At 43.8% G+C, this 144179-nt stretch overlaps 1 protein-coding gene and 1 non-coding gene across 3 annotated transcripts; one reads left to right on the top strand and one right to left on the bottom strand.

The window, feature by feature from the left end:
* Positions 1-27920: 27920 nt before the first annotated feature.
* LOC126198532 (serine-rich adhesin for platelets-like) lies at positions 27921-99407 on the bottom strand. Of its 2 annotated transcripts, none has more exons than XM_049934929.1 (4): positions 99287-99407; positions 45013-45235; positions 37951-39196; positions 27921-29614 (listed from the first exon to the last, which is right to left on the bottom strand). In XM_049934929.1, the coding sequence occupies exons 2-3, from the start codon at positions 45202-45204 to the stop codon at positions 38120-38122; spliced, it is 1269 nt and encodes a 422-aa protein (XP_049790886.1). In that variant the 5' UTR covers positions 45205-45235; positions 99287-99407; the 3' UTR covers positions 27921-29614; positions 37951-38119. The 2 variants fall into 2 exon arrangements, with proteins under 2 accessions (XP_049790886.1, XP_049790885.1); XM_049934928.1 differs by having other exon boundaries at positions 38212-39196.
* Trnat-ugu (transfer RNA threonine (anticodon UGU)) lies at positions 49848-49922 on the top strand. The gene has a single exon. It is a non-coding gene; the product is annotated as a tRNA-Thr (tRNA).
* Positions 99408-144179: the final 44772 nt, after the last annotated feature.

The following is a 144179-nucleotide window of genomic DNA, read 5'->3' as shown; positions in this document are numbered from 1 at the left end:
CATTCAGCATTGCGAAATCTTTTCAGTGCATACTATTAGTGCCCTTTTTCGCCAGAAGCTTTCCTTAGCCCAGGAGTTACGTGCGCAACGCTAGTGCATTAGCTGTACGTTGTTGAAGTACTACTCAATGACGACTGCCTTATTGCGCATATTTTTAATATTACGTAGTGAAATTTTACATTTTAATGGCGTCATTCGGCTATATTTCATCATACCTACAACATGTAAACCAGTAATTTTGAATAATTTTTGTATTTAGAATGAAATTTTCACTCTACAACGGAGTGTACGCTGATATGAAACTTCCTGGCAGATTAAAACTGTGTGCCGGACCGAGGCTCGAACTCGAGACCTTTGCCTTTCGTGGGCAAGTGCTCTACCAACTGAGCGACCCGAGCACGGTTCACGCCACGCCCTCACAGCTTTACTTCCGCCAGTACCTCGTCTCCTGCCTTCCAAACTTCACAGAAGCTCTCCTGCGAACCTTGCAGAACTAGCACTCCTGAAAGAAAGGATATTGCGGAGACATGGCTTAGCCACAGCCTGGGGGTTGTTTATAGAATGAAATTTTCAGTCTACAGCGGAGTGTGCGCTGATGTGAAACTTCCTGGCAGATTCAAACTGTGTGCCGGACCGAGGCTCGAACTCGAGACCTTTGCCTTTCGTGGGCAAGTGCTCTACCAACTGAGCGACCCGAGCACGGTTCACGCCCCGCCCTCACAGCTTTACTTCCGCCAGTACCTCGTCTCCTGCCTAACAAACTTCACAGAAGCTCTCCTGCGAACCTTGCAGAACTAGCACTTCTGGATGAAAGGATATTGCGGAGACATGGCTTAGCCACAGCCTGGGGGTTGTTTATAGAATGAAATTTTCAGTCTACAGCGGAGTGTGCGCTGATGTGAAACTTACTGGCAGATTCAAAGTGTGTGCCGGAGAGCTTCTGTGAAGCAGTTTTAATCTGCCAGGAAGTTTCATATCAGCGCACACTCCGCTGCAGAGTGAAAATCTCATTCTGGAAACATCCCCCAGGCTGTGGCTAAGCCATGTCTCCGCAATATCCTTTCTTTCAGTAGTGCTAGTTCTGCATGGTTCGCAGGAGAGCTTCTGTGAAGTTTGGAAGGCAGGAGACGAGGTACCGGCACAATTTTTGTATTATCAGTTTTTTTTATTTTCGCCAACGATCACAAAACTTTTGGTCCTTAGACCACCGGCTTCAGTCAGCTATGACCATCTTGAGATCTGCAACACATCATGGGAAATGGAACAGAACCAGTGAAGAGATTACGTCTTGGAACGATAAATATGCTATAATGAAAAATTATTACTTTCATGGATATCAAAATATGCGCTTGAAATATGATGATGCATTTATTATACTTTAACATTGTAATACCTTATACATATGGCTAGTCCACTATACATTTTACCTATTGTACTCTCCACTTACTGCCTTCTGTACAGTTTTTATAATTGATAAATATGTGTAGACTTAACAGCAGCGATACTTAACGAGGTTACGGCACGAACATGCGTTGTGGCTACTGTACTGCAGTTTGTTAATGTCAGTAGCGATAGCAACAATATGACTCTGCCAGAACTGTGGCCTAGATTACACCACATTTTAAATACTGTATGTGCGACGATGCTACGCGGATTTTGTGTTTTTTTATGACGGTGCCACAATGGCTTTATTATTTTAAGACAAGTTATAAAACAGGTACGCCTCGTTATGTTTCAAGTGTAAGTTTTCATGTCCATGCAAGTAATAATTTTTCGTTGTGGCATATTTTATTATTCCGGGACATAATATGTTCACTTGGTGTACTCAGAGGCGGCTCGCAGGTGTACATTGTGGGTGATTGCAAATTTTTGAATTCAGATAAATGTGAGAGTACGAAATTAATAGCAGCTGCTGTACAACAGTTACGCTTGTAAACATATTTATACAACTTTAGCCGCTGTCAGTAATAATAATAATAATAATAATAATAATAACAATAAACCCCGTGGAGGCCCGGGAAAAGAATAGGCCTCCGGTATGTTCTGCCAGTCGTAAAAGGCGACGAAAAGAACAAACCACTAATAGGGCTAACCCCCCTTTTAGTGTGATTAGTTGGTTCAGGACAGAACTAAAGAAGCCTCGGACAAGCGCCGTCATGGTCGGGGACGACGCTTGAACCCTGTGCCCGCCCACAATGGTAACGACACTGCTAGCCAACTGGAAAATGATTTAAATCCATATAGAGGTGTTTTGCGGGATATGCTTCCTGCAACCACCCTAGAAGGAAAACAAACACAGAGGATGAGATGGTCAGATGAAGTTAACTGACACCTCATGTTCTGTTATTAACAAGCAACAAACCTAGGAACCAACACAACTGGATACAGATCACAAGTATACACAAAATTTATTACCAGATACCCAGAATTAAAATTTTTAACAGAACAACGACTAGCTGATCAGATCCGTGTAATAATCAAAAATAACAGGATACCCCAGTCAGAATTAGAAAACATCAAACAACAAGTACAGCAAATACTGGAACAAAATAATGTGCAATCAGAAGAAGAAGAAAATACAGTAATGGACCCAAACATCCCAGAGCAAACAAACAAAGAACAACTCGCATCAATTAAACAATCAGAGGAAAACGAAATCTTAAGACAGCCACCAGAACAAGCACAAATAGAACACGAAGTGACACACATGTTAGGTATAGAAGAAAAATTCCAGCTGACATATATAGAATACAAAGACACAAATACAGACATTAGACCATTCTTGCACAGACCGCCAAATAACCCACAAGTCGAAACAACAATAAAAACTATCAACACAATCATACATAACAAAATAAATGAAATCACAACTATAGAAGAGTTACATCTACTGGTTTATATAGGAGCACTCACTACACTAAATATACACACTAGGCAGAGATCAGAACCAACCAACACACAGAAGAAACCCACAAAATCAGCATGGCAACCCAGGCTACAGATCAGAATAGAGAAACTGAGGAAAGACATCGGACAACTAACACAATTTATAAGAAATGAAATATCAGACAAAAGACGAAAAAGGTTAGGTAAAACCTCACAACAAGAAGCGATAGAGCAATTAGATGAAAGGAAGCAGAAATTACAAGCATTGGCCAAACGACTTAGAAGATACAAAAAAAGTGAAAATAGAAGGAAACAAAACCAAACATTCAACACAAACCAAAAGAAATTTTACCAGACAATAGATAACACACACATTAAAATAGACAATCCACCAAACATAACAGACATGGAACACTTCTGGAGCAACATATGGTCAAACCAAGGTACAACATAACAGACATGCACGGTGGATACAAGCAGAGACAGACAGATACAAGATGATACCACAAATGCCTGAAGTGATAATTTTGCAACATGAAGTCACCCAAGCAATTAATTCTACGCACAACTGGAAAGCCCCTGGAAAAGATAAAATAGCAAATTTCTGGCTAAAGAAGTTCACCTCAGCACATTCACATCTAACTAAATTATTTAACAGTTACATTGCAGACCCATACACATTCCCTGATACACTTACACAAGGAATAACTTATCTGAAACCTAAAGATCAAGCAGACACAGAAAAGCCAGCAGAATATCGCCCCATAACATGCCTACCAACAATATACAAAATATAAACTTCAGTCATTACACAGAAATTAATGACACATACAACACAGAACAAAATTATAAATGAAGAACAAAAACGCTGCTGCAAAGGAGCATGAGGATGTAAAGAGCAGCTCATATTAGATGCAGAGGTGACATATCAAGCTAAAACTAAACAAAGGTCACTACACTATGCATACATTGATTACCAAAAAGCTTTTGATTGTGTACCCCACTCATGGTTACTGCAAATATTGCAAATATACAACATAGATCCTAAATTGATACAGTTCCTAAACATAGTAATGAAAAATTGGAAAACCACACTTAATATCCAAACAAATTCAAATAATATCACATCACAGTCAATACAGATTAAGCGTGGAATATACCAAGGAGACTCATTAAGTCCTTTCTGGTTCTGCCTTGCTCTGAACCCTTTATCCAACATGCTAAATAATACAAATTATGGATATAATATTACTGGAACATACCAACACAAAATCACACATTTGCTATACATGGATGATCTAAAACTACTGGCAGCAACAAATCAACAACTCAACCAATTACTAAAGATAACAGAAGTATTCAGTAATGATATAAATATGGCTTTTGGAACAGACAAATGTTAGAAAAATAGCATAGTCAAGGGAAAACACACTAAATAAGAAGATTACATATTGGATAACCACAGCGACTGCATAGAAGCGATGGAAAAAACAGATGCCTATAAATATCTAGGATACAGACAAAAAATAGGAATAGACAATACAAATATTAAAGAAGAACTAAAAGAAAAATATAGACAAAGACTAACTAAAACACTGAAAACAGAATTGACAGCAAGAAACAAGACAAAAGCTATAAATACTTATGCTATACCAATATTGACCTACTCATTTGGAGTAGTGAAATGGAGTAACACAGACCTAGAAGCACTCAATACACTTACACGATCACAATGCCACAAATATAGAATACGTCACATGCATTCAGCAACAGAAAGATTCACATTAAGCAGAAAGGAAAGAGGAAGGGGATTTATCAACATAAAAAACCTACATTATGAACAGGTAGACAATTTAAGAAAATTCTTTATAGAACGAGCAGAAACTAGCAAAATACACAAAGCAATCACTCATATAAATACATCGGCTACACCTTTGCAATTTCATAACCACTTCTACAACCCTTTAGATCACATAACATCAACAGATATGAAGAAAGTAAATTGGAAAAAGAAAACACTATGTGGCAAGCACCCGTATCATCTAACACAGCCACACATCGACCAAGACGCATCCAACACGTGGCTAAGAAAAGGCAATGTATACAGTGAGACAGAAGGATTCATGATTGCAATACAGGATCAAACAATAAACATCAGATATTACAGCAAGCATATTGTTAAAGATCCCAATAGCACAACAGACAAATGCAGACTTTGCAAACAACAAATAGAAACAGTAGATCACATCACAAGCGGATGTACAATACTAGCAAATATAGAATACGCCAGAAAACATGACAATGCAGCAAAAATAATTCATCAACAACTTGCCATACAACATAAACAAATAAAACAACATGTTCCCACGTACAAGTATGCACCACAAAATGTGCTGGAGAATGATGAATACAAATTATACTGGAACAGAACCATTATAACAGATAAAACAACACCACATAACAAACCTGACATCATACTCACCAATAAAAAGGAGAAATTAACACAACTGATCGAAATATCCATACCCAATACAACAAATATACAGAATAAAATAGGAGAAAAAATTGAAAAATACATCCAACTGGCTGAGGAAGTCAAGGACATGTGGCATCAGGATAAAGTTGACATTGTACCAATTATACTATCAACTACAGGAGACATACCACACAATATCTACCAGAACATCAACGCAATACAGCTACATCCAAATGTATATATACAACTACAGAAATCTGTTATTATTGATACATGTTTAGTTACCCGAAAGTTCCTAAATGCAATGTAACATATACTGTACAGTTAAAAGGAAGTCACACTTGACCAAGGTCTGCGTCACTTTCCATGTTTAACCAGACATAATGTCTGAGATAGGAAAGAAAAATAATAATAATATGCATAACTTGTCTGAAAAAAGGAAGAATTGTTTTTATGGAACTTTGTTGGTTTGTGTGTAATTAAGTACAGTTTATGGAAAGACCGAAACAATGTCTAAGCTTTCCCTACACTCCGTTTCGTATTTTTGTGTAAGTGGTAGTTTTCGTGTTTTTTTCTCGGACATATGTACAAGATCTCTAATTTACGTATTAGTTAACGAATTAACTTCTGGGCCGAAAATCACACATTCTTATATTGCACCCACATCATAACTTAGGATTATTATACATTTTTTGTTAAATGTTCACTTGTAATCATGTTTATTTGATTACGTCACTTCGTCAGACAACCGATCTGGTTTGGAGTGCCCTAGTCTCTTTGCGGCTAATTTTCTTGGTAAGTTTCTTTTCTGTTAGCGCTTGATACAAATTCAACAGAGTTTGTGTTGACACCCACAGGAAAACCTATTCGTACACAGTAGACAACCAACTCCATTCACTAAGTGCCGTTTGTGGAAATGATTAAATTCAAGTAGAACTATCTACCAACAAGGTCACTTGGGATGAGGTGCTAAGATCCATTAGAGCCATAAGCACAAGGTCTTAGATTCCCTCCCTCCCTCCCCCCCCCATATTTAAGTGAATATGACTCCCCCCACCCCACCCCCATATTTAAGTGTCAGAGAAACCAGTGAGACAGCTTATCGTGAATGTTCAGATATACGTACAATGTGCAATGTGGGACTACTGACCCACCATAACATCAACAGATGTCAGAAGCATGAATAAATGCTATAGACTCACAATTGACGATGATGTGCTTTACAGTTCTCAGTGCCTCAAATGGATTACTCTATGATAAAATCACAAACTTAATTTACAATGTCTCATTCAGAATTCCACAAAATAGGTTTTTCTTTCAGTATAACTATAACATATACTGATGTCCAATCTAATTTTACTATATAGAGAGTGAATTTGCATATCTGTGGAGTGTGCTACCGCCTAGCGGGATTTATGCCAAGCAAATGTAGATAAAAATCTGCTGCAATGTGCTACTACCTGATGGCATTGTCGTGAACTGTGAACCGTGCACATTATTTATCAACTCCATATGTAGTTGACCTGTAAGCTAATAACGTCACGCCAGTCATGCATGCGCAGAAGTTGCTTAAAACCTGCACAAGTGATGATGTGCTTGAGATGCTGATGCCAAGTTTCACCGAGTCTAGAGGAGCAATATGTAACAGCGCAGTAGATTTAGTGCTGTGTATTTCAGATTACTGCAGTTACATTGCGTTTAACAGCATTCAAAGAAAAATAACCAATAAATACGCATGGTGTCAAAAGTTAGGGTGTGGAACGTCCCCTTAGAAAAATTATACATGACTGTGTTTAAACTGGCACACAATATTTTTAGCTCAACGCAATCTGACTTTCAAAAATCCCTACAAAAGATTGGCCCTGACTAACATTAACCTATACATTTCACAAATCACTTACCTCACAAAAATCTTCGTTACTCGAACTACTGCAATACAGCGAGCGCCACCACTGCCAGCTAAATAAAAGATTCAAACTACGGAAGGCACTAACTACTGATAGGCATAGTTAGCAAATGAAAGATTTTAATAGAGAACAAACAATGTATTTACCTTAATAGTCATAATATATATAGCAGTTCATGACATCCAGTCTTACAAATTTCCAAACTCCGCCATTTCTCTCCCCACATCCACCACTGCTGGCAGCTCACCTCCAAGTGCGCAACGCTACGCGCTGTTAACAGCCAACTGCCCAACATTACAATGGCAGACAACAATGCAAACCAGCCACAGACTGCACACAGCACAGCCAGTGATTTTCATACAGAGCCCTACATGGCATTACCAATGAAGAAAACCTAAACAGCCTACTTACATAGCCCCCATGCTCCCCACAAAAAAATTTTACATATTGTTTTGGGCAGTGGCCAATAATGATTTGATAAAATTTTTCATATTTACAATAACAAAGATATCAAATGCACACACTTATTGATACAATGTTGGTCAAAAGCTAAAATTTTCTCACAGTCCATAAAGACAGTCCCAATCATTCATCACAGTAAAATTGCAGTGTTTTTTTTCTCAAAGTCTGAACAGTAAAAGATAATGCACACGGAAGTAGTGGATTTCCATGCAGTCTTGAAGAAGTAGTGTTGTCCTTCCAACGGAAATACAGTGCTGACTCTTGACATGCAGACAGGTATTGCGCCACAACAGAGCAAACCCACAGCAGAGTCAGTCGAAGTTTTGAAGAATATTGGTAGGTAGGTCATCACAGAGTAGACCCACTGTAGTCCTGGTAGAGATTACGGTATTGGTGGGCCATCAAAGATGCAGACCCACTATAGTCCTTGTAGAGATAATGGTATTGGTGGGCCATCAAATGTGCAGACCCACTGTAGTCCTTGTAGAAATAACGGTACTGGTGGGCCATCAAAGATGCAGACCCACTGTAGTCCTTGTAGAGACGGCCAGCAGCCATCTGTTGCAACTGTGCAGGTGCACAATCACCATCAAAGATTCTTGCAGAGAATATAGCACCACTTGTCCACTCACAAAAAATTTGTTTGAAATGTCCTTAGAACCAGCAATGCTGTTATCCAGTCCCTTGCGAATTATTAACACACGTGCAAACACTATCAGTCCCTACTTCTCACATGTTGTCCATATTCTATGACCAACAGAAACGTGTGCAGTGAAATGGAACTTACAAATTAATAATATGATGAACTGGTGTCAATTACAATTTTATAACATAAGAATACAATTACAAAGGTACAAAATACATCATTAAAGAACATAACAATACAGATAACATTTGTAGTACAGGCTTTACAAAAGAATCAAAATAACATATACATCAGTGTTACAGGAATTATGACATGAGTACATACATAAAAGATCAGAATAACTTTTGAAACATTAGCTTCACACATGAGCATTAAAACAGAACAGAATAAATAATATCTAAACATCTTTACAAAAAAAATAACATATTATCAGAAAAATTCTACAACATAACTCTTATTAGCTAAACACAGTGAGACAGGAAAACACAAATTCACATAGTGTAATAACACATAGAGGGATGACACAAAAGTAAAGGACAGGGTTTGTTTTACTGCAGTATTTTGCATGGAGATCTCCCTTCGTTCATCATTATTCACAAAAGTCCTATCTAAGCCTGCTTTCTGTAATCTGTTCACATCCTCTTTCAAAAATAGTTTTTCTCCACTGTACACTACTTTTTTTGGCCAAACCATTTTCTTATAGCTTCTCAATGCATTTCTTCCAATTCATCATAGTTTCTTATATAGTCTACCCCCTCTTAAGCTAACTTAAATCTACTGAGCTCAGATATATATACCAAGGGACGAGGCAATGCAGCAGCACATAACAAATTAACACAAACAGCAATGACAAAAATTCAAATTGGCAAAGCAAGCAGCATAAATTAGCAAAGCAAATGCAATATTACAACTAATATAAGGCAATGTGCAGCAAACAAGAAAAATAAATCAGTAGTAAAACTAGCTTAATACAATGTAAAATTCAGTAGGACTATGCCTGGCAAACAGCAGCAGCAAATGCAATAACTTATACCTAAACATGACATAGCTCAAGCAGAAAAAATATTACAGTAAAAATGGCCATGTTTAATACCTATGTCACATCTTAACAGTAGAGTGATGCATCACGAGAACTTACACTAGCAGATAAGTTACCAAATCGTAAAAAAATTATTTATGCCATTCCTGTGAAGGGAAATGTCTATTTATGAGCCCTCGTTTTCTTGGAAGTAGATCATAAGTTTCTTATTGACTGGATCTGTAGGTATAAAATAACTATATTAGTACATCTATTAAATTTTATTTTAACTAATGCTGCAGTGCCGCTAGAAACTAGATATTAAACAAAATGAGCAATCTCTCAACTAGAAAGACAATGGATGTAAAATGTTTCTCATCATTTCATTAGGCATTTTAGTAAATATCATAAATTAAGAGCTCCACAGTGTAATCATATGTTTTCAAGTTCGAGCGTGTCGTATTTGCGATGCTTTCTACAAAGGAATGTCAATAGCAAGGATAATGGCCTCTTTTTTTTCTCCACCTAATGGCTTTCTTTTGTCAGACTATCTCTCAGCTGGGCGCCCAAAACGCATTACGTCAAGGTCACTTACCTTTCTTAACGAAATATTTACGACAGCAGTTTCCGCTACAGTGACAGTCTCATATAAAAAATTTCACAGGTCGAGAATTTGGGTTGCAAATGAGTAGAAACAAAATCCTGTAAATATAACAGTGTCCAAAAAATTTTCGTCGGCATTGTGGTACATTCACGCATTTACACATTTCATAACTCTTAAAGTACGATTCTTGGTTTCCAACATCCTTTTCCACAAGTCAGAGTCCCTAACCACTACTCATTATTCCTTACCTTGTTACACATATAAATATTCGTCGACACTTCTTCAGTATTTCATCATAATAAATACATAGCATAATCAGATTCCTCATATAGCATCAGCTTATTTATCATAAACATACCTCAACAGCATAATACACATCGTCGTCGTAAAAATAACATCACAACACCTCAGTCAAATCTCAAAAACGTCGTAGCTTTCTGCACTAATTTCAAAACCTAAAAAAAATTCTCTGCTCATTTCAGTAGTGTCATCTACCTCAAACATACTTTAAAAATCATGTTCCCATACCAAATACATCATTCAAAGCTCTCATAGTATCACAATGGTTCTGAAAAAATATGAAGAGTTCACAAAGTAAATACAAAATACAGTTTCATAAGTGTGAAGGTATCCAACTGTGTAACTGCGTAAACATGTATCACTGATGTAATAAAAAAAATTTGTTTCTCTGTTAAATGATCAGATAGCTGTGTAATTATGTGTTACAGAAATATGGTACCGATGTGTAAAGTTGTATAAGCAAATACAATATTAGCTAGGACTCCTTGTGCTTGCCACACACATGGTACACAAAGTAAGCGTGTACCCCCCTGAGGATTAATGTAATTATACCCTCAGGTGTTACAGATTATTGCAATGGAATGAAATGTATCACGGAAAAACTTTGTATCATTGTACTTCAAATATCTTTAAAAATAAATGTTTTAAGTACAAAATTAATCACTCAAATACGTGTACTGTAACGCTAAACTGTGCGTCTTGTTGTAAGATAATTTCTGTGGAAATGTCGTAGTTATCGTCCTCCGAAAGCTAAGTTCTGCAGAAGTCAATGTACTTACCTCATCATAAACGAAAGTGAAATTCTTTGCGTATAGATATCGTAGTTATTACATACCTTACCGTGATCAAGAAAGTACTATAATGTAACGTATTGTTGTGCTACAGAAAAGGCTGTCTCATTGTAGCTATACCACAAAATTTACTACTAAAACATGTTTTACTTTCCAGAAGAATTAAGAAAAACTGTGCAGATATAAAACAGAAACACCGCAAAAGCAACATTGTAAATTGTCACTCATTAGTAGCGTCGTGATAAAATCGTGTAGCTGTCACATAAACTAACCACTGTGTCATCTGGTATCTCACAGAAAGTACTTTAAATCCAGAATGTATTTTCAAGTAAACCAAAATGTTGCATTAAAATCTCATTAGCAGTACTGGTAAATGAGCCTTATAGTCATTACATCATCGTGCAACTATCAAGCAAGAATGTACACACACAATAACACTGTGTCGTCTGTTCACTATAACAATGCATTCGTAATTTCTGTTTAAATAAGTTCTCTTATTTAACTTCAAACATTGTTGCATGGTAGCAGTTTCTAAGTCTGACGAAGTGTACTAGTAACGTGAAGTGAAAAATTTTATAGCAAAGACTAAGTTACAAAGCAGATTTTCTCTCAATAAACGGTTTTACATGTGAAATGTGGTGCAAACTTTTACTCTTCATAGTACTCAGAGTTTCAACTGGAACGCAATTATCATGCGGTATACGTCGGTAAAGAATACTGGAATTTTTCTCAAGGTTAGCGTCTATGTTATTTTTCTCTGAGCCAGCCGGCGCACGCGGCTGCCTGCGGTGCGAGTCATTGTCTGTCTCTTTGTTGGCGCGCGTCGTTATTAGGATTAGGAGACCTAACTTCTGGAAATTCACCTTGTCGAGAGTGCCCTGCTCTGTTTGAATCTCGCCATTTCTGATGGAATTCAGGTCCGTCGTTTTGTCGGTAGTTTACATAGTTTCTTGTTTGTCAGTCATGTGGTGGAAAATTTCTCCCGGAATCGTAACTGCGTGGTGGACTGTTGCGTCTGAAGTTATTCTGTCTCCCTTGATAATAATAGTTCTGGTTGCCATATTGTCTGTTTCTATGATTGTCTCTGTTATATTCATTACTACGGAAAAGCGATCTTTCTCTGTAACTCTTACTACTGTGCCAACGGTTGTCATACTCGTGGTGTCTGTTTTGGTCACGATTTGTGTTGTGAGAATAGCCTTGTCGCGTCCAGTTATTATTTCTTTCATCGCGGAATTGCGACGGATGTGACCTGTAATTGTTGTGTTCCTGTTTTCGCGTTCCGCGATTGTCAGTGTCAATTTCTAATTCTTGTAAGAGTCCCTGAAAAGCTTCAATGTCGTCTTTGCAACGTCCTGCCAAAATAATATGTCGTAAATGTTCAGGTAATTTGATTAAGCAAATGCGGATGAGTTCTGAGGGGCTGTATGGGTTTGACAGGTACTGATTCTTGTGTAACATGTCTTCAAAATATTTCAAAAGACTGGAGAATTCAGATTGTTCGAAATGTTTCATCATTATGATGCTATGTTTTACTCGGTCTTGTGTAGCTTGAGACCAATATGCTGAGAGGAAGGCATGATAAAATTCTCCTTCACTGTGACAATCGTGAATGACCGATCGCATTCTTACAGCTGGTTCATTCTCTAAGTAGCCACACATAAATTCTAATATGTGCTGCAATGACCAGTTGGGAGGAAAACAATGAGAGAATTGATGAAGCCATGCTCGTGGATGAATGTCGTTGCCAGAATTCTTAAATGTTTTGAATTTACGTCTAGTAATGAACAGCTTATAGTCAAAATCATCGTGTCGGCGAGTCTCATATCGCTCATTGTTACTTCGTTTCGGCGGTTCCATCTCAAAATTCAATGCGCCTTGCCAATTTCTTTCATAATTTACGAAGTGTCCTGTGTTATTATTTTGTGGTTGCTCTGCATTTCTATGTCCCTCTTCCCGTAATGGAGCGCGAGTGTCCTCTGAAATATGTAATTCTTGTATTACTTGTGCCAACTGATCTTGTACTTCCCGGATTTCTCTTTTGTACTGTGTATTGATTTGATTTTGATTTTGTTTGAATTTTCTAATTTGTTCATACTCTTCAGTGTCAGTGAAAGCTACAGGTCTTGTGTCATTCAGATCATCATCTACCTTTGTAGATAGGTTACTGAACTGATCTAAAATTTCGGCTACTTTTCCGATAGTGAAATTATTTCCTCTGTGTGTTTTTATGAACCAAGTTTCAGAGTGTCCATTTGTGTTGAAATCGTATCTACTGTGTCCTTTAAGTTTTCCTGAGTTTTTGCAAGTTGCGTAACCGAATTGGTAGATGCAACTGAGTCAGTTTTAGCTTGCAAGGACTCATGATTTTCATGAACAATAATTTGCAGTTCTTTTATGGCTGCTTCGTGATTCTGTAATGCATTTTCATGCCGCGAAAAAAATAGGTTGAAAATGCTCACAAATTTGTGTCTTTACATGATTACAGGCTTTTTGACATTTCGATTCAATGTTATGTAACTCAGTAGTGAAATCACGTGTTTGTTCAAGTGTGATGTCTAACTTTTGAAGCTTTTGCTGTGTTTGTCTCTGATTTTGTTCCATTTGTTGCATTAATTGCAATAATAATGTATTAGTGTCTGGAATGTATTTCTCTAGACCTATTAGATCCGACGACGTACCGAAAACTAAGTGCAACGTCGATGATACTTTCGTGGTGTGGAGCCATGGTGAAGAACAGCTCGGTGACTTCCTAAGGCACTTGAACAGCCTCCATGCCAACATAACATTTACCATGGAAGTAGAAAAAGACAAGAAACTGCCATTTCTAGATGTGCTGGTCACAAGGGACGGCGAAAACCTGGGACACAGCGTGTATCGAAAACCCACACACACGGACCGATACCTGCACAAACTGTCAAACCACCACCCGAGCCAGAAAAGAGGCATGATTAGTACGCTCGTAACGAGAGCAGGACGAATATGTGAGCCGCAACACCTCAAACGAGAAATGCAACACCTGGAAACTGTTCTGAGGAGCAATGGGTACTCCACAAATTACATTAGAAGTGTAACGGAGCCAAACACTCGGCGAAGTAAGGAACCAGAAGAAGAAATGTCGGGTACGGCCTTTCTGCCATACATTCCCAGAGTGACGGACAGAATCGGCCGTATATTGCGCAAACATGGCGTAAAGACGACTTTCAAACCGACAAGGAAGATCAAAGAGTGTCTTAGATCGGCGAAGGAGAAAAGAGACCCACTTGCAATGTCGGGAATATACCGTATACCATGCACATGCGGAAAAGTTTATGTCGGAATGACTGGACGATCCATTAACACCAGGATCAAAGAGCATAAGCGACATTGCAGGTTGGGGCAGGTGGAGAAATCGGCCGTGGCAGAGCACGCACTGAATGAGACCGACCACGTAATAAAATTCGCCGACACGGAAGTTCTGGCTGTAGAGAAGCACTATCACACGCGCTTGTTTAGAGAAGCTGTAGAAATACAAAAACACGCGAACAGTTTCAACAAGAAAGAGGAAAGCCTTAAGGTAAACGGATCCTGGCTTCCCGTACTGCAGCGAACGACCGTCGCAGGTAGCAAGAGGAGAACCGCACCGGAAATGACCGCGGAGAAGCCCTCGGACGTTGGCGCGCCAGGTACATATAGTCTGCGGCCGCGAGCTCGGCTCCAGTTCATCACCGGCAATGGAGGGTGAAGCTTTGACAATGCCAGCCACTCGTACTCGCGAAACTTCGGAAAAATCATTAGATGAACGTCGGCCGAAGAACCCGAGACAGAAGCCAATAGGCAGTTTGTCAACAAGTGGCCACGAAAGCCTTAACAATTTTGTAAAAGATTCAAACTACGAAAGGCACTAACTACTGATAGGCATAGTTAGCAAATGAAAGATTTTAATAGAGAACAAACAATGTATTTACCTTAATAGTCATAATATATATAGCAGTTCATGACATCCAGTCTTAAAAATTTCCAAACTCCGCCATTTCTCTCCCCACATCCACCACTGCTGGCGGCTCACCACCAACTGCGCAACGCTACGCGCTGTTAACAGCCAACTGCCCAACACTACAATGGCAGACAACAATGCAAACACAGACTGCACACAGCACAGCCAGTGATTTTCATACAGAGCCCTACATGGCGTTACCAATGAAGAAAACCTAAACAGCCTACTTACAGGTGTTGATGTGCTCTTCTGCTCTTACACAGCAGCCGCCACTGGTTCTACCGTATTTCCAACGATTTACTGCAGATCTGAAGATGGTCGTTGCACACTGAAATTAGTAATCGAAGGACCAAAATTTTGTGATCATTGGCGAAAATAAAAGAAATTTGTTCTACACTTCCTGGATCGCTATTTTCATCTGCGACCATGTCGCAACTTGTTAAATTTTTGTATTCGTAACTAGTTATAATTGTTTCTGTAACATGTATATACATTTACTGTTAACCTATTTACGTTGTCACTATTTTCCTTCCGAATAAGACTTTTTTTTTAGAAACATTAGAACAATGGAACACTTTGTCAAGTGGTTTAAATATATTTCCATTTTGTAACTGATTGGCTGTATGTTATTCGTTCATGAAGATGTTACACCACTTACTACATCTACATGAATACTCTGCAAAATCACATTTAAGTGCCTGGCAGAGGGTTCATCGAAACCACCTTCACAATTCTCTATTATTCCAATCTCGTATAGCTAGCGGAAAGAATGAACACCTATATTTTGCCGTAAGAGCTCTGATTTCCCTTATTTTATCTTGGTGATCGTTCCTCCCTATGTAAGTCGGTGTCAACAAAATATTTTCGCATTCGGAGGAGAAAGTTGGTGATTGGAATTTCGTGAGAAGATTCCGTCGCAACGAAAACGTCGTTCTTTTAATGATGTCCAGCCCAAATCCTGTATCATTGCTGTGACACTCTCTCCCATATTTTGAGATAGTACAAAACGTGCTGCCTTTCTTTGAACTTTTTCGATGCACTCCGTCAGTCCTATCTGGTAACGATTCCACACCGCGCAGCAGTATTCTAAAAGGGGACAGACAAGCGTAGTGTAGGTAATCTCCTTAGTAGGTCTGTTACATTTTCTAAGTGTCCTGCCAATAAAACGCAGTCTTTGGTTAGCCTTCCCCACAACATTTTCAATATGTTCGTTCCAATTTAAGTTGTTCGTAATTGTAATACCTAGGTATTTATTTGAATTTACGGCTTTTAGGTTAGACTGATTTATCGTGTAACCGAAGTTTAACGAGTTCCTATTAGCACTCATGTGGATGACCTCACACTTTTCGTTATTTAAGGTCAACTGCCACTTTTCGCACCATTCCGATATTTCTTCTAAATCGTTTTGCAGTTTGTTTTGATCTTCTGATGACTTTATTAGTCTATAAACGACAGCGTCATCTGCAAACAACCGAAGACGGCTGCTCAGATTGTCTCCCAAATGGTTTATATACACTCCTGGAAATGGAAAAAAGAACACATTGACACCGGTGTGTCAGACCCACCATACTTGCTCCGGACACTGCGAGAGGGCTGTACAAGCAATGATCACACGCACGGCACAGCGGACACACCAGGAACCGCGGTGTTGGCCGTCGAATGGCGCTAGCTGTGCATCATTTGTGCACCGCCGCCGTCAGTGTCAGCCAGTTTGCCGTGGCATACGGAGCTCCATCTCAGTCTTTAACACTGGTAGCATGCCGCAACAGCGTGGACGTGAACCGTATGTGCAGTTGACGGACTTTGAGCGAGGGCGTATAGTGGGCATGCGGGAGGCCGGGTGGACGTACCGCCGAATTGCTCAACACGTGGGGCGTGAGGTCTCCACAGTACATCGATGTTGTCGCCAGTGGTCGGCAGAAGGTGCACGTGCCCGTCGACCTGGGACCGGACCGCAGCGACGCACGGATGCACGCCAAGACCGTAGGATCCTACGCAGTGCCGTAGGGGACCGCACCGCCATTTCCCAGCAAATTAGGGACACTGTTGCTCCTGGGGTATCGGCGAGGACCATTCGCAACCGTCTCCATGAAGCTGGGCTACGGTCCCGCACACCGTTAGGCCGTCTTCCGCTCACGCCCCAACATCGTGCAGCCCGCCTCCAGTGGTGTCGCGACAGGCGTGAATGGAGGGACGAATGGAGACGTGTCGTCTTCAGCGATGAGAGTCGCTTCTGCCTTGGTGCCAATGATGGTCGTATGCGTGTTTGGCGCCGTGCAGGTGAGCGCCACAATCAGGACTCCATACGACCGAGGCACACAGGGCCAACACCCGGCATCATGGTGTGGGGAGCGATCTCCTACACTGGCCGTACACCACTGGTGATCGTCGAGGGGACACTGAATAGTGCACGGTACATCCAAACCGTCATCGAACCCATCGTTCTACCATTCCTAGACCGGCAAGGGAACTTGCTGTTCCAACAGGACAATGCTCGTCCGCATGTATCCCGTGCCACCCAACGTGCTCTAGAAGGTGTAAGTCAACTACCCTGGCCAGCAAGATCTCCGGATCTGTCCCCCATTGAGCATGTTTGGGACTGGATGAAGCGTCGTCTCACGCGGTCTGCACGTCCAGCACGAACGCTGGTCCAACTGAGGCGCCAGGTGGAAATGGCATGGCAAGCCGTTCCACAGGACTACATCCAGCATCTCTACGATCGTCTCCATGGGAGAATAGCAGCCTGCATTGCTGCGAAAGGTGGATATACACTGTACTAGTGCCGACATTGTGCATGCTCTGTTGCCTGTGTCTATGTGCCTGTGGTTCTGTCAGTGTGATCATGTGATGTATCTGACCCCAGGAATGTGTCAATAAAGTTTCCCCTTCCTGGGACAATGAATTCACGGTGTTCTTATTTCAATTTCCAGGAGTGTAGATAAGGAACAGCAAAGGGCCTATAACACTACGTGGGAAACGCCTGAAATCACTTCTGTTTTACTCGATGACTTTCCTTCAATTACTACGAACTGTGACCTCTCTGACAGGAAATCACAGATCCAGTCACATAACTGAGACGATATTCCATAAGCACGTAATTTCACTACGAGCCGCTTGTGTGGTACAGTGTCAAAAGCCTTCCGGGAATCCAGAAATACGGAATCTATCTGAAATCCCTTGTCAATAGCACTCAACAATTCATGTGCATAAAGAGCTAGTTGTGTTTCACAGGAAAGATGTTTTCTAAACCTATGTTGACTGTGTGTCAATAGTCCGTTTTCTTTGAGGTAATTCATAATTTTCGAACACAATATGTGTTCTAAAATCCTGCTGCATATCGACGTTAGCGATATGGGTCTGTAATTTAGTGGATTTCTCCTGCTACCTTTCTTGAATATTGGTGTGACCTAAGCATCTTTCCAGTCTTTGGGTTCGGATCTTTCGTCGAGTGAACGGTTGTATATGATTGTTAAGTATGGAGCTAATGCATCAGCATACTCCGTAAGGAACCTAATTGGTATACAGTCTGGACCAGAAGACTTGCTTTTATTAAGTAATTTAAGTTGCTTCACTACTCTGAGGAAATTTTTATTAGGTTACTCATGTTGACAGCTGTTCTCGATTCGAATTCTGGAGTATTTACTTCCTCTTCTTTTGTGAAGGCATTTCGGAAGGCTGTGTTTAGTAACTCTACTTTGGCAGCACTGTCTTCGATAGTATCTCCATAGCTATCGTGCAGAGAAGACATTGATTGTTTCTTGCCGCTAACATACTTCACATACGACCAGAAACTCTTTGGATTTTCTGCTTTCGTGAACTATAATATCGGCTCTAAATTAATGATTTAGATGTAAATGTCCTCAAATACTGTCAGACTCTCGTCACAGTTCTGGAAAGACCAACACATTTTGCAATTTTTTGTTTCTCGTAGCTGTACCAGTTCGTCTTTTTGCTAACTGAGCCACTCTATGTAAACTGCTTCTAGCCATAAATGCAGTAAGGGCGTAGAATTAATCTCCTTCCTACTCGTGCTAAAGCTGTAGTGCCACACAACTTTCTATAGTTATGCACACGCCTTTTAGAAACTACCCAGTTCTATTGATTAATCTAATGAAGTTACTGATACTGTCTTTATTGTAAAGTCTTCAAAATGCCCCAATATCAAGACATATGCATTTTCCTGTCTTCTGCTTGATTGTAGCTCCACAATGTTCTGGTAATTAATGCCAATTTCTTATGCATACAGTTCTAAACCTGAACAAAGCAAGTAAAAAGATGGGCCAGTAATCACAAATTGGGTAGTCTGCCAATGTATTTAAGACATTCCTTTCTCACAGATAATTTCGTCACAGCATTGCACCAACGACTAATAATGTCTATAGGAAATAAAGGATGATGTGTGTGACCATACTTGTTGCCAGTTTTGGTACCAAGCTACACCATATATATCTCAGTTGCTGGAAATGCTCTGACTTCGCAGATATGGTTTTTAACATGCGGCAGTGTGTGTTAATTTTCGAGAGCACGTTACCAGTAATGGTCGAACATAGGTCTGTCAGGGCGTTTACTTGGTGGCTATAATCACCAGGTGTGAGATGAGTGGACGTTTTCTCCTGAGGCATTGTCAAAAGCCTTAGGCACTCCCATCATCCTGATTGCTTCTAGTGCTACTTTTGATGAAGAAGTGCGTTAGATCGAACTGCAGCTAACTTCCTACAGGACACTGTCCAGTTATTCCACAGCCTTGACTCGGCTCATCTCAGAGACTAAGATGGCGTGAGGCCGAAAGCTGGCAAGTCATGAAGGAGAAGTTTATTTGAAGGGTATTTTAGATAGCGACAGCCATATCACCGTCATATCGGAGACAGCGTATCAAAGATGTACAGAAAATAGACGTTGGCCGACACTGTTGCTTACGAGGCCAAGAATCAGAGGGGCATCACTACGCAGATATTCAGAGGTAAATCTCCAGGATCGTTTAGAATTCGTGTGGCGAATTAGGCAATTAGTCTGATCATTGGCATGAATTTTCTGAACCAAAACCAAGCAATACTAGATCTTGGATGAGGTGATCACACTGCAGAAGGGTTCAGCCATTTGTGTACGCTCTTTAGAACGTGATATCCAAGCACAGATTTCAGTCCACTGTTTACAACTGAGTTATGTTAAAGTGAAGATGAGGGCGAAGCCAGGTCCAGACAGTACAACCAAGAAAAAAAGAACAAACTCAGATAAAATGACAGGATTGAAGAGAAGGTACGAATCCTGCATGGTAATTAGACCTGCAAGTATAGAGGAATTACCAAACTTTTGTTGAAAATGCGGTAGTAATCTTGCCAAAACCCGGCACCATAAAAAGCTTCCTATACGAATTCAGAGTGCGAGAGCAAAAGAAATTCTTCGTGCCACCATAAACTATTCCATTTGCCTACAGGTATAAGATGTTCCTCGAGCCTCATAGGGTGTTAGATGATGGTCTCGAAATTCTTAGGATGTTAGACAGTGGTGTAATTCAAACTATTAGGTCGACATATAATAGGCCATTCAGGGTGGCTTAGAAGAAGAACGGTTCCATTCACCTTGTCTTAGACTCATGGCAAATGAACACAATAATAGATTATGAAACAGATAGACACAAGATGCTCGAGGAACTTTTGCAAAATTGTCATGGAGTCGATGCCTTCTACCTATCGGTTTATGATCCAGTTTCTGGCAAACAGAACTGCATCCAGAGCATTCCTAGGATTTGTCAGGTGTTACCAATTTAAGTGACTACCGTCTGGTATGAGTATATCGTCATCTGCCTTTAGATGTAGATTACACAATATATTGAGTGATTCTCTTAAATGGTATGTGGACCAACTGTTGGGAGGATCATAATCAACTTCTGAGTGAAGAACTTGGAACTTTCAAAGATCACAGTGTCACAGCTAACATTGAAAAACCCTGCTTTCATACCTCCAGAGTAAAATTTCTGCAGAACATTATCACAGAGGGTGGTATATCTCTCCGAACTGAGATAAAATGCATACCATCTCAGAATTTGTGATGCCGGCTCCTCAGAATAATTAATTTTTATGTAAGATTTGCAAATGTAGACACACTGGTAACACCTCGACTCTGCCAACTAACAGCCAAGAAGGCTACAATAGGCTTGTGATGTCGTGGCAGAACATTAAGTCAGCATTTATAAGAGTGCCGATTTTGTCATATCCTGATATATCGCGGGACATCTGTATGGTCACTGACAGTGCGTATACTGGAGTGGATAATGCGGTCTTCCAAGAGTAGGAAGAAAATGAGAGCATGCAACTATAGCTTTTGGCAGCCGAGTTTCAACGGAGTGTGAGATGAATCATTCAGTCACCAAGTTGGAGGCTCTGGATGTGGTCTGGGGGTTTCAGGAGTTTAGGTTTTATTGTTTGGGAGAGAGAAGAGGATTTTCATAGACCATAAAGCACAGGAATTCCTATTAAGAGCAAAACTGATGCATAAGAGATTAGCGATATGGGATTTTACATTCATAAAAACAATGGGAGAGAGCAGAGCAGGGATCAAGCGCTTTTGCATTAAAACTTATGCTGAAAGACCGAAGCCAAGTAGTCATTAGATAGATCTATTGCACAAAGGAGTTTTATTCCACTGCAGCAATGTGGAAGATTCGTCTTACCACCTGCATTTACCTGAAAATCTGATCAACAGAGTCACCTGGCACACACTTCTTAGCTATGGTCATTTTGGACGCAGAAAACGCTTTAAAAAAAAGGATGCCTTGTTATTTTAATAACTTGAAGAAAAGATTTCAGAGAGTCTTGTCTGTCTGTAAATCTCGCCAGGCAGGAAGGAATTCGAAGATAACAATGCAGGTACTGTTGCACTCTATCATGCCCAAGAAACTAAAGACTGACTTAATGGGACATCTGCCATGCACACACAGAGGTTTCGGCTACGTAATGGTAGTTTTGGAGCTAACATCAGAACTCATCAATCTCACGTCGTGGAAGAAGGCCCCAGCATTGGCAGTATCAAGTGCTTTATGCAAGCACTTCTTGCCACAAACAGGACACATGGATTAGTTGATTTCACTTAACAGTCCTTAGTTTAGAATGGTGATATGGAAGGCTACATTGAAGAGGCACAGGATAGAACCTATAATACAGTACATTTCTTAATGTCACCCAGCCTCAAACCCAGCAGTACGAATAATGAAACAACCAGGCAGTTTACGTATAATATATTGCACAAAGCAGCATACTACACGGGATATTTTCCTGAGAGATTTCCAGGATATTATGAATGAAATGGCCCATAGTATCAAAATTCTGTATCCTGTTACAGTATTAACGAACCGCCAACCAAGAAATCTTATCTCAGGACTCGTCAACTTTCTACCAAAGCCAAGAGAGCAACACAAAATGAGAGTGGGGAAGCACTCCACAACATCCAGATCGCCCCCAGGAAATGGAACAGTTGGACAAGAAGGCGTGAGCAAGCATGTTACATATTCGTCAGAAAGTTCTGATGATATGCTTTCAGCACAAGTAGGCAAAAACAGCTATGTGACAAATTCTTCTCGATTTACAATGGACCTACGCATGTCTGGAGGATTGTGCTCGCTCGAATCCATCAACAATAAGAAATCTATTGGAGTACATCACACATGTCACATTAAACCATACGCTGAGTAACTTAATAGGACATAGGTTCAATTACGCTAGGAGTATTACACTACAGTTTGTATGTTATGGTTTAATAACAAGCTGAATGCCCAGATGGCTTCCACCATCAGAATGTTATTTTTAGTTGTATGCGATGTTATGCAGGTCGCAAGAACCTAATCAAGACATACACTCTCTGAATCTTCCTGTTAATCCCAATGTTTCAGCAGAAAGGATTAATGAATGTGCTGCAGACATTAGTATGATATTGGAAACTAATTGTTTGCGACTTGATCACACTTTTTTTTTCTTTATTGGGCAGACTGTTACTTGGGAGAAGTTACACTCCTGGAAATTGAAATAAGAACACCGTGAATTCATTGTCCCAGGAAGGGGAAACTTTATTGACACATTCCTGGGGTCAGATACATCACATGATCACACTGACAGAACCACAGGCACATAGACACAGGCAACAGAGCATGCACAATGTCGGCACTAGTACAGTGTATATCCACCTTTCGCAGCAATGCAGGCTGCTATTCTCCCATGGAGACGATCGTAGAGATGCTGGATGTAGTCCTGTGGAACGGCTTGCCATGCCATTTCCACCTGGCGCCTCAGTTGGACCAGCGTTCGTGCTGGACGTGCAGACCGCGTGAGACGACGCTTCATCCAGTCCCAAACATGCTCAATGGGGGACAGATCCGGAGATCTTGCTGGCCAGGGTAGTTGACTTACACCTTCTAGAGCACGTTGGGTGGCACGGGATACATGCGGACGTGCATTGTCCTGTTGGAACAGCAAGTTCCCTTGCCGGTCTAGGAATGGTAGATCGATGGGTTCGATGACGGTTTGGATGTACCGTGCGCTATTCAGTGTCCCCTCGACGATCACCAGTGGTGTACGGCCAGTGTAGGAGATCGCTCCCCACACCATGATGCCGGGTGTTGGCCCTGTGTGCCTCGGTCGTATGGAGTCCTGATTGTGGCGCTCACCTGCACGGCGCCAAACACGCATACGACCATCATTGGCACCAACGCAGAAGCGACTCTCATCGCTGAAGACGACACGTCTCCATTCGTCCCTCCATTCACGCCTGTCGCGACACCACTGGAGGCGGGCTGCACGATGTTGGGGCGTGAGCGGAAGACGGCCTAACGGTGTGCGGGACCGCAGCCTAGCTTCATGGAGACGGTTGCGAATGGTCCTCGCCGATACCCCAGGAGCAACAGTGTCCCTAATTTGCTGGGAAGTGGCGGTGCGGTCCCCTACGGCACTGCGTAGGATCCTACGGTCTTGGCGTGCATCCGTGCGTCGCTGCGGTCCGGTCCCAGGTCGACGGGCACGTGCACCTTCCGCCGACCACTGGCGACAACATCGATGTACTGTGGAGACCTCACGCCCCACGTGTTGAGCAATTCGGCGGTACGTCCACCCGGCCTCTCGCATGCCCACTATACGCCCTCGCTCAAAGTCCGTCAACTGCACATACGGTTCACGTCCACGCTGTCGCGGCATGCTACCAGTATTAAAGACTGCGATGGAGCTCTGTATGCCACGGCAAACTGGCTGACACTGACGGCGGCGGTGCACAAATGCTGCGCAGCTAGCGCCATTCGACGGCCAACACCGCGGTTCCTGGTGTGTCCGCTGTGCCGTGCGTGTGATCATTGCTTGTACAGCCCTCTCGCAGTGTCCGGAGCAAGTATGGTGGGTCTGACACACCGGTGTCAATGTGTTCTTTTTTCCATTTCCAGGAGTGTATAATGCTGCTCCAGGTTACGGGTGTCTAGCTAGCGTATTTCATGTTTCCTAGATTTCGTTGTCCTTTCGCTCGTTGATAGCATCACTGACGTTTTTGTTGTTGTGGCATTGTCTTTGGACTTGCCTTAGATGTATTGTGCCAGAGTTGTTTTCGCACAAGAGTTCGTTTTGTACCCACGCAGTGGATGCGTGCCTGACATTGTATGAGATGTTGGTATTTGTCGAGAGTTCCATGCCGCAGTATATGTGTGAGGCCATCGGCTTTTTAGTTGCAGAGAATTACGTTATGTTGCATGGACAGTGTGAGCGATTGTAACAACTCTGCCTGTTTTATCATAGGAAATCTTCCAAGAATAGGAACCATGGAGAGCATACCCAGTAGCGACAATTATCTTACCGATCTACTAATATACAGCAATCATGGACAATGTTGTACATGCGAAGTCTAATTGTGTATCCATTGCCAGTTTGTACAGTATAATTGACACACATACTTCAGTTACTGGTATCAGAATATGTGAGGATAGAAAATTACAGATAATCTGTTCGCTTTGTCACCATTATTTTGTGCCGGGAAATATTTTAACTACATAAAGTGCTAAGAGATGGAAAAAAACCAACCAGACAAACGTTGTATTTATCTGTGGAAGATACGTAACCTCTCATTCTTGAGTCCATGTCAATACAACGATGTGTATGAAATCCCATGTACTCACCTCGTGAATGTCTAAGTTGAAATTTTTTTGTTTTTTTGTTTTTTGTCGTTGTCTGTGTGGTTAAGAGATGTTCGCAGGTTATTCAGTAGATGAATTAGTGTGTGTGAACCGTCATGTATGTCGTTGAATTAAAAAAAAAGTATGTTGGTAATCAGGTTGGTACTGTTTAGTACATTCGATCGTATTATGCTTGAGCTTCTGTTCAGCATGTTAGGCTACATCATGTTTAAAATTTCCTAGCAGATTAAGGCTGTGTGCCGGACCGAGACTCGAACTCGGGACCTTTGCCTTTCGAGGGCAAGCTTCACATCAACGCACACTTCGCCGCAGATTGAAAATCTCATTCTGGAAACATCCCCCAGGCTGTGGCAAAGCCATTCTCCGCAATATCCTTTCTTCCAGGAGTACTAGTTCTGCAAGTTTCGCAGAAGAGCTTCTGTGAAGTTTGGAAGGTAGGAGGCGAGGTACTGGCAGAATTGAAGTTGTGAGGACAGGTCACGCGCCATGCTTGGGTAGTTCAATTGGTAGAGCACTTGCACGCGAAAGGCAAAAGTCGCGAGTTCGAGTCTCGGTCCGACACACAGTTTTAATATGCCAAAAAACCTCATTCTGGATACATCATGTTTACTTTAAATAAGGATTGGCTATAGCTATGCTATATTCTCTTTAGAGGTGATGTTACAATTAAGTACTTTGCAAGCATGTATAAACGCTGCTATACCGACAGTTGGGACCTACGATCGCATACAAGGACTAAGGTACTAACTTACACAACACTATTACCACCATGCTCAACGATTACTCTCTTTGGCCCCAGATTTACGTGTCATACTTTATACATATTAAATATGAGACACAAACTCTTTGTATAATGACTTATGTAAGTCTATTATCAAATATGTTACTCTTTGTTGATTTTGTGTGTTGCCACCTTTACTATACTTCATGTGTATCTTGTGTAAAGTTTTGGACATTCGCTGATTTGGCATGTATGAGCCATGTGCAGACCCAGACCAGAACTGATGCAGCATGGGCATGCTACATATATGGTTTCCAAAGAGCGGAGAGGTGCAGGCACACACATCAAGAAAAGTTTTGCATCACCCTGGTTCCCAGAACTCTGGGAGATAGAAGTTGACAGTCTTTCTTTTTTGAAGAGTGTGTGTCCGGCTCTTAAAACATTTCTCCTCAGACTCTGAAATGGCCCCACACTGTTTGAAACTTGACACTGTCACCAGCACACCCAATGTATTTTTTTTTAGCTCTTTAGTTCCTCAGTACCCAACAACTTCCCACACAGAAAAAAAAACATTGTCATTGGAAATCAGTCACTTTAGAAAACGTACCATGGGTGTTTGTAATTTTTGGCAGCAAGCCACTCTGTTACAGGGAGTGATTTTGCCCATATTATGAAGAGAAACTGCATGTCTGTATATGTTCCTGCTGTTGGCCTAGAGAGCCTGCTGTGTGTCCAATGGTAGTGCGTATATTCTGTGGTGCTCCATATGGAATGTATCCTGGGAAAGTAGGTAGTTTCGAGAAAATTTTGGAAGAAGTTTGTTACAGGACCCCAATTAGGAGAGTCAGTGCAAGGATGACATGGAGAGAGGAGAGAAATAGGAGCATACATCTACGTTCTGCCCATTGCAATGGAGCCAGTGATTTGAGCCCATCCAGGAGTGCACTAGGTCACACACTTGCAAATTAGTGGTGGCAAGCAGGGGCTACTCATGAGACATTTGTCTATGGTGGGCATTTTTGTAGCTCAGCATGTTAGGAGTTTTCCAGGTGCTCTATCACACTCTGCGGCATGTCCTTTCAACCTGCAGCAGCACCTGTTTACCTAATGCATGTACCATACTATTACAGTTTCATGGTTCACACTCTTCACCCAACATAGAAACATTCTAGTAACATTAATATTTATACACAGAAAGGGTAAGTGTGATGCAGAGAGTTCCATCCTTCATGCTGAATTGGTCAGCCTCATTAATACTTTCATGTTTTTGATATTTGTGTGTTTCAAATCAATGTGTGTTCTATTTTTGTATTTAAATGTCAAGTTACGTCTATGATTTATTGAATAAATCAATTGTCATGATTAACATTTCATATAAATTAGTTTCCTTGGTCACTTAACAGATTTTTGTCTTTTCTGTGGGGTATTATATGTTATTTCTCACTCACTCTTTCCCTCCCTCCCTCCCCCACCCCTCCATCTCTCATCCTGTCCAATAGACAGTGCCAAAGGTTACCCCAAAGTCTTGACACCACAAACATGCCTTATTAATCCACATGAAGGTTGAACCCTCCGAAATATGTTGCAGAAATAAATGTGACTTACCTGTAAACTTCTTTCATTCTGTATCAGTGTCATGGTAAAGCCTAACAAAAATGCTTGGACATAGATAATTGGGCTTCTGTTATTTTTAGCAACTGACATAAAATTCACTAATAGATGAGACTTGTTGCCCCAAGTCTTACAAAAAATAAAATTACAGAGGCATCATGTGTGTGGTTGTACACACACGCAAGCACACAGTTTCTCTGAGTCTGGCTTCTTGTTCTGTTATTCACAGGAGATACTCACTACTTCTGTAAACAGCAGCTCTTGTAATATCTGCTTATTCAGTAACTGTAACAATGATTCAGCACTGTCTGAAATATAGAGGGTTGATGTGAGAAATTAACTGAAACAACCATTTGTAACACCTGATTTATTTAGCTGCAATCCAAGTATATACAGAAGCAGAAAACTTCATACCAAAAGAGGAACATGTATTTTTCTGCAAAAAGTCTATACAGCTGTATAATGATCTCTGTCCAACTTCCATTAACATGTATTTATGTATTTACAATGGGCGTAATGTGTGTGGTTTTGTATAGAAAAAGCAAAATAAAGAAATATGTAGCTGCAATGGCAATAGCCATGCATTAAAAGTAGAACTTAGCAGATTCTTAATTCAGGAACAATAATTATTATGCTCTGTAATCAGTCTCAAAAGTTAACGACTTACTAAAAATTGATGTGATCATGTACCACCTGCTCCTCTCAGAGACTCATACAACACAGATTCACATTAAATACAATCATAAAAACCAAACATTTACTCCTGATGACTTATACATTGACCACATCTTTTTACACTGACAATTTCAGTCATGTTTAACAATGTAGCTTCCAGGTTCAAAGCTATGACTATGTATAGATTCCTTTAAAATGGTTTTGCTTATTGTAAATCTTTTGACACAGTAACATTGCTGTATAAAGGCCAGAATAGATGACAGACAGTACAAGCAACACAGCTAAGATGCTGCTACAGAAATGTGAATAATTTTCCCTGTTATTGGACATGTTAGCCATTGTTACCTGTTACCATGTGGAAGCAACTAAGCTGCTAGCTGAAGGGAAAAATATCAGAAATTAAATATTGAACATGTTTCCTCTCAGACAATATTTTCTGGCAGAGCAGTAAATCATTCTACAAAATACAGAAATTACCCTCAAAGATGGTTTGTGAAGGCTATATATTCAATATGAAAATTTCCATAATAGCTTCTAAAACTATTTTCTTTCATTGAAAGATTGTACATAAAACGTTAGACAACAATCCATGACACGCAAATATGCTTCTGTGAATTACGAAAATAATGTTATTCATTATGTATGACTTGACATCGAGGGATTGCTATACATATCCGTTCAGTAAAAAATGAAAGCAATACAATAGTATACAGCTCTTCATGAATTCGTACAACATCCACGTATTTGTTGAGCACTATGTACAATTAATGCAAATAGCATTTCACATTGTCTTCTCTCTCGATGTGGAAGTATTTACAAGAGCTCGGTAGCAGCCGAGAGTTTCGAAACTCAAACTCGTTTCGCGGGCGAAAAAATCTATCAGTCTTTCTGTTCTCAATTGTCTTATTTACAGCCTCAATCACACACTGCAACCACTTTAGCCAAACGTTCTCTCGCATACCACTGCTCTCAAGACGATACAGTAATCGACTGCTTAAAAAAATAAAAAAGCGATCCGGTCACAGAACGAATCACGCTGACAACGGCACAACGAAAGCGAATAAATATGACACTGTAAACAGGACAGCAACAACGTGGTTTCGTATATTATCTCGTCACTTCTCACAGCTCACTCGCGCCAACACTGCAACTTTCTCGTGGTTGTTCCACGATGCTATCACTGCGAATTTCCGTTAGCGGATGGCGCATTTGACGACGTCCCAACTGCAGTGTGGTCTGCGGCTACTCTGGTCGGCTGGCTTGGCAGCTGGTGGACTATGGTTGGCAGTCCTGCGGTGTGGGACTCTGCAGCAGACTGGCCATCGGACGTCTGCAACGGCGGCTCGCTCGTAGTGTCGCCAGAATGCTGCTCAGGCGGTCCTCTGGAATAAAAAGGAACATGCAGTGGTAAGTGTTAGCCCACAAGGAACCCAAGTAGAACAGATATGGCAGCAAAGGAAAAAAAAAAAAAAAAGCACAGAGTTATAGTGTGTGGATGCAGTTCCTATGCTGAAGGTAAAGAAAAATGACATACAACAGTCTGACGTTAATGTATCAAACAAGAGGGAAGATTTAAGGGAAACAGACACAGGCACACAAAGGAAAGTTGGATGAACAGGAGGAAAACAGAACGAGGCAGCAATCTACAGCGTCCGTGGAGGAAAACGAAGTACAAGATAAGGGAAAGAGTAGAATACTGAAAAGAGAAATTTTTTGGAAGCAATTAATCACCAAAAACAGAAAATGGAAGGTGGTGATATGAAAACACCCAAACACAGGAAGTACGTAGTCTTTCAAGAATGCCACGTATGGAGCCTCAAATACGTTAGCTTTAAATGGAAAGTTCATATGAGTAAATATGAATGCATCGGCAACGAAAATAGAAGAAACCTGAGGGTAACGGACAAATGCAAATGTGCAATGGACGCCATGACGCCAAGTAGTTAAGATTACGCTCAAATTTCCCAATAGTGTTTACATGGGTCCCGTATCAGTAACACTAATCTTATAGCAACACCATCTACAGTATTGTGTCACATGGAGAATACTGTTTCTATATTAGTTTCTGATCACTGAGGAGGGCTGAGCAATTTGTTACAATTATCTTCTAAGAAATTTCAAGTCATTTATTTTATCTTTAGTTTCGTGATCAGTATTTTCAGATTACGACACGTAATTCGGAATGAAGTGAATCAAATAAAACAAAAATGGTTCAAATGGCTCTAAGCACTATGCGACTTAACTTCTGAGGTCATCAGTCGCCTAGAACTTAGAACTAATTAAACCTAACTAACCGAAGGACATCACACACATCCATGCCCGAGGCAGGATTCGAACCTGCGACGGTAGCGGTCGCTCGGTTCCAGACTGTAGCGCCTAGAACCGCACGGCCACTCCGGCCGGCTCAAATAAAACCAAAACTACACGAACAGACTACTATGATAGGAGCCCTATGCCTTATTTGGGCGAAGTGAAGTAGGAAGGAATCAGTAGTTGTCTTCTTTAAAGAGCTTTAAGTGATACTACACTAAGTAAAATACGAATTGAAATGACTACATCTTAAGCCAGCATTCCGATGTAAGTTCACTTCTCTATACTACTATGTCGATAGGCAACGGAAGTGATGATGGAGCTGGACGCATCAGTTTTGCGTCGATCTGGTTGAGATTCGACAACAGCTAATAAACCTTTCTGAAGTGTCGTAAAATCCTTCGAATGAACGTGTGACCTTTTAGGTGACTTCAGCGAATACATAAACTTTAGTTTCAGAGCTCCTACACCACCGAAAAGTAGAACTACAGCACCTGAAGACGAGTGTTCATCATTTACATTGCGCGCAAAAAGAAATGGCGGGGTGGATCCTGGGTATCAAACTCAGGGACGAGGTTAACGAAAGAGGAATGCCGATAAAAGACACGGTGAAAATAGTTACGGAGCTGAATGCCCATGGTGTGGACCGTAGTGCTGTACGATCCAACAGGTCGAGCAAGGAGGTGGTTCATTTGACACACGAAAGAGGCACTGGAAGACACCAGAAGAGCTTTCTCTGTGAGAAATTTTGGAACGTTGCTGACGCGATAGTACAAATGTGACGTGGAAGAATTTGGAAGATGCCGCCATCAGCTGTCGATAAATAATGCTCTAAGAACAAAAACGTAGGTGAACAGAGAATCAGGACTGTTTGCCGGTGATCAGATCGCTTGGGACACTGACTTCCTCATGTAAGATGACGGCCAGCTGGTGCCATAATTCTGGGACGAGGAACGCGATTCCGGCGCGAAGTGCGATATCTGCGCGTTGACTGAGAATGTTGTGTAATTGGCACGCGTCGGCTACGGTCGCTCCGGCGTGTTCTGCTGCTGAGGGGTCGGGGTTATCTCTGCGCCAATTCTGCCATGCGCCGCTCAGGTCCCCAACATGCCGAACTCCGGACAATCGCTCCAACTTTATGACCCTTTTCGACCGCCGCAGCCAAGTCAATGCTCTAGGAAAAGCTGATCTGCCTCTCCGATTATTTTTCACACACGCAACCGGACCACTGTAGGCAGTGGCAAGAAGAACTGTTAGGTTACTTTGCTTCACCACTGAATAGTACGGTCACTGAAGTGTAGCTGGGTTGCTCAGGTGGCTAAATAACACGACGGGCGTTCAATAAGTAAAGCAACACATTTTTTTCTCGACCAATTTCGGTCGAAAAAAATTGCGAATTTGTTCTGGGACGTCGTGGAATATTCCCGTTTCAGCCCTTATGGTTTCATGAAGTTTGAATTGGGGGTGGTGCTATACGTTGCCTTCAAAATAGCGTCTGCAATGGAAGTCCGTTCCAAGCAGAGGTGTTTTTTGGCGGTAAACGAAAGCATCGCAGATATTCATAGGCGCTTGCAGAACGTCCAAGGGGACCTGGCAGTGAACAAAAGCAAGGTGAGTCGACGGGCAAGGTGTCTGTCGTCATCGCAACAAGGTCGTGCAATCCTGCTGTGAATCCTGCAGCGCTGTAACGTGCCGACATTCATTAGAGAAGATCGACGGATCACAAACACCTCGTTGCCCAAACGGACACCTGTGCTGGCAGTGCTCCCACACAGGTCCGCCAATTGCGGTACTAGAAGACTTGTGCCCGCAGGGTTCCTCGGCGCCTAACAGAAGAGCGTGAAGGCCAACGAAGGACCACCCGAATGAATGATGGGCAGGTTATTGATGCAGAAAGACGTTGGCACCGACGTCGATCAGTCGAGTGGTTCCATTTCGGCATATCGGCCCTCCTTTTAAGATTGCGTATTGAACGGAGATTACGTTGAAAAATAGGGCTTTGTAGCCCGAAGAGTGGGGAATAATACGATGTATTTTAATCCTGAATAAAACCTAGTTGCTTTCAGAAAGAAAGCTAATTAATAATGAAGGTTCTGGCTTGAATTCACATTGGTCAGACGTTTATGTCTGTCAGTATGTGGAGCAAGAATGAACTCGCAAATTGCGATTATGGTTTAGCGTCTGCTGCAGAATATTGCAGAGCAAATTAACGTATCTGCAGAGCCGGGACTAACCCGGATTTCTCGCTTGTTGCGAGCGGTCAGTGTAGTCACTTCGGCTATCCGTGCACGATTCCAGGACGGCCCAGATCTCAATTTGTCTTGGTGTGCCTACATTCCCTAGATCGCGCACCATACTGCCGCAGTTCTCGCACAGGTTGGCACACTTTTTCACATCTTATTGCTGTGTAACGGCATGAAATACTATAAGCACGTGCAAAAGAGCATCGTTTCGGACTATAAAGGCTGATTCTTATTAACGTCTAAAAATCACTTAAGCGACGTAGTTGTGATTGGAAATGTCAGGAAACATCCCAGACAGTTTGATCCTGAAAGTATACTTCAAATTCAGCACATGTTGCCACTTAGGTCTACTGCAGGTTGGCGAAATTTCAAGTATGCCATGTCCAGTTTTTTTTTCTTTTTTTTACCACTCCTCCGACCTTAGCTGCACCCTCCACGCACTGCAGGTTAAACGTCCGATTGGCTATAGGTGCACTGTGACAAATTCCTGACTAGTCAGACAGAACTACACGCATCCTGTCACCTACTCCCCTATATCTGTGTTTTACCCACTGATGCTTTGTGTGTCGTAAATAATAGGGTTTTACGTGGTAACCGTCTATAAATCTCAATTTTTATACAGCCCTTTTGCAATATTCGCTCAGGAACTGGACGAGATGGACTTGAATTCACCGACAGCAAGGATTTATTGGATTTGTTGATGACAAGATATGATAACCATCTTCAGCCCCTTCTGGTTGCTACCTCTTTACAAGCACTGTTTGTATCAACAAATCGGGAGGCTTCATTCACAGTGTCGCCATGTGCACGCCCAAAGACGACAGTTTCTGCGATTGTAATGTCTCCAGGGCGATTCAGCACACTGTGCTGATCCCGTGTAGTCTACTAATACTTACACACATACACCATTCCACTGCCATTGTAGTCAGGGGTACAGCGACCCACGTTCTTTTTAGTCCGCAGCTCGTGGTCGTGCGGTAGCATTCACGCTTCCCACGCCCGGGTTCCCGGGTTAGATTCCCGGCGGGGTCAGGGATTTTCTCTCCCTCGTGATGACTGGGTGTTGTGTGCTGAGGTTAGTTAGGTTTAAGTAGTTCTAAGTTCTAGGGGACTGATGACCATAGATGTTAAGTCCCATAGTGCTCCGAGCCATTTGAAACATTATTGTTCGTTTTAATTTGTTTGTTGAGCGTACTATCTTCAAGGACAACGGTACATTTAAGGTCGAAGTGTAAATCGTAATCTCAGTGTTGCTTCGACCCAAGCAGGTGTCATGAACTGCTCAAAAATACTGCTAGTATTTGTTTATAATCCATCTCGTATCTCAAGACAAGTTTTAAATTTACAAATTGTGGTGCAGTTGCTAAACCTACGACATTTCATTATTAGCGTTCTTGTTGATTTTTCCCCAACTGAAGACTATTGTGTGTTAAGCCGATCCTCAAATGATAGGGCAGTGCGGGCATATCGTAGAACTTCGGTGAAGATTGCAAGGTAGGAGGAGAGGTGCCGGGGGAAAGTAACGCTGTGCGGGCGAGTCGTTGAGTCGTGCTTAGGTAACTCAGTCGAGATAACCCTTGCCCGCAAGAGGTAAAGATCGCGAGTTCGAGTTTCTCTCTAGCACACAATTTAAATCTGCCAGGAAGTTTCAGTATTCAAAATCCTTTAAGCTTGCTACCAAAACGATTCTGTAGTTCAGTGTGCACATCGAAACCCCGGTATACGTTCTCAACTGTAAGTTTCGCAAGACTTGTCATATTAGGTTCACAGGGCTACTATTTCTGGACGATGCGGCATAAGGAAATCTGAGATGATAGGTACGATGGAGGGAAGCGTCGCTTTCGTTTGACCTGACCTACTTCCTCGAGCGCTAAGTGGGGCAGAAAACAAATATCTTAAACGACCAAATCAAAAGCGCGAGAAGCAACTTGAGAACATCTGCGGAACTTCGGACAGAATGGACTAGTTCTCTTTCAGACTATGACAGATTTCTGATTCAAGAAGCAAGAGCAGCACGTTTACTGCCTTCTTCATTACTGTGAACTGGTAAGGCAGACACGATTTACCTCTCGTCGACGACTGTTTCGGAGAGAACATAAACTCAAACTGTGTAAGAATGAGGAAGGAAAGCGGCCACATTCAGTTTAAAGGTCCATTTACTTCGTGTTTGTTTCTCCAGAAGAGAATTCTATCAAAAAACTACTTTTCTTGGATTGAAAAAATGACCAGTTTTATTTACCAGGAGTTATTCACTCCTATATCCATGTTGAAACTGAGGTTTTCGTAACTGAAGCAGATGTGCAGGCGCCTTTACGGGAGGTGTAGAAACACGTCAGTTATACTAAATATATGGTCTAAAGTGTGGAACTGTACAGAACAAAAGTTCTATGCAAAATAAAATAATTATTAATAGTAAAAAATGGTTCAAATGGCTCTGAGCACTATGGGACTCAACTGCTGAGGTCATTAGTCCCCTAGAACTTAGAACTAGTTAAACCTAACTAACCTAAGGACATCACAAACATCCATGCCCGAGGCAGGATTCGAACCTGCGACCGTAGCGGTCTTGCGGTTCCAGACTGCAGCGCCTTTAACCGCACGGCCACTTCGGCCGGCTATTAATAGTAACTAAAATCGCTACCCGTAGATATTAAAGAGCAGACTATCATATACAGGATGACATTAAGAACTTAATATACACTTTATGAAAGAAGGAAATGGTGTATGATCACAGGCTCCCACAGCAATAAACATCTACGGGAAATGAAACTAGCAAGACCTGCCAGTAAACATTTCTGTTTTAGCCAGAACTTTTAGACAAGGGTAACATGGTGAACAACTTAATTGTTTATTCACAGAATATTTTTAAATAAATTACTTTTTAATCACGAATTATTGTAAAAATCGGGTGTTATTAAAATGTCAGTTATTTTTTGGAGACGACTGTCAAACAAACAAGAACTGTTTTGACTGACAGCTGTAACACATTGAGATAGTCTGCTCTTTAGGTAGTAACACGATTACTTTCTGCCATAAAAGTTAATACTGAGACTTGGTTACCGAGGAATAGTTATCGTTTTGTTACTGGGAAACGTGCTACGAAGGAAAGATGTCCAGTATCAGAATCTAAAACACAACTGAGGACAACAGGATGGCCACCCACAACAAAATGGTTCCTACCCACGTACTCTTACGTCCCAAATGACTGTTTTATAAAGACTAAGATACAATGCAGTTTAGTAACGAAGTTACTGTTACTCAGCACCCTTGTTTATTCGACTATTTTCCATTCAAAAATGGATGAATGACAAATTTAAAAAATAATTTAAGTTTTAATATTGCAGTTTGCATTATGAGAAGTGTTTGAATGTAAAATTTTCTGCTGTGCTGATACACGATGAAATAAACGGCACAGTTTGTTTTCGTATAATACTGAAGGAATTTTATTTTCTATTCTGTAAGCACTATACGCGTGATGAGAAAGTAACTTCCTTGTTCTGTACTGCATCACACCAATTTATTGGTAAATATTGTTTTTCTATGCTATCAACTGGCGCTAAAATAGAGGTGCAGGCATTTAGTAGAGTGTAAATGCTAGTTCGTACTGGGACCGTAATTTATTTCGGTGGAGAGTGATTCAGTTACTCAAAGAGTTCAGACAAAATCACTACTGGCAGCCACAGGCTATAGTAGAACTGTCTACCTCTCCCCCCTCCCCCTCCCCCGTTCCCCATTCTGTACCCAACACGAGCTATTAGGCACCAGACAGGTGAGAATGACATCTGCTTAGTCTTCGCTGTCCCTTACCAATGAACTGTTTCTTGTGGATTCGTAACGTGGTTACCAGTGCTTATAACACCGATAGATTTGTTGTCGATTACATGGAACAGTGCTTATAAGATGTAAGAAGTGTACGCCTCCCCTATGCCAGAATCCAGCAGCAAGCAAGTGTCTTTCTCTCAGGTTTGTTTGTGCAGCTAGGACTTCAAGTTGACAACAGATTTTACTGTCATTTTTCTAAAAGGAAATTTAGGCAAGGAACCGACAATCTCCGTGCGGAGAACCATTCTTCATACTCACTGCGGGTTTATTAAGCAGCACAGCGGAGGCTTCACAACATCTCTCTTCGAGCAGTCTTTTCAATACCTTTATCCAAATCTTTTAGTTTTAAGTTTCTTACGAGATTGATTGCTTGTTATTAATTATGAAATGTATTTGCAAACTGCAAATACGATTGGAAAACTGCCATACGGTTTACTAGTAACATAAGAAAATGTGCCGGACCGAGACTAACCCGGATTTCCCATTTTACGCCAGCGGGTGCGTTTGCCTTAACTGCTGCCTCAGCCATACGAACACGCTTCCAGGACGGACCCAAATTTCCAAATGTTTGTGTGTCTACGTCCCATAGTGCTCGCATACGAATCATGACTCCCACACAGTGAGCGACTTCGTTTTACTCGTCAGATTGCCCTGTCTTGGCATGAGATAAAGTAGGACAGTGTGTGTATTTTTTCAGAGCATGCCTTTCTAAAGGAACATTGTATCAAACTACATAGACACTGCGAAATACAGACACTCGTCTACTGTATTTATTGTTTGTCTTGGTTCTCGAGACGAGCTTACAGTAAACACACTGCAGTGGGATATACTGACCCTACCGGTATATCTACTTGTCATTTGACTCCTAAGTTGCTGCACAGAACACACGCATCGAAATCCAATATGCGTCAAATATGCGCCATATCAACAATTGTAATTACTCTCATGAGGTCACATTCGTTGACATCGCCAAGTTACTCCAAAACTGAACCTTCCAACCTGAACTCATCCTCACGCTACGCTACAGTGTCTGTAATCGCAACCTTAATTCCAAGAAATACAGCAGCAAATCAATATTCCCTGTTTTCTATTTTCGCCCTCGTATACGTCACGAACTTCGCCGACGTCCAGTATCAGTAGAGTCGACCTATCGCTAGTTGAGAATTTATGGGAAACTACAATGAGTCCACTACAACGTGTTTTTCTTTGGAGCACTCTTCACAGAAATAGATTACAGGCCAGTTTGTACCAACCTTATTCGAAAGGCAACTAAAGGACTTCTCTAGACAGAATGTAAAGAGAGTGAACCCAGAACACCAATCCACCACAGAACAGCTTCCTACCTTTCAGTCGTCTCGCAGACGACACCATCCAGTTGTCCAAGCAACGCTTCCCAGTACATCAATCAGTTTTGCGACGGGTGAAGCGACAGCAGTTTTAGCCCGAGTCCCAACGAGAGCGCACAACGTGAGCTGGTCTCCGGTCTTCTGACGATCGAGCGCGGCTGTCGCTTCACCAGTAAGGCCCTTCGGTAACCAGGTGGTTCCAGCTGGCAAACTCTGACCACGAGTCGAGCTTAGCGTGAAGGGCGTCTCTGAACTTACCGGCGCCCTGGGCAGGCCCAGGCCCGGCGCCGGCGGGGACCGACGCTACCGCCACCGCCGCGGGGGCGGCTGCGGGGGCGGGCGTCGCGACGACGGGCGCCCGCCGCACCAGCGCGTAGTTGGCTCCGCCGTTGCTGTCCCAGTACTCGCGGCCGCCGCAGCGGAAACACACGCAGAACTCCACTCGCCGCGAAGGCTCCTGTAGTCGAGCTGGCTCGGCGGTGGTGGTGGTTGCTGTTGTTGTTGTTGTTGTTGTTGTTGCTTTAGTGTCACTAGCGCTGGAAGAACAGGGTGTCATGGGCGCAGGGGAAGAAGATGGTGCAGAGGAAGAAGCGTCAGAGGCAGGGGAAGAAGAGGATGCGGAGCAACAAGTGGTGGAGCCAGGAGAGGAAGATGATGCGGAGGAAGAATCGGACGATGAAGCTGGCGTCGCAGAGGCGGGAGACGAGGTGGACGACGGAGAGGAGGAGGAGGAGGAGGAGGAGGAAGATGTAGCGGGGGATTCGTCTCGCGGATTCGCAGGTGGGAGAGAGACGCGGAAGGAGAAGGTGTCGTAGAGCACGTAGGCTGAGGAGCACGCCACCTGGTTCTCCACGTAGGAGCACCGCTCGTCCGTGTACGTCTTCCAGCCGTCCGCCGTCCAGCGCAGCTGCACCTCCTTGTGGAAGTCGAGGTTGCGCACCTTGACTGTGCCCGTGAAGACGCCCTCGGCGTCGCGCACTATCACATTCTCCAAGGAGACGTTGCCAGAGTCGAGCCGCTCGCGGAACTGCAGGTAGTCGGAGGCGGGCTGCGCGAACTCCGGCACCCAGCGCTCGGGTTCGGAGGCGGTGACGGCGGCGGGCGAAGAAGCGGCGCTCGGGACGGAGGCGGCCTCGTTGGCGGCGGCTGCGACGGCGGCGGGCTCCAGGTCGCGCATCACCTGCGCGAGGAACTGCAAGCTCCACGTGGGCGGCGCATTTGACGGTTCGCGCATCACTCGCACCTGCACAGCCAGAGGCACCGCAGCGTTAGTCAGCGCCGCGCTGGGTTCCGCCGAACTTTTCATTCAGTTGGACAGGAGAGCGTGAAGAGGAAGGTGCAGGCCTTACAATACGTCCTTAAATTACTTGAGCTCAAAACGGGCGCTGGGGGAGGGAGGGAGAGGGGGGCGGAGGAGGAGAGGAGGGCGTGTGTGAGGGGTCCGTCAAAATCTCACCAAATCTCATAAAGAACCTCGGGCATGAAGATATCACGTCTATTTTTTATAATGGGTAACATTTTGTTTTATAAATGTAGTCCCCGAGCACAGGTAATATTACAGTGAAACTTTACTGGCAAATTAAAACTGTGTGCCGGACCGAGACTCGAACTCGGGACCTTTGCCTGTCGCGGGCAAGTGCTCTAGGAAAGTTTCAGACCAGAGCACACTCCGCTGCAGAGTGAAAATCTTATTCTGGAAATATTACAGTGCCCACCTATCTATAAGTCCGAACTGAACTGACCGCTTTACAGGTGTGCATGCCAGGGATTCCAACTCTAAACAAGTGCCGCGTAACTATCAGATTTCATCCAGGAATTTCCCCGCCAAGCCAGTCTAAATCGCTGCGTGCCAGTCGTGATATTCTGCATGGAACATAAAGCGGATGTTATTCTGTTCAATATGAATTGGTATCAAAATTTTCACGATATGTATGTAAAGCGACATGCCGGATAAACACACGTGCGAGCAAGAAGTTAATCGTTTGTGGAAGGAAGGTAAGCTGAGGTTCACCCACAAGAGTTTTCTTAGTGGTTATATAAATCAAGGGACTGGAAAGCGACATAATCTTAAGACTCGAAGGAACGTAGGAACAATGTTTTCTCATCTGCGAAGTAAGTGAAAGCTGAACAATATTCAGTGCATTATATAATGTTGTTGTGGTCTTCAGTCCTGAGACTGGTTTGATGCAGCTCTCCATGCACCTACATCCTTCTGAATCTGCTTAGTGTATTCCTCTCTGTCTCCCTCTACGATTTTTACCCTCCACGCTGCCCTCCAATACTAAATTGGTGATCCCTAGAAGCCTCAGAACATGTCCTACCTATAATACGCCAATTTTTTAGGGATCGGTCAAAACGGTCAATAGCACGTTCGTGATGCGTTTTGATCCGCCCGTCCATCCAGATAGTATACACTGCGCAGTACCCCTTCTCTGTGGTATTGATGTTTGAATTCAACTTCAAAGTCTCGCGACAGAATAAAGCCGCATTTTGTACTTTACACCCTGTGACTAGTGTAGCTGATAGTTTCTTATTCTCATTTGTAACTTAAATTAAAAACTGCTGTGGACAATTTAACGACTTTTCTTAGTATTATACATGCAATAATACGGTTAATTTCTCCGATGTGCCCGATATTAATACAAGTTACAGAACTACAGTTCAGGCAATACCTTTATTGCATTGCGAGTCACCCACCCCTTCCACAGGAGTATTTTAGACAAAATTAGTGTATTTTATGCTTTTGTTATACGAGTACAGATACTGAAACAATATCAAGGTAAGCATTATATATTAGGAAACTAATTTCTGAGAAAACTCAGTATGAGTCATATTGACGTTCTGACGTCTCTGATCTAAAACTGCATGAAGATTTGCGGTCCATCGTATTTTATGAGAGAGATAAAATGCGACGCACAATTTGATATAGTGCCACAGAGCTTTACAGACACTCCGTATGTGCCCCTCACTGATTCACTGATATCAAGCCAATGTGTCGATAGACTCAAATACTCTCAGATATAAAAACTCCTTTCTGCTTTAAAGCGATGTTGCTCCTTAGCTTCGGTTTATGGATTCACGGACTTGCGCTCGAAAGGTAAGTTCTAAAATTTTCCGCTCGAAAGGTAAGTTCTAAAATTTTTCCGTGTTTACAAAACTATAATTATCAAATAAAATTTTGCTCCCTTTCATACAGGTTTCGGCACAAGAAAACGCTGTACAGAATTTCATCATTGTAGTCAACCTGTACTGGAAATACAGCTATTGAGATAAATTGAACAGTTCTTCAAAAGTCGCCTGTGGAGTGATTTCGTGGCTAGTCAGCTCACCGAGATGTTACTCTGAACATAACTGTGTTGTGCGCTCTGTGTCATCTATGGTCTAAGGGGCAGACTGGTGAAAATGCGTTCCTCTACTACAGCAGTTCTGATATCGGCTTTTCCAATTCTCTCAAGGGACAAATTACGTAATGAATTCCTTATTATGTGTATTAAAACAATTATCTGTGATTGTCATTTATTGTTTTCCATGGTGCGTTTGGAAAACTTACACCCCCCTTTCCCACACATCTCAGGTGACTCTTTGGATTCCATCAGAATTTTGATGCACGTGATTGTCTGCCTTATCCTTCATGACGCTTCAAATTAGTTCTTACATGTTACCGTAATATTGCACTGAAACATTTGTATCAGTGGATAGAGCCCCATCACGGAGCAGATACATTCCAGATTCCACACAGGTGTAGAAACATGGTGCCTTGTATTTCAAGCGCACTTTGTAAAATGGTCGGTGCTTGACTTGTCATATCAAAGACCCTCAACTTTCCAGGTAGTTTGCAACACAGTTCCAGAACGTATAGATTCACTAATACTATGAAATGACAACCTTTAGCTGCTTACAGGCGTTGACATACGTCAACGGGGACAGATTAAATGTGTGCCCCTACCGGGACTCGAACCCGGGATCTCCTGCTTACATGGCAGATGCTCTGGCTGGCGAGCTATATATATATATATATATCAAGGCTGCATAATGCTAAGTCGCGACAATGTCTTTCCATGCACAGGGCGTTGGGAGAAAGGGACACCTCGCTAGTAGTACCTCCAGCGGACGCAGCTGCTGTGTGTTAACGAGTTGGGCCAACTCCTCGCCGTGGCTGTGCAAGCGCCGTGGCGGTCCCAGCAAGGTCGCAGGCGAGCGGAGTGCTAAACTAGACGTGGAGGCGAGGTCGGCCGGCATTGGCTGCAGGGTCGACGGGGCTCTACGAAGCGCACGCTAATCGGCTAATCGCTGCGCCCCGAGTCCTAGTCCTCATACAGCCGAAGGAAATTAGCTCTAGTGGGCGCTCGGGATCTCTCCTTCAGCGCTTCCTCACCGAGGACGTTTCAGCCCACGAAATGTCACCGTGGGCGTGGGGCAGATTACTGAGCACTGCCGTAGGCATTAAATCATATTGCGTGCCAGCTGCAGCACGCTCTATAACATTAAAAATCTTTACAATCTAAGGATCAACAGCAAATGGAACACCATAATACTGTAGTTTGGAAAACATTTACTGAGAGTACAATCAAATACCGTACACCGAATCTGTATCTTCCCTGTGTGGAATGTATGTTCACTGTGACGACTGTCAACTTCGTTATATAATAAACAACGGCAAAAAATATTTTGTCAGATTCTGTGTAATATTCCCCCTGATGGTACCAAACGCTGTAAACATGCGCTCAGTGATATCAGGTACTGCTGCTGTTTAGTTTACAAGGGACTTGACATGAACTCCAAAATAAAAGTCAAGATGGATGTTAGGGGAAAGCACAGGCCATGACACTCGGGATCCCCTTCCTATTGCAATTTGCCTGACGTTGTCTGTGAGATATGCCCTGGCTCGAAGGTCAAAGTGCGCTGGAGTACCATCATTCTGAAATCACGAACTAGTGTCAGTTGCTAGGCAACGTCCCCAGCAAGTTCTGCCAAAGCATTATCCAGGAAGTTCTAGTCTTCCGATGACGACCAGCAACGCCGTAGTAGCCAGTTCCAGCTCCTTTCAGAAGCCTTGGTACTTCCGACAGTTTACTGCTATATTAGAGGGACTGGATTGTTCCAAGGGATACACACTAGTACACTCATTCTAGCAGACTAGCTATCAGTATTGCTGCTCCTAGGAACCCTGCGGTCAAAAACATTAACTACTTGGTGTGCAAGACTGTAGGTCGTATTTCTGAACTGCAGCGCCTTAACAACAATCACCATTCAGTGGGTAAAGAGGCGCTATGATATCACTGGCAATGAAATCGTCTATATTCTTCCTAAGAGAGGTCTCCGCCATGGAACGAGGAAGTATCAACATGTTCCTTACACGGACCTTCTGAAACCCGGCAAATTGGATCCTTATAGGATGTGTCACTCATCATTTCACCTAATGGGATGTCATTACGCAACCGTAGTACTGAGCATCACTGCCGACTGTGGTTCTTCATTGGTGTGTACCACAGACAGTTTCTGGTCACCAAATTCCACCTTCTCTTTAACCGCAGATGGTTCTGACTTCGTCTCTATCGGCTGCAACTGATGGCTTCACCTCTATGCGATTGTGGCATGGAGATGTGCGCGCCGGCCGAGGTGGCTGAGCGGTTCTACGCGCTTCAGTCTGGAACCGCGAGACCGCTACGGTCGCAGGTTCGAATCCTGCCTCGGGCATGGATGTGTGTGATGTCCTTAGGTTAGTTAGGTTTAAATAGTTCTAAGTCTAGGGGACTGATGACCTCAGATGTTAAGTCCCTTAGTGCTCAGAGTCATTTCAACCATTTGAGACGTGCGTGCGTCTCTGATCTCCCAAAATCGAGAACTAATTTCAAGCGCATTTGGCACAGAAACAGTAGACCTGAAGAGTATCATCACTTTGGGGTTCATAACTTCTTTGCTCCAATAGGAGGAAAAATATGGGCAAAAAACTTTTTTCCAGACCCTGAGGTATATGATGAGCAGCATGACAGGTATGTGTGGGAACTGTCGGCCTGCCAAATCAACCTGTGTTTAAGGGCAGCCTACATGCCAGGGAGCAAGAAACTTTTTTCTGAGTCCAAACATGTAGGAAGCTCTGTAGGGTGTGTTTGTTGTGGAAGTAGTATTTGTCTGCTTTATTGAAGTGTATTGGAGAGACTACATACGCCGATCATGGCTGGTGAGACAGATGGATAGATGATGGGATGGAGGTGGAAGGATTAGGTGGAAAGAGGAAAGAAGTGGTAGACGAATTGGGGTCGGGGTGAAAGGATTCAATATATGTGTCAAATGCATATGCAAGCAAAGCTGCAGAGAAAAGCATTATACAGAAATGAAACTTTACTGGTTAAAAATGTCAGTATACAATTACTATGTTTCCAACTGTGTGTGTGTGTGTGTGTGTGTGTGTGTGTGTGTGTGTGTGTGTGTGTGTGTATGTATTTTTAAGGACAGGGAATTGCAGTTACACAAAGGCATGATTATAGTGTGTGTATGTGTGTGTGTGTGTGTGTGTGTGTGTGTGTGTGTATGTGTGTGTGTGTGTGTATGTGTGTGTGTGTGTGTGTGTATTTTTAAGGACAGGGAATTGCAGTTACACAAAGGCATGATTATAGTAAGTTGGTTCAAATGGATAGAGATTATTGTAGCTACACGAGATGAATAAGCTCGCTTGTGATAGCCTAGTGTGGACAGCGGCAGCTAACAAGTCTTTGGACCGAAGACTTTAACAGTAGTAGCAGTACTAGTAGTAGTAGTAGTAGTAGTAGTAGTAGTAGTAGTGGTAGTAGTAGTAGTACAGCGATAGAGAAATGGTTCAAATGGCTCTGAGCACTATGGGACTCAACTGCTGAGGTCATTAGTCCCCTAGAACTTAGAACTAGTTAAACCTAACTAACCTAAGGACATCACAAACATCCATGCCCGAGGCAGGATTCGAACCTGCGACCGTAGCGGTCTGGCGGTTCCAGACTGCAGCGCCTTTAACCGCACGGCCACTTCGGCCGGCCAGCGATAGAGGGAATGCAGTAGGTATACGAGTAAATTATCGTGGCGTACCTGTGTGAGCGAGTAGCCCTTGTCATCGGCGAAGACGACCTTCTTCTTGGCGGCTCTGGGCGGCGGAGAGGCGAGGCATGGCCTGGTGGGGGCGGTCTTGGGCGGCGGGGGCGGCGTGTAGCGGCTGCGGTAGAAGTAGTCCGGCGGGCTGTGCGACACCAGCACCTCGGGCATGGCGGCCAGCGAGCACATGGCGGCGGTGGAGCTGTCACTGCTTCCCGGGCTGCAACATGGCCACACATCGTTCACACTTAGCACCAAGCGCTGAGCTGCTCCACACCACTACCAAATACATTCCATCAAATTTCGGTTACACGATAAATCATTTAAGTTTAAAGGCTGTCTATTCAACACCTAGCAATCACAATTAAGAACACCTTAAACTGCAACGATCCCATAAAAAATACGGTAAGGACGAACCGAACACTAAGTTGTATTGGTAGAATACTCTGAAGGTGCCACAGTTCTACTAATTTGGCTATGTACATTACGCTCGTCCGCTCTTCTTTGGATTATTGTTGCGATGTATGGTATCCCAACCAGATTAGCTCGACGCACCGTGTGTACTCACATACGTGACGGTATCTCAGCGGTAATCGTGCTGCAGTAATAGATTAGAAGGCAATCGTTGTGGACGTAAGCAGAAGAAAGCAGGCAATGTGACTGCTATACAATGAAGCAGTGACTACACTTAACCGCTCTAATAGCAGAATGTTTTCTAAAATGTTTTTCACAGATTTTTATATCAAGCTGAAAGGGCTCTCGCCAGGGAGCAAAGCATTTTCTGTTCAGAGCTATTTGAAGTTTTCAATGTGCCTACGAGGTGTGGCTAGAAAAAACCGGACTAGTACTGGTGAAACAATAAAACGAATGCAATAAGGCTGAAAGTCGCGTGGCCTGTCACGTGACTCTCGCTCCGCCTACTGCTCGAGTTTCATCTGCCTCCTGCACTCAGTCTGCCCGTGGCGTCTGTTTTAAGTAGTTGACGTTTTGTCTGTGCGTCGGAAAATGTTGAGTGTACAGAAAGAACAGCGTGTTAACATCAAATTTTGTTTCAAACTAGGAAAATCTGCAAGTGAAACGTTTGTAATGTTACAACAAGTGTACGGCGATGATTGTTTATCGCGAACACAAGTGTTTGAGTGGTTTAAACGATTTAAAGATGGCCGCGAAGACACCAGTGATGACACTCGCACTGGCAGACCATTGTCAGCAAAAACTGATGCAAACATTGAAAAAATCGGTAATCTTGTTCGACACTTTCCTTGTCAACTCCTGTTAACTCAGACACTGCTCTGATTGTTAAACGGCGATCTTGTCGAACAAGTTTACCGATTTTTTCAATGTTTGCATCAGTTTTTGCTGACAATGGTCTGCCAGTGCGAGTGTCATCACTGGTGTCTTCGCGGCCATCTTTAAATCGTTTAAACCACTCAAACACTTGTGTTCGCGATAAACAATCATCGCCGTACACTTGTAACATTACAAACGTTTCACTTGCAGATTTTCCTAGTTTGAAACAAAATTTGATGTTAACACGCTGTTCTTTCTGTACACTCAACATTTTCCGACGCACAGACAAAACGTCAACTACTTAAAACAGACGCCACGGGCAGACTGAGTGCAGGAGGCAGATGAAACTCGAGCAGTAGGTGGAGCGAGAGTCACGTGACAGGCCACGCTACTTTCAGCCTTATTGCATTCGTTTTATTGTTTCACCAGTACTAGCCCGGTTTTTTTCTAGCTACACCTCGTATTCTAGCAAAGCGCAACCACGAGGATACAAACAATGATACATGCTTCCATAATTTTGCTATTGATCCTCCTCCGTAGAACAAACTGCTCGCAGAACGTTTTGCACACTTGAGACCATGATCATGTTGCTACCTGCGAGGTGTGCCCCATACTTCAGGGGATTTTTTCCTATCCTTCAATGATTAAGTTCCAATCGAAACCGGCTGTATCCACGGCAAAATGACTGCAGTTGCTGCTGGAGTTACGAACAGCTGTGCCTCCCCATTTCTGCCTCAGTCACTGCTATACAGATAGCTATGAAGCAAAAGTGGTTGGCGAAAACAACTCGGCTGTTCGAAACTTTGCGGTCATTCTGTATGTTACTCCATTTCTTCAAATTTACTACTAAAACGCCCTAGGAAATGATGTGCGCTCGCGATAATAAACCACTCGTGTCCTGCGAGACATGAGTCACGGAAAACATCGCAAGTTCAGAGAAACGCAGCTCGTTTACTGTTATCGCAAAGTAAGAAAGTGAGTGTCACGGGAGTAATATGCGAATTGCAGCGGCAGTCGATAGAAAGCAGGCATTTTTGTTTCGGCGAGATCTTTTTACGAAATTTCCATCACCAACTTTCTTTCCCGCGTGTCAAAATACTTGGTTGACCCCTGCAAACGAAGTTTCTACTGTGATAAAACACGATAACCTCGTGCCTTCGACACAGTCCCGTACTGCCGTTTAGTGAAAAAAAAAAATACGAACTTAGAGCATCGGACCAGATTTGTTAAGTGGCGCCAAGACTTCCTTGCAGACAAAACACGTCGCTCACAAGGGAATAAAATCGTCAGATGGAAAGTTAATTTCCAAAGTACGCCAAGGAATTGGGATACTAAAGGGAGCTGTAGAGGGCAAAAATTGTACGGGAAGACAGGCTGGAATACATCTAGAACGTAGGTTGCAAGTCCTACTCTCAGATGAAGAGGTTGGTACAGGAGAAATTCGTGGCGGCATCATCATACCAGTGAGAAAACAAAAGCAAGACGTAGTAGAAAGCGCCGGTAGCTCTTTATCACTGTTCGCAAATGGTATGGCTGTCTATAGGAAGGTAGCAACGCCAGAACACAATATAGACTTTAAAAAGGATCTGCAGAGGACTTCTGAATGGCGCAGGCTCTGACACTTTACCCTGAACATATTTACCATATTTCACATACATTGGAAAAGATATCCAGTATTGTAGAACTACACTGTTTATGAGAAATTGCTGGAAACAGAGCCTAGCGTAAAATACCTAGCAGCGACCTTCAGTGGAATGAGCATCTAAAATTGCAAGAAAGATATGCTCGACAGATTCTTAGGAAGAATCATAACATGTAATTCATCCACGAAAGAAGTGGCTTACTCGGCGCTCTTTGGACTGGTTCTGGAGTACTGGGTCATTTAGTCCGCCCGCGAGTGTTTAACATCCTGAACAAACTTAACTGACAGACGCTACATGAGCGGCTTTACGGATCACTAAGAGGTTTACTATTGAAATTTCAGGAAAGCATTTCTCGTGAAGAGAACATGTTACTTCCTTCCGCATGCACAGGATAGAGTAGCATGGAGAGCTGCATCAAACCAGTCTCAGGACTGAAGACAACAACATCATCTCCCGAAATGACCACGACGAGAACATTCGAGAAATTGGAGCTAATACAGAGTCATTCATTATTCTTACGCGCCATTCACGGGAGGGAGGGGTACCAGAAGTATCCTCTGCCACACACCGTTAGGTCGCTTGCGAAGTCTGTCGAGGTAATAAAAACATCTCGAAAGTGAAGATTTAAGTGCTCATTTTTTGCGAAGTGGTGTTAGAGAGTGTGACTTTCGAGAAAGCATCTGAAAAATTGTTCTATCCTCTGCCACACACCTAAGTCTGAATAGTAAGAGCATTCATGTAGAATTTTTTTTTCTCCTTTTATCAGGTTAAAGTCCTATGTCGCGGGAATAGGTCATTACCGCCTCAGAAGAATGCGCTTATTTCCTTCTACGAAGAATTGTAAGGACATGGTGTTAACGCGTAGCAGCTTCCTGCAAACTACTTTTAATTATAATGCGATTGATTTACTTTTGTGTACTGCCGCTTCTCACGACCAGACACGGTCTAGGTACAAGTTTCTGCGGCAATACTTCTCCACGGGCAATAAAACAGCCAGATATTAGATTGATCGTGATGTCTGGCGTGTGCAATTAAACAGCAGTGCTTTCGGCCCGCGCTTTGCGCCTGTGTGAACTTAACCGCTCACGATTGTTATCTTTATCCACGGCATAGTTTATTCTCACAAAAAAGAAACTAATGTAGTGGAACGAGAACGAAAACAAGACGCGACCAGAGAAGCTATAAGTGGCGCGGAATGTGGAACACACGCCGCGCGCAGGACACGTATTAGATACAGCGAGCGATAGACTGCCGGGGACGGCCGATCAAAGAGCTCTGCGAAGCAGAGCGTGTCGGCGCCATGAGGCCAAACCAGCCAGAAAGAGCCCGGGAGTCGAACTCGTGGCCGGAGACAGCGTGTGTGTATAACGGTGAGCGCTTCTGGGTCAAAGCCGAACATGCACGCAGAGCTTCAGCGTGAATTAGCCGAAGCTTACTCTGTTCGAATTTCCCATTAACAAAGAATGCATCTACAAAGCTTCACATTACTGTCGTAATTTGCCTCTGTTCACTTGCTTAACTTCGAAATTACAGAAACTAAACAATGTAATTTTGAAATGATAAATAGACACCCTAGCTGCATACAGGCCGCTAGGGTGTCTATCATTTCATTTCTAGCAAAGCTGCATGGTCATCCACGGTAACTGTTCTTTCGGGAAAAGATACTACCGTCATATATAGTTAAAATATGGCTTCCCGGCCATTGACCTTCTTGTGCGAACGCACACGCTATGCCCGAACTCGTACGGGACTTGGTAGATTAATCTGCCACGAGTAATGAGTATGATGGGCAAACATCTATTAGGCGCACTACGAATGTAGTGGTGTGGACATGTTGGGAATGTGGATCTCACGGGGAGCGTGCAAGGGATAAGTCCCTGCAGACGCACTATCCTCTGTGCCCGCGGTGGCTCAGATGGATAGAGCGTCTGCCATGTAAGCAGGAGATCCCGGGTTCGAGTCCCGGTCGGGGCACACATTTTCAACATGTCCCCAATGAAGTACATCAACGCCTGTATGCAGCTAGGGTGTCTGTCTAATTATCATTTCATTTCTAGCAAAGCTGCATGCTGCATGGTCATCCACGGTAACTTCTTTCGGGAACAGATACTACCGTCATATATAATTTAATTTTGGTTTCGATAAATTCAGTAGTGTATAGTCTAATATTCTACTTACGTGTGTGCAATCAAACGTAAGCTCTGGTTTGTGGACAATACATGCTTACTATAAGCTGTCTGATACGCGTAATTGTTTCTAGATAGCTGTATTATACATTTGAATATTTCATCGGCATGTAGTTCAATAGAGACGACTAGCACAATTTCTGATGATGAAGATGAGGATATTGTATATTTTCTTCGTGAAACTGTTGTATGATTCGCTCATATAATTTAGTTCAACAGCGGAGAGTCCAAATTCGTGTCTGAAATACGCTAACTCGCTCTGCAACGGTTTCCAGTTTGTGCACGGAAGTGTTCAGTATTCGGCTGCTTATTACACCGATTTCGTAAGCCATCTCCATTTCTATCTGTGTATCTCAACCGATTATATGCTACTGGTTGGTAAGTCAAAAACAAGTCAGCACTAAGGTTTGTCTGTGATAATGATTGAAGCAGAAGAAATTCATTAAAATTTGTACCGCCACCTGGACTAACTTCTTGCTTGCTAGGCAGAAATGCTAACCGTTACATCACCACAGCACTATAGTTTGCATTGCTGCACGAACGACCCAAATTGAGTGTCTTCCCAACACAAACTTCATATCTTCTGCTTAATTTCCTCTTCTGCTTATTTTCCCTTACATTGTCAGTGCTGCCAGGGCTCTCCGGCATTTGAATATCACCCTAGCATTGGACGTAATGGGAAGGTCCTGTACCATCGTGCAGCAATGTTAACCATAGTGCTGTGGTGGTGTAATGGTTAGCATTTCGATGACCCGGGTTTGAGTCCCGGCCGCAGCACAAATTTTAATCCATTTCTTCTGCTTCAATCATTATCGCAGGTGAAGAGACTGTCTCGGGGGAAAATATAGTTGAGATATGTAAAGTTTGTAAAAACCAAGCGGAAGGTGCTGTGCGTTTTCCTGTTTACCAACAATGCTTATGGGAAAAATTGAGTATCATGATTGTGCTACTAATAAGTGGACTCGTTTTGTAAAGACGTCTGTAACTTTAGTATTGATACGGGAAATTGGGCTTTCGGTCCTAACAGCAATTCTCAGACTGATGATAATTACAATCAATAACTAGACTATCTTTAGCAGACAGCTCATCTGGCGCTAACCCAAGCAACGACTCAGCTCCATAATTTACGTGTGACGGAATTCGCAAGGGTTTACTCCCAGTCCTTGAACAATGCTAACAGTTCTTAGGGGTTTTGGTTCAGTCCTCTCCATTTGTCGTCAGCTGAACTCCCAGAGGTCAACAAGGTTGAGGTCAACTCATTGGGTAGCCATTCACTTTCATTCATATCCCGTGGGAAGCTGTGTGAAGGTCCACACTTCATAAACCAAAGCTGTTTCAAGTTTAAAATGTTAAGAGCCGTAGGTACAGGATAGCAACAGCAACAAACGATATCGTCAAACACATCGGCATTAAGAACGTCTGGATTGCAAGTAGGGGAGGAGATAAAAGGTTAGAGAGAGCCAACTGTTCAGAGATCTCATCGAGGTCATTGGACACTATCATTTCAGCTGAACAATGGTGGTGGAAGGTAACTGCTGTGGCATCTGTCCGACTGTGAAGAGACCACGTTCAAGCTAAATCAAACCTGTCTGACGGGGATTCGAAACGCACTCGTCTACAACAGTATCGGGTCGTAACCGCTGCGTTACCTCTTTCCGAACATATAATTAATATCGGTAATATATTCATTGTAAGCTAAGAACCATTACTTTTCTAGCCCATGTCTCATTTCACAACTTTCGCACACTAAAACCGCAAGCTGCCACGTAGAAGCTTTTGGTGTCGAGAAGGTCGACGAAGTGGCAGAAGGTGAGCCCGTCAAGTCACAACCTGGCACCTGTTCATGCAAGCGACCCTGGGCTCGCCAATTTCTGCACGTTGGCCCGCTAGAGGGCAGAGCCGGTGATAAATGGGCTATAAATAGGAGCGCCGACCGTATTCGTCCGAGACCTACTTGCGTGGATGTTCCAGCACCTGCCACCGTAGAGTTCCTCAGCGTACGGCCGATTGTAGTCACGTCAGGCGCGAACGTGAGGTGTGTGGCCTATAGCAACTGAGCGGGTCGAACAAGCCCCCACATATAGCCTTCACAGGCTAACGCTCAATATGTGCAAGCAGCGTTAGTCGTCTTTCTAAGGCGCTATGCAGCTATTTCCATGGCCTGTGTACACTACTGTAAGCTCTAAATACCCTCACGGACCACGCGAACCAAAAAGCGAAGTATGTTCTGATAGATACTTTTCAAATTTTCATAGCGTGTCTTAGAGAGTCGTGAGTTTAATGGGATATAATACATGCTCTTCCTGTTTCATCTGAAGAGGGTAGAGAGAGAGGAAAGTACGTCATGTAATGATTAGCAAAATGGTTGCACGGTTTGAGGGCAAAGAGAAGAAAAACGCAATTTTTTTATCTTTACCAGACAACACGGCTAATGCATTTTGTGGTGTCACCGCCAGACACCACACTTGCTAGGTGGTAGCCTTTAAATCGGCCGCGGTCCGCTAGTATACGTCGGACCCGCGTGTCGCCACTGTCGGTGATTGCAGACCGAGCGCCACCACACGGCAGGTCTAGAGAGACGTCCTGGCACTCGCCCCAGTTGTACAGCCGACTTTGCTAGCGATGCTACACTGACAAACTACGCTCTCATTTGCCGAGACGATAGTTAGCATAGCCTTCAGCTACGTCATTTACTACGACCTAGCAAGGCGCCGTATTCAATTGAAATTTATATTGTGAAACATGTACAGTCAAGAGCGATGTTCTCCAATTATGGATTAAAGTTAAGTATTCCAAGATCTTCGTACTTTATTGCAATTCTCAAGACATTGTCCTGTTCCAGACCTCACGCCAGTCTGCGTGTAATTAAACGCGTGCATTTCGGCCTCCTCTAGCAACACAGTGTTGGCTCTTCTGCCAACACAGCACATTTTCTCCGTTGCAATGCTTAAAATCGCTAGTGAAGGCCTATTGCTTCTGATTATTCATTATTGTTTCACTGAAAAGCAGTAATTTATTAAGGAACAAATTACCTGAATTGCCAGTTCGCACGGGTCTAGTTGAACCAGTAGAGTAAAACAATTTAATCTCCATAAGTTACTAGAATTTCTGTACATTTTCTTCCTCAACGGAAACTAATTATGCCCAACACGACGAACAAACTACTACTTGACATTGTGTCTTCGCAGATAAAATCTCGTGTATAACTAAACCAATCCTTGAAGATCATCTGAAGCGCTTCTAGCATTAGAACACCGAAAAGAAACAAGTTTTTGGAAGTGGAACACTTGATACCAAACAAGTCATAAAAGTCTACTTGGAAAGGCAGTAGAAAACGTTTTCAAACGGCACTTCGACATATTCCTTTTCCAAAAACTTTACATTTGCTTTGAGCGCCGCAGATATTTTTTCTCTGTCGCAGTTTATAGCACCAAGCTAAATACATACCCAACTGATACCTTTGGGCATTAGTACTTTCTGAAAGCAGGTGACTCAGAAAATACATAAACTACACTATCTTCCACAGCCAATCCTCATTTAGATTCAGGCACACACTTCATTTACACGCCTACTTTATTTCTACCTTCACGAGTCCACACGACTGTCATACTTTGAAGATTTTAAGATTTGGAATCTTCAGAGAACGCCTACTGCGAACACGACAGCTAAATTACCCAACAGAATTTCTGAGCTGCTGCTTTGGTTCCGTCCCCTTGAGTGACTAGCGAGGTCGCACCGTCTATGTTTTTCGGGCTCTGGCAGATCCGCTGGCGCGATGATGGTAGTGAGTGAGTGAGGGTTCTATTTGCGGCCGTCCTTCCTTCCCGCAGCAGTCAGCTGACGCACAAATAGCTGGCTGTCGCCCAGCGACGCCCACGCCGGGCACGTACGCCGCCAGATGCCAGCACCGGCGGGATTGGGGCCTTCCTTCCCGACAACCGTTGCCTATCCATCACCTCGTAGCCGCTGTCAAGAGCCCGCAGCGGCGCGCACAAGTAATCGCAATGCCACAACAATCTGGCCGTGGCTACAGCTGCTTATGTTGCACTGATCCAGTTTGCAGTACTGTGAGTTGCACAACACTTTCGCGCCACATTCACTGATACTCGAGGAAGCAGGAATAGAATCCATGTTCCTGCCAAAGGCATTTATTGGTGTGCCCGAGTGCGCTGAGGAAGGGGGGAGGGTGGAGAGAGAAAAATAGATAAAACCATAATTCTTAATGGAACTTAGAGTATAAATTAACGCTGGCAGTAGACGTACGATATTGAAACTGTCTACAGATTTAGATTTAATCACTCGGCAAACTTGTTCAGTTAGTAAGTAGATTATTATGATGTAGGCCTATTTTTATACACTATCTTAGCACCCTCAGAACTATGTAAGAGTACACTGTTTAATAACTTATGTTGTGCAGAAATTTATGTGCTAATTTCTCCTGTAATAAGTAATTTCAGATATCACTGTAATCACACAAATAGTTCGTGTATGCATTTATAAATACAAGGGGGAGTTCAGCATGTAAAGCAACATTTTTTCCTCGGTCAGTTTCGGTTGAAAAAACTTGAGATTTGGTGAGGGACATCGTGGAATATTCGTGCTTTAGCCTCCGCAGTTTCATGAAGTCCCGGTAGGTGGTGGCTCTGTACGTAGCGTTAAAAATGGCGTCCGAGGTGCGTTCCAAGCAGGTGTCACTCAGTTTCTTTTCGCGAAAAACCAGACCATTTCAGATGTTCACAGGCTCTTTCAGAATGTCTACAGACATGGCAGTAAACAAAAGCACGGTGAGTTGTTAGGCGAGGCGTGTCATCATCGCAACAAGGTCGCACAAACTTTTCCTATCTCCATATAACCAGAACCGCGCACCTTCCGACTTCCATCTGTTTGACCAAATGAAGGATGCACTCCGCGGGATGCAGTACGTGGATGATGAGGTTACTAATACAGCGAGACGTTGGGTCTGACGATCAGTAGAGTCGTACCATGCGGGCATATAGGACCTCCCCAGTAAGATTTATTAAGGCCGTTGATTGAACTGAGAGAGTGTTGAAAAATACGATTTTGTAGCCAAAAGAGTAAGGTATAATAGGGAGAGTAAGGTATAATAGGGTGTATTAGAATCCTGAATAATGCCCACCTGCTTTCAGGAAAAATGTCATTACATGTTTAATGCTCCTGTTATATTAGGTAGTATGTTACCTGTGCTGAAATCTGATCAACAGACAAAGTCCATGCAGTGTGATGTTATACGAACGTAGAAGTCTAATGTTCGTAACAGCATGAAATTATACTGTGACCTATACTAGGAAACAGCTTCCACAATACATGAAACTTTCTAAAACAATCCCTATGCCTGCGTTCATATTTACTTAAAATTCACCATAACATCACACCTACGTTTGATACCGCAGTGAAGGTCCTCTTCTAGTTAGCTGTAATCCCGAAGAAGAAATCTCGATTAGAAACGTACATAGGATAATGAAATAAAATCGAGCAGTAATTGAATTTTTTCATTTACAATACCTTTACGAGTTAAGAGATGTCAATAATGACAGAGCAATAGCATTATAGCATACGGTTTTTGGAAGAAAGCTACGGTAAACTTATTGAAGGTGTTATCACAGGATATGCCTGTAAGTATTCAGAGAAAACGAGGGAAATCTAAATGCCCATTACTGCTCGAATATTTGATTTCCGATTCTCCCAACGAGCCAATGTTGTCGCAACTACCCCTGTCACTAAACTTGTCTAATATTTAGTACTGTAGTCAACATTTAATAGACAAACTCCAAAAATTTGGGTCTCGTTGCTGCATAGCCATGCACTTTGTTATGCTCTTACTAAAACCTTTGCGGTGAAGGCTTGCATAACCCAACAAAGAATCGTCCATACGTAACAACGAACTGAAACATTTCTCAGTCTCTTGTACACACGCTACCTTAGTGACTGTAGCCCTTATCTCTTTAAACTCCATGTGCACAACCAAGCAGACCATGGTAACGACTGACGATTTAACTTCAAATGGTTCAAATGGCTCGGAGCACTATGGGACTTAACATCTGAGGTCATCAGTCCCCTAGAACTTAGAACTACTTAAACCTAACTAACCTAAGGACATCACACACATCCATGCCCAAGGCAGGATTCGAACCTGCGACCGTAGCGGTCACGCGGTTCCAAACTGAAGCGCTTAGAACCGCACCGCCACACCGGCCGGCGACGATTTAACTGTGTTCGACTCCGTTACTAAATGCACTAATCACAAATTTGGCGCTCAGACGTTCGTCACACTTCGTTCTTTAACCGAAGTTACGGTGCGTAAATTAACTACTGAGGAGAACGAAGAAATAAAATCCCAAATGATTACTTCAAAAATGTCCAGCCAATCATTCGTGCTAACACGTGACGTGCAGCGAATGTGAAACCAAGGGCAGTGTAATTACAGTATGAGAAAGTATGCAGATAATACAGCTTATCTCTTATCTAGATATGTCTTCATTACCTAATACCAGATGGAACTAGAACATTGCGCTCGAATATTAAAAATAACAAAAGCGTATCTTAAAACTGTGCATTTCACGGCGCCTCAACTTATCAGACGTAGATACCAAATTATCAACAAACTACTATACCTATTTTGCACTAAGGATTGTGTGCAGCAAAAAATGTGGGATTCGAAAATTCGGTATTTTTTTTAGACTTCAGTGCCCCTCAACAACGAGGGAAAGACTGTCAATTCAAAAACATGTAAAAAAATGGAAGGAGCACTTTAAGTAAATCTTACGCCAAATTTACAACGAAAAATTGAGTAAACAGCGAACGAGAGAAACGTATCATGTTTACTGTATTTATATAACGACCATTGACGATGCATTGTAGTTTAGAAATAAACGCATGTGACGTAAAACAAACTGCTGTTCGCTTCAAAGGAATTAATAAATTGATAAATTTTGTCATCATCTAAGTTAAATACTGCTATCACTTTTCGCCTACGCAACATACTGATGCGAGGATGATTAGTTATATTTTTCTGGTAGCGTGTGACAAACGAGAAAATAAAATGCTTCGCGAGAAATACGATTTCGCTAACATTTTAACAGAAAAAACTGTTCTTGTAAGGTATCCACGCGGACGAATCGCTCTCTTTCACTATTCTGCATGCATGCTGCCGGTCTGAAAGCTCAATTAATTACGTGCGAGAGTGCATGTCCCTGACCGCATAGAGGGATTAACCTAGATGCATGACAGACTACAAATTTGCATAACACTATCCATCTCTGGTGACAGGGTAGTATAATGCTTGATACCGAAAGCGAAAATCGAGGTCAGGTTTCATGTTATTTCGCGAATATTTCGTCCTCTCATTAGGTGGGCTCTATGTACCTAATCGGTTTACATCGTAACACCTCATTTTGCAGGTCATAGTCATGTACAAGAAGTTTTTTGCCGTACTTCCCAGAGAGCTTTCAAGTTTGTCTTTCACCATGTGAGATATTTTAAAATCACACACTCACAACTGCGGACGGATGACTTATCTTTAGTGCGCCGTGTTGGGACTATAGTTCCATTGAAGGATATTACACTACAGAAGACGGTGTATTACATGTCTGTTCGTATAACAAGCCAGACGTAGATTAAGCGATATGACATTTCTTACTTTGAATTAATGACAGGGAGCGGTTAGCTATGCAAGTACACCGAAAACTAAATATGCCACTGGCATGGGGAACGAAAGGATCTTGGACGTCTTAGAATACACTATCTTCAAGAGGATAGTGTTTCACTTCACTCTGAAGGCTATGTTCAGGCGTAGTCAGCTAGCTATTTTCAAAATTTCAGATAACACGCGACACTTAAACTTCTCAGGAAAGACGTTTACCGTCGCAGGAATTAGGACGCTTATTCCACTGCAGTGCTTTCCCGCGGCCGGACGTAAATGCGCATTCATTATCAGCGTCGTTAGTTGACAGAGCTATTAGATGTCACAGGAAATATTCCTCCTTACCTTTCTCGAAATGCGCTCTCGGGTTCATTAAAAGAAACAATGGTAATCTGTTAGGTGCAATTGTTGACGTCTGTAACGTCAACTTTGCCTTTTGTCTCCACGACAGAGGCAATTACAACGCAGAAGTGTATGGTTTAGAACGAAATCTCTCCAAAACCCGGTCGGTAAATGTGAACTCTAGCCTTGGGTTCCAAACCGACTGTGAGAGCTGGATATCAGATCCAAGCACACCAAAGGTTCTCAGGTGTAGTAGCATGCTTGTTCAATGACTGAGGTATTCTAAAAAAACGTTAAGATTGCAGACTGCATTTTTTGCGACTCCAACGATTACTTCACAAGAGGGTCTTGAGAGCTTCCTGCATTGACATAACAGTCAATTCTTCACAAACCAAGTCACTGAACGTGCTTTTGCTGTAAACATTGCTGATATGTGTTTACGTATACCGCAACTTTACGTAATGTATTTGCAGTGACAAATAAGCATAGCATCGAGTGACTTGTTTACACAGAAGTAAAACTGTATCAACCAGAAGATTGGGTTGAACATCAGTTATTTATTAGGCATGTACCTGTTTAAAATGGTATGTCCTTGCCTTTCCCGATTTTTAAACTGCCTGACTCAGCCGCATAACCTTGCGTTAAAAGCTGATTCCTTGCCACGGTACAAGTCTTATTGTTATGCAACAGTTTTAATCCATGAACCGGGTTTCTTTTGAAGTGTACAATGCAGATGTGTGTGTGTGTATACCAAAGGTAAAATAAGATGTGCTTTATTAGCTGTACACCTGTATAGCATACTATTGGGCATTGGACGTTATAGACAAACTGAACTATCTCGCACAGACGGAAGTTTTGTCCACGCTACCGCAGAGGGGCCGAGCGCATCTAGCTGTCAGGTCACTTGTGTACCTGTAGTAACAGGCGGGTTGGGTAACGCTTGGCGAATTTTGCCCAATGACGACGGCGCAATAAAAGTAAAAAAATAAAAATCTCATTACTGCAATGAAGGGAGAATAAGGTTGGTCGTTTCATCGACGACTATATCCATCAGGCCGAGAATGGTCTTCAGAAAAGAAGGATGTACCAGACAAATGATGAACCCCATTGCAGCCGAGAATCAGTTAAACTGGGAGAGAAGCAAAGAGGAGGGAGGGAGGGAGAGAGAGAGAGAGAGAGAGAGAGAGAGAGAGAGAGAGAGAGATACGACGCCCAGAAAGCAGTTGGAGGCCCCGAGTATTCCCTTACAAACCTTGATAAGAACAGGGATGAAGAGGAAAGTGGGAGATTCCTTTTGATGAAAGGTCATACTATGTAAAAATTGCGGAGGCCTTACGCGTATTTGAATGCATTTCTTCTCGAACGCTGCGTCAACTCTCTTCGTAAGAGTGGTTTCAACCTTCGGCAGCGAACTGTTACAGATCAGTATTGTGTCTCCTGTCCTGAACATTTATCGTAATGTTTGACATGTGAGTGGTCGCCCTTCGTAGTCTCATGGTAAATAATCACCTGTAGTGTGTCCGTGTGTTTGAACTGTGGCGTTACTGTGTTTGTTCTCACGAATTGTTGAAAGAACAACAAAAAACAACTAAACAGATTTCTACACGACGAATGTGAGGGAAAAATAAGATTTTAAACAAATTGTGCTCTTCCCTGTGCCACTATTTAGTTGAACTATCGGAAGTACATCTTATAACAGAAAGTAGACGGACTTCATAATGGGGATTGAAAAAATACTGTACGACATACGCTGCGACGAAAGCACTATGAACAAGTATCAAATTTCTAATCTAACCTATTTTGACCTATTGCAAGGGAAGAAAAGCGAAACACTTTGTCCACGGAAGCAGTGTCCTTTTATCTCCACAAGTGCAACTGGATATACAGGCCGTGCACCATTGAGGACCCTTCTTCGCATAATCAGTGGGGCTCCTGCTGGCTGAATGAGAAGCTATAGGGGAGAACAACTGTACTTCGCAGACTGTCGTCCGTGGGTAAGCGTGCAGTGCAGTCAACGCGGCGCGGCAGATTTACACGAACGAGTAAGAGTTAACACGAATAAATTGGCTTCGATTGTGCAATGAAGGTATTGTTGGCACTAATACCCGACACACGTCTAGACACCATCAAATAATTGCTTCTTACAGCTCAAGTTTACATTCCGCTCCTACTCCGACGAGAGGGCCAACACACTTTTCGCGCCCAATGCCTACGATCACGCGTCAAACAAAATCTCTGCTAACTGAACACTCTATACATATAACGATATGCCGTTTATACAGCTGAATGGTCTATTTCAGGAGAGTTCCTCTTTTGTCACGAAGTCGTTGCAATCCGTCTCACAATTCGTTTATGTGGTCGTTTTAACCTAACATACAGGGTGCTACAAAAAGGTACGGCCAAACTTTCAGGAAACATTCCTCACACACAAATAAAGAAAAGATGTTATGTGGACATGTGTCCGGAAACGCTTACTTTCCATGTTGGAGCTCATTTTAGTTTCGTCAGTATGTACTGTACTTCCTCGATTCACCGCCATGATTTCATACGGGATACTCTACCTGTGCTGCTAGAACATATGCCTTTACAAGTACGACACAACATGTGGTTCATGCACGATGGAGCTCCTGCACATTTCAGTCGAAGTGTTCGTACGCTTCTCAACAACAGATTCGGTGACCGATGGATTGGTAGAGGCGCACCAATTCCATTGCCTCCACGCTCTCCTGACCTCAACCCTCTTGACTTTCATTTATGGGGGCATTTCAAAGCTCTTGTCTACGCAACCCCGGTACCAAATGTAGAGACTCTTCGTGCTCGTATTGTGAACGGCTGTGATACAATACGCCATTCTAGAGGGCTGCATCAGCGCATCAGGGATTCCATGCGACGGAGGGTGTATGCATGTATCCTCGCTAACGGAGGACATTTTGAACATTTCCTGTAAGAAAGTTTTTGAAGCCACGCTGGTACGTTCTGTTGCTGTGTGTTTCCATTCCATGATTAATGTGATTTGAAGAGAAGTAATAAAATGAGCTCTAACATGGAAAGTAAGCGTTTCCGGACACGTGTCCACATAACATTTTCTTTCTTTGTGTGTGAGGAATGTTTCCTGAAAGTTTGGCCGTACCTTTTTGTAACACCCTGTGTAAACCGAAGAATAATTGTTTGCATCCCGGATTCCTTGTTGCACTTGTGATTTCATTCCACCAAAAAGTATAGCGAGCTCAAACGATAGAGTAACTTCCCTCTCTGCGCTTGCCACTGATTTTACTTTTGATGCGTTGCGTGCACCTGTGCGAGAAGATCGGTGTACACATTGTACAGGTGGTTGCACCCCACAGGGTTCAGCCCAGCTGCACCAGACAGCGGCAACGCCGGCTCGGCGCGGAAGGTGAGGCGAGGCGAGGTCGTCACGTGACCGTCTGGTGGGGCTCTGCTATCGCCGACTGGTCTGGTGGGCCGGTTTAATAATAGCCGACCAAGATCTGCTCTCTCCTGCGGGCGGCTGCCTGGCGCAACGGGACAACCAGCGCCACTGAGCAGGAGGAAATGCCGGCACGACCGCACGGGGGCGTAACCCGTTGAGGCTACATTCCAGAAACAACTTCCAGGCTGCGGTTTCACACGGCGCCGCGATACGACAGCTACGGTCTCTGCTGTGAATCTGATTCTCTCACTGTCAACATGACTTAGGCTATTTTTATCTTATCCATAATGAAGATCGAATCTGTGACTGCGGTCACAGTAGCGTATGCTTTTATTGAAACGGCGACCAGGCACTTTACAACGCATTTTTTTAAAATTATTCTTGCATTAGTGTTCGAACCTCTGCAGTTTCATTCTCAGAAGATAGATATTTACAGGGACTTTTACCAATAGCCATTCGATAAGATTCACGAAAGGGACAGAATGATCGACTTCAGTTCATTGGGAGAATTCTAGGGAAATTTAACTCATCTATGAAGACTGTATGTAACACCTGTGCGACCCAGTCATGAGTACTTTTCGAGTGTTTGGGATCCCCACCAGGTCGGATTAAAGAAAGACATCAAAATAATTCAGACGTGTGCTGGTAATTCTGTTACCAGTGGGTTCGACCAACATGCGCTTACGGAAATGCTCCATGAACCCAAATGGCGATCCGCATTTGTGACAGAGTGCAGAACGATCCTGCCGCCAACACCAAGCCCAAGGGTACGCCCATTAATTACGTGAGCTGAAAATGGAGATAGGGGTCTCGCAAAATCTCACCAAATCACATTAAGAGGGGGGCAATAAAAACTCCCTTCAACTTTTCAATTCAGAAAATAGAAATTATTATAACGATAACGGACAATACTAGAGTATTCATCAGTCTACCGTGTCTCTGAACTAAACGATGTTTTACACGTGTGATGCCCGGGTTTCCCCGATCTGAAACAAGTGTCACGTTTCATTCGCTGTGTTCTCCGCTGTGACGGTCGAAATAATTGCGTGCGAGTGAATCGTGATATACTGCAACGCATATAAAGCCGACGTTATTGTGTTCAACACTAATTTGTATCAAAACTTTTACAATGCGTATGTTAAACGGCAAGCAGACAAGTCTGAACAAGTTAATCGTTTGTCGAAGGAAGCTAAGATTTAATTCACCGACAAAAAGTCTCTTACTGGTTACGCAGATCTAGAGAGATTCAAAAGCTATTTAATCATACGGTTCAAAGGAACATAGAAACAATATCTTCCATCTGCGAAGTAGGCAAATGCTTAGTGGCGTTGAACGTATATAATAAACCATTAAGAGGTCAATTTTTAAGGATACGTTGAAACGGTAATACTACTTTCGTGGAGCGTTTTTGTCGGTCTCTCTACCTGTCAGGGATGGCATGTTTCAAATTGTGTTTTAACAACCTGTTAAAATCACATTAATGCCTCTTCTAAATAAAAGAGTTTAAAGTGTTTTAATCCATGTTTAAAACAAAAGATTCTGTTACATATGTTTACCCAGCTATGGGTTAAACCTCAGGCGAGGGGGAGGGGGGTCTTGCCACGTATCACCAGGGGGGAAGCATGTTCAAATATTAAAGAAACCTCTCACGTAATTAACGGACGTCGTCTAATGACCACGAAGACAAGACAAATCAGGGCTCGTACAGAAGCCTACACAGACAGTCTTTTTCCTTACCTTCGTTTGGGAGTGCAACGCTGGAAAGCAAGTGACAAGCAATAGTAAAAAGCGCCCTCCACCATACACCGCATTGCGGCTTGCAGAATTTGTAAACAGACTAAGGTATTTCTAAGATTAACCACGTCCCGCTGACCACGGAAAGATTGTTAAATTACAGCCTTATCCCTCTATTCCAAAGGTAAGAACATACTCAACTATATATTGCTCTGAACACCTGCTCATTTAGGGAGCAATAAAGAGTCCGACACCCTGTTAGTTCTACGGTTTTAATGTGTCTCTTTTCCACTTCTTTCACCACTAATGTGAAAACTGCCGAGGTACATTAGAGTTCGGGATCTACGTTAAAATATAGGTCCCCACAACTGGCTGGATAAGTCTGTTCGATGGAAGACGACGGTGTATCACCTCAAATGGAACCACGCCTAGTAAAGCACAGAGCTGTTAAAACCAACCTTCGCACTGAGGATAACTTTAACTTTAAACGATGTACAGTCATCTTTCGAAGGTTTAATGATCGTATGAAAACGAATTTCTGTTTAGAATTGTCGGATAAATGAGTTTACCTGTTGTAACAAAAAAATTGACATTTTCAGATTGGCAAAATCGCCAACATGAGCTGAAAAAGTGACTAAGTCCATGAACTCCGTAAAATCTGCGTTATCTATGCCTGTTTCAGTGATAAGTACCACCAGTTCCTCTCCCACTAGATAAATTTGAGATGCACGAACAAATATTACAACAGCATTTGTACCAGGCTAGGAGGCGACAACGCCGAGGCAAATGTTAGCAGAGGCCTCATCTTAACCACTTGCCGTAGTTACTTAATCTGGCTGCTAGAACCGCGTCTGCTGTTATGCCGCTGCCTGTGAAGTTTTATGTACTGTCATCCCGCCACAACCTGAGATAACGCCTCTGTGTCACGCTTGGGCAGTAGCTATTTCCAGGCATATAAACAAACCAATCTCTATTCCTAGCTGCTCTCTGAATGTTTTGAGCTCACATAACGAGAACCTAGACGTAACAACGCAATTTTAACCGTATTATTACGTTGCTTAAGTGTCGTTCAGGTTGTTGCTTCCAACTCTCATCTCCTCTGGAAAACAAGGCTGTTATCGCTCCTTACAAAATGTCACCGCCAGTGTGGTGTGAGTCAGACCAAGTTCTTTCAGCGTTTTCGTAACTTTCAACACATTCAGGAGAGATTGGATATCACCGCGTCCCCACTGTACCTAAAATCTACCGTGAAAAATCTTGCCCGCAAATGTTATAACGTTTACCGTTAATAAGCAGTATTTCCGAACCGACCGAAATTCACGTCCTTTTCCATCTCCCCAGCTTCATTTTTATGAAGACAGAAACAATTTCTCTATAATCTCACTACGAAAATTACTTTGGCTTCATATCTGAAAATACCAAAATTCGTTTTTCGCCATTTCGATTAGAAAGTAAGGCATGATGTCAAAAACTCTTAACGACTTACTACGTGAATAGCTCATCACGACATTCAACGTAGACATATTTGCCATTTGCCATATCAAATATCGCGTTGCATCGTCTGCCATCTATCTCCTAGTGACGTAAACATCTGGCTTCACACTAATTTACAGAGTGCGAAGCAAACTACTGAACTGTTGACTGCAATAAACAAGGATTTCGATAGTCATAGAAGAAATACGAAACTATTTTGCTTTGGTTAGTAATAACTATTTTTACTGTTGTTCTAAACATAAAACATTTACTGTTTTAACTACAATACACTTATTTTCTTCCCCCACGAATTTACTGAATTTTTGCCAGCAGCTGATGTGTTACATCCACCACATGAGCTGAAGGCAGAAATCGGTTTTTGGAGGTGAAATTAAATCTTGTGTTACAGATAAAACAGAGTTAGTAAACAAGTGTCTACGCGTGATTCACCGGCAAACAAGACAGCAGCACCAAGAACTGTGATAAGCTGTATCAACTGCATTCTGGACAAATTGTCACTTGATACTTTTACCCGTTTTTGAGAGAAAGGAGTCTTCACAGATAGAGGGATAACTCAGTGATCCCTTACGGGTTACGTTTCTTTTGATTGCGGTATGGAACGCCAAAAACATCGACAACACAGAAAGTGCTGATTTACTTACGGGTACAAGAAAAAAAAAGATTGTGTGTCGACCATACCGCGGAAAACACTAATTTCCTTGCAAGCAAGCAAATGATAGCTACAGTATCCAAAGACGTCTACCTAATATTGCTTTTTTTTAAATTATGGAACAGTTACACAATGTGATTGGAACATACTGCACACGTTTTTGTTTAAGAACAAGTATCTGAGGCATGCGTTGTTTTATTTTCTTTTGCCAAGGAGCCGGAATTATTCACATGGACTCATAGGAAACCGTTTTGAAATTACCGCACTGACAAGTTAGCAGGAGTGAAACAGATAGTGACATCACGATGTGGAGCTGATTAACAGCTTCCAGTAAAGCGTTAACTAATGGGACTGCTTCCCAGCAGAAACAACTGACCTCTGGTTCCGAAGGAGGACGGCCACTTGTTAACCCGATGGCCCGCCGTGTATTGCTCTTGCCAACTTCTTGTTGATGCTTCTCCACAGGACGTACCAACTGCAATACCCGAGGCCGAGGACAATTAACACAATTACTGGAAAACTACCAAAGGCCGCACTGCCCCAGAAGGGTTCGGCAACAGGGGCGTTAATTGTCCATGTACTGCTCTGGGTGTGTTGTACAGCACCACATCTGCTGTTCAGAGCTCAGGAAACTGTTAGATGACTCTTGTAGGTTAAGTTCTCGGACTGTGGGACAGAAGCGTGATAATTCAGTGGTGACTGCTATGGAGTCTAGAATCCACTTGTGAAAAGGCCTCTGAGGCACCGAGTAATATGAAATTTAACCCCAGCAGTAGTTACAATACCAACACATTTTCCATGACGCGCATTACCAGGGGGGGGGGGGGGAGAGTTACTTTATGCCCAACTTAAGCAAAATTCGCAGGGGGGGGGGGGGGAGAGTTACTTTATGCCCAACTTAAGCAAAATTCGGTAATCAGAATGAGATTTTCACTCTGCAACGGAGTGTGCGCTGAAATGAAACTTCCTGGCAGATTAAAACTGTGTGCCGGGCCGAGACTCGAACTCGAGAACTTTGCCTTCCGGGGGCAAGCGCTCTACCATCTGAGCTACCCAAGCACGACCCGTCCTCACCGCTTGTTAGAGCACTTGCCCGCGAAAGGCAGAGGTCCCGAGTTAGAGTCTCGGTCCAGCACACAGTTTTAATCTGCCAGGAAGTTTCAAAATTCGGTAATATTTGACACAGTTAACAACATACTTCTGAAAGAAGAATTAGTGACGTGTTAATACGGTTCACAACAGAAAGTATCTTATCACACTTATCAATATTGACACACTTTCAATAATGTGTACTACCAAGGGAGGTGGGGAGGGGGGGGGGCAAGGGAGGATACTAAAGAGATACCGACGTGCTCATAAGATCCTGAATCTGAAAATGTTGAATGTAACGTTCATTGGGAAAAGTGACATCTACAACAAAGTCAAATTTTTGGGTTAAGTGCAACTGAAAGACGAAACATGTGGGATCTGGTTAAAGAAACTAAGAATTTTTTCTGAATTTTAAAATATAATTGAACTAATTAGGTTTCAACATTTTCAAAAGGTGGGAGTAAAGTACTCTCTCTGGTATTCCGAGGGTTAAATAGACTGATCAACAGATTGTTCTGTAATGCAGTAAATATTCACAAGACAGCATTGTAACTGTATACAGCAATCGGCAGAAGGGATGATTTCCTCTCCAGTGTCTTGATCAGAGTCACACGCGGTCACTCAGCGACTGGACAGTGGTGGTCAACACTATAAAATGTTTTCTTCTTAAGTGATCAGTGTGAAACTTTTTCTTCAGGGCGATAACGAACGTTCGACCCTAGTTATTTTCTCAGAAAGATTTTTTGCTGGGGTGTATAGCAATAATATAATTAGAGACAGTTGCAGGACGAGGAAATATTCTGATAGCTTATTTATGAATTTATTCCAGACCTCTTACAAACCGGTTCATGTACTCTGTCTCATACATGCAGTTTTTGTATTCTGAAACAGAAACTTACAAAACTGAAGTCATGTTGGGCGGACAAAGACTTTCCAGGACGACGGGAGATTCTTCTGCCTCACGAAGCCAAGTTCAAAATCTGACTTTCATGCCGAAGTTCACTTAGAGGAATAATAACAATAATAATAAGCACCCGTATCATCTAACACAGCCACACATCGATCAAGACGCATCCAACACATGGCTAAGAAAAGGCAATATATACAGTGAGACAGAAGGATTCATGATTGCAATACAGGATCAAACAATAAACACCAGGTATTACAGCAAGCATATTATTAAAGATCCCAATACCACAACAGATAAATGCAGACTTTGTAAACAACAAATAGAAACAGTAGATCACATCACAAGCGGATGTACAATACTAGCAAATACAGAATACCCCAGAAGACATGACAATGTCGCAAAAATAATACATCAACAGCTTGCCTTACAACATAAACTTTTAAAACAACAAGTTCCTACATACAAGTATGCACCACAAAATGTACTGGAGAATGATGAATACAAATTATACTGGAACAGAACCATTATAACAGATAAAACAACGCCACATAACAAACCTGACATACTCACCAATAAAAAGAAGAAATTAACACAACTAATCGAAATATCCATACCCAATACAACAAATATACGAAAGAAAACAGGAGAAAAAATTGAAAAATACATCCAACTGGCTGAGGAAGTCAAAGACATGTGGCATCAGGATAAAGTTGACATCATACCAATTATACTATCAACTACAGGAGTCATACCACACAATATCCACCAGTACATCAATGCAATAGAGCTACATCCAAACGTATATATACAACTACAGAAATCAGTAATTATTGATACATGTTCAATTACCCGAAAGTTCCTAAATGCAATATAACACATACCATACAGTTAAAAGGAAGTGACGCCTGATCAAGGTCCGCGTCACTTTTCATTTTTAACCAGACTTAACGTCTGAGAGGGTAAGGAATAATAATAATAATGGCATGTGACGAGGGCCTCCCGTCGGGTAGACCGCTCGCCTGGTGCAAGTCTTCCGATTTGACGCCACTTCGGCGACTTGAGCGTCGATGGGGATGAAATGATTCAGCTACCGAGGGCGGACAGAGGAAAAGTAACAGGCAAAGAACTGATGACAAAATAGTAACTTCTCCTGGCTAGTTTATTAGAGACTTTCACAGAATCGAGACATCGCTTGAGAAGTCTAACAAAGTCACGAGAGCCCAAAAATCCGAAAATTTTAAGCAGCCAGCTTCAGCGTGCGCGTACTTTTCTAGGCGGTTTCCCAAATTCCCTTCAGGCAGATTGCTTTGAACAGACTTCCCACTGAAACACACCATACGAACTGCAAAATAAGAGAACGCACATCAACCACAGATTTGATCTGAATCGCCGACACAGATATAGGCTATGGAACGATAACGGGAAAAGAAAAATGTGTGCCACAGAGAGGGGGTTGTGCCCAAGCTGCAGCAGATTCATGTCACCAGTCGCCGCCACAAGCGGGCTGTACAGGAAATCTCAGGCATGACAATCAAATCCTCCACGCACCACTGCCGCCGGCAATACGTAATCTTCCATCTGCAGCTTAACGCGAGGCAGAAAGCTCTCTCGTTCCGACTTACATTTCCGCAATCACAGGCTCTCCATCGTGAGAATAACAAAACTCTGCTACCACGATTATGTTCGACTAGATCACTGTGTTTGAAGCGATCACAGTACCGAAAGTAAGTAGAAGAAATTATATCTATTCTAATATGCCTTATTCTGCTAGTCACGCATTATGAAGGAAATGGGACCAGGTGAGATTTCCTCTCAGGAAAACGGTACAAAGTTTAACAATTCCGGAGTGATAGATTTTGTCCGTAAGATCGGTTGCATTAATGTGTGATACTTCTTATTCCGGGGAGCCACGGCGAAGAATTTGCCGATGTTCGCTCAAGTGAAGTATTCAGTCTGTACGTGGTAAATGACTAACAGTAGCTGAATGAGACATGCTGAGCTGTTTTATTTGACTCGTAGCACATTTGTCTTCATCTTTCAAGCCTTTACGCCATGCATTGCGAAGCATTTCAGACGCCCCTTGCACCGGGTTTTATTTCTAATCAGTAAAAAAAACTGAGCACTATGAGACAACTTCTGAGGTCATCAGTCCCCTAGAACTTAGAACTACTTAAACCTAACTAACCTAAGGACATCACACACCCATGCCCGAGGCAGGATTCGAACCTGCGACCGTAGCAGAAGCGTGGTTCCATACTGTAGCGCCTAGAACCGCTCGGCCACACCGACCAGCCCAGTAAGTGACAGCCTACCTATATTTCCGTACGCGATCATTGGTATTTTGCTCGAAATTTCATATTTTTGAGACTCTTGACTGCCTCAGTACACGATTACATAAGCGAATTTTCTCGAGATTTCATTATGTGAAGCTTATGATAGTATTTTGACATGATGCCTCATGGAGGGAAAAAAAGGGAAATATAATGTGAATTCTGCAAAAGTGTCATCCAAGGAATAACTAAATGAACAATTTCGTGCAGATTTCCACACAAAACGAGAAATGTGAAAGTATAGTAATGCATATAATTATTTTTCAAATGGGTTTGTTTTCTGTTACAACGTGAAACTTAAATGCTAAATAAATATCTTAAAAAACCAAGCCAGGGTTTGATCGAATGAGTCGATGAATCACTGGAAACAACGTTTAATATCTCGGCATATGGACCCAGAAAGGAAGTGGAAAGTCCAAACAGAAGTAATTTTACAAACTGATTCATGCGAACCCGATGTAAATCTAAATCAACAACCGAGGAGATAGAGCACAGAACTTATCTACGAAATATTTTGGAGTATTGCATTCTCTCTCTCTCTCTCTCTCTCTCTCTCTCTCTCTCTCCCCAAACAAACCCAGAGCGAGAGAGAGAGAGAGAGAGAGAGAGAGAGAGAGAGAGAGAGAGAGAGAGGAGGGGAGGGGGCTAACTACTAGTAGAGATCTTCGAGCATCCGGAGGAGACATACTAAAAATTCCGAGAGCGTGGTTTGTAGTAAATGTCATATGTATCTCGGAATGATTCTACAGATAACGGAAATTCGAAACCATATACAGGTTTGAAGGAAATGGATGACTTCTTCAGAAGAATAAAAAAACATGGGTAATGGAATGTAGTGTAATCAAATCAATTGATGCAGAGGAAGTTATTTTGGCAAGGAGACGAAAGTAGGTATAAGACGAGCTTTGTTATTTAGGGGGTAAGATACCTGGTGACATCCGCAGTTGAGAGAATTTAAAATGCAGCTGGTAACAGAAGCAAAAACTTTTCAAAAAAGGACAAGCTTGTTAACATGTGAAGTAAACCGAAGTGTTAGGAAGTCTTTTCAGTAGCTGTTTGCTGGAGTGTAGCCTTTTACAGAAAGTAAAAGACGGATAACATTCAGACAAGAAGAAAATTGAAGCTTTTAAAATGTGGTACTGCAGGAGAATTCTGAAGTCTAGATGTGTGCAGAATGAAATTTTTCACTCTGCAGCGTAGTGTGCACTCATATCAAACTTCCTGGCAGATTAAAACTATGTGTCGGACCGAGAGTCTACCTCTGAATCTGTCTTTCGCAGGCAAGGTCTCTACCGACTGAGCTACCCAAGCACTATTCACGACCCGTAGTTGCAGCTTTACTTACTCCAGTGCCTGATCTCCGACCTTATAAACTCCACACAGACGAGGTACAGGCTGAAGTGTAGCTGTGAGGACGAATCGTGAGTCTTGTATGGGTAGATCAGTCGGCAGAGCACTTGCTCGCGAAAGGTAACGATCCCGAGTTCTATTCTCGGTCCGGCGCACTGTTTCAATCTGCCAGGAAGTTTCGATCTGCTCAGATCGGACAAATAATGAGGATATACTGAATTTTGGATAAAAGGAAACTTGACAACAAGGCAGAAGCTGATAGGACACGTTCTGAAAAATCTAGGAATTTAGTCAATTTGATACTGGATGGAAGTGTGGGAAATAAAAATTGCAGAGAGATCAAGTTTTACTGTAGTAAAGAAACCACCACCACCAGCGGGGTTTGCGTTAACTGTGCAGGAAGTACCCTCGCCAGAGTACAGACTCAGCTGCAGAAATACACGCCATCGGCGGCTGAAATCGTCTGTGTGGCGCTCGGCTGATCCCAGGGGTGACACTGTGCGCTCCGCCCAGCACACACCACACCAGGTTTCCGGGTCGGTGCACCACCAGCGGGCCGGAAACCCAGACACGCCCACTCGGGGAAGCACGCTCCGCTATCGCTGCCTCTTCATTTCCGTCGGCGGGGATAGACCAGTAGGCGCTCGGCGTGACACAGCCGCTGCTGACGTCTACATACGTGTCTCGTCGCGAAAACGTCGGACCCGTCTTCACCGACGACAGCGGACAATGGACTTCTAACAGCCTGTATTCTGTCACTCGATGCGAGAGCACGTTGCTTCATTAATAACCTTTTCTTCGGAGAAAGATATCCGGTACCGATGTTAATGTTAGTCTTTCCAAGCTGTCCGAGAATTCCAGAACATTGAACATCGGTGGTTTACCTCAACTCGCGCCTAGGGCAAAATCCGACTTACACTTCCTCCCCAACGAGACTAACCATCATCTCTGCTCAGGCTTTTTATTCGTTTTTTGAGAGCAACGATTTTACAGTGAAGGAATGGGTATAGCATTGTTCTTTGTATGGTACAATTCAGACACATGGTACACACCGACCAGCCTCGTGGCTCGCAACAATAACACGTTTCTTTTGTCATTGTTTCATTGCGAAACAAACGAAGAGACACACTTTTTACACTATTTACAGTTTCGTTGTTAGCTCATTTGGCATAGCCGGAGTGCTTCGTTCCACGGAGGCATGTCGAAAAGTAATGCCTCCGATTTTTTACTGAGAAAACTGAAAGCTTTTTAAAAACAAGCGTTATTAACATTCTAGATCTTTATTCATCATGCCTACATATTCATTTGTTATACTCACCCTGACAAACATTTCTCTCTTTGCTTGCAGCGCTTGATCACTATCGACGTACAGTCCTGTAACGTGTTCAAGTTTTCGAAACGAAAATCGGATGGGGGCAGCGACTATATGGTGTATGATCGATGAGAGCGAGCCCAAGGCGTCTGATTGTAGCGCAGCACTCACGTTACGTCTCGCACTGTCATACTTAAGGTGAGGTCGCGCTATGTGTGGACCAAATCGTCCAATTCGTGGTCTCAGTTTCCTCACGCAGCTAGGTAGTTTCGCTACAGCTCTGAGTCCTCTAGCGTCAGACCGCTGCCAATATGTAAGAATGAAGAAAAACGATACAGAATGCTAAAAACGTTCGTTCTATTTAAAAATCTAAGACTTAGTATGAAAAATTAGGTGGAATTACTTTTCAGCACACCCTCGTAGTATCTCTTATGAGACTGTTACTCATCACAGTAATCAGAATCTCTCAGTAATTTAGTTTCATACAACTCCAGTCCCGCTCTTTTTAATGCCTTAGAATCCTTAGCTCCCCTCCCTTTTCTTCCTCATTTTTCTACCCCTCTTTTTGCTCTTCCTTACTTTTCCCCCTTCACGAAACCACGCTTCCACTGGTACGGCGACAAGAGCACGCGCCCTGGCTGCCATACAGTAATTAGGCAACTGCTCAGCGTCAAGGTTTCTTACCGTGAACGATGATGTAAGCCATCGCATCACTATTTCTAGAGCGCTTAGACACGCAATGTATGCGTACGAGAGAGAGAGAGAGAGAGAGAGAGAGAGAGAGAGAGAGAGAGATATTGGGGTCTGGAGTAGGGGACACGGTATTACGTGATACGCGGAAGTTCCGTGTGGGAGAGCCTGGACGCAGTTTCACAGCGTAGCATGTCCATTTCTGATACGAAATCTTCCCTGCTCACTTAAAAAGCGACGTCCCCGAGACGTGAGATACGACCTCTATTGTTTCCTATATAAATCAATGATCTGGCTGACAGGCTGGGCAACAATCTGCGGTTGTGTGCTGCTGCTACTGATGTGCTGTACGGGAAGATGTGAAAGTTTTAGTTACTGTAAGAGGCTACAAAGAAACTTAGCTCTAAATGTAGAAAAATGTCAGTTAATGCAGACGAGTATGAAAAACAAAATGTTACGATACAGCATTGTTAGTGTGCTTCTTGACACCGTAACGACATTTAAATATCTGGGCGTAACGTTGTAGAGCGATATGAAACGGAAAGATCTTGTGAGGATTGTGGCACGGAAGGCGAATGATCGACTTCGGTTTCTCGGGAGAATTCTGGAAACCATCTGTAGAGGAAACCGTACGACCTATTCTTGAGTATTGCTCGAGTGTTTGGGATCCATATCAGGCCGAATTAGACGACCATTTTTTTTCATTTTGTTCGTTATTGATTGTGTTTGGTCGTTGTGGACGTCACATGACATCCGTTCAAGTTCGTTTGTTGATCCTTCCACTCAGTTTTTTATTATAGAGGCCAACCGGCTGCCTGACCGAACACGCTGACGTACCGTGCCGGCATAGTTTTTTTTTTACATCTCATTTTGTTCGCTTTCGTTCGTTGCATCTGCTCGTGGCGGACGTCGTAAGACATCCGTTGAAGTTCGTTGTTGGTCGATCAACTCAGTTTTTTTTTATTACAGAGGCCGGCTAATCCTCCGACCGAACACGCTGAGCTACCGTGCCGGTCATCTAAGCTAGGCAGGCTGCTAGATTTGTCACCAGTAGTTTCGATCTCTATGTAAGTGTTACGGAGATGTCTCGGGAACTTAAATGGGAATGCCTGGAAGGAAGGCGACGTACTTTTTAATGAACACTTAAGAAAATTTAGAGAACCGGAATTTGAAGCTGACTGCAGAACGATTCTATGGCTGCCAACACCCATTTCGCTTGAGCGCCTTGAAGATACGACAAATTAAGGCTCATCCGGAGACAAATAGGCAATAGTTTTTTCCTCGCTCTATTTCGGAATGGAATAGAAAAGGAAATGACTAGGAGTGGTACAGGGTACCCTCCGTCACGCACCGTACGGTGGCTTGCGGAGTATGTATGTAGAAGTTTTCGATTAAGACAGCCGAGACCGGTACCGCAGGGGTAAAATGAACGTCGCTGTTTCAACAGTTCCATTGACAGAATTGAGGGAAAGAAATACAGTAGAAGAAGAATGGGTAGCTCTGAGGGATGAAGTAGTGAAGGCAGCAGAGGATCAAGTAGGTAAAACGACGAGGGCTAATAGAAATCCTTGGGTAACAGAAGATATATTGAATTTAATTGATGAAAGGAGAAAATATAAAAATGCAGTAAATGAAGCAGGCAAAAGGGAATACAAACGTATCAAAGATGAGATCGACAGAAAGTGCAAAATGGCTAAGCAGGGATGGCTAGAGGACAAATGTAAGGATGTAGAGACTTGTCTCACTAGGGGTAAGATAGATACTGCCTACAGGAAAATTAAAGAGACCTTTGGAGAGAAGAGAACCACTTGCATGAATATCAAGAGCTCAGATGGCAACCCAGTTCTAAGCAAAGAAGGGAAGGCAGAAAGGTGGAAGGAGTATATAGAGGGTTTATACAAGGGCGATGTACTTGAGGACAGTATTATGGAAATGGAAGAGGATGTAGATGAAGATGAAATGGGAGATAAGATACTGCGTGAAGAGTTTGACAGAGCACTGAAAGACCTGAGTCGAGACAAGGCCCCGGGAGTAGACAACATTCCATTAGAACTACTGATGGCCTTGGGAGAGCCAGTCATGACAAAACTCTACCATCTGGTGAGCAAGATGTATGAGACAGGCGAAATACCCACAGACTTCAAGAAGAATATAATAATTCCAATACCAAAGAAAGCAGGTGTTGACAGATGTGAAAATTACCGAACTATCAGTTTAATAAGTCACAGCTGCAAAATACTAACGCGAATTCTTTACAGACGAATGGAAAAACTGGTAGAAGCTGACCTCGGGGAAGATCAGTTTGGATTCCGTAGAAGTGTTGGAACACGTGAGGCAATACTAACCTTACGACTTATCTTAGAAGAAAGATTAAGAAAAGGCAAACCTACTTTTCTAGCATTTGTAGACTTAGAGAAAGCTTTTGACAACGTTAACTGGAATACTCTCTTTCAAATTCTGAAGGTGGCAGGGGTAAAATACAGGGAGCGAAAGGCTATTTACAATTTGTACAGAAATCAGATGGCAGTTATAAGAGTCGAGGGGCATGAAAGGGAAGCAGTGGTTGGGAAAGGAGTGAGACAGGGTTGTAGCCTCTCCCCGATGTTATTCAATCTGTATATTGAGCAAGCAGTAAAGGAAACAAAAGAAAAATTCGGAGTAGGTATTAAAATTCATGGAGAAGAAGTAAAAACTTTGAGGTTCGCCGATGACATTGTAATTCTGTCAGAGACAGCAAAGGACTTGGAAGAGCAGTTGAACGGAATGGACAGTGTCTTGAAAGGAGGATATAAGAGGAACACCAACAAAAGCAAAACGAGGATAATGGAATGTAGTCAAATCGGGTGATGCTGAGGGGATTAGATTAGGAAATGAGACACTTAAAGTAGTAAAGGAGTTTTGCTATTTAGGGAGTAAAATAACTGATGATGGTCGAAGTAGAGAGGATATAAAATGTAGACTGGCAATGGCAAGGAAATCGTTTCTGAAGAAGAGAAATTTGTTAACATCGAGTATTGATTTAAGTGTCAGGAAGTCGTTTCTAAAAATATTTGTATGGAGTGTAGCCATGTATGGAAGTGAAACATGGACGATAACCAGTTTGGACAAGAAGAGAAGCTTTCGAAATGTGGTGCTACAGAAGAATGCTGAAGATAAGGTGGGTAGATCACGTAACTAATGAGGAGGTATTGAATAGGATTGGGGAGAAGAGAAGTTTGTGGCACAACATGACTAGAAGAAGGGATCGGTTGGTAGGACATGTTTTGAGCCATCAAGGGATCACAAATTTAGCATTGGAGGGCAGCGTGGAGGGTAAAAATCGTAGAGGGAGACCAAGAGATCAATACACTAAGCAGATTCAGAAGGATGTAGGTTGCAGTAGGTACTGGGAGATGAAGAAGCTTGCACAGGATAGAGTAGCATGGAGAGCTGCATCAAACCAGTCTCAGGACTGAAGACCACAACAACAACAAATAAACTGGAACATAGATTGTCCATATCTAGTGAGCAAAGAGAACCAACAGGTAGACCTAATGAAAACTACACATTTCGCAGAATCTAAGCAGCGGAGAGGCGTGCCGAAACAGTTCATAAAGGGGAACCACATAAAAGGCTATTACGGCAGCTCGCGAAACCATATCTGCCGAGGAACGGCGGATTTTTAGCTATTTATCTACAAGTTATTTCGATGTCGATCGGGATCAGAAGCTGAAGTAAATTGTTTGCCTGTAACCTGCAGGCTTCTGCCGACTCAGTGGTAGGAAGCTTGGAAACAGTGAACACAGGGGCAGGCGGCAGCAGCGTCGAGGTGAGGCCTCGAGGCGGAGTCTTCCAGACGTTCCGGGCGCGATTCCGCAGAATCGGAGCGCCGTCCGTGACCAGACCTGTCCCCGGCCCGGCGCCACGCGACCCACATACAAAGGGGAGCGGCAGCCGGCCGCGTCTGCCCTAGCGGCTCTCGGCTTCACCCCAGCTCTCTTCGTCACCTCTGTTTCTGCTCGTGCTTATTCTCAGCTCCTGAGAAATTCACCAAATTTGTCTGAATGATAACTTTTTCCTGTACAGACTGTCGTTGGACGAACTAAAACTCATTCGTTTTTATAAAATTAGTCGCCACTGACTAGAAATCATTTTCGCTACTGCATTTTCGACCTTATTTACATAAGTGCGTCTTGCGCCTAGTCGGGGTGCGCCTGTGCTTCGCCCGATAGCGTCCAAACGAATTCCACTGGGTTTCGTTTAAGCACACTTGGTGGCCAGGATAAGAACGTGACTTTATCATCATGCTATTCAAGCCAGCGTAGCACGAATCAGGTCTTTTGACATCGGCAGTTATCCTGTTGGAAGACAATGCCGTTGCGCAGGATGGCAAGTACGGGGGGATACAGGTGCTTTCCAATGATGATCACTTAATCCACAGCTGTTCTAATGCCTTCGATTACTGCCACGGTCTGCTGCGGTCCAGTTCTGCCTACACTAGCATAACCACACACACACACACACACACACACACACACACACACACACACACACACACACACACATATACACACACACATATACATACACACACACACACACACACACACACACACACATACACATATACATACACACACACACACACATACACATACACACACACACACACATACACACACACACACACACACACACACACACACACACACACACACACACACACAATCAAATAAGTTTTGCATCACCTCGGTTCCGAAATCTCTGCGGAAAATGGGAAGATCAACATAATCATCATTTCCGCCCTTTTTATTGCTCATGGAAACCACACACTGCATGTTGTTCCACCATACATCGAGACCTTTAGAGGTGGTGGTCCAGATTGCTGTACACGACGGAGGCACGAATAGTTCATGAAGACGAATGCCTCGCCAATATGGTGGAACTATCTGTCTGAGGATGGCATTCACGTATCGTACAACCGTTACGGCACCTTCCATGACCACCAGCGGCGTACGTCAGCCCCACATAATGCCATCCCGAAACATCAGGGATTCTCCACCTTTTTGCACTCGCTGGATAGTGTGTAAGGCGTTCAGCCTGACCGGGTCTCCTCCAAACACGTCTCCGACGATTGTCTGGTTGAAGGCATATACCATACTCATCGGTGAAGAGAACGTATGCCAGTACTGAGTAGTCCATTCGGCATGTTGCTGGGCCCATCTGTACCACGCTGCATGGTGTCGTGGTTGCAAAGATGGTTCTCGCCATCGACATCGGTAGTGAAGTTGCGCATGATGCAGCCCATTGCGCACAGTGAGTCTTAACACGACGTCCTGTGGCTGCACGAAAATTGCTCAAGATGGTGACGTTGCTGTCAGGGTTTCTCCGAGCCATAATCCGTAGGTAGCGGTCATCCATTGCAGTAGTAGCCCTTGGACGGCCTGAGCGAGGCATGTCATTGACAGTTCCTGTCTCTGTATATCCTCTATGTCCGAACAACATCGCTTTGGTTCACTCCAAGACGCCTGGACACTTCCCTTGTTGAGAGCCCTTCCTGGCACAAAGTAACAATGCTGACGCGATCGAACCGGGGTATTGACCGTCTAGGCATGGTTGAACTACAGACAACACGAGCCGTGTACCTCCTTCCTGGTAGAATGACGAACTGATCGGCTGTCGCACCCCCTCCGTCTAATAGGCGCTGCTCATGCGTGGTTGTTCACGTCTTTGGACGGGTTTAGTGAATCTCTGAACAGTCAAAGGGACTGTGTCTGTGATAAAATATGCAAAGTCAACGTCTATCTTCAAGAGTTCTGGGAACGCGAACAATGTGGTTCGCAAATGCTAAGACAGGCGCTCTGCATCACGACGAGGTCGCGAGCATATTGCTCGAAAGAGTACATGCAACTCTGCAAGTTTCATTCTGTAATTTACCTTTTTGACCTTTCTCATGTTAGCAGCGTCTACGAAAAGCATTATTCGCTAAGCGGTTTCTTTTACGAAGTACTGAGGCAGGCGCCGCTTCATACTTGCAGTGTACATCCTCGTACAAGGGAGCCGAAAACAATCTGATATATACGTATTGAAAATGTGTTCCACTTTACGTGCTTTCAGAGTTACCGCTTTTGTATTCTAATGTTCTTGTGAACCGGAAGCAATAGTGCCTCAGCAGGCGGTTGGGATGACAATGCAAATTACGAAAGACTGGCGTAGGCTACTTACGATAAACTTCTAAATGGACTGACAAAAATCCGCCTTTACGGATAATCATGAAGTAATTCAATGCAGATGTGAGGGATGGGAACTAACACTAGCTGGCACTTCAAGCGCGGCATTTTTTTGCTAGTTTTAACTCACCAGTTTCTCGTAAATTGACGCCGTTATTACATGCATTGACCAGAGTGACGAATACCTAACGTCTTAATACCACGTAGTTGAACATAATCATGGGACCAATGATGAAATTTGCAGCAGGTACGGAAAGACATCTATCTTTGACGGGAACGGTTTATGGTTGTGCGGACGTGTACTTCGAAAGGAAAAAACAACGACAAAACGCAGCTTTTCGTTGAAGTGTATGCTATACGACCCATTGGATGATCGAAGTAAAATCTCCAAGAATACTGATTCCCACACTCACCAAACTCAAATGTTGATAACAACGAAGAATGCAGACTCCGCAGCATTGCGGAATAAGACTTAATTGAACGTCCGATGTCATCTCTCAATTTAAAGCTTCAGAATATCTGAAGCTTCATCGCAACAAAAATATCGTGGTAATTTGGAAAATTTCTGAGCGCGTCGGCAGAGAAACGGCAGATCAACAATTGTTTCAGTTTTATGAACGTAATTAGACCATGGCCACCAAAATGTACGTGTTTGTAAATTCCTGAACTACGGGGTCATACTGGACCGTAACGAGACTAACAGCTGAACACATGCGGCCACCAAAATGAAAGCAACTTCAGTATTTATTTCCAAGAATTTAAATCAACGTAACACGAGTACAGCGCATTTATGCCACCCTAGATACGGTTTTATACCAGGAAATCCAGAACTGAAATGTTGATATCACCTCCCTACTTTGACACACGCGCCATATTGGTATGAAAAATAACTGTAGCCACCACAACTAGTCATATTTTATCAGACCTGTTTTTTATCAGACGCATAGGCGTGCTACTGACTAGTAGAGAGACGGGAATTAATAAAATGACGTCGCTGGTTGGGGCCATAGACATACGCTGCTGCACCTTTGTTGTTTCTCGTGTGTTGTCTACTGTGTGGTCTTTTACTGCAGCACGTATCCTGTCACGCCACCATACATCTGCGTAGCATTACAAGTGATGAGATCTCCGACCAAATTGTACCAGCAGCTGCGACGCCTACGCAGACGAAATTGGATGATAGCTCGAGACGAAGGCGTGGGATGAACTGATGTCTATGACAACATTCGTTCAACTGTTCTGGCCCACTCACTAGTAATAAACACCCCTACTGTCGGCACAGAGTGATGCCAGAAGGAACTGCAGTTGCATAACTAACTACCAGCATGGCGCAATGACACGACGTTTACACACAGTTTCTTTGATTTTTTTCCATGGCAAATGCGCAAAAGCACTTTTCGCTGATTTACTTTAAAAATTCCTGTGTTATGCTTTGTGCGGCATTTTACCATTTGAACACTATGAAAAAATTAAAATGACAAATTATGGCGCTACAAGAAGACCACTAGAGTATCACGTCCTGTCAACGCTGTATTCGCTACAGATAAAAATGCAAGCAGGCAAGGATGAGCGATGGGTGAGGGTGTTATATTTATATCTTTGTTATCATTCAACCTCTCTGAAGAAATGACTCCGCGAAACTGTAAAACATACGTTGGCAAGACTGGGTTCCTATGTCACTACCCCTCATTTGGATCCACTTAAGATGGCTCTGTCAATGCGCCATCTGACCTGCATTACAACAGCGCCGAATAGGGACAAATGTTTATAATTCTCAGCAGATGCATCGCGTCGATTAAGGATTTCCGAATCCATCGTCCTCGTCGTTAGATTAACCGTGTACGTAACGCTGGCAATTATATGTAACACTGAAATTACCATGTACGGTACAATTTTTTTGGTTCCCGACTCATTCCTATGAATATTTACCACCGCATGCTTCGCAATTGATCTAGAAATATATATAATGAACATGTTTAAATGGTTAAGTCTGACGGGTTGCTAGAAAGCTTCGAATTCAATTTTCATTCCACACGGCTCATGTACACACAAATTTATCGTACCTGTTGCTAAAAGCTTTGTAATTGCTCTAATGCGGAATTTTTTTGAAATCTGTGCTCTCTAACTAAGTTAGTGCTAAAGTGGCAATATTTCCGCAACTCCATCCAACGTTGTTAAGGATGCTCTTTACGCTGTTGAAAAGTAGGCCTACTTTAACAGTGCAATAGGGTCAAATTTATGGGATTGTTTGAGTGCCAAATACAGAAAACATTTTTGTAATTATTTTTCGCGTATGTTACATAAGAAACCGCAAACAGTTTTCCAGGAAGACACTGGACCGTCTTGTCTCACAGAGGAATAAATGTATCAACAGTTACGGCGAGTACTTGAAACAATAAACAGATTACTTCATTTTCCATATGCCTGATTTTCAATTTACTGCCGCTTATACCTCCGCTACAGCGAATTTTGTACTGTACGATTCTCGCGTGTAGAGCGTAATCTAAGTGAGTGGGACAACAATCGACTAATTCTTTGAGACATTGCGTTCCACCGAGCGAGGTGGCGCAGTGGTTAGCACACTGGACTCTCATTCGGGAGGACGACGGTTCAATCCCGCGTCCGGCCATCCTGATTTAGGTTTTCCGTGATTTAGGCTTTCCGTGATTTCCCTAAATCGCTCCAGGCAAATGCCGGGATGGTTCCTTTGAAAAGGTACGGCCGATTTCCATCCCCGTCCTTCCCTAATCCAATGAGACCGATGACCTCGCTGTCTGGTCTCCTTCCCCAAACCAACCCCAACATCGCGTTCCACAACGTCAGGTTAGGACGCCGCACATCCTTTCCAGTAAAGGTAGGGCAGGGCAGAGGCTGGTAGAGTGACTGGAAATTGTACCCTCAAAAGGATTAATTTTTGAAAATATTTTTCAATGACAATCTTTATTCACGCTTCAAAAGATCGGAGCACCCTGTAGAACCACATAGCAAGTCAACACTGACATTTATAACTACACTGGTTTGTGAAAAATCAACCACTGAACCAGAATGATTTTATCCGCTTGGTAAAGCGGCAAATAAAAAAATGAAATTTACCGGCAAGAGACCACCCTCACCTGCGACGGCGCCACGCTTATCACTAGCAGTATTTCAGCGCGCAAAACGCAAGACTCTACGATATGTTATCGTGCGACGCCAGGTGCTTTCTCGTGTCTGCGGCCGACCCGTGCCGACAGAAGTCGGTGAAAGCAAGAACAGCAGGCACGACCGGCTCTCTCCGTGTGCACCAAGATTGGTGCTCCGAGGCCGACGATCGACGATCGTATCACGCCGGAATATTGTTAACAACGTACGCCAATGAACTATTCACCCATGAAGCGGAAAGGGATGTCTGAATCTTACACTAGCTCACGAGTTCTTCGAAATTGCATAGCTGGCGCTGTTATTTAGGCACTGAACCACTGTCAGTAAGAAGTGATATTCAAATCGCCAATGTCCGTAGTCCGTGTAACTGTCAACTGATTGCTGGGATGGTGTCTCCTCTGAGTAACATTAGATTCGTTTCCTTCTGATTGGCCAGTGCGATGCACAGCTCCGTTGAATGCATGTAAACAGAACCTCTTTCGCAGTCTTCACAGTTTAGATTCGCCATGAAAATTACACCCCTCCCAACTCTTCCTCAGCACAATAATAGCACTTAATAGTGCATCACAATTCCACGTGAAAGTAGTGCGGAACTATTCCTCCTGTTCGCGTGGAAAATCGTTTGGTGCCATTTGACGGCTAGCGTTTCTTATTCTCCTTCCTTCCTTGCCGAAGCAGCAACGACGCCAGTTACGTGGAAGTAAGGAAGTCGGAAGCTGGGATTGAAGAAAGATGTGGAAGAAAACCTGTATTTGCTATGAAAGAATTTAAGGAAAACCACCAAAAACGTAAATCTGGATGTCGTCATCTGCCGTCCGGCAATGTTTTAGCAACACTTTGCTTCACTCTGTTTGCTTGGAACAATGCCTACACCAACGAATGGTTTACTACGGTTACAAGATCCTCACCAGTTACGGTCCATTTGTAGTGGAACAGGTAAAAAAAAAAAGGCAAGCCTGAACTGTTCCCAAACCCCTACCGTGGTCTGTAATTGGAAAATGATAGCCTGAATTATTATTATTGGTGGTGGTGATGATCACCCAAAGTGCAAAGAGACATAGCTAAAACAAGCACTTAAGGTCGGTAGCAGGCAAGGCGATTGGTCGTCTTTGTTTACTGTGAAAATTCTAGAGAAGTGTAATTAATGTATAAGCGAGCCAATGAACAGAACATTAGTGCGAGCCATTGTGTGTTTAGAATTCGCGTCAGATGGGGTTAAAGAAACACACTGAAGCAATTCAGAGACGTGCTGTTCGATCAACACGCGATTACAACGGAAATGCTCCGTGACCTCAAATGAGATCCTGAAGGACACTTCTCGAAATACTGCTAAGATTGATAAGAAAACTGGCATTTGCGACACAATGCCGAACGGTTCTACCGCCGCCACCGCGCAGTGAGGTGACGAAAAAGAGTTGTGGAATATCTCCTAATATCGTGTGGGACATCTTTTTGCCCAGCGCTGTACAGCTACTCGACGTAACATGGACTCAACAAGTCGCTGAAAGTCCCTGCGGAAATACTGAGCCAGGCTGCCTCCTTAGCCGTTCGTACTTGCGAAAGTGTTGCCGCTGCATAATTTTGTGCACGAACTGACCTGCCGACTGTGTCTCAAATGTTCGATGAGGTTCAAGTCTGGCGATGTTGGCAGCCAAATCGGTCGCTGAAATTCTCCCGACTATTCTTCAAACCAATCGAGAACAGATGCGTCCAGTAACATAGTGCATTGTCATCTATAAAAATACCGTCGCTGTTTGGGGACATGAAGTTCAGAATGTTTGCGAAGTGTCTCCAAGTAGCCGAACGTAACCAATTCCAGACACCCATCGGTTCACTTGTGCCAGAGAACGCAATGCATTCCATGTAAACACAGCCCACTTCATTATGGAGCCACCACCAGCTTGCACAGTTCCTCGTTGTCAATTGGGTCCATGGCTTCGTTGGGTCTGCGCCACACTCTAAACTTATCAGCTTTCACCAACTGAAATCTGGACGCATCTGACCAGGCGACAGTTTTCCAAGCGTCTAGGATCCAAAAGATATGGTCTCGAGCCCAGGAGAGGCACTGCAGAAGATGTGCTTTTAGCAAAGGCACTCGGGTCGTCAAATTGCTGCTGTAGCCCACTAACACCAAATTTCGCTGCACTGACCTAATGGACACGTTCGTTGTACATCCCACATTGATTTCTGCGTTATTTCACGCAGCGTTGCTTGTCTGTCAGCACTAACAATTCTATGCGAACGCCGCTGCTCTCGGTCGTTAAGTGAAGGCCGTAGACCACAGAATTGTCCATGGTGAGAGGTAAGGGCTGAAATATGGTATTCTCGGAACACTCTTGACACTGTGGCTTTCTTAATATTGGATTCCCTAAAGGAGAAAAAAAATATATGGCTCTGAGCACTACGAGACTTAGCATCTGAAGTCATCAGTCCCATACAACTTAGAACTACTTAAACCTAACTAACCTAAGGGCATCACACACATCCATGACCTAGGCAGGATTCGATCCTACGACCGTAGCAGTCGCGCGGTTCCAGAGTAAAGCGCCTGGAACCGCTCGGCCAACCTGACAACATCCGAAGTTAAATGTCCCATGCCTCTAGCTCTAACTACCATTCCGCACTGAAAGTCTTAATTCCCGTTGTGTGGTTATAATAACGTCATAGACCTTTTGATACGAATCACCTGAGAATAAATGGCAGCTCCGCCAGTGAACTGCCCTTTTATACATTGTGTACGCGATACTACCGCCAGCTGTAAATTTTGCATATAGTTATACGACGACGACGACTTGTCACCTAATGTAAGTTCTCAATTGCAATTTATGAATAAAGTATATACCATGAAACTTCCTGGAAGATTAAAACTGTGTGCCCCACCGAGACTCGAACTCGGGACCTTTGCCTTTCGCGGGCAAGTGCTCTACCATCTGAGCTACCGAAGCACGACTCACGCCCGGTACTCACAGCTTGCCCGCGAAAGGCGAAGGTCCCGAGTTCGAGTCCCGGTCGACACACAGTTTCAATCTGCCAGGAAGTTTCATATCAGCACACACTCCGCTGCAGAGTGAAAATCTCATTCTGGAAATTTGAATACCAATTTGAAATCGTCCTCCCCATTCGTTTGCCTACAAACTTTCCAGCAGTGGCTTGCGGAGTACAGACGAGTTAGATACGTCCACAGTCTTTCATTCAAGAAAGTAACAGACTCTTCAGACGACATTACATCTATTGCAGTACAAGGGATGCTGCTGCACTTTTGTTGCCGAGTCTTGCACCCTTGCTGCACTTTCCGACTACTGGGCGCGGCGTGTCGATGCGATGTGAGCTGTTGGGAGGCGACTCGAGTGTGTGTAGTCTGCGAGCGTCCTTGGGCGCTGACCGCTGCAGCCCTGGCGGACCTATTGCGGGAATTGGCGGATCGAGCCGAACACGCAGTCAGTGCGTGCACACGCCGTGTGCGGCCGGAGAGAGAGAGCAGACACCGGTGCCAGCGAACCCGCCCAGGTGGCGTGATGCGTGCCGGGACGGGAACGGGAATAGACGGCCGGCGCTCGGTCAGAGAGAGAGAGAGAGAGAGAGAGAGAGAAGCATCAGGGACTCTGCGCACGTCCAGGAACTGCGTATGTGGCAGAGGCGTCGCTGGGTAGATTGACACACGCTGCGGAGTTTTAACTTGCCACACCCCTAGCTCAGCCTCCCAATCCCACAAAGAACATACTTTGGGGGATGATAAAAGTTGGTAAGTATAATGTTAAATATTTTTAATATTTATTCATATATGGAAACAAACCAATTTTTATAAATAAAACTTCAAATCCTTACTAATAAAGCACTACAAATAGTAAATATCTTTTTAGTGTTAGATTACTAATAGCTTAGGATTTCCTTTGCTGCTGCAAATTTTTAAAGTGTGTCATGGAAATCGATAACTTTAGCTCGATTATTTTCGATTGACGAAATTCCAAAACTAGAGATTCGTGCTTGTGGCATAGTTGACCTAAGACAATTTATCAATTACACTGAAGCATTTCATGTACCGACGTGTACAAATTATCTAACGATGATACTTTTACACTTTAGGTGACCACAGCAATTGGACAGCAACATACATATATACGGATGGGGGTAGTATCTCGTACACAAGGTATAAAAAGGCAGTGAACTGGCGGGACTCATTTGTGATCAGGTGCTTCATGTTAGAAGTTGAAACTTTCTGGCAGATTAAAACCGTGAGCCGCACCGAGACTCGAACTCGGGACCTTTGCCTTTCGCGGACAAGTGCTCTACCATCTGAGCTACCGAAGCACGAGGGCGTCCTCACAGCTTGTTAGAAGTTGTCCGACGTGATTCTCGCCGCACAATGGGAATTAACAGACTTTGAAAGCGGAATGGTAGTAGGTCCTAGACGCACGGGACATTCTATTTCGGAAATCGTTAGGGAAATCAGTATTCCGAGATTCACGTTGTGAAGAGTGTCAAGAAACCAAATTTCTACCATTACCGCACCACGGACAAAACAATGGCAAGCGGCCTTGACGTCCGAGAATAGCGGCGTGACGTAGGGTTGTTAGTGTTAACAGACAAGCAACAGTGCGTGAATTAACCGCAGAGATGTGGGACGCACGACGAACGTATCCGTTAGGACAGCGTGGCGAAATTTGGCGCTAATGGGCTATGGCAGCAGATAACCGACGCTAGTGTCTATGCTAACAACACATCGCCTGGTCAGAGACTGACCGCTAGACAACTGGAAAATCGCGGCCTGGTCAGGAGTTAGTTGGTAACAGCTGATCGTAGCGTTCAAGTGTGCCAGAGACCTCATGAACCCACAGACCAAGGATGACAAGGCATTGCGCAATCTGGTGGTGGCTCCATACTGGCGTGAGCTGCGTGTACATGGAATGCACTGGTTCTTCTGGTCCACCGGAACCGATCACTGACTGGAAATGGTCATGTTCGGCTACTTTGATGCCATTTGCAGCCATTCATGGACTTCATGCTCTCAAACAACGATGGAATTTTTATGGACGACAATGCCCCAACTGTTCGCAACTAGTTTGAACATTCTGGTCATTTCGAGTGGAGCCGGCCCCTTTGACCGAGCGGTTCTAGGCGTTTCAGTCTGGAACTGCGGTGCTGCTACGGTCGCAGGTTAGAATCCTGCCTCGGGCATCGATGTCTGATGTCCTTAGGTTAGTTAGGTTTAAGTAGTTCTAAGTCTAGTGGACAGATGATCTCAGATGTTAAGTCCCAGACTGCTCAGAGCCATTTGAACCATTTTTTCGAGCGAATGATTTAACCACCCAGATCGACGAACGTGCATTCCTTCGAGCATTAATGGGACATAATCGACAGGTTAGTTCGTACATAGAATACTTTCGCAATCATCGACGGCTGGAGAGGCAGCATGGCTTAATATTTCTGAAGAGGACTTCCAACGACTTGAGTCGCTGTCACGTCGATTTGCTGCCTGCGCCAGGTAAAAGGAGGTCCGACACGATATTAGCAGCTATCTCATGACGTGTGTCACGTCAGTGTAAACGATCACCCCTATTAGACTGTTAGCAGATGTTAAACGAAGTTTTTGCATCTTACATTTGTTTCGCGGGACGGGACTGAGCACCGTGGCTGAAAACTGCGTTCCTTTCCTGTCGACAACACACACACACACACACACACACACACACAGACAGAGAGAGAGAGAGAGAGAGAGAGAGAGAGAGAGAGAGGTATGGGGGAGGTTATAAACGGTACCGCAGCCAGGCGCGCCCCATTGTTCCAGGGCCACTCCCTGGTTCCTAATTGAATGTCCGCCCCGCCCCCTATTTCTCCCGACGCGGCAGCCACCGGCGAGACCACGACCATGTCGTAAAACTGCTCGAGAGCTGTCTGCTCCACTTTGCCGCACGTTCGCCGCAGGTCGTAAATCAGAAAAGAAAGTTTGGCGCCATCCAACTCGACTTTGTTACCCGACCGCACTTACTGATTTCTAAGAGGATAAAACGTTCGATATCCCCGCTGACGGATCGCCACCGCACAACCCGACGAAAAAGGAGAATTCTGTAGATGATGAGAAGCTTTTCTGAACTAGCTTTGTGGCCGGCCGGTGTGGCTGAGCGGTTCTAGGCGCTTCAGTCTGGAACCGCGTGACCGCTACGGTCGCAGGTTCGAATCTTGCCTCGGGCATGGATGTGTGTGGTGTCGTTAGGTTAGTTAGGTTTAAGTAGTTCTAAGTTCTAGGGGACTGATGACCTGAGATGTTGAGTCCCATAGTGCTCAGAGCCATTTGAACCAACTAGCTTTGTGGTATCGTCTAGATATCGCTGTGCCACACCAAAGTCAGCAACACATATCGACACCACAGATGTCTGCAAGATCTCGTTGCAATCCGCAACGATGTATCTGAGACGCTCCTGAAAGCCAGGTGTCCCCTCTCAGCACAGCAGCGCCCTCGCACTGGAGGTCAATATAGTGTCTAACATGCAAGAGCTTAGCCCCAGTTCGTGACATCTGAAGGGATCTACACTACAGTGTAAAAATCTGTTAAAGTTCCTGATGTACTTTTATTTTTCTGAATGTTTAACATTGTACCTGCAGAGAACAATTGCTTCAAGTGATGATCTGCTAGTCAATGACAGTTTTAAATTATCCAATACTTCTACGGCAAAGGAGTGTGACCGTGCCATCCCACCGAGCAATCAAACAACAGTTACGGCCAAATGAAAAGTTTTGTCCGTTCACAACAAGCTTCTCGCCTGCAGCTCCAGCGACATATATGTATGTCACATATATTAGACTTCAGATTCTTTTGAGGCATTATGGCAACAGTAAGTAACTCCTCCTGAATAAAGGATCTGTTACTGGCAACCGATTCTTCGCTGATTTACACCTTGCTAAACGTATCCGTGGTATTCAGCTGTGTGGCACGATTTTTGACCCCGAAACAAGGACAAAATATTGGCTCGCAGTGGTTATTCTTGCGACCTGGTTGACGCATTGAGCAACACTAACAAGATACAGATGGCGCTTCAGACTTTTCAAATATTACAATTCAAATAAATACAGCAAAGAAATACTTACAGGTCCTTTTCGAACTTCTTACGTCAAACGTTCTCGGCCCCACCCTAAGGAGTATTATTCTCAGAGTTTTTATACAAATCTTGAGCTATGTACGTAGCTAACTTCGTTGAAACCTGTCTAGGTGTTCCTAAGTTATGCTTGTTTGTCACTCCCATACTACGCAGCAGGTGTTTTACGGATGTCTTACCGTTTAATTCTTTCCAGATAGTGACACAGGTGCCAAGTTTGGTAGAAATTGCTTCAGTAATTACAGAGATGCTGATATCATCACTTGCCAAATAACTTTACGAAAATAGCTCGTCAGAGTTACCAACCAGATTTGATGCGACCGCTAGGTGTGCATTCCTATAGCATGTAGCTTGATAATTTATTTTCAAGGAAGCTGTCCAGTGTCCTGGATTTCCTGGTATCGCCAGATCACACTCTCGCCCGCACATTACAGAGGGCAGAGGCCTTGGCTGGAAGACTGCCACGAGAGCATAGTTCAAATGATAACACGATAACAGTAACTTTAATTGGCAATACAATATATCAACATATTAACGATTGTGTTTGGGCATTCTGCAACGCTGGTGTCACACACACACACACACACACACACACACACACACACACACACACACACACACACACACACCTTGGCTGTGAATGCAACTTTTTTGAAGACGTGTAGTGGCTCACGGCATCCAATCCTAACAGAAGAGTGTACCTAATGTTATACTGCAACGAGCCAAATTGTCGATGGCTAGCGAATTCGTACAGGCTCCTGTTGAACCTCCACGTGATGTGAACCATCGCACAGTTAATTAGAAAGGTCCAGAAGCCAGTAGTGGAGGACCACTTACTGTTCCCACTTTGCTTTCTACGATTATTCACAGAAACAGATTACGGCAGCACGGGGCGGTAGTTGTTCTTTTCCAAAGGAACCATCCCAGTATTCGCCTTAAGTGAATTAGGGTATCGCTAAAGACAAATATGGACCGCTGGATGGAGATTTGAAGTGTAATCCTCTAGAAAGCCCAATACGCCATATAGCTCTATACGGCAGTGGGAGTAACATGGACAACCACTTATAAGATTTCATAAATCGTGTGCATTTTCGGATTTTCACGGTGTAATTAATAATTTAATAAATTTTATGCACGCAGTAATTAAAGTGTAGGAGCTGGAATTTTCAGGGTTGAATGTCCGAAATTTAATGGCTTTCTTGAAATGAGTTTCTGTGGTGAATGTGCAAGTATCTTACAATCCCAATCTCGCGCTAGAAGCATTAATGTTAAAATCGGCCGAATAGAAGACGACAGTTCTTATTGGTTGTCGTTCTATGAACACCCCAATCCACAACAGAAACAATCTATCGTAATTTGACACTAAACCAAACGCCTTTTCATGTAGTCAGTGCTTACCAACTATATCAACTGGTTGTAGCAGCTGCAGTTCGTTCAGTTTGTAACTGGAACTGCCTCTAATTTTTCCCAGGATTTTTTCCTTAGAAGATGTCTTATGAAGTTGTTATCTCTTAGTATTAGTAGGCTTCTTTAGTCATAGTAATTCTTTTACTATCAATTAGACTTGTGTTACCCGTTACACATCCCAATTAGCAAAATTGGTTTACTTGCGTTAGTGAAGTAGTTCCTATATTAATTTTAGGCGTTACTGGCCAGTCCGATGTTTTGTGGCTATTCTCCACATATCTCTTGCTTTATTTTGTTTCCTTCTCTCGTTTTTCCTGAGTCGACGCTTCACAACCGTAGCTTAAAATGCTCCAAATAAATTTATTGGTAAGCTTCTGTCTTCTTTCTGTATTAAGGTGGTAAGACGTCAATAAATTGCTTATATTTTTAAGGCTTCTTTAGTCATAGTAATTCTTTTACTATCAATTAGACTTGTGTTACCCGTTACACATCCCAATTAGCAAAATTGGTTTACTTGCGTTAGTGAAGTAGTTCCCATATTAATTTTAGGCGTTACTGGCCAGTCCGATTTATCTAGCACGCTTATTTTTTTGTGTGTGTGTGTGTGTGTTTCTTTTAGGCGGCCAAAATATTTTAACACACTGTTCGCCTTTTCAGAACCTGCGAAGACTACAATTAATGTTATCAGATCTCCAGTACGCACAATTTTAGAATCTGTAGTTGCTGGTAGAGTTATGCCACAGCAGAAATTAGGAGGAAGTCTTCACGGAAGCCGAGGGGCGGCAAAATTAATCAAAATTAATCCGCCGCTGTGCTTACGTAAGACCCTCGAAGCACCGGTAGCGTAACTCTGCGAATCATTACGTCACCTTGCAGAAGCCACCGCTAGTCGCCGGTTAGCTACACTACGACTGACTGGTCTCCCGAACGCGTGGGCAGACCAGCTGCTCGCGGAAAACGCCCTTGGCGAACCGACCCTCCCGGGGAATGCGATAATCCCAGCTTTCTACGGAAAGCAACGGTGCTCGCCCAGATCTGCCTCTTAAATAACCTGCGTGCGAGGCAGCTGATACCGCCGCGGCTCCAGGCAGACATGCTCTGAGTGTGCGACCGCTTGCCTGTCACAGAGAGAGGCAGATAACCGCTTTTAACTGATTCCGTGGTCTCCTTGATAGATTGTCCCTAGGGATCAGGACACTGCCCTTCAGTTGAGTGTTTTGCCCAACATATCTTTGGCAAGGATACGAAATTGGCTACCAGGTAAACCTTTTCGACGCTTGGTGATCTGCTGTTGGCATAAAGTTCACGAACACCTTATTTCCAAAGAAACACCTTTCTTCTCAGTTTAAATAATATCCTGCTGGTGTTCAGATTTAGCACGTTATGGGAACGAATAAAATTGATTAACAAGCTAATAATCCAAATCGAATGAGAATAACGTGTTTCATTAATTGGTAATGAGCAAAGGCTTTTCTAATCTTAACAGAAACAAAACTGAGGGCGAGTCGAGCCTGGGTAGCTCAGTTGCTAAGTAATCTGCTCGCGAAAATCAAGGCCGAGTTCGAATAACAATCTGGTTCAAAGTTTTAATTTCCGAGTAGTTTCACTGAGATTTGTTTCTTAGAAATAAGAATACCAGTTGCTGCAAGCTATTTCACAATAGACTACACGCTTCCTCATAGAAAGGCATAACAGATCTGGCACAGAGAAGTCTAGATCAGGAGAGTATCTGTGGCAGCATGTGTGGCGAAACCGACTCACTCATCTCACATTTGCTCCTCGATTCCAATCTACTGCTGCCTTGCACGTCACAGTGCAAGCTACGCTGTGAGCGTATGAACTAACCCGTGGAGACTTCCCCGAGGACTCGCTGGATAGTGGTTTAGTGCGTTAATGTTATTCGGGATGTGCGGGAATCAAATCCCCCATGAACTATCCAGTTTTTAGTCTTCTGTGGTTTCCTACACCTATTATGGCAATAGCACAACTTTTCTTACCGCGTTTTGTCCCATTCAAGATTTCTGTCACTAATCACGTTTAAAATTTTAACTGGTGTGGAATATTAGGACTTCCCTCAACCAAATGAGGTTCGTCTTTCGACCACTGCGCATTAGTCGGTAGGTTCATTGTTTTCTACGTTGTTAATTAACTTTTAGAAAGGTTCTTTTGTATTAAGCTTTCAAATAGGAGTCCACACTAACGCATTGCGTGACTACCGTACTATAAATTTTATGTGGTCGAGAAACATTTCAATTTGTTACCAACTTCGTCGTTGGACCTCAATCTTTCTTTCCGTTTCGCTTTCTAGTTACACGTTTCTCACCGTTTCTCTACACCAACTGAAGCGAATGCTAGGTTGGTTCTTTCAGCGGGGACAGACGATTTCTACACTCACCCAACTGAACCCAAGTTCAGTTTTTAGGCACTTCGATGTAGACAGTTCAAAAATATGACGCATCTACCTTTACAGTACAGTGCAAGCTGAAAATCTTCGTTCGTTTCTGAAATAATGGATAAAGTAAAAATTTGAGTGGCTCACGAGTTATGTGACACGGTGGTAATCATTAAGCATAAAGGTTTTGGTATCCAATTCCCAGTTCGTCCTGTACGTTCTTCCTGTCCCTTGAGATGATTGGCCTCCTGCAATGCTACGCAGATGTACATAGTGTAATGACGTGCAATTTCTATTCAACGAGAAATTAACACTATCATTAACGGTGGAGTTTTCAGTGCTTTAAAGCAGGCTGTGTATGGGTCCCAAAGCCTGGCAGGCAGCTTGCTGCGGTGAGTCGTCCTCCCCTTTGGTTGCCACTGTGGAACAGCCCCCCCCCCCCCCCCCCCACACACACACACACACTCTTCCACCACTCCATGCGTGCCGCGGCTCAGACACCGGTGCTCAGCCGAGCAGGGACCTCCGCCCACCACACCTTGGCCGCCACCGATCCTAAATATATTTCCGCCCCTCCCCTACAGCCAACAAAAACATACCTCCTTTTGACATCTCCTGAGTCGCAACGACGCCTTTATCCTCCCCCAAGGGAGACCTCTCCCATTCGCTCCTCTTTTTTCTTAGCTGCGGCCGAAAAAGCTGCTCCAAGGTCGGCAGCAGCTCGGCTGATAAGACGTTTGGTCTGTACCACGAGAATATTAATAGTTCAACGATGCTTTTACAGAAAAGAAAGATTTAAACTCAGAGCTTATCCCGTCCATATAGAACTAATCACTGAACCGGTCACTAACTTTTTTCGGTTAACAGTGATTAATGACACTAACCGCGCATACCATTTCCACATCTGTAACCTGCAAGTTAATGAACCTCTGGAAAGAAAACAGTTTACAAGACAATGATGCACGGTAACTCCTTTCGAATGCAACTCTTGCGCTTTTAATGCAGAGCACGATGGATCCTGGAGAAGTGGTATATAGGTGTATTCTACAAATGTAAAAAAACAATTTACGAAAACGTTAATAAGCGAAAAAGGGCTAAAATCTTAAGCAGCATTTTTACCTTCTGTATGTCCCGCTGAGGAACTTTATAAATCAGACGTCTTAGGAAAAGTTTATGCATCACTGTAGAAAGTGGGCTTGTAAACCCGAAGTCTACGGCGTATTAAATAAAAACCATAAGTTGTGAAATATCGAATAATTCTTGTACAGTAATTGCAATGTTTCACCGAGGGTGTACAGTCATGTCAGTGAATATAACGTTACAATGTTCTTTCGCGTTGCACGCTCCTCAGCGCAGCAACTAAGTGCTCTGTTAACTACGAGGGACATTTAACAATTATACGGAACTTGATGTAAAAGAAAAACCATTTACAGAATTACTTATCACTTTTCAGTATTAATAAATTCGTCCCAACGGTGAACTAGTCTTTTTATACCTGATGCAAGGATGACTGTCTTTAGAGTCACTTTCCCACAAATTCTTTGACCTCGGCGTTGCCTTTCTTTTTTTCACTTGATTCAATGAGTGGACCAAACAAGTAAAAATCCGAGGCAGCCAAATGTGAACTGTAAGGAAGATTAAGCAGTACCTCCCAACCTATTGTTTGAAAGATTTCATTGGTCAGCTGGATGGTGTGAGCTAGTAGCAATATCAAGCATTTTCTTCGAGCTTTGCGACGCGACGTTTTTCTCTCATTGCTGGCTTTACTCCATTCACCAGCATGTCTGAGTAGTAATAGGCACTGTTTATTTCACGATTATCCTCCAGGTAATTGCACAAGACGACACTTCGGTCATTACAAAAGGCATCAGTCACTGGGGTTCGACTGTTTTTGAATTGTTCTAACCACTTCCAAAAATTTCTGCGGTTCATAAAATTTTCACCCTACTGTAACATCATCCCAGGGAAGGTTTTAGCCGGGCGGTGTGGCCGAGCGGTTCTAGGCGCTTCAGTCTGGTACCGCCTGACCGCTACAGTCGCAGGTTCGAATCCTGCCTCGGGCATGGATGTGTGTGATGTCCTTAGGTTAGTTAGATTTAAATAGTTCTAAGTTCTAGGGGACTGATGACCTCAGATGTTAAGTCCCATGGTGCTGAGAGCCATTTGAAAGGTTTTAGCCTGATTTCTACATTCAAAAAGCAAAAGAAGGCTCAATGAGCGCGTTCAGTTAACGTGGAAACTTAAAGCGGACACGCCATCGTTAGACGCAATATTGAAGTTTTAATCAGAACAGCTTACCCGTCACCTTTTCTGGGCTCATTCCAGTAATGCCAACAGCCATAAAAGTGCTAAACTCATCCAGCATACTGTTTCTCTTCTACAGCAGTTCATCTCACTAATTATTGAATGTTCCTTTTTCATGTATACTTGGCAAACCATGGTGTTCTTAACGGTCCCTACGAGAGCTGCGCATAGATGGCTGTAGTATATTCTTTGATTCTTCAATGTCTTAAGACGGTTTTACAACTTTGTAAGTAACATTTTGTTTGCGGAATGGTTGACGTTTATCTTCAAGGGTCTGCAAAAAACGTTCTTAAAAATTTACTCACGATCTTAAATTCTGTTGCATAAGCCAATCCCGTTAACAGTTGCAGAGTTTTAGAGCGTTGTCCCAAAATACATCTCCGGAATCTTTTTTGGAGCTGCCAACCATCTTGCGCACTTTTGTGACCAATGTGGCGCGCCAGCAGCTGTCTGCTTGCCTGTCCGTGCGCCAAAGCAGCAGCAACGAGGCAGGCGCCCGTGTCGAAATCTCTGTTTACTTCCCACGAGCACGTCTAGGCTAGGTGATGAAACTGACCTATCACAATTGCCACAGAGCACGTGAACAGCTCATGTTCGGCCTCGCCAAATCTTGTGAGTATTTCATTAAAACGAAGGGCGCTGCAGTCAAAATATGTAACAGATTAATAATTGAGTGTGCCATGCAGCTACAATACTATTATTGATTTTTATTACTTTGGGGATTGTAACATTTCATTCTGAATCTATGTAATCGAAGAAATTAATGTATCACATGCATAGATAAATTATTAACCAGAAGGTTTGAGTACCACGGTGCTTTGCTCCGAATGTTCATTGCGTTCCTCCGACCTAAGTTACCCAGCCAAGGGGTGCGAGGGAGCGGACGGGGATGTTTGTAGTTTATGGTGGGCCAAAAACCACGATGGCACTCTACAGTATTCACACACAGTAATCATTGCAAGAGGTGAAACTGCTGTCTTGACGGGGATCGAACCATGGAGCTTAGGATTTACAGGCTCGCTTACGCGCTAAGATACCGAGCCAAACCAATTTAACAAAAATGCTGAACCTCAGGTTGATTTTCATGCATTACGCTCTCGAAGGATCTGTAGGACGAGTAACAATTTCGAGTTCCATATCTATCAACATGAATTCAACTTTTGATTCCACACAAATTATTTCGGAAGACAATAGTTCATAACTAAGGGCAAATCTTAAGGGGAGTCCGTTGAAAGAATGAAACCACGCCCAAGAATTATTTGAAACTATTATTTACTTTTCTGCTAGTCCAGTACTTCAAAGAATTTCGGACACAGTATTGATAACCACTTTAATAAACCTATATTATTTACATATAATTAGTGAAGTGATCCTTACAACACGCCCACTTCGACATTTCATGGCGTGACAAACCACCAATTTGCTGTATATTAGCACTAGTACTGAATTTTATTTTCCTGCCGGTATTTACTCTGTGGGAATTAATCATGCTATAAATGTGAACTGGATCTGAAAGAGAAACATATATTCTCCGTTGACTGAAAACATATTGCAGGTCATTATGAATATTGGTAGAAAACTAAGTAATCTTCTTACTAACGCCTATAATGGATATCTCGTTGATGCGGAACACCCAGCTGCGCTCCACTACAAGATACATTTCACTACATGAATAGCGCGTTCCCGATTACATGTAAATATAAACACGTACGTTTTTTAAATTGAAATTAAAGGCGAGCTTCGTCACTTTGGAGAAACTATAGCATGCTGACAGCGTGACTATAATTTACAAGCGATCGCCGGAAATTATTTTTCTTTATTGGATGGATGCAAAATGTTAAAAATCAACAAAATCATACAACAGATTTGCATGTTTAGTTATATCTTGTCTCTTTCTAACGTCGTTAGAAAGTGCTGTAGATTGTACGACATGTGGGGATTCAAATAGTTTTAACCTAATGTCGGTGAGCTGCTTACAATCTTATTCTCAACAGTACATAGCCGGCGTTCATTCATTCGAGACCTCGAAGCTGGCCCTGGAGTGCACGTAGCCGTCCTCACATCACCTTGCAGTTTCGTAGAGGTCACGCTCAACTGACTTCCGTGTCGCGCAAACCACTCACTCTGCGTAAAACACACCACTAAAATTTGGGACGGGACAACCTTTCTAACTTAAGATAACGTCTCTATCAAATAATGCAAAGTTTATAAACCTCCACAAAAAAAATTATGGCTAAACTTCAGTATAGCGCCGGCCGGTATGAAAGTTGGGTCCTATTTTTCAGTACTACCAAAATTGTAAACAGATTAAGACACTCAAGAAAATGGCTATTCTGTTGCTGCACGTTCCATATAATAATCTTAAAACCTGTCACAATGAATACCCACAGAACATGTGAATAACTAAATATAAAAGTTGAAATCGATCTAACGGAATGAAATGAACTTAACGCGGGAATATCCACGATTTATTCAATCCCTGAACTGTGTGAGCAACTCGTTATTAAGTCTTATTCTCATCTTAAGTAAAATTGTTAGTTTATCTTAACAGCACAAATTAGGCTATCTACGGTTACAGTAAATGGTTCACTGTTAAATTTTGATTCATAGCTCAACTTCTGAAGAATGACAGCGTCAGTTCTGTAAATGCGCTTCTAAGAAAATACTCAGACTTTATCTACACATGAAAGTCCTGTGTCGTATAATGTTTTCGGTATTTTTTTTTTTGTCTCGTACCTATAAGGCAAGTTTGCAAGAGTCGAATACAATTTATTTCTGTCTCGAGTTAAAGTTATGTCATTGTTATTGTCTCTTCGCTGCCCTACAGCAGCCATTACGTTATCTGTTGGAACTACAAGTATTTGTCTTCAGTAAACCAATTCATAGTGTATGTTCATAACCACTGGACTAAAAATAGGGAGTTTAATGAAATGTGAAGTAGTTCTGGGAGCAGAAACATACTTTGAAAATTTAACTCTAATTCAGCACTATTTCGCCTCGTAACAAGGAGCAAGGAAGATTGGAGATTAATGTCCTGTCGGTAGAGCTGTCGAAGACGGAGCACAGGTATGTGGAAGGAAATTGGCCGTGCCCTTTTCAAAGGAACGTTTGCGGCCTTTGCCTGGAAAGATTTAGGGAAATCACAAAAAGGAGCACAAACTGTAATAGCAAATAAAAACTCATGGCACACAGTTACTTGGCACTGTGAGTCTGTACTTTAAGCTCTGGAGGCTCGACTATATATACTGCAGAAATCGTCACCTACGACGAGTTTACTTTGAACTTAACTAATGTTAAATAGAATCTTGAGGGGGACGTAAGGTACTGCTTTACCGGTTCTCCACTCTAAAGTCGTGCACCTACGTAAAACCAGCTGTAGCCGATTACAAAAGATGCCAAGACACCTTTTTGAAGTTTGAAAACACCACTTAGCAGACACCGGTGAATTGGACGCAATGCTGTTAAGTGACACATCAGCAGGCACGGCTACCGGCACCCAGCGGTTTGTTTACAAGCAACACTTTGAAGTTCTCGCTGACACAGGCCGTCAACACTCACTCATCACACTGGCAGTAACTGAACACCTTGTCTCTCGACTCGCAGCTCACACACACTCACCTTTCTCTCGTGGTGGTTGGCTGTGGCGAGACGCTGTGGACTCCCGCGAATCCTCTCCGTTCCTTCTCTCACGAGCGTTGGACACTGACTGGCGCGGCCGGCTCCTTACACCAAGCTCTTCAGCCGGCTACGCGAGCAGGGCTGCCAACAGTTCCGGTGCAAAGTCACTGGCGTCCGTCTCCCCGTGCCCAGATACAGCCGGCAGAAAATAGTCAGGCCCAAGACCCTCGAGCATTAATGCCTCTACGTCGTTCCATCAAGCACACGCTGGCCGATGCGCAATCGAAGACTGCCTAAATGTTTACCGTACGAATATTAAAATTTATAAGACAAGAAATCCTCCATGAGGTAATCATGAAGCATGGAACAGTTTTCGTTTATGCACGGACGTAAACACGCAATTCATACTGTGTAGCTCAACTGTGGTACGAACTAGGGAGAGAGATGAGTCACAAAAGCAGAGAGATAATATCTACCGTTAGAGTTAAGAAGTTAAACATTTGCTATGCCGCAATACGAAGCTGGTTTTATGAGTACATACTCTCACCCTGCTTTGAGGAATTACTGTGCCTAATGAAGCGATTTACTAACTAGCGTTAACAACGAGACCCAGATAAGAGCAGGTGAAAAAAATCCATAGCGGAGGCAACTAAGAAAATTTTTCTCGCTGTTCAATGGAAAGAAATAGCGACAGCACAACGCTTAGTCTGGAGAATGCCCCAAGCAAAGAACGCAAACATTGTTCAAAAATTCTTTTCTGTTTCAAGTCATTTCGAGTTTAGAATCGCCAATTCTTTTATACAAATGCTTATCATATTTCTTTCAAATTTTTCCTGACCTTTATAGTTTGTATCTTTGTTTACTTTTATGTAGTCATGTAACCAGTAACATTTGTCTTCCAACACATTACCTCTAAACAAGGACATAATATACCGGGTGATCAAAAGTCAGTACAAATCTGAAAACGTAATAAACCATGGAATAATGTAGATAGAGAGGTAAAAATTGACACACATGCTTGGAATGACATGGGGTTTAATTAGAACAAAAAAAAGTATTGCTAGACGCGTGAAAGATCTCTTGCGCGCGTCGTTTGGTGATGATCGTGTGCTCAGCAGCCACTTTTGTCATGCTTAGCCTCCCAGGTCCCCAGACCTCAGTCCGTGCGATTATTGGCTTTGGGGTTACCTGAAGTCGCAAGTGTATTGTGATCGACCGACATCTCTAGGGATGCTGAAAGACAACATCCGATGCCAATACCTCACCATAACTCCGGACATGCTTTACAGTGCTCTTCACAACATTATTCCTCGACTGCAGCTATTGTTGAGGAATGATGGTGGACATATTGAGCATTTCCTGTAAAGAACATCATCTTTGCTTTGTCTTACTTTGTTATGCTAATTATTGCTATTCTGATCAGATGAAGCGCCATCTGTCGGACATCTTTTGAACGTTTGTATTTTTTTGGTTCTAATAAAACCTCATGTCATTCCAAACATGTGTATCAATTTGTACCTCACTATCTACATTATTCCGTGATTAATTCAGTTTTCACATTTATACTGACTTTTTGATCACCCAGTATGTTAGACTTCATTTGTTATCTTTCATTCCCTATTCCTGAGCGATTTTTTGAAAACCTTTTTCATTCTCTACCCCAAAGTGTAGAATAGGCTGTTCAAAAAACGACCAATTGTAAAACCAGTTGTTTTCAGCCAAGTCGTATGCAGGATCCCAGTTGGGAAATTTTGAAATGGAGTTTCCAGTTTCGGTATTTGAACCCTTCTCACACCTTGTGGGGAGAGTGGGGGGATGAAGGGGCACCTAATTGCAATAGATCTCGACTGTCAACAAAGGTAAGCGAAAAGTTGATTGTTTTGAGTACTTGCACACTAAAATTTCAATAAAATACAATAAATGAGATATTTCGAGTACATGCAATGTAATTATTAGGACAGTTCATTGTTTCCACATATACAGGATTAAACTTATTTAAACCGACAATCTCTGGGAGGTTGCACGGGATACCAGAACAAATACTTTTCTCTGACTGCATAGTTCCCTAAGAGCATTATTTAATCCAGTACAGGAAGCGCTCACTCTTGAGGTATAATGAATGGTTTGTTGTAGTGGTTCTTGTTGTACTGATGGAGAGCGTTCGTCACTCTTCAGCCATAATAGCTTTTACACATTAATATTTACTATTACGTCTTGACCAAGCACACTAGTTGTTTACTAATGGAGCGATACATCTGGAGTGAGAAACTGATACGGTTTGTGCTTACTACATGGCGATGGGATCTTCAGCATCCACAGTTGACGTGTTTGGAGTGAGTTTACTCACGCTCACCACGTGCAGTTCTACGCGAATGTGTGGACAGGTGTTGTTGGTGACCGTTTAACTGGGCCATATCTCCTACCTAGGTAATCTAATGGCAGGCATTTTACACTTTCCTTGCTAGAGCATTGCCAGAATCGCTGGATGTTGTGCCACTCACTACAAGACAGAGAATGTGATTCCAGCACGACGCGGCGCAAGTGCAAAACAAGTCTTACTGTGCGTCGATTATTGCCGCCAACAGTTTCCAGAAAAGTAGATTGGCAGATGTGGACCTGTACCGTGGCCCACTCGAGTCTCTGATTTGGCCACTCTGGGCTTCTTTGTGTTGGGAGGAATGCGCTATCTTATTTACAAAACTCCTGTTGAATCACAAGAGGATCTGGTGCCCGGATAGTAACAGCAGCAGCAGCAGGAGAAATCAAGGTTACTCCTGCAGTCTTTCAGCGTGCTATACGAAACATGACCCACCGTCGTAATCTTTGTTTACAAATCAATCGAGGATTTTTGAAGTAATTGTGTTCTGCTAAAAATCGTTTGTGTTGCTTTTCGTCTACTGTAAGTAAGATTTGACGTCCTCGTAAAATGACACCTAATAGGGGAACACATTAGAAAAAGTGTTTTGAGTGGCCCATGTAACCTCCTAGAGCTTGTTGGATTAATGAATCATCATCCACAAAAAACTCCTTCTGCCACTTTACAAAATACTCTTAAGAAAATAGGACATTAGAGAAAAACTTAAATAATTTTCACACTGCGTGTACATGTTTTAAAAGGATTTATGCTGTCCAAAATATTATTCTTAAAAATTCATTAGTGGGTACTTAACAGTGTTTACTTGCAACTGAGTGCGCTTAACATGGGTTAGCCTTGACTTATCGCTGTTGACTTGCTGGGCGAATTAATGAGACACTACTTCGAAACCCCTCAAAAATACGAATTAAAAACACCGAATTATTTTAGTTTTTGATAATAACATTTGCATTTACAATTTTTTTCAGCAACAAAGCACAGAAACCCCAAAAATTAGTCTACAATTTAGCACAACATAAAATTAATTTCAGTAAGCACCTTACTACAGCACATGTAGAATGTTAAGGTTGCTCATTAACATTTCTACCATCACCCTACCATCAGAATCACGTAAACTATGGAAAGGAAAAAGTACATAGTGTACATGATTACATATAAATGTTTACATTTGTCTGATGAGTAACAACTTTGAAGAGCATTTGGATTCAGCATCGTATTTAGAATCCTCTAAGTTGCAGTAATCCGTAGCATCCCCAGATTCATACAAATAGTCCCTGATAAGCATTTTTCCTGCACGAACACCACGTGCATTACTACTACTGACAGATATTTTTTGGCATTTATCTCTGCTTACATGCACACACCCTGACAAAGCTGTAGTTGGCGAGAATCTGATATTGGAGAGAGAGCTGCCATATCGCGGTTGATTGTGGAACTGTCAATTAATATAAATGAAGCACACAGCTTACCATAAAAAAATGGCTCTGAGCACTATGGGACTCAACTGCTGTGGTCATAAGTCCCCTAGAACTTAGAACTACTTAAACCTAACTAACCTAAGGACAGCACACAACACCCAGCCATCACGAGGCAGAGAAAATCCCTGACCCCGCCGGGAATCGAACCCGGGAACCCGGGCGTGGAAAGCGAGAACAGCTTACCATATTTTACATGCAATAACTGTGTTTCACCCTTATCCACCCGAGGTCTTCAACTTAATTCTGGGACAATTTGTTCCAGACAAAATGTATGCAGGATTAGTTCACGTGTAAGTGTATTTGTTTATGTGACTTGTACAACATGTGCAGTGCGTGCTGTCAATCACAGGTGATGCCATAGATCGCGCACAACGATTGGGCAGCTACACACTTTTAATTAGCTACCAACTAATGGAAAATCTGATCCATTATTACGTCAGTGTCTTTGCAACGAAATACCGAAGCCGGCCGGAGTGGCCGTGCGGTTCTAGGCGCTACAGTCTGGAGCCGAGCGACAGCTACGGTCGCAGGTTCGAATCCTGCCTCGGGCATGGATGTGTGTGATGTCCTTAGGTTAGTTAGGTTTCATTAGTTCTAGGCGACTGATGACCTCAGAAGTTAAGTCGCATAGTGCTCAGAGCCATTTCTTTGAAATACCGAAAGTGGTAGTTGGGTTCCTAGTTGGGAATGGTAGACACGGGATCACCACTTCCTAATTTGGCCTACAACCAAGGCTCAAAATGGTTCAAATGGCTCTAAGCACTATGGGTCTTAACATCTGAGGTCATCAGGCCCCTGGACTTAGAACTACTTAAACCTAACTAACCTAAGGACATCACTCACAGCCATGCCCGAGGCAGGATTCGAACCTGCGACCGTAGCAGCAGCGCGGTTCCGGACTGAAGCGCCTAGAACTGCTCGGCCGCAGGGGCCGGCCCACAGCCAAGGGAAACATCTCGAAAACCATGGATGGACCCGGGAGAGAAGAGCTATTTTTAATTTCTTTATGGATGTATATTTTCCAGTGTCCCAGACAAAAATAAAAAAAGCGTGTATGCATGATAAGTTGACAGTGACTGGCCTGCGTGTATGTGATTTTTTAAAAAAATTCTGTTGGTAGAGCGGGCTATTCAAATGTTGACCCACTGCAGAGTCTGGGACTTTTCAGCCAAATACCAAGCGAGGTGTTACTGAGGTAGTGGCTGTTCCTGTTGGGAATATTTGGGAGGGGATTTCGTGTTCTGGCATTTGCCTTAAAACCAAGGAAAACCTCCAAAAACGACTGGGACATAGGACTTATTTTTAATTCTGGAACAGTGTCAGTGGCTCTGGGGCTCTAGCAGGCAGAGCACCAGACTCCAATCGTGGAAGTCCCAGGATCAATGCCGGACAGGTACGGTGGTTTATTACCGTTCTAGTCCCTTCAGCCCTCAGTCTCGTTCAGCCTGCTAGCTAATGAGTGCTGGGGATGTTCCTGGAGCCGGCCGAAGTGGCCGTGCGGTTAAAGGCGCTGCAGTCTGGAACCGCAAGACCGCTACGGTCGCAGGTTCGAATCCTGCCTCGGGCATGGATGTTTGTGATGTCCTTAGTTAGGTTTAACTAGTTCTAAGTTCTAGGGGACTAATGACCTCAGCAGTTGAGTCCCATAGTGCTCAGAGCCATTTGAACCATTTGATGTTCCTGGTGTAAAAGGCAGCCAGGGCGACTGGCCCGCCATCCTCCCGCTCCGTGGCGTGGCGATGAAAGGCAGTGGTCTACCTGCAGCTATTTTATAGGCCTGTAGCTCTGTCACGGGCTTGTGTTGCAGACTTTTCCTTTCCGTTATCTGGAACAACATGTCATAGACAAAAACTGAAAGCCTAGAGTATAGGTGAGTGTATTTATTTATGTGTGTGCAGAGTAAAATCGATGAGTTGCTCTACATGTGCAGTGTCCCACTGTCGCTACTGACTGTGTTCTGACTGGGCTGTTGTAAAGTACAGTTCTTAATTTTGTCAGTAAAACTGTAGAACTGCGAGTAAGTGAGACTGTGTGCTATTAGCGTGTTAGAGTACACCAAGGTGACAAAAGTCGTCGGATAGCTCCTAATAACGTTTAGGACCGCGTTTGGCCCGGGGCTGAGCAACATGGACTCACCTAGTCGTTGGAAGTTCCCTACGGAAATATTGAGCCATGTTGCGTGTACAGCCGTCCATAATTGGGAAAGTGATGCCTCTGCTTGTGCACGAACTGACCTCTAGATTGTGCCTCATAAGTGTTCAATGGGATTCATGTTGGGCGATCTGCGTCGTCACATCATTCGCTCGAACTGTCCGGAATATTCCTCAAACCGGTTTCGAACAATTGTGGCGTGATGAAATGGCGCCTTGCCATCCATAAAAATTCCATCGTTGCCTGGGAACATGAAGTCCACGAATGGCTGCAAATGGTCTCCAAGTAGCCGAACATAACCATTTCCAGTCAGGTGGACCAGAGGGTCCAGTCAATTCCATGTAAACACAGCAAACACCGTTATGGAGCCACCACCAGCTGGCACTGTACCTTGATGACAACATAGGTCCATGGCATCATGGGGTCTGCGCGGCACTCGAACCCTATAGTCAGCTCTTACCAACCGAAATCGGGAGGTATCTGACGAGGCCACGGTTTTCCAGTCATCTAGGGTCCAACGAGCCCAGGAGAGGCGCTGCGGTCTATGTCGTCCTGTTAGCAGAGGTACTCGCGTCGGTTGACTACTGCCGTAAGCCATTAACGCCTTATTTAGCTGCTCTCTCCTAACGGTTACGTTATACGTTGATCTCTGCGGTTATTTCACGGAGTGTTGCGTGTCTGTTAGTACCGACAACTCTACGCAGATGCCGCGGTCATTAAGGGAGAACTGTGTTGTTCGTGATGAGAGGTAATGCCAGAAATTTGGTATTCTCAGCACACTCTTGACGCTGTGGATATCGGAATATCGAATTCCCTTACGATTTCTGAAATGGAATGCTCCGTGCGTCTAGTACCTACACTACTGGCGATTAAAATAGCTACACCACGAAGATGACGTGCTACAGACGCGAAATTTAACCGACGGGAAGAAGATGCTTTGATATGCAAATGATTAGGTTTTCAGAGCATTCACACAAGGTTGGCACCGGTGGCGACACCTACAACGTGCTGACATGAGGAAAGTTTCCAACCGATTTCTCATACACAAACAGCAGTTGACCGGCGTTGCCTGGTGAAACGTTGTTGTGAAGCCTCGTGTAAGGAGTAGAAATGCGTACCATCACGTTTCCGACTTTGATAAAGATCGGATTGTAGCCTAACGCGATTGCGGTTTATCGCATCGCGACATTGCCGCTCGCGTTGGTCGAGATCCAATGACTGTTAGCATAATCGGTGGGTTCAGGAGGGTAATACGGAACGCTGTGCTGGACCCCAACGGCCTCGTATCACTACCAGTCGAGATGACAGGCATCTTATCCGCATGGCTGTAACGGATCCTACAGCCACGTCTCGATCCCTGGGTCAACAGATGGGGACTTTTGCAAGATAACAACCATCTGCACGAACAGTTCGACGACGTTTGCAGCAGCATGGACTATCAGCTCGGAGACCATGGCTGCGGTTACCCTTGACGCTGCATCACAGACAGGAGCGCCTGCGATGGTGTACTCGACGACGAACCTGGGTGCACGAATGGCCAAACGTCATTTTTTCGGATGAAATGATTCAAATGGCTCTGAGCAGTATGGGACTTAACATCTGAGGTCATCAGTCCCCTATAACTTAGAACTACTTAAACCTAAGGACATCACACACATCCATGCCCGAGACAGGACTCGAACCTGCGACCGTAGCGGTCGCGCGGTTCCAAACTGTAGCGCCTAGAACCGCTTGGCCACCAGCGGCCGGCTTTTCGGATGAATCCATGTTCTGTTTACAGCATCGTGATGGTCGCATCCGTGTTTGGCGACGCCGCGGTGAACGCACATTGTAAGCGTGTATTCGTCATCGCCATACTGGCGTATCACCCGCCGTGATGGTATGGGGTGCCACTGGTTACACGTCTCGGTCACCTCTTTTTCGCATTGACGGCACTTTGAACAGTGGACGTTACATTTCAGATGTGTTACGACCCGTGGCTCTACCCTTCATTCGATCCCTGCGAAACCCTACATTTCAGCAGGATAATGCACGACCGCATGTTGCAGGTCCTGTACGGGCCTTTCTGGATACAGAAAATGTTCGACTGCTCTGGCCAGCACATTCTCCAGATCTCTCACCAATTGAAAACGTCTGGTCAATGGTGGCCGAGCAACTGGCTCGTCACAATACGCCAGTCACTACTCTTGATGAACTGTGGTATCGTGTTGAAGGTGCACGGGCAGCTGTACCTGTACAGGCCATCCAAGCTCTGTTTGACTCAATGCCCAGGCGTATCGAGGCCGTTATTACGGCCAGAGGTGGTTGTTCTGGGTACTGATTTCTCAGGATCTATGCACCCAAATTGCGTGAAAATGTAATCACATGTCAGTTCTAGTATAATATACGGGGTGTTTCAAAAATGACCGGTATATTTGAAACGGCAATAAAAACTAAACGAGCAGCGATAGAAATACACCGTTTGTTGCAATATGCTTGGGACAACAGTACATTTTCAGGCAGACAAACTTTCGAAATTACAGTAGTTACAATTTTCAACAACAGATGGCACTGCGGTCTGGGAAACTCTATAGTACGATATTTTCCACATATCCACCATGCGTAGCAATAATATGGCGTAGTCTCTGAATGAAATTACCCGAAACCTTTGACAACGTGTCTGGCGGAATGGCTTCACATGCAGATGAGATGTACTGCTTCAGCTGTTCAATTGTTTCTGGATTCTGGCGGTACTCCTGGTCTTTCAAGTGTCCCCACAGAAAGAAGTCACAGGGGTTCATGTCTGGCGAATAGGGAGGCCAATCCACGCCGCCTCCTGTATGTTTCGGATAGCCCAAAGCAATCACACGATCATCGAAATATTCATTCAGGAAATTAAAGACGTCGGCCGTGCGATGTGGCCGGGCACCATCTTGCATAAACCACGAGGTGTTCACAGTGTCGTCTAAGGCAGTTTGTACCGCCACAAATTCACGAAGAATGTCCAGATAGCGTGATGCAGTAATCGTTTCGGATCTGAAAAATGGGCCAATGATTCCTTTGGAAGAAATGGCGGCCCAGACCAGTACTTTTTGAGGATGCAGGGACGATGGGACTGCAACATGGGGCTTTTCGGTTCCCCATATGCTCCAGTTCTGTTTATTGACGAAGCCGTCCAGGTAAAAATAAGCTTCGTCAGTAAACCAAATGCTGCCCACATGCATATCGCCGTCATCAATCCTGTGCACTATATCGTTAGCGAATGTCTCTCGTGCAGCAATGGTAGCGGCGCTGAGGGGTTGCCGCGTTTGAATTTTGTATGGATAGAGGTGTAAACTCTGGTGCATGAGACGATACGTGGACGTTGGCGTCATTTGGACCGCAGCTGCAACACGGCGAACGGAAACCCGAGGCCGCTGTTGGATCACCTGCTGCACTAGCTGCGCGTTGCCCTCTGTGGTTGCCGTACGCGGTCGCCCTACCTTTCGAGCACGTTCATCCGTCACGTTCCCAGTCCATTGAAATTTTTCAAACAGATCCTTTATTGTATCGTTTTTCGGTCCTTTGGTTACATTAAACCTCCGTTGAAAATTTCGTCTTGTTGCAACAACACTGTGGTCTAGGCGGTGGAATTGCAACACCAGAAAAATCCTCTGTTCTAAGGAATAAACCATGTTGTCTACAGCACACTTGCACGTTGTGAACAGCACACGCTTACAGCAGAAAGACGACGTACAGAATGGCGCACCCACAGACTGCGTTGTCTTCTATACCTTTCACATCACTTGCAGCGCCATCTGTTGTTGAAAATTGTAACTGCTGTAATTTCGAAAGTTTGTCCGCCTGAAAATGTACTGTTGTCCCAAGCATATTGCAACAAACGGTGTATTTCTATCGCTGCTCGTTTAGTTTTTATTGCCGTTTCAAATATACCGGTCATTTTGAAACACCCTGTATTTGTCCAATGAATACCCGTTTAACATATGCATTTCTTCTTGGTATAGCAATTTTAATGGCCAGTAGTGTACTTTCATTCCGCGCTCAAAGTCTGTTTTAATTCCCTTCGTATGGCCACAATCACGTCGGACACGTTATCACAGCAATCACCTGAGTACAAACGACACCATGGCCGGTGCATTGCCCTTTTGTGCCTTGTGTACATGGCGCTTCCGTCATCTGTACATGAGCGTATCGCTATCCCATTACTTTTGTCGCTTCAGTGTATATGGACATACTGAAGTGCGCTAGGTCGCCTGTGATTGCAGCATCCTGTTCTTTCTTTCTTTCTTTTTCCGCTGTACTCTGTCGTGGACTGTATCTAACAATGGGCGTTTGGTAACTAAAGCCGTTGGCTCACGGACCGTGCATTCGAACACCAACGTATAGTGTGCCGAGTTTCTGACATCATAGCGTCGAAAAAGCGCGTAAGAGTGAAAGTTCTGCGCAAAATTCGGCAGACAGTGCGAGACTACGGCTTGGTGGCGCCTGCTATCTGCGTGAACATGACCTTGGAGTTGACGTGCTGTAATCCTCGCACGCTTTTACGTCATGCCAGTGTGTGACTTGGCGACCTGCGGAGTACATTAAAAAGCCATATACTTTGCTGATACTCTTCCTGTAGCGCGCTGCTACACGTTTCTGGGACGCTGGAGGGCGTATCTCGTACGAGAGACTTACTCCAACTCCAGTAAAAATCCTCAACTCACTCTCAGAATTATTTGGATCCTCTCTACTATTTGTAGACACTCCGAGTATCTTACTTTTAATACAGAAAACCGTTCCTGACAAACCCATATATGTATGAGCGAAGTGTTAACTGTGCGCGAACTCATAGTCAATCAAATTCTTCGTTTGTGTAGCCGAGTTGCCCGTAGTTGCTTCATAATTCTTGAATCTAATTTAAATCATTCTTTGCAACTACAAGAAGACGCGTATTTTTGTCACCAAACGCGAGTCGTTTTAACGCAATAAAGCATCATCAGTGGTCTGAAATGAATGATATTTACAATTTTGCCTTCTTTCTAGATTGAAAAACAGTTCGTTGATTTCACTTTCCATATTTTATGTCCGATTTTCGCTCACGACAGGAAATGCCAGCTGCCTGGACGTTTTTAAGGTACTCTTGTTCGGTAGTTTCGTTTTCCTGATTGCTGTGTAGAACTATACATTTCTTGACATGAAACACAACATAGCGTAGCAGCACTACTGTATTGTTTGCTTTCATCATCTTGGCTGAACATGTCACTGTGTATTTTGTGTGAGTATCTGCAGTGTTGCCAACTTCACCGTTAGTTTTCGTTTGCCTTTTATCTAATTTCTTCTTCTGCGAATCGTCATATGTGAACTGTGCCGTATACTTACGCTATTACGTATTTGTTTAACATGTAAGCAAAATGAAGGAGTACTGATGAAGTTGACAGTCTAAATGCTGAGTATTGCTGGGAATGAGGGAGGGGCAAAGAAGAGTGAACAGGGATTGCAAAATAATCGGATGCAAAGTGACTGGGTGATGAGATCGAGGAAAAGAGGTGAAGAGGAAGCAGTGAAACTGCAAAGAAATGGAATGGAGAGTGACTTGGTAATTGGATGGAGGAAAAGGGGAAGGGAGGAAGCGGTGACATTGCAGAACAGTGGTATGGAGAGTGAGTTGGTAATGAAATGGAGGAGAAGGGGTGGGGAGGAAGTAGTGAGATCGCAAAACAGTGGAATGGAGAGTGACTTGGTAATGAGATGGAGGAAAAGGGGTGGGGAGGAAGTGGTGAAATTGCAAAACAGTGGAACGGAGAGTGACTTGGTAATGAGATGGAGGGGAAGGGGTGAGGAGGAAACAGTGAAATGAATAGATGGGGGAAGGGAGGGGAGGGACAGAGATGGAGTAAGGGGTGAGAAAGGAATTTGTTTTTTATTAAATTATTCTTGAAAAGGGAGGCGTCTGTTTTTACTGATTTTTATGATGTACATATCTTTTTCCATTGTGCATGGCTCACGGTGGTCCTGTTTAAGGTGGTATACAAATGTTGAATGGTTTGATCTGTATTTCCATGACCTCATGAGCTCTTTATATCTTATCGATCACGCTCCACCATCTAGATAAATGAAACCTACAGTGCATAAGTAGGTGCGAACGCCCATTTCTCTTCGATTACAGTTCCAGTGATTTATCACAGTTGCAACTGTAAAATATTTGTAAATATCCGATCAGAATGACGTAAAGTGGAACAGCCACATAAAACTAATTGTAGGATAATTAGATACCAGGCTGATATTCATTGACGAATCCTGAAGGAAAGTAATTTATCCACGACGTAAGTAGCTTTCAAACATTAAGTATTGCTTGGCAGTCCGGGATCCTTACGGGCGAGAATTAATACAGGAAATAAAGAAGACGCGAAGAAGAGCAGGACGTTTCGTCACTGATTCCTGTAGTATGCGCGAAAGTATCGCGGAGATGTTCAGCAAGCTACGGTGGCAGACGCTACAACAGAGGCGTTTTGTGCTAGAGTGAGGTTTACTGCTTAAATTCAGGGAAAGTGCGATCCCAGAAAAATCAGACCACTTATTACTTTTTCTCACATGCATCTCGCGAAATAGCCACGGCAGGTCGCGCAGCATAGCCGCGCGTTCTAGGGCCCTTGTCACGGTTCGCGCGGCACCCCCCGTCGGAGGTTCGAGTCCTCCCTCGAGCAAGGGTGTGTATGTTGTGCTTAGCGTAATTTAGTTTAATTAGTGTGTAAGCCTAGGGACCGATGGCCTCAGCAGTTTGGTCCCATAGAACCTTGCCACAAATTTCCAAACCACGGCAGGAAAACAAGAGAATTTCGAGTTAATACGGAGGTTTACAGACAGTCGTCCTTCCTGTGTGCTCTTTGCGAATGGAACATCAAAAGTGTAAATGCCAGTTATATAAGAAATAATCTCTGCTGCACACCGTGAGACGGCGTGCGGAACGTAGATGCAGATGCACTCGTACAACACTGATACCGTGATTAAACGCCTTCTCACGATGGCCATCAACCAGTGTGGACGGAAAAGTTGACTGTAGGCTTGCTGATAGAATCGAGCTGATATACGTCTTACAGGATTGATAGAAACCATATAAACACAAATCACGTAAAGTTTGGAAGGTAGGAGATGAGGTACAGGAAGACCTTCGGTAGATCGATGCTTGGTGCAGGGAGTTGCAGTCTACCCTCAACGTACACAACTGTAACGAACTCCGTGCCCATAGACAGAAAGACCCATTTTTGTATATTTACGGGTTGCAGAATAATTACTGGAAGCAGTTACTTCCGCAAAATATCTAGGAGTATGCGTATGGAGTGATTTAAAAGTAGAACGACCACATAAAACTAATCGTAGGGAAGACAGATGCCAGACTGAGATTCACTGGAAGAATCGTAGGGAAATGTAGTCCGTTAACGAAGGTGGTAGCGTACAAAATCTTCGTTCGACCAATACTTGAATATTTTTGGTCATTATGGGATCTGTACCTGATGGGACCGATAGAGGAGATCCAGAGAAGAACAGCGCCTTCCGTTATAGTATCATTTAGTAAGCGCGGAAGCGTCACGGAGGTGGTCAGTCAGCTCCACTGGCAGACGCTGCAAGAGAGGCATTCTGCATCACGTTGTGGTCTACTGTTAAAGCTCCGAGAGCGTATGTTCCTAGAAGAGTTAACAAGTATGTTGCTTCCTCCTACGTGTATCTCACGAAAAGACCATGAAGATAAGATTAGAGAGATACGAGGCCACACACAGGCTTACCGTCATTCACTCCTCCCGCGAACTATTCGCAACTGGAACAGGAAAGGGGATAAGTAACAGTGGTACACAAACTACCCTCCGCCACGCACCACAAAGTGGCTTGCAGGGTATAGATGTAGATGTACTGCTGCGTCAAAGCCAAAGTGATGCCTTGATGAGAATTGATTTATTGAATGTCGAAGTAAGCAAGTAGTTAAGAAGATTGTTGCAATAATTACATGATGACGCGAAGTAAAACTGTGAGGATCGGCCGCGAGTCGTGCTTGGCTAGCTCAGTCGGAAGAGCAATCACCGGCAAAAGACAAAGGTCCCGGATTCGACTGCCCGTCTGGTACAAGGTTCTTATTTCTCGGGAAGCTTCAAATCAGTGCACTCTCGGCTGCAGAGTGAATTTTGGACAAATCGCGCAGTTGTGTAGCCAACAGCTCAATTAACACATTGGGCGTCGTGTATGAAACTGATATGCAAGGTTGCTTCCCTGGTAGGCTATGCGCATCAAATTGTTGTACGTATGTCAGGTTGCGTGTATTCGTTCACCCAGCTACATTTAATTCAAATGGATACATAGTTGCCAAGCTCTGCTGGAGAGGCTGTGCACTTTCGGTTCCGAAATTCGTTTATGGCCCCCTCCATATTTGCCCTTTGATTACTGACAGCCTCTTCTCAAGGTTGTGCAGCTATGTGTAACGGTTGTCCGATTGAGAAGTTCATGTCCTTGGACTGTCTTTTCATTATTCACACCTGTAAAGTAAATTAATTCAAATAAGTTCTAACACTTGCTGTTAATTTGTAAACCTACCTGTTGAAGTATTACAAATTCACTATTTATATTATTTTTGCTCTATTCTTCCACAAAACAAATATCATTCATTTGAATTGCTGAAGCCGGCCGGGGTGGCCGAGCGGTTGTCCGGAAACGCGCGACCGCTACGGTCGCAGGTTCGAATCCTGCCTCGGGCTTGAATGTGTGTGATGTCCTTAGGTTAGTTAGGTTTAAGTATCTCTACGTTCTAGGAGACTGATGACCTTAGAAGTTAAGTCCCATAGTGCTCAGAGCCATTTGAACATTTGAAATGCTGAAAGGAGTCTTGATTTGTTATTAAAGGTTGTCCGTAATGCCTACATACATGGTCTAACAGGAATGACATTGAAGAAATTACCTTCACAGGCAACGTGTCCAACAATTATACGTCTGGAAAGACCTCGGCCTGGTCCATAACTTTAGATGATTACATCCGTCAGCCAGTGTGTTAAAAACAATCATCATCTTTGAGTAGGTTTCGGGCGCTGCTGTCAAACTTGTGCTTGGCGTGCTGTATTTTTACTCTCACTGTTGCCAGACCCTATAAAACTTTATAAGAGAAGGCCAGCGTGCTATCGAATACTTTGAAGTGTTGTCTACATGAAATTATTGTAAGAAAATGCAGAAAGAGATGGAAAAAGTTTCCACTTCGTGTAACAAAAGGTAGCTCTCCTGAAAATTCGATAAAAGTAAGATAGTACCCATTTCAAAATGGAAGAAGCCCATTAGTAGCAGATTCAGGATTAATGGTGAACATTTGGAGCATGTGACATTGTGTGAGCATTAAGGGTAATACAAAGAAGTGGGATGTACACATGGCATCTGAAACAAGGAAGGCAAATGGAAACCTCTGATTTGCTGGAAAAGGTTTGGGAATGTGTAATGCATCAGTAAAGTGAAGGCGCTAGTGCGAGCAATTCCAGAGCACGAATATTATTCCACCACATTTGGGCATCGAATTCAGGTACTGCTAGGATTGTAAATGCTGCTGTAGCACGTGGAAAAAAAAGAGTATTGCTCGGTCAGCTGTCTGGAAGAAAGTCTACGATGACTTCGCGAACTCCATTTTCATAAATACACTGAAGCGCCAAAGAAACTGGCATAGGCATGCGTATTCAAATACAGGGACATGTAAACAGGCAGAATGCGATGCTGCGGTGGGGAACGCCTACGTAACACAACAAGTGTCTAGCGCAGTTGTTAGATTGGTTACTGCTGCTACAATGGCAGCTTATCAAGATTTAAGTGAGCTTGAACGTGGTGTTATAATCGGCTCACGATCGATGGGACACAGTATCTCCGAGGCAGCGATGAAGTGCGGATTTTCACGTACGACCATTTCACGAGTGTACCGTGAATATCAGAAATCCGGTAAAACATCAAATCTCCGACATCGCTGCGGCCGGAAAAAGATCCTGCAAGAACGGGACCAAAGAAGATTGAAGAGAATCGTTCAAAGTGACAGAAGTGCATCCCTTTCGCAAATTGTTGCAGATTTCAGCGCTAGGCCATCAACAAGTGTCAGCACGCGAACCATTCAACGAAACATCATCGCTGTGAGCTTTCGGAGCCGAAGACCCACTTGCGTACCTTGATGACTGCACGACACAAAGCTTTACGCCTCGCCCGTCAACACCGACACTGGACAGTTGATGACTCGAAACATGTCTGGCTGGACGAGTCTCGTTTCAAATTGTATCGAGCGGATGGACGTGTACAGGTATGGAGATAACATCATGAATCCATGGACCCTGCATGTCAGCAGGGGACTGTCTAAGCTGGTGGAGGCTGTGTAACGGTGTGGGGCGTGTGCAGTTGCAGTGATATGGGACCCCTGGTACGTCTAGATACGACTCGGGCGATACATACGTAAGAGTCCTGTCTGATCACCTGCATCCATTCATGTCCATTGTGCATTCCGAAGGACTTGATCAATTCTAGCAGGACAATTCGACACTCCACACGTCCAGAATTGCTACAGAGTGCGTCCAGGAACACTATTCCCTACTTTAAACACTTCCGCCGGCCACCAGGTTCCCCAGACGGGAACATTATTGAGCATATCCGGGATGCCTTGCAACGTACTGTTCAGAAGAGATCTCCACCGCCTCGTACTCTTACGGATTTTTGGACAGTATGGAGGAATCATGGTGTCAGTTCCTTCCAGCACTACTTCAGACATTAGTCGAGTTCATGCTACGTCGTGTTGCGACACTTCTGCGTGCTGCCGGGGCCCCTACACGACTTTAGAGAGGTGTGCCAGTTTCTTTGGCTCTGCAGTGTATAACAGCCAGTATTCGAGAAAGTTTGGGCGACCATTCAGCTGTCCTAATTGTACGTCTTTAGTGCAAATTATCAGAATAAGATAAGAGAGAGTAGGGCTCTTACAGAGGCTTACTGGGTGCAACTAAATTCCCTGTACAGACGTTGAGGACTTATAGCGGGAACCAAGACGCCTAAGTTCAGCATTAGAAATGGTTCAAATGGCTCTGAGCAATTCTACGGAGTCACGATTATTCCTAATACTAACTCTACATGTAAATCCCTTAGAATATGCCAGAGAGTGTTGTTCTACCCCACTGTTACGAAGTTATACGAAATTGAAATGAATGACATGCAGTCTCGCTTGACGGGAAGTCAGACATACAGTATAGAGTATTACCATTCATTTATTTGCCTTGAAGTTACTATAAGTAGTAGCCTGTGAATTCAAGTCGGGAACCTCAGCTTGGGTGTGCAGCCGTAGACGGTCACATTCCTCGCACCAAGTGGAAGCGCGAGGCCGGCCGTGCGGTCCCAGTGCCTTCGGACACAATGCGCACCGGGAAGGATTAGCGGAATCGCTCTTGTCCGAAGTTCCCCAGTTTACTGTGCGGGAACTCCCAAATAGGGAGTCTGACAGATGTATTCACCTGACGCCTCTTAATAGAGCAGTTTGCCCTCACAGCATAGGATTTTTGCGCTTTCAGCTCTATGGAAAGGAAACCAGAATCCAGGGATTTTTTCCACTTGCAAAGCAAGCTTCTCATTCGTTAACAGCGACAAACTGTCGAGCAGAGAGCAATCGAGAGAGTCAGAGGGAGACGGAAAGTAGTTGCAACCGCCATGACTGGTAGTGGGAGGAAAGTAAATGTTAGAACTTGAAACGAACACCGCCACTGTCTGGAACGACGAGGTGGGAATCGAGAGGACATTTGCACCATCATTAACCAGGGTAAACTGTGTTATAAGAAATAGAAAGTAACAATTCTGATTCACTAAAGTACCCCACCTAGCTGGAGAGGTAGCTCTCCCCCCCCCCCCCCCCAAAAAAAAAAAATAAATAAAAAACCGGATAGGTAAATCTCAACTTCAGAAATGACTCATTGCTGCCGCCGAGTAGGAATGTTCCACATCTACATCTGTATCTATATCTACATGGATGCTCTGCCAATGACGCTAAAGTATCTGACACCTTCTCAACGATTCTCTATTATTTCACTCACGAACAGCTCGCCGAAGGAACGAACACCTATGTCTTTCCGTCCGAGCTCTGATTTCCCTTATTTCATTGTGATGATCGTCTCTCCTTTTGTAGGTCGGCGTCAACATAATACTTTCGCGTTCGGAGAAGGAAGTTGGTGACTGAGATTTCGCGAAAAGATCCCGCCGCAACGAGAAACGCCTTTGTTTTAATGATGTCCACCGCAAATCGTGTATCATATCCGTGACATCTCTCCCCTATTTTTCGATGATGCAGAACGTGCTGCTCTTCTTTGAACTTTCGCAGTGTACTCCGTTAATTCTATCAGGTAAGGATCCCACACCGCGAAGCAATAATTCAAAAGAGGACGGGCAAACGTAGTGTAGGCAGTCTCTTTACTACATTTGTTGCATCTTCTAAGTGTTCTGCCAATAAATGGTAGTCTTTGGATGGTCTTCCCCACAATATTTTCTATGTGTTCGTTCCAATTTAAGCTGTCCGTAATCGTAATTCCCAGAAATTTATTTGGATTCAGGGTGCGATTTGTGCTTTTACCAGTGGGGGGAATGTCTTAGGGGGTTAGTAGAATTATATATGTTACTAGCTGGGACCATTGCCTTACGCATGGTTAAACAGCTATTTATAAATAGATGTTAATGCCGAAACTCACTATTGACGCGTATGCACTATCAGAAAAGCCATCCCTTGTTATATCTTTAAAAGTACATTATAAGTAAAGCTTATTTACAAAATCATCTACATAGGGTACAGATATACGAGGGGAATTAATAAAGTAGAGGCACATTTGTGAAAAGTTGTACTTATTCTGATGATAGAAATCTGAAACATATTAATAGTATTAATAGTAAGACTTATTAAAAACTTTCAGTGTTCGGCTCCACAAATTTAAATTATATGTAAAGTTTTACTCCAGTGCGTGGGAAATAAACATCCCAGGTAGGAATGCATCAACTAAAAGCAGAGGAGGGGATAGTCTGATGCAGACGGGTGGAAATCCCCCCCTGCAAATCGCACACTGTTTGAATTTGAGGTTGCCGCTCCGCAACACCTGCCCTATCTATCTACCACTGTGACCAAGTGCAGCCGACGCTGAGATTAAAAGTTCGCTCCAGGCGGTGTACTTCACAACTTGCAACCATTTCACAATTTGATATCTCGACAGATAGCATGGTGAGGCCAAATGAGCAGCAGTTACGGCGTACGGAATTTTATTGGAAGAATAATCCCCAGAAAGCTTCACCTACTCCATCTGTGGTAATCAGTCCCCTAGAACTTAGAACTACTTAAACCTAACTAACCTAAGGACATCACACACACCCATGCCAGAGGTAGGATTCGAACCTGCGACCGTAGCGGTCACGCGGTTCCAGACTGAAGCGCCTAGAACCGCACGGCCACACCGGCCGGCTCAGCATAAGAACTCATGTCCGGAAACGTACCGTTTTCCCGCTACACGCAAAATACCACAACACACGTTAGAATCGCCCACATTTTTGGCGCCACTGACTAGGGTAAAACGTACGTTATTCACTGATCATCTGATGCCTCACTCCAACGACAGGTTTATTTACATGCCATTCACTCGAGTTTGTGATCTGAGTTTGTACTGCTGTCGTACTTGTGGTCTTTGCTTATATTGCACTACTGAGCAGTAGTAATCATTCACTACAGTACAGAATACAAGCTGCACGTTCTTCCGGCTTGACCCAGCAAGGCAATTACCTGTGAGGTAACACGAAATCTTTATTTACGAGACATCTGCGGCATCCGATGAAGACTTTCTGGCGCGGGTTATGGCTGTGCGGACCAGGGACTGGTGATCATGTGTACCTCAACGTTGTACGGATACACTTTGTCTGTGTTGACGTCGGCGGTCGTCACATCGAGCCATACTTATACGTGGACCACGACGAGAAGCAGCGGGAATCAGACAACGTGTGTTGTGATATCTTACGTGTAACGGGAAAACGGTACATTTCCTGACGTGAACTTCTGTGCTAAACTTTATCGTCTTGGTCACCAATACAACAGTGCAAAATCTGTAAAGGGAATTTAGTTACAACCTGTATAGGTAGTTCTTTTTCTTTCATGCAGTGTCAATAGGTTCAAATGGCTCTGAGCACTATGGGACTCAACTGCTGAGGTCATAAGTCCCCTAGAACTGAGAACTACTTAAACCTAACTAACCTAAGGACATCACACACATCCATGCCCGAGGCAGGATTCGAACCTGCGACCGTTGCGGTCGCGCGGTTCCAGACTGTAGCGCCAGAACCGCTCGGCCACCAGCGGCCGGCTGTCAATAGGTGAATGGGCTAGAACAAAAAATCGTCTATGATGGTACTAACTACCTTGTAGAGCATACATGTAGATGTGAAAACGAGTCATAGGAATGTTATCCATTGTAGGAACTTAAAGGTGATGAGAAGTGTTGCAAAATAACCAAATAACTCAGCAGACTCATCCGTTTCAAGTGCAGCTTGTCGGTTCGTCGAACACTGCCGACTCGTTCTCTGCCAAGAGGTAATAAATTTGATTGTGCAGTTTTTCGCGCCCGTGGTCCGTTATATAAAGTTCACAGTACACAAGCTAGTTCATTTAAAAGTTAAATCTTTGATCTGGAGGATCGTTATGATTGTACTCGTAAGGAAATCGAAATGTGGCTAGGAGTTTGTGCTCATTAGGCTCCACCAGGGAGACAGTTCACAGTCTGTGCTTGATAACAGAATCGAGACTGAAGAAAAATCAAGGTTCACTCGTAGAATTTGTTGATCTAGAAAAAACGTTCGGGAGTATGAAATAGTGTAAGATGTTCGAAATCCTGACATGGGTTTGTTGATTTGGGGGAGGGGACTAAACAGCGAGGTCATCGGTCCCATCGGGTTGGGGAAGTGGGCTGTATCCTTTCAAAGGAACCACCCCGGCATTTGCCTGAAGCGATTTAGGAAAATCACGGAAAAACTGAAACAGAATGGCCGGACGTGCGTTAGAACCGTCGTCCTCCCGAATGCGAGTCTAATGTGCTAACCCCTGCGCCACCTCGCTCGGTCTGACAAGGGAAACTCCACAGATTTAGAGGTAAGATTGCCCAGTCGACAGCCCATCAAAAATTGAACACAAATCAAGCAGCAAACATGAAGAAGGTGTACTGAACTGTGCAAAAAGAAGCAAAATAGAAACAGTGAGGTGTTCAAACTCAAGATGTGTAACATCGAGAGGAACTGAACAGCCGCGGCGTCCTGGCTGAAAAAAAAAAGTGTGTGAAATCTTATGGGACTTACCTGCTAAAGTCATCAGTCCCTAAGCTTACACACTACTTAACCTAAATTATCCTAAGGACAAACACACACACCCATGCCCGAGGGAGGACTCGAACCTCCGCCGGGACCAGCCGTACAGTCCATGACTGCAGCGCCTGAGACCGCTCGGCTAATCCCGCGCCCTGGCTGTTTAGTCACGGTGTGGGGCACCTTGTTCAAGTCTCCCGCGTGCTGCAAATTTTTGTTTTCACGTGTCTGTTCGCCGTATTGAAATTTGTGTCTGTGGCGTGGTGAAACGTCAGTTTGGTGTACGGAAGGGACCTCCGACCTACGTACCTCCTTTTTGTTCTACACAAGTACCACATGTTATGACTTTTGCATTCCTGTTTAGGAGTTTTGACTCTTCAGTCTCATTGTTGTAACATAGTTCTATGAGATGTATATGCGGGATCTCGCCTGCTTTCACTATTCATCACATTTACTTGTGTCGGTAGTACATTATTATCACATGACTCATATTCTGTAACCAGTGTATAGTATGACAATTACCAAGACTGCAGAAGGAGAGCAGACACGGCAATGATGGGAGGGAAGGTTAATAAGTTTGCGAAAGAAAATAGGTGTGGGAGAGATGGATCTACCGCTTGGCTGTCCAACACTGTGACCGCACACCCACGACGGCGCGATTCGTACAGTTTGCTCGATGTTGCATATCTTAATCTTGACGCGTTTATTGTTTCTAGTTTGTTTCTGTTTTCAAAGTTCAGTACACCTTCTTCCTGTTTTCACTTCATCTATGTTCAGTTTTTTATGGGCTATTCACTGTGTAATTTTACCACTAAATCTGATGGGGGTGGGGTGGGGAGTTTTCCCTGCGAGAAAAAAATGAGTAACCTACAGGTTAAGACGGGTGATATGCAATGAGCACAAGAATGTTGTGGGAACCATACGACTGGAAGATCAAGAACGAAATTCTCGGCTTAAAATGGGTGTAAAACACGCACCTACTGTTCAATCTCCAGATCGCAGAAGCAGTCTGCCCCGGTAGCTGAGTGGTCAGAGCGATAGAATGCCAATCCTAAGGGCCCTGGTTCGACTCCCGGCTGGGTCGGAGATTTTCTCCGCTCAGGGACTGGGTATTGTGTTGTCCTAATCATCACCACCCCCATCGACGCACAAATCGCCGAAGTGGCGTCACATCGAAAGACTTGCACCCGGCGAACGGCATACCCGACGGGAGGCCCTAGTCACGTGACATTTATTTATCGAAGAAGCAATGACGTAAATTAAAGGAAGATTGAAGATTGGGACTAAAATTCAATGTGGAAGGACGTCAACGATAAAATTTGCTGAAGACATTGCTATCCTAAGTGAAACTGAAAAAGAATTAGCCTACAGGATCTGCTGAATAGAGAGAACAGTCTAACGAATACAGAGTACAGGTTGGGACTAAACCGGAAAAAGACAAAAATGTTATAAGAAGTTGCAGAAATGAGAATAGCGATAAAATTAACCTCAAAACGGGGGAGCAAGAAATAGACGAAATTGAGGAATTCTGCTACCTCTGAAGCAAAATGCCGGCAGTGGCGGCCGAGCGGTTCTAGGCGCTTCAGTCCGGAACCACGCGACTGCTACGGACGCAGGTTCGAATCCTGCCTCGGACATGGATGTGTGTGATGTCCTTAGTTTAGTTAGATTTAAATAGTTCTAAGTTCTAGGGGACTGATGACCTCAGATGTTAAGTCCCATAGTGCTCAGAGCCATTTTGAAGCAAAATTACCCATGGCGGACAAAGCAAGGAGGTCATAAAAAGTAGATTAGCTCATGCAAAGACGGCATTCCTGGCCAAGAGAAGTCTGTTGGTATTAAAATGGTTCAAATGGCTCTGAGCACTATGGGACTCAACTTCTGAGGTCATTAGTCCCCTAGAACTTAGAACTAGTTAAACCTAACTAACCTAAGGACATCACACACATCCATGCCCGAGGCAGGATTCGAACCTGCGACCGTAGCGGTCTCGCGGTTCCAGACTGCAGCGCTTAGAACCGCACGGGCACTTCGGCCGGCTATAGGTATTAAACATTGGCCTTAATTTGAGGAAGGAATTTCTGAGAATGTAAGTTTGGAGCACTGTATTGTCTGGTAACGAACCATGGAGAGTGGGAAAACCGGAACAGAAGAGGATCGAAGCGTCTGAGATGTGGCGCTACAGAAGAAGAATGTTGAATGCTGAAAATCACGTGGAATGATAAGATAAGGAATGAGGAGACCCTCCACAGAATTGACGAAAAAAAAGGACCAAATGAAGACACTAACAAAAGAAGAGACAGGATAATGGGACATGTATTAAGGCATCAGGGAATAACCAGCATTGTACTAGAGTGAATGTGGACTGTAGAGCAATGGTCGTCAAACTGCTGCCGTGTTTTACAACTGTATGCATCTAGCAACTAACGGCTGAATAAAAAAAAACCCTAACATTAAGAGTGTAGTTTTCCTGTTCATTAACAAATAAAATACTTGCAGAGACAGCAATATTCTAAGACGTGCTTAATTTTAACTGACATCGATATATTCGACCATGAACTAAATAAAGTCGGCTTCTTGTCTCAAGGACAAAAGGGTGAGTAGCTGTGGGGCTAGAGGATGTGGGAGGGGGAATGATTTAATGTTTGTCACACAGTGCCGACAATTCATGGGCGTGCGCGACTCGTACTGTCAGCTGCTGTGGTATAAACTTTGGCATGAAAGTAACATGGATTCGTGAATGCACATTATAGACACAGTCATTTTCATTCAAATGCAGTTACAAGGAATGTGAAATGAAATGAAGGCTGTTGTAACATAATGCGATGAATAGAGGAACAATTACATTCAAAACATTTAGTAAACATTTGCGTTCCTTCTGAAACCTTACTGCGAACCACGTCTTCAGACATTACTTCCAGCTGAGAAAGAAAACGAGGCTAAGTATTGTGAGTGGTTACTTGAAAGATCGTGGTTGGCGACTTTGACTAGACACTGTACTTTATGAATGATTCAGCTTTGTTTCACCTACCTGAGTAGGTGAACAGCGAAACTAATAGTTACTTGTTCACCGAATACCCTGAGACGGTGCATCAGATAGCTCTTCACGATAAAAAATGAAGTTTGGTGCGTGATTTCAGTTTAACTTCAAATTTTGGATAAGTTGTAATGTCGGTTAAAGGAACAAGAACGGGCGGTATTGGTTTACCCAGCGGGAAGGAGCCTAACCTCTGTGAATAAGGCGATTGTGATTTTAGTTCTGCAGCAGATTGTTGATCGCCGTTTTCTCGGATACATTGCACATCATGAGGTTGTGGTTAGGTTAGGACATTAGTTTACATTCAGGGCTACAAAACGCGTGGTATGCAGCAGTTCAGTCATTTGGTCAGATAAAATCAGCTGTCAACAGAGCATCTCACGTTTCCGTCATACATTTGTTCAACGTCTGTGTGTTGCAAACATCAGTTCACAGATATCTTTGGGCTTGTGAAATTTTCTGCAAAACGTTTGCAACCACTTCCGAAGTTCGAACTGAAGGCTTAGGGTCAGTCTTAGAATCGGAGACATCGCCAGTGGACGGCCATGAATCAGTATGAATGTAAGCTTTAACTGTACACACCCCTTCATTCAGAGAAATCAGCACGCTCTAGTTGAATGACTTAGAGAAGGATGAAAAGATACTCACGGAGCTTTTAAGCAACGAAAAACAACAATGACAAATAACCACGCCCGTCGTGTGGTCAGAAGATTGCGTGAGCGGGAAACAATCAGATCAAGGAGTGTTGCTCACATGACAGGGACGCTTTTATCTTGCACATATTGCTGGTTTATACAGTCACTTTCAAGTATTTACATTCAAAGAAGGAGACGTTATTCTGTATGTAATATGTATGAACACCGATCTTTCATACACAGTTAGGAACGGTAAGACACATTGTGTATGTTCGCTGCTATCTCCATCACTGTGGCACCTCGCCGTTACATATGATCTTAAGGGTCCCGTAAATGATCTATCAATTTGTCGAACTTTACAATTTTTGCGATTACTTCATCGTGTACGGTGCTGTTTACCTTGTCTGTGAGAAATTTTGATTGAGAGAAAATTTTACAAGATGGGGCACGTTGTTTGTGTTGATGTTTCATGGTATATTATTAGAGAAAAATAGTTTTACTGCAATTTATGTATCGTGAGTTTCCACAACCATGGGAACTACGATCAAGTATAAAATCCAAAGGGCAATGGCTTTTAACAAAATGGTAGAGGTGTCACTTAATTCCCTGGTTTCCTCCAATCAGAGCACTCAGCGTCACGCTCGAACCTGGCACAACAGTTGGTCGGTTCACTTCCAGATCCTTGTCCCACTTTCTTTTTTTGACGTGTTTGGATTCCGAATCATGGATCTGGCCCTTTTTATTTCGTATTTTATCACACATGATAACCACACCAAAAACAACACACACACACACACACACACACACAACGATCCTAACGAACGAAATACACTCGCTTCCGCACCAACAAAACACTACTTCGTCCATCCACACTATACGCGAATCGCGTCACATATACAGTTATTACAACATTAGACACGCTTCCCATGACATTACGTGAACCTTGATGTCTGAAGGCTGCAATTAATCGTTGCGACTTGGTCACCAGAGTCATAGATACAACTACCTATATCTTCTGTGATATAGTGGCGTAGTGCAGTCGTTAGTGGATAAACCTGACCTGTAGAAGGTCGTAGGTTCGAGTCTTGTCGAATGCAACGAAATTTCTTATATTTCTAAATCTAATCAAGAGACTTCGGATATTATTTTTTAACTCAATCGGTTTTCATGTAATTTTTTTATTTCTTACAATTGCCACGTCATTTTCATCATTCTACTGACTTTCTTACCTACTATTAGTTTTTTTCCTACCAGTCGGCTTCAGTTTGGATTCTGATTGTGCCGTCTATAATATGCTACCAAGTGCCAAACAGGACTGCTCATCGATTGGTAACGCGGCAACCCCCGTAGCCCGTGTGAGGATAGTTTCAGGTAACCAGTGACAGCGAGCAATTATAGTTTGCTTTTACCGTTGAAACTCAATTTTTTTTGTCTTCAGTTTGCTCGTAGAGGTTAGCCTAAACCGCCGTGAACAAGGAGAACGTGATTTTAGTTCTGCCGTAAGTTCTCGATCGCCGTTTTCTCGGATACATTGCACATCATGAGATTGTGATTAGGTTAGGACATGAGTTTACATTCAGGGCTACAAAACGCGTGGTATGCCGCAATTCAGTCATTTGGTCAGAAAAAATCAGCATCTCACGTTTCCGCCATACGTCGCGACGGCCGCTCCAACATTGCTCCGCTTTACACATTAACAACATTTGTGAAGTGATCCGCAGTGTTTGTGTGTCGCCTGTAACTGAGCGGTAACTGGCAGGGGATGTGGCAACGCTGTACCGGCAAGTAACAGACGTCAGCTGTCAAGTAATTTTAATCGGCCTATAATGTCAAAATGAGCGTCTGCTCCAAAAGTGAGGTTAAATTGACAAACTTTATTGGTACGTGTACGGGCTTGTTTGACAACTCCGTGGCTAACTAAGAGCTTGGTCGTTTACGAGGGCGTTTATGTGCTGTCTCAGAGAACAGCAGTTGGGATTCGAGTTACAACAGTGCTCCTTTAAACGCCACAGGTGACGCAGCGAGCTGATTACACGGCGGCTGTTGCCAGCTGTTGCTAATTCAGCGGCCAGGGGATTCCTCGTGGGCTGGAACACTCACAAGCATGGCGCAATGGTTGCGTGGGTGGTGGTCCACTTTTAACAGTATCTATCATTCCTGGGTGCTAAATCTTACGCATTTCTCACCGTGTATGACGAAATGTAATTTAACTAATCTTAAAATACTGCGGCGTTCCGCTCTTGGCGAGATGAAATGCTTTTGTAGATTGATTAACTATTAGTTAATCAATTCGACCATGCTCGGATTTCATGCAGCCGGAGCGTAATCCACATCAAAATCTGACAACGACCTATTTCTTTGTTAAACTTGCAGATCCCTTGCATTAAAATGAGACTTGACTGAAAAAAGAATCGGTTTACTTGTTCTCTAGAAATTGCAGTTATGTCAATAAAAAGTCAAAGATGCTGTATATTGGTGATATTCGTGGAGGAATAATAAGAGGAGTTGTCATGACTTCATATGCTTGAAACCGACATCCCTCATGTCAGCTGGTTATGGTTCTGGTGGAAGGGTTTTGATAAAAAAAAGTCAGCTTGCGACATTTTCAGGCGTACTAATCATTTTGATTATAATATGAAGTATAAAGGAATCACATTTCATTTAGGCGATATTTTCTTTTACATACACGAGTTTTGCTACAGAAGAATGCTGAAGATTAGATGGGTAGATCACATAACGAATGAGGAAGTATTGAACAGAATTGGGGAGAAGAGGAGTTTGTGGCACAACTTGGCAAAAAGAAGGGACCGGTTGGTAGGACATGTTTTGAGGCATCAAGGGATCACAAATTTAGCATTGGAGGGCAGCGTGGAGGGTAAAAATCGTAGAGGGAGACCAAGAGATGAATACACTAAGCATATTCAGAAGGATGTAGGTTGCAGTAAGTACTGGGAGATGAAGTTTGCACAGGATAGAGTAGCATGGAGAGCTGCATCAAACCAGTCTCAGGACTGAAGACCACAACAACAACAACACGAGTTTTGGTTGGACTGTTTACTGCAGTGGTTATATTTCTGTTATTTGACTTTAGATTTCCTGTCACCCCAATTCGAAAAGCTTTCTGGGTTGCGCTGTGAGAAAGAAAGATTGGAAACAGACTAAACATAGCAAAATACAGGGTGACAATTATTGAACTATATGAAATAAAATCGTCGTAGTTTCTGAACGGTTTGCGTTAGGAAGTTCAAACTGCACGGTTGGCCGCGGGGCATGATGGGAATTAGGATACGCATTTTTGTTTGGGTTAGCGACGAAACCCACTTTCATTTGGATGAGTTCCTCAATAAGCAAAATTGCCTCATTTGGGAGACTGAGAATGCGCATTTCGCCCTCAACGGGCGACTGTCTGGTGTGCAATGTCCAGTCACAGAATAATCGGTGCGATATTCCTTGATGGCACGGTGACGACCGAACGGTGCGTGAAGGTTTTGGAAGATGATTTCGCGCCCATTAACCAAAGTGACACTGATTTTGCCAATATGTGGTTCATGTAAGACGCATCTCGATTACAGTGAAGCAGGAGAGTGTTTGATGTCCTGGAGGAGCAGTCTGGGGACAGCATTCTGGCTCTGGGATACTCAGAGGCCACTGCCATGGGCCTCGATTTCCCGCCATATGCCCCGGATCTGAACATATGTGACTCCTTTTTGTGGGAGTGTACAGCAATAACCCCAAAATCGTTGCTAGCTGAAAATAGCCATTCAGAAGGTCATCGACGGCATCGATGTTCCAATACTTCAGCGGGTAACTCAGAATTTCGCTATTTGTCAGCCATCGTCAATGACGTCAGGCATCTCGACCATGTCATAATCTAAATCCGAATATCTGTAGTGAAGTTTAGATGTTGAATAAAGTGTGTTCACGAAGTATTTTGTAACTAATTTGCCTTTTTCAACATAGTTCAATAATTGTCACCCTGTATGTTCTCAGAATTTTCGGGAAGAGGACATAGACCAAACAGTGTTTCGTCAGTCCGTATTAAAGAACGTGCTGCGTTACGGAAGCAGTTTTTCGCATTACATACTTCCTGTGGTGTCACCGCCAGACACCACACTTGCTAGGTGGTAGCCTTTAAATCGCCGCGGTCCGTTAGTATACGTCGGACCCGCGTGTCGCCACACGGCAGGTCTAGTCTAGAGAGACTCCCCAGCACTCGCCCCAGTTGTACAGCCGACTTTGCTAGCGATGGTTCACTGCCTACATACGCTCTCATTTGCAGAGACGACAGTTTAGCATAGCCTTCAGCTACGTCATTTGCTACGACCTAGCAAGGCGCCATATTCAGTTACTATGTATCCTCAACAGATAATATTGTGAATCATGTACCGTCAAGAGCGACGTTCATCATTAATGGATTAAAGATAAGTATCAAACTAATTACGTCCGCTTTCTGAATTCTAATTCCTTGTCATGTTCCAGACCTCACGCCAGTATAGTTCTTCCCTCCTCACGCCAGCCTGCGTGAGCTAAAACGCGTGCATTTCGGCCTCCACTAGTAATACGGTGTTGGCTCTTCTGCCAACACAACACTTCCCTTCCTGGTTATTCGAAGAGCATAAAAAAAGAAAGTAACATAAACGGAGAGATATTCGTCGTATTACTAGATCAAATTGCATTTAAGACCAGAAGTAGTAACAAGATTATTCACGGAAGCACTGCAACATTTTCTATTTAGAACTAGTGTTGCGTGTACACGACGGAAACTTAAAACAAGAGGCAATCATGAAATGTGGTCTGCTAACGTTTTGTGGCAGCTAACATGGCGGCGCCGACTTCAAAAGCAACATACAGTGGGGGGGGGGGGGGGGGATTGTTTTGGGGGAAGAGACCAGACAGCGAGGTCATCGGTCTCATCGGATTAGGGAAGGAAGTCGGCCGTGCCCTTTGAAAGGAACCATCCCAGCATTTGCCTGGAGCGATTTAGGGAAATCACGGAAAACCTAAATCAGGATGGCCGGACGCGGGATTGAACCGTCATCCTTCCGAATGCGAGTCCAGTGTGTTACCACTGCGCCACCTCGCTCGGTAACATACAGTGCGAGTCTGTAATGCCATACCCCATTATCATACCTCCATGTGAAATTGATACCAAAATGTAATTGTCTCAGACTGTGATTTTAATCTCAAACTGTTTGTGCGATAGAAAAAAAAATTTCTATAACTGGAATGCATACATGGAATGCATACATGGTATAGCATATAAACTGTTATTTAATCTTTCTTTGTACTACTAATTCATTTCATAAGTAAGTAGGCGTAAAATCAACTTCCGAATTTGTACAAGTTTATTGCCTTCTTATAACACAGATATATGCCAATACAAATCTCGTTAAAAGCAGACAATTGCAGAATGTCTGTTACATCATTATAATTTCATTACAGTTAATGTTACTTTTTTTTAGGTTTCCTTACCTGAGTCAGTTAAAGCGGAATCCTTGTAGATCATTTTCTTGTCCTTGTGTCTGTCCGTCTGTTCAAAACCCTTTTTACGAGGAGAGTTGAAGTTTATGTCACATCTTAAGGTCTACGGTCCCTTGGCGATGTAAAACAGCGAAGCTTCTACGTAAATGCAATCAAAAGATACTACCATGTACATCACAAATTTTGATACTCGCAAACCCACTTATCAAAATCTACAGGTACTTCCCGTTGGCCTAGAATCATGAAATTTGGTAAGAAGCAAGGTTTCACACTTCAACTAAAGGAACAAATCCGAAAATTATTAATTGGCTTTGCAAAAACAGACATATGTCTGATAGGATAGCTGCAATCAATGATTTTACAATGTAACTTTTAATCCGTCTTGATTGCAAAATGTTTATTTATATGACCGGTTTCGGTTCCTTTAGAACCATCTTCAGATCTGTAACGATAATGATACTAATTTACTATTTCACGAATGCAAGCCTTTCTCATCCTATCTAATCAACGTCAAATGTACCAGAAGGTACATAATATTTCGTTTACAGGAGTAACCCGTCCAAATACAACAACTTTCACATGCTGCGTCACATAAAATTGGTTGGCAGAATGCACGTCATTTGTATTAATTATAATACTTTTACCAACAGGTGGCGTCTGGTACATTTGTTACATTACATATGCACATATTGTATTCAGTAGGTTTTTGTAATTAACTTTTATCTCTAAAAATACTTAATTAAAATCTGTGCACAGTAAAATTTTACTGTGTATTTTAATATTGACAAGCACAGATTTTAAACTTGACATCTACAGATTTTAATTAAGTATTTTTAGAGATAAAAGTTAATTACAAAAATCTACTGAATACAGTATGTGCATATGTAATGTAACAAATGTACCAGACGCCACCTGTTGGTAATAGTGTTATAATTAAAATAAATGACGTGCATTCTGCCAATCAATTTTATGTGACGCAGCATGTGAAAGTTGCTGTATTTGGACAGGTTACTCCAGTAACCGAAATATCATGTACGTTCAGGTACATTTGGCGTTGATTAGATAGGATGAGAAAGGCTTGCATTCGTGATAGTAAATTAGTATCATTATCGTTACAGATCTGAAGATGGCTCTAAAGGAACCGAAACCGGTCATATGAATAAACATTTTGCAATCAAGGCGGATTAAAAGTTACATTGTAATTATTTATTTGTAATTTCATGTCATTAAAAAAAGTTGTAATTTGTTATTAGTCCGTCTGTCTGTCCCTCAGTCTGTTAACATTCCGTTTTCTCGGGAACGGGTGGACGTTTCAAGTTGAAATTTATGTCACATACTAAGGTCTATGGTCTCTGGGTGACATAATAGACGTTAGCTTCTAAGCCAATTCAATAAAAATATAAGGCCATTTATGTAACATATTTTGATACTCGCAAACTCACTCATCAAAACCTATAGGCTAATCCCCTTGACGTAGGATCATAAAATTTGACGTAAAGAAAGATTTCACAGTGCAAGCAAAGGAAAAAAAGTCAGGACACAAAAAAAATTTTGTTTATCATTTGTTATCCAAATTAAAACACTATCGAAAGAGTTGAAATCTCTGGGATGGATATCTTGCTGGTATCAGTGTCAATAACAGACAAAAATCGTAGAGATCCTCGATTCCCGGAATGGATGAGTTGTCTACACACATAATTAAGTTTGTACTAAACTCTCCGTGGGCGAGTCCTACTCCCACATGGCCAGTTTATTTTCTTTTAATTTGAACAGCGTCGATTGATGCCCAATGGAACCAGAGTTTCGCAACAGTCACCAGCAGGATCTTCCGGCTATCGCTGGCCGTTGCTTCAGTTGTAGCGGTGGATGATCCAGCGTCTCTGGCCGTAGCAACGAAGTACTGTCGACGTACTGCAGCATCAAATAAAGAAAACGAACATTCATGCAATGAACAGTTATAATAACATGCAAATAAAGTGTATACATTTAAATCAACTGTCTTTACATGCATTAAATTTAATTACGTCGTCTTCTCACCTGTATTCAGTAAGGCTGCAAGAACAGCTGTGTGACAGCTTCAGATATCCTGTTTCGTTACAGTACATGTTTTCCTTGAAGGTATTACCAGTCTTAAAAAACAAGAAGTAGGACTTCTAACAGGATGGCTGGTTATCTATCAGCGTGTTAGACAGTTGATCAGTTTGCAAGGTGTCAACACGAATAGAGTATATCTTTTCCTTGAGGGCGTTATCAGTCTGACAAAAACACGATGTAGGACTTCTGACAGTTTCGCTGGTTATCTACGAGGGTAATCCCAAAAGTAAGGTCTCCTATTTTTTAAGTACATGGACCAGTTTATTTTTACAATGGTTTACATCACTTTACAGCTTGAACATTTAGCTTTTTTTCGACATAATCACCATTTATGTCGATGCATTTTTGTAGATGCTGTGGCAGTTTTTGTATGCCCTTGTCATACCAGCTCGCCGCCATGCTGTTCATAAAGTTATGAACCTCTTCTTTCACTTCGTCGTCGGAGCTGAATCACTTTCCCGCCAAATCTTCTTTTAACCTAGGGGACAGGTGATAGTCACTGGGCGCCAAGTCAGGACTATAGGGTGGGTGGGTGATTATGTTCCACTGAAACTGTTGCAGGAGTGCAACGGTTTGCCGAGCGATGTGTGGGCGAACGTTGTCACAGAGAATGTGTACGCCGTTGCTCAACATTCCTTTTCTCCGACTCTGAATTGCCCGGTTGAGTTTTTTCAGAGTCTCACAGTACCTGTCAGCGTTAATCGTGGTCCCAGTGGACATAAAGTCGACCAACAATACCCCCTTCCAATCCCCAAAAACGGTTGTCATGACTTTACCGGTAGACTGTGTTTGTTTGAATTTCCGCGGCTTTAGCGAAGAAGGATGTCGCCACTGGCGTGATCGTTGCTTGGTCTCAGGTGTAAAGTGGTATGCCCAGATTTCCTCACCCGTGACAATTGAGTCCAGAAAGTTGTCCTGTTCGGCTGCAAGGCGGTGAAGAAGTGCGCGGGAAGCATCAACTCGTTGCCGCATGTGATCCTCAGTCAGCATGCGTGGCACCCATCTTGCGCACACCTTCCGGTAGTTCAATGTCTCCGTTAAAATTCTGTGAGAGATGCTTCGGGAAACCTCATGGACCAACGTGCAGAGATCATCCAGGGTGATCCGTCGATCTTCACGCATGCTTTGCTCAACCTTCAACATTGTCTCCTCAGAAACTGACGGTCTCCCGCTCCTTTGTTCGTCGTGAATTTCGGTCCGACCAGCTGCAAACTCTCTACACCACTTACGAACATTTTGGACATCCATGCACGACTCACCATACATTTCCGTCAATTGGGGAGGGATCTCAATTGGCGCAGTGCCCTTTGCGTTCAAAAACGGAATAACTGCGCGCAATTCGCACTTGGCGGTAACATCCAACAGGAACTCCATTCTCAACGGCTGCCAAGCCAAGACTGAGCACCTCAGTGCGGCGTGCGAATGTTTACACACAGCGCGTGAAGCACTCTTCATAACAGCGTGACCAACTGCCACACAAACAGAGTTCTGTACTTATAAAAAAATAGGAGACCTTATTTACTCGTATATACGTGTTACACAATTGGTCAGCTTGCAAGGTGCCGACTCTGACTCCAGCTCTTTCGATCGTTTCTAAAATCTGTTCCGGCTAGACCGACCGTGAGTTAGATTACTCTCCACAAATTCAGATACATAACCAACAAAACGCATACTAAGAAAGGAAAAGGCTGTCGTAAATAAATTCTGCTTGTCAGTTCTAACAAAAGTAACGAGAATTAATAACTGGGTATAGGTATCTGTCTACTGTATTGATAATATGGTTTACATAACACCAGCTGGATTTGCTTTTTGTGAGCACACACACCAACAAGAAGCACACATTAATATGATTTACAAATACAGACTGGCGCACATAAAACCGGCCCCTGAGCTGAAAGGAATATGAATGAAGAAAATCAACGTACATCATCCCTTTCTTACAGTTTTATTGTACAGTTTCATTATTAACTATGTAATTAACAGTTTAAGTAACATTTACTTTTATTAGTTTAATAAGCATATTTTAGAAAGGCATTTAAAGTCTGTATTCAAAATGTTCTCCGCCGTCATCCAAGCAAAGTTGTGCACGTCGAAGCATGTTAAGAAAAACACTTTTCAGTACTCTTTGAGGAGTGTTCGAAATTTCTTCACATATGTCGTGTTTTAATGTGTCAAGTGTTCTGGGATTGTTGCGGTAGACTAGAAATCCCCAGAGGTAAAAGTCACATGGTGACAAGTCGTGAGAGCGGGGTAGCCACAAGCCCTTACTAATGGCCCTCTCTTCTGTAAAATCAGTATGTTTACGAGCTAAGGACAAATCCGACATATGAGAGGTTGCCCCACATTTTTAGTTTGGAGTTAACAGAGCCGAAAATTCATTGTAGAGTTGCAAGTAAACATGTGTGTTGACAGTTTCGTTGAAGAACAATGGCCCGATAATTCTGTTGCCAGATACAGCACACCATACACCAAATTTTAAATCGTGTAAAGGCTTTTGCAGTATGCCATGGGGATTCTCTGTAGCCCAGTGTCTTGTGTTTTGTGAATTAACGTAACCCGACAGATGAAACCAAGCTTCATCCGTCGAAAAATGAGGAACGGATCAAGATGTCCCCCAGCGACATTTTCCAGCAACCAATTACAGTAATGTGTACGCTTACCCTTGTTCGCATCTTTTATCTGCTGAACAACACTCACACGTAAGGTTTCATTTTTAAGCCATGATGGACGGGTTTACATGACCTGCGAGATATTCCACATTGCTGTGATAATCGTCGTGTTGACTTGTAGGGACTTCTTTCAGTGTGTGTCGTCACGTTTGCCACAACTTCAGGGGTACGTACAGTCGGTGCCTTATTTCTCTTTGAGTTAACAACACTGCCTGTCGAACGCCACTTCCTCACTAGATGCTGAATCGTTGATTTTGCAGGAATATTACTTTCAGGAAACTTTGCATGGAAAGTGTGACGAAAAACTTTATTGGATTCAGACCGGATATATTCTTCAACAATGTACACACGTTCTTCAATAGAGTGAGGCATGACAATGAAGTACACGGTTTATAACGACTACATTCCGTATGAACTACTCACACGCTACTGCTGTTGGAAGCTGGCAAAGAAACTGACAAGCCAGTAATGCTACTCATGCGCGTTCGCATTCCGGTTCGGGCCGGTTTTATGTGCGCTACGCTGTATAAAACAAGAGACGGAAATACAAGAAGTAAACATCGGGATAATTGAACTGCATCTTAAATCTATTAAACAGGTCTGCGGGGAATGGATAAGGCAAGAGCGATAATCTTCTCAACAAGTCCTCTCCTCAAACACACAATCGCTGTTGAGTGTATGGTAATTGCTCTGATCTTATCAGGAAATAAAGCACACTGATTTCACGTGCAAATATCACGTGCAGTCAGTCATGGATGAGACTCCTACTGTAAGACTTAATTTCAAGCTGTGTTATCTGTCGATATTTAAAACAAACAAAATTAAATCCTAATCACTCTTCTCCCGTGATAGCCCACTCTGCAAGCTACTCTCACCAGATGAAGGCACAGGGCAGTAAGAATTGCTTCCACTGAGCCTTTCTGGCAGCTGCAGCGCATCAAAGTGGCGAGATGACTGTCGAGTGCAGGTCCGTGTCTCTGATCCAAGTGCCCCATCAGCGTCCCTCCTCTAGCTCCGGCCCAGTGATCGTTCCTTGCTGCCAAGTTTCCAGCAGAAGTCTGCGATTACTTTCCTTCAGGAATGGGAAAATCCGGCGAATCATTACCCAATGAAATTTTAAGGAACGAAACTTCACCATCCCACCTAGTACACTACTGGCCATTAAAATTGCTACACAAGAAGAAATGCAGATGATAAACGGGTATTCATTGGACAAATATATTATACTAGAACTGACATGTGATTACATTTTCACGCAATTTGGGTGCATAGATCCTGAGAAATCAGTACCCACAACAACCACCTCTGGCCGTAATAACGGCCTTGATACGCCTGGGCATTGAGTCAAATAGAGCTCGGATGGCGTGTACAGGTACAGCTGCCCATGCAGCTTCAACACGACACCACAGTTCATCAAGAGTAGTGACTGGCTTATTGTGACGAGCCAGTTGCTCGGCCACCGTTGACCAGACGTTTTCAATTGGTGAGCGATCTGGAGAATGTGCCGGCGAGGGCAGCAGTCGAACATTTCCTGTATCCAGAAAGGTCCGTACAGGACCTGCACATGTTTTCGTACATTATCCTGTTGAAATGTAGGGTTTCGCAGGGATCGAATGAAGGGTACAGCAACGGGTCATAACACAACTGAAATGTAACGTCCACTGTTCAAAGTACCGTCAATGCGAACAAGATGTGACCGAGACGTGTAACCAGTGGCACCCCATACCATCACGCCGGGTGATACGCCAGTATGGCGATGCGAATACACGCTTCCAAAGTGCGTTCACCGCGATGCCGCCAAACACGGATGCAACCATCATGATGCTGTAAACAGAACCTTGATTCATCCGAAAAAATGACGTTTTGCCATTCGTGCACCCAGGTTCGTCGTCGAGTACAACATCGCAGGCGCTCCTGTCTGTGATGCAGCGTCAAGGGTAACCGCAGCCGTCGTCTCCGAGCTGATAGTCCATACTGCTGCAAACGTCGTCGAACTGTTCGTGCAGATGGTTGTTGTCTTGCAAACGTCGCCATCTGTTGACTCAGGGATCCGTTACAGCCATGCGGATAAGATGCCTGTCATCTCGACTGCTAGTAATACGAAGTCGTTGGGATCCAGCACGGCGTTCCGTATTACCCTCCTGAACCCACCGATTCCATATTCTGCTAACAGTCATTGGGTCTCGACCAACGCGAGCAGCAATGTCGCGATACGATAAACCGCAATCGCGATAGGCGACAATCCGACCTTTATCAAAGTCGGAAACGTGATGGTACGCATTTCTCCTCCTTACACGAGGCATCACTACAACGTTTCACCAGGCAACGCCGGTCAACTGCTGTTTGTGTATGAGAAATCGGTTGGAAACTTTCCTCATGTCGGCACGTTGTAGGTGTTGCCACCGGCGGCAACCTTGTGTGAATGCTCTGAAAAGCTGCATATCACAGCATCTTCTTCCTGTCGGTTAAATTTCGCGTTTGTAGCACGTCATCTTCGTGGTGTAGCTATTTTAATGGCCAGTAGTGTAGATACTTTTTTTAAGCTATCCAATGATGTGGTTTTCCATGCCCGTGGAGAAAGAATTTTATTGTCCACGTGGTTTTGCGTCCAATTCCTCCCCACAAAAAGGAGAACAACATTAACAGTAACTGGCTCATAGCTTTCCCACGTGAAAACCGCCAGCTCTCTCTCTCTGGCCCAGCAGGACTTCCTCCAGTTTTCTTGGAAGGCCATTCGGCAAAAACGCCCCATCTGCGTGTTCTTTTAACTAAGATAGTGGCTCGTAAAGCAGCTTATTTTGCAGCGGCCCGACGCGCTGCATTGCTCGAAAACCGAGTTGTTTAGAAAGTGACACAGCTTGTTGGACAGGACGCATTTCGCAATTCTAAAGACTTGCAGACGCTCGCGCCTTGCCACAAATTTTGCCTGGTGGTCAGCACTCGGTTTTCTGTCCGCTGCCGTGTTGGACTTGGCTTTAGAACTCTGTCTGTTTACTCGTTCGCTTCCTCTATGGAAATATGCGACTCATTAAATCAGGAACATACCACTAAATATACTGTGCGACAGATCACTTGTTCGAAACCCAGTAATTCCCGTCCACTATGATCTTAAATTTGAAATTTGGCTCAATGGTGCATACAGTCTTCTTCTGCAATGGTGCAAAAGCGTGGTGTCCTTTGACGTCATCCTTTGGCTCGACGACGCTTCAAATGGCTCTGAGCACTATGGGAGTTAACATTTGAGGTCATCAGTCCCCTAGACTTAGAACTACTTCGACCTAACTAACCTAAGGACATCACACACATCCATGCCCGAGGCAGGATTCGAACCTGCGACCGTAGCAGCCGCGTTGTTCCGGACTGAAGCGCCTAGAACCGCTCAGCCACAGCGGCCGGCACGACGCTTCAAATAGCAATCTGTCGGCACATGTGAAAAAAAGACTACAGTCCAAAAGTTGATACGACTTGTAAGGTTGGTTAATGATGTCACATTTCAGTAAAATTCTCCTGAACGCTACCGTGAATGTGTCACACGATAGGAAGTTCGGCACAGCGTCTCTTACCCAAATTTCACTTTTGATGCCTTTGTGATGGTCGTTAGAACCATTGAAGTCATGTGTTTGTACAAGGGGCGTTCAAAAATAGAAACGAGCCGTGGGCTGTATGTTAGAAGTATTGACCTTGGCTCTTGGGACACTTGTCACACTGTGACACAAGGCAGTGAATGGCTGTCTCATCAAGTTCCCGGGGCTACAGTGTTAATCAGTTCCGCACGTACGGCTGGACGTCGTCGTCCGAAGTGAATCGTTTGCCCCTCGGAGCCTTTTTAAGGGGACCAAAAATGGCGTAATCACAGGGAGAGAGGTCTGGGCTGTGTGGAGGGTGACCGAGAATAACCCCCCCCCCCCCCCTCCATTTGAATGTCTGCAGGAGTGCCGCGACTGTGTTCGCCGTATGAGGGTTTGCATTGTCCTGGCGCAGAATGACCCCACAGGTGAGACTGCCTGGCCGTTTTGATTTGATCGCTTGGCTGAAGGTGGTCAAGGTTTGCGAGTAACGGTGGCCATTCACTGCTGTCCCGTGCTGCAGGAAGTGAATCAGAAGGGGCCGTCTTGATAAAACAAGAACGTCAGAATATCCTTTCCTGCACTCGTGTGGACGGCCACGTCCAGCTGTACGTGCGAAACTGGTTAACATCGCAGCCCCGAGAATTTTATGGGACAGCCGTTCACCGTCTTGTGTTACAGTTGGACAAGTGTATCAACAGCCAGGGTCAATACTTTTAACGTACAGGTACTGGTTTCTGTAATTATGCCTCCAGCTCGTTTCTTTTTGAACGCCCTAATATAATGAGTGGCCGAGGAAAACGTTCTAGACATACCGACGCTGTGAATCAGCACGAGAAGGCCACAGGGATTGGGATAATAGGCGCCAATGAAACCATCCATTTTCCTGGGGGGTTGTTTCACACACACTTCGCTGTGGGAAACGACAGTTCTCAGTGCGATGGGAAGACGTTCTCGACAAACTTTGGCACTACTGACATCCTCGGATGTTTCAGTCCTTGTCTAAGGACATCTTGAGGTTGTATCACCATTAAACATGATCTGATCCCTTTGGAGCGCAACCCGACCCCAGTCTTTACTGTCTTGTCCTAGTTGGAACCCTTAGAAACCGTTCAACACGAAATTTGAACGTGATTAGAAGCAACAAAGGGTGCTTATGCTATTTCGCCCCCCCCCCCCCCCATATTTCGCGTCCTCTCTTGGCGTAATCGGGGGCGGGGCCGGGGAAGGATGGAGGAAATGAGAGCGTGAATGAAACGGCAAAGGATCCTTCAAGACCCCCCAGTTCGGCAAAACCTCTGTACCACCCAACCGCCTTTGTTTAGCAGTTTAAAAATATATTTGTACAGACAGAACCCACGACGACAGTGTCAGGCATCTGCAGACAACTACGCTCTGCTCTTTTATCGCTACACTGCTGTCCATCTAATAGTAAACCATTCAGAATCGAAGTGTGTAGTAGAGATTACCAGCATGGAAGCGTCTACAGTTTCGTCACGGATTCTGTCCGCAGAGGAACATTTTAAAAATTCTCAATAAAGGTGGGTGCCGCCAAGAGTTTTGGTGAACTGGAAAGGGGGGGGGGGGGACTCAGAGGGACTCTTTGCCGGTTTATTCACGCGTGTGTCACTATTGCATACCCCCACCATCACGCCACCGGAGGACACAAAATAGGAACGCTGGAAAAGGTTATGAACAACGTCTTCCTGTTGCTCATCGTACTACGAACTGTCGTTTTCGACCACGAAATGTGTGGAGATCAGCGCCCCAGGGAAAGGGAGGTTTCATTGGCGCCCTTTATGACAACCTCTACGGCCTTTCCGTGTCGATTATGAGCGGCGGTTGTGTGGAATGTTTTCCTCTGCCACTCATAACAAAACCAGACGATTTCAACACCGGGGGCAACGGCTCTAACCTACATCGCAGCGGCGTCATAAGATGGGGTGAAATGTGGGTAAGAGGGGGTGTGCCGACCTGCAGAATAATTGTCTTCAGTTATGAGTCCCACTTCTAACTGAGCCCCGATGACCACCGAAGAAGTGTCAGGAGCCGCCCCCGACAACAATGGGATATCAACCTGACTGTCGCCAGGAATTCAGCCCGACAACTAGGATTGATGGTCTATGGTGCCGTTTCTTTTCATAGCAGGACCCCTTCGGTTATCATTCCGCAGGACCGCTACAGCACAGTGGTACAACGATGACGATATTCTACGCGCCCTTTCGTTACACTTATCACAAGCCATTCTAGGCTTACATTTGAGCTAGAGTTTCTATTGCTTGTCTTCTTGCTTTCCAAAATCAATCTTTGCCAGCAAGATCGCCGGGCCTCTCCCCGTTTGAGAACGGATGGAGCATTACGGGCACGACGTTCCAACCATCCCTAGATTTTGACCGTGTACCACGTCAGCTGAACAGAGTTTGCCAAGCTATCCCTCAGAAGGACACCTAACAATTCTAACAAACAATGCCAAGCCGATTAACTGCTAGCATAAGGGGCCAGGGTGGACAGTGCTCTATTGACTTGCTTAATTTGTAAAGTTCTTCCTATTAAATAAATCATTTAATTTTTCTCAATTTATGATTATTTGTTTGTTTGTACATATATGTCACATCTGCCGATTTCCGTCCCATTCGGATCGTTCGTCCATGGTGTGTCGCTTTTTGTCTTATAGTGTAATACGAAGGGAAAACGTTCTTAGTAAAATTCTCGAAAAGTTGTTCACCAATTTATTGTTAATGTTAGCACAATACCCCCATAAACATTCAGTTAGACATAGGCTATATACACTCCTGGAAATGGAAAAAAGAACACATTGACACCGGTGTGTCAGACCCACCATACTTGCTCCGGACACTGCGAGAGGGCTGTACAAGCAATGATCACACGCACGGCACAGCGGACACACCAGGAACCGCGGTGTTGGCCGTCGAATGGCGCTAGCTGCGCAGCATTTGTGCACCGCCGCCGTCAGTGTCAGCCAGTTTGCCGTGGCATACGGAGCTCCATCGCAGTCTTTAACACTGGTAGCATGCCGCGACAGCGTGGACGTGAACCGTATGTGCAGTTGACGGACTTTGAGCGAGGGCGTATAGTGGGCATGCGGGAGGCCGGGTGGACGTACCGCCGAATTGCTCAACACGTGGGGCGTGAGGTCTCCACAGTACATCGATGTTGTCGCCAGTGGTCGGCGGAAGGTGCACGTGCCCGTCGACCTGGGACCGGACCGCAGCGACGCACGGATGCACGCCAAGACCGTAGGATCCTACGCAGTGCTGTAGGGGACCGCACCGCCACTTCCCAGCAAATTAGGGACACTGTTGCTCCTGGGGTATCGGCGAGGACCATTCGCAACCGTCTCCATGAAGCTGGGCTACGGTCCCGCACACCGTTAGGCCGTCTTCCGCTCACGCCCCAACATCGTGCAGCCCGCCTCCAGTAGTGTCGCGACAGGTGTGAATGGAGGGACGAATGGAGACGTGTCGTCTTCAGCGATGAGAGTCGCTTCTGCCTTGGTGCCAATGATGGTCGTATGCGTGTTTGGCGCCGTGCAGGTGAGCGCCACAATCAGGACTGCATACGACCGAGGCACACACGGCCAACACCCGGCATCATGGTGTGGGGAGCGATCTCCTACACTGGCCGTACACCACTGGTGATCGTCGAGGGGACACTGAATAGTGCACGGTACATCGAAACCGTCATCGAACCCATCGTTCTACCATTCCTAGACCGGCAAGGGAACTTGCTGTTCCAACAGGACAATGCACGTCCGCATGTATCCCGTGCCACCCAACGTGCTCTAGAAGGTGTAAGTCAACTACCCTGGCCAGCAAGATCTCCGGATCTGTCCCCCATTGAGCATGTTTGGGACTGGATGAAGCGTCGTCTCACGCGGTCTGCACGTCCAGCACGAACGCTGGTCCAACTGAGGCGCCAGGTGGAAATGGCATGGCAAGCCGTTCCACAGGACTACATCCAGCATCTCCACGATCGTCTCCATGGGAGAATAGCAGCCTGCATTGCTGCGAAAGGTGGATATACACTGTACTAGTGCCGACATTGTGCATGCTCTGTTGCCTGTGTCTATGTGCCTGTGGTTCTGTCAGTGTGATCATGTGATGTATCTGACCCCAGGAATGTGTCAATAAAGTTTCCCCTTCCTGGGACAATGAATTCACGGTGTTCTTATTTCAATTTCCAGGAGTGTATTTCTTTAAAAATATTTATGGTGGTGTATTGTTATAGGTATGAAATCTATACTATCATATAAAGAAAAGTTTTTTTTAACGTTATTACCAAAAATCTTGACAAGTTCTTGACTAATGTACTTCAAACATTTACACGATGCTGTATTGTCTATTCCGCCCGCCCGGTTGGCCGTGCGGTGTAACGCACGGCTTTCCGGGCGGGAAGGAGCGCCTGGTAACCGGCACGAATCCGCCCGGCGGATTTGTGTCGTGGTCCGGTGAGCCGGCCAGCCTGTGGATGGTTTTTTAGCGGTTTTCCATCTGCCTCGGCGAATGTGGGCTCATTCCCCTTATTCCGCCTCAGCTACACAATGTCGGCGATTGCTGCGCAAACAAGTTCTCCTCGTACACTAACACCACCATTACTCTACCACGCAAACATAGGAGTTACACTCGTCTGGTGTGAGACGTTCCCTGGGTGTCCACCGGGGGCCGAACCGCACAATAACCCTGGGTTCGGCGTGGGGCGGCGGAGGGATGAAGTGGACTGCGGTAGTCGTCGTGGGGTTGCGGACCACTGCGGCTGCGGCAGAGACGGAGCCTCTCCGTCGTTTCTAGGTCCCCGGTTAACATAACATAACATATAACATAACATTGTCTATTCGACATTCGCACCAGTCGCATAAGACTGGCGCCATTACGAGGACGCAAATCAGGTTTGCTTTAAATACGCACTGTAACGGTCTTGAGCGTTAGTTGCCCCTAAGATCGGACCTCGTGAGATGACGTTTATCAAGAATGCCTTTAAGGCAACGAAGACGCCATTATTAACACCTCACTGACTTTGAACTAGATCGTGTGCTGGATGTTCCTTCTGCGATACTACAGAAAGACCTGGCAGGAATGTAGCCACTGCACAAGACCGCTGGCAGCGGTGGTCACGAGAATGTACGAAGACCGGGCTCCGGACGGTCACGTGGCAGTACGGCGAGGGACGACCATCGTGTTCAGCGTATCGGTCTGGCGCATCGTACTGCATCTGAAGCAGTAATCTGATCAGCAGTTGGCACCGCAGTGACACAACGAACTGTAAAAAAATCGGTTGCTTTTAGGACAGCATCGAGCCAGGCGCCCTGTAGCGTGCTTTCCATTGACCCCAAACCAACGCCATTTGCGGCTTCAGTGGTGTCAAGCGAGAGGTCATTGTGGCATTGTTGTGTTTTCTGATGGAAGTTGGTTCTGCCTCGGTGCCAGTGAGGGCTGTGTGTTGATTTGAAGGACTCCAATTGAGGGCCTGTAACCAGCCTGTCTACGTGCTGGACGCACTGGACCTTCACCTGGAGTTATGGTCTGGGGCGCGATTTCGTATGAGAGCAGGAGCACTCTTACGGTTATTCCATGCAAAGCTGTGCGTCAGTCTGCTGATTCGACCTGTTGTGCTGCTATTGATGAGCAGCATTGCAGGGGGTATTTTCCAACAGAAGAACGCTCGCCCACATACCACTTAACCCATCATGCTCTACACTCACTACAGAGTGTCAACATGTTCCCTTGGCCTGCGCGATCACCAGCCCTGTCTCCATCCGAGCACACACGGGACATCATCGGACGACAACTCCAGCGTCATCCACAAACAGCATTAACCGTCCCTGTACTGACCGCCCAAGTGCAACAGGCATGGAACTCCATCCCACAAACTGATATACGGTACCTGGACAACACAATGCAAACACATTTGGATGCTTGCATTCGACATTCCGGCGGCTACACCCATTATTAAGGTACCAGCATTTCGCATCTGCAATGGCTTATCTTGCGCTTACATTAATCTGTGATCTTGCAATGTTAATCACTTAACTATGTTACCTAAACAAATTACTCTACATTCATTATTTTTTGGTCT

This window comes from Schistocerca nitens, chromosome 8 (assembly GCF_023898315.1).
Source record: "Schistocerca nitens isolate TAMUIC-IGC-003100 chromosome 8, iqSchNite1.1, whole genome shotgun sequence".
NCBI lineage: Eukaryota > Metazoa > Arthropoda > Insecta > Orthoptera > Acrididae > Schistocerca > Schistocerca nitens.
Note: the sequence above shows the minus strand (reverse complement) of the source record. Positions and strands in the feature narration are given on the sequence as shown.

Excerpts from the sequence above, each read along its gene's own strand:
- LOC126198532 (XM_049934928.1), bottom strand. The coding sequence starts at position 45,204 with ATGTGCTCGCTGGCCGCCATGCCCGAGGTGCTGGTGTCGCACAGCCCG. Across the intron at positions 39,197-45,012 it reads AGGGCTACTCGCTCACACAG|GTGCGAGTGATGCGCGAACC; the intron begins GTACGCCACGAT and ends CTGGCTGTGCAG. Across the intron at positions 29,615-38,211 it reads TGGGCCTGCCCAGGGCGCCG|AGGACCGCCTGAGCAGCATT; the intron begins GTAAGTTCAGAG and ends TTTTTATTCCAG.